The sequence below is a fragment of the Cygnus atratus genome, chromosome Z (assembly GCF_013377495.2).
Source record: "Cygnus atratus isolate AKBS03 ecotype Queensland, Australia chromosome Z, CAtr_DNAZoo_HiC_assembly, whole genome shotgun sequence".
Taxonomy (NCBI): domain Eukaryota; kingdom Metazoa; phylum Chordata; class Aves; order Anseriformes; family Anatidae; genus Cygnus; species Cygnus atratus.
Window position 1 is genome coordinate 39,757,831 of NC_066396.1, and position 144,179 is coordinate 39,902,009.

Sequence of the window (144,179 nt, forward strand, 5' to 3'; positions counted from 1 at the left end):
TGCTGGGACGGCCGGGCTCCCAGCCGGCCACTTAACCCGCCCGGCTCCGCGCCGGGGGCGGCATCGCCGCTTTAAGGCGGCGCGGCGGGGCGCGCGGGCTCGCACGCGGCAGGCGCAGGCGGCGCGGCGATTGGCGGGCGGGCCGGCGGGCGGGCACGCCCCCCTGCCAAAAGGCGCCCGCGAGCGGCGGGGCGGGGAGGGGCCGGGCCGGGGCGGGGTGGGAGGAGGGGGGGGGGGGGGGAGAAGGTAAACACGGCGTCCGGCCCTGCCCGCTGACCAATCGGGGGGGCGGGCGGGGGGCTCCGAACCTGACGTGATGGGACGCGGCGCGGCCGTTCCCCGGCACGAGCGCGCGGGGCGCGGGGCGGGCGGCGCCAGGCGGGCGCTCTGCTCTCGGCTCCCCCCGCGCAGCCCCGGCCCCGCCGGCCCCGCCGGGCCGCCGCCGCCGCTCCCCGCTGCCGCCGCCGCCGCCGCCCGCCCCCCGCCCCGCCGCCCTGTCCCGCTCGGCGCAGGACGCCCCGCCCCCGGCGCCCGACGGCGGGCAGCGGCGGGGAGCGGCGCCGGGAGCAGCGGCTGAGGGCCCCGGGCCCCCCGCGGGGCGCGGCCGCGGCATGTCGGCCGTGGCCTACGTGGACTTCGTGGCGGCGCAGTGCCTCGTGTCCATCTCCAACCGCGCCGCCGCCGCCGGGAGCAGCGCCGGCAGCGGCAGCGGCGCCGGCAGCGGCAGCGGCGCCGGCAGCGGGGCCGCCCCGCGGCTGAAGGCGGCGGGCGAGGGGGAGGCGGGCGCCCGGGACCCGCGGGACGCCTGGCAGGACTACTGCGCCCTGCTGGCCATCGCCAAGAGCCTGCTGGAGCTGAACAAGTACCGGCCGCTGCCCGCCCCCTCGGTCTGCAGCGACAGCCTCGAGAGCCCCGACGACGACGCGGGCTCCGACAGCGACGCGGCCACCGAGCCGGGCTCCAGCCCGCCCCGCAGCCCCGCGCCCGGGCCGCCCCCGCGGGCAGCCGCCTCCGCCGCCGCCGCCTCCGCCGCCGCCGGCAAGGGGAAGCTGTCGGCCGAGAAGCGGCACAAGTGCCCGTACAGCGGCTGCGGCAAGGTGTACGGCAAGTCCTCCCACCTGAAGGCGCACTACCGGGTGCACACAGGTCAGCCGCGCCGGGCGGGGCGGCCGCGGGGAGCCGCGTGTCCTCGGGTGAACCCTGCCGGCAGCGCCGCGCCGCCTCCCGCCCCGCCCCCCGCCCCCGCCCGCCCCTTTCCGCCCGCTTCTCTCTTCCCTCATTTATTTTTATTTTATTTGATTGTGTTTTATTTAATCTCACGCCGACCCCTCCCCGGGCAGCACCGCGGGCAGGGGTCCCCGCGGGGGAGAACGCGGGGGGGGGGGGGCGTGACACCCCCCCGGGCGGGTCTGCGGCAGTGGGGGGACAGGGACCGGAGGTGTGGGGAAATGGGTGTGGGGACCCGGGGGCTTTGGGAAATGGGGTGCCCGGGGGTCGCAGCGAAGCCCCGCCGGGGGGCGGCCCCGCTCCCGCAGCGCCCCGCGCCCGGCCGGTGCCCTTGGCACGCCCCCGCCGAGGGTGCGGGAGGGGGCGAGCAGGCACCGGGGACACCCGGTACCGAGGGACAGGCGCGGTCCGCGGGTGTTGTCCCGGCGGAGCGGTCCCGTCCCGGCTCGTCCCCCCCCCCGCCGCCGTCGGGAACGGGCGCCCCGGGTGTCCCGGAGGGTGTGTCGGGGCGGCAGCCCGGCCATAAGGCGTATCTGCCGCGGCCGTGGTCGGTCGTGGGCTTTTTTTTTTTTTTTTAAATATCATTTTTCGGTGTTCTTCAGCCCTTCGGAGCGAGGGGCTGAGTTCAGCAAACAGCACCGCGTGTCCGAGCCGCGGCTGGAGGCAGGGCGCAGCGCGCCGGGCTGCCCGAAAGCCGCTCCCCGTGGACGGGAGGGAGGCAGAAGGTCGGGGGAAGAAGCCCCTCGGCGGGGCTTGTCTCGGTGCTTCGCACAGGTCTGGTCCTTTTCCGGGCTGGCGTGAAGCACAAAGCGAACCTGCCCCCGAAGGGAGGGACGCGCCGCGAGGCAGCGCGCTCAGCGCTGTCCGCGCAGGGCGAGGCGAACCTGGGCGCTGGGCGAGCTCCGGCTCGGCTCTGCCTCGGTGGGACGGGACCTGGGGTCCCGGTGGACCTGCCGGGGTCGGGAGGGGGATTGCCGCGGGTGGCTCGGCCGCCGAGCCCCGCCGTAAGGCTGTCCTGGCTGTCTCGGTGAGCCGGGAGAGGAGACGGCCCGCGGTGCCCCCTGCCCGACCCCGGGACCTGTGCCAGGGGTTGCTGAGCTGTCAGCTCGGGGATGGAGCTCCGGTGCTCTTTCGGAGGCTGGATGTAACCGATGCCTTGCAAAAATTTGGCTCGCGAGTGACAAACGAAATGGACTAGTATCGGTTCCACCTACTACCCAGTGCTCAGGTACCCACCCTGATCCAAAATAGACATCAACCGGGGTAGCGTTCTGGGTGACGACGTGCAAATTAACGCACAGCAGAGCCCACACGGCTTGCTGTAAGCAGCAGCCTTACAACAGGTACCTCTGGGGCGTGGGGTTCACCGTGCGCCCCTCAGAGCGGGGGGCCTGAGCTCCGGGCGCGAGACGCCTGACTCGGGCACGCGAACGCGCCGCCGTGGTAGCCCTGTGTGATCAAGGGCACTGCAAACATGCAGCAGTAATAAACTTTCAGAGCTTCCTAATGTGAGCAGTTAATTGGAGCTAACCGAAATGCTGAATGATACCGCTAATGCTAATTATCGTTATAGATGGCAGAACAATTCCTTAGCAACAGTGGGGCTTGATTGGATCGCCAGAGTTATTCATAGCGGTGTTTTTGCAGAGCACTAATACTCCCTCCTTCCTCAGTACCGTTTTCTTCCCTTTTTGTATCAAGTTATTTCTGTCATTTCTGAGCCTTTTGAATCACTTCCATCGGGCAACCAAACTGCTTTCTTGCTGCTCTGCAGCCTTTGGTTGAAGTATGTGCACAGCCACTGGTAGAGGCTTCCTGGTCTTCAGTTGTTAACACTTACCCCTCAATCTCTTGATCTTGGGAAACGACTTACTGTTTCTGTTCACACCCATGAGCGTGCTTGTGGCAACACCTGCCTGTACTCGTGGATACTCATACTCACTAAGCGGGTTGGAAAGCGCTGGTCCGTGTTGTGTAATGCTGGAACCTAAAAGCTCATTGGAACAACTTTGGTAAGCTAATGGAAAGTGAGACATGAAATACCAAATGAAGGTAGAAGAGTAGAAGACCAAAGGCTTGATGCTCAGAGGTTGGAGGTCTGGATCTTATTAATCACACTTTAAACTTGCTAGTTCAGAGGCACCCCCACATCAGAAACTAAAAGTATCCATCTTCGTTTTCTTGAAGTTGGGGCCCTTGAGTGTAGTTCAGTGTCCAGAAGACCCAGGTTGGCCATCCATCAGAAGTTGCTTGCCGTGCTGATTTTAACAAGGAAGTCTGCTGACGGCAGCGTGCATCCTACCTAGGTCGCCGAAACGAAGAAATTGCCAAATTGCCTTGCCTGTCTCATCAATGCTATGCAAAAGTAGCTTGGAAGTTGTTGCTTAAATTCTGAGGTCCTGAGCAGGAGCGCTGGTTCAGCTGAGTGTTTTGTGCAGGCCGCCTCCAGCAGCAGCTCTGAGGTGCATGGCACTTTGTGTAGAAAAGCGTGGTGGTGTCCCTGCCAGCTCACAAGCCGAAGCTGTTTGTCAGGAAGGCAGGTGGAGGAGTAGATCTACAAAGTGACCTTACCTTGGTCTCTGAAGTATCCATCCCGTCCCTCCTGGGACAGTGCTGTGGGAGCACGGGACATGCAAACTCAGCTGAAGTTTGCATGCAGTGGCAGGGATTACAGGAGCGTTGTCTCCGCATGAGAGGTGGCATGACCGCGCCTTGCAGGTGTTCCTTTGGGGGCCTCCAGAGCAGAGGAAAAGGCCCAGGCTCATCGTCAAGATGTGAACAAGACCAGAGCCCTGGAAGCAATGCAGAGGCCAGGAGAAAACAGACGTCTGTGCCACACAAGAAAGCAATGAGTAGCAGCAGATAGACGGAAGGTTACCTTGAAAATTCAGGGTCTTCTTGGAATAGCTTGATTCAGAGGTTTGGTTATGGTTGGTAATGTGCAGCATTATTATGAGCCTCAAAAACGAAGGGAGGCAGTAGGAAGCTTAGCGGAGAAGGATGTGAAGGGAGCCTTTCCTTGGGCAATGGGGAAAGGCATGCGAGAGCAAACAAGCCACCTTGGTCAGAAGGGCAGGGCAGGGAGCGTGGAGCAACGAGTGAGGTACTGAAAGGCAGAAGCAGAAAAACTGTCAGGAGAAGCTTAATTTAAGGAACATACGTTTGCTTACAGTGTGAATGTAACCAGTTAAAGGGCTTGTGGCTGCCGAGAACAGGCCCTCCTGGTTAGGAGCAGAGAAGGTACCATGAAGCTGGTTCATGCGGTGCCTCTTACGGGACCCACGGGAGTTCACTTGCCTGGGGAGGTGAATCCCAAATGCTTCTCAACATTTGGTGTCGTGGTTTGAAGAGAAATTCACGTTTACATCAGTTGCCTCTAATGAAGAGGTTAGGCACTCAAAAACCAGCAGTCGTGCGTGAAGTCCTGCCTTGTCAACCAGGCTTTTTGTCCAGCTTTTCCATCATGGAGACCAGGTCCGAACCACACGAAGAGTTTCGTGACATCAGGCAGTCGGTAGACCCCGGAGCTCCCCTGGCTCTTGGCTCTAGTGGAGATTCAGCAGCAGGCTGTGGGCAGAGGCGTGGGGCCATGGGTTGGCGTTTGGCAAAGCGAAGCTCAGGAGCTGTCCTGGTAGAAAGGGGAGATGAGCGCTGCAGCTGCCTCGTGCTGCGATCTGGATGCGATGGTGTCGATCCAGCCCCCTTATCAGCTTGGTTTTGACTGTGCTGCTTTGTTAGTTGTGTTCTAGATTATCGCTAGCTTGACAGACTGTACGGATGATGATAGGTTGACAATCCTCTGCCTGCCGAGCTCTTTTTTGGGTGTTTTATGGGAGCGTAATCTGAAATTTAGCATTTTAAGCCCCTCTTTCCCAGCTCATGCAATGTCACGTTGCCAGTTCCTTTTAAAAAAAGACTGAAGAGCAGGAAGTGGAGCCAGCAGGACACTTTTGCCAAAACCAGACCTCCATCTGAAACCCCCGTTCTCAAGGGCTCACAAAATGTGTAAATTGCTAGAGCTCTGCTAGGCACACTTCCAGGTCTTGCAGAAACATGACTGTACTGACTGGAAGCCCTGCCAGCCGAGTAAGGTAGGCACAGATCCTCAAGATTAAGTTCAATGTTTGCTCAGTTGTTTTTATTTTCCCAGTTTTAAAAATACAAACACTAAGCAAGCGCGTGTGTCACGGTGTGAAAGCACCCCAGAGAGGTGTTTATGGGTTACATCAAACCAAAAATGAAGATTTAAAGATGTGTAGGACAGAAGCAGTGAGCAGGATGGGACTCCCGTTTCTGGAGGGATGTGTTGGGAAGGCAGCTCTGCCAGGTTGTGCGCACTGTTGCTGTGCACGCTGTGGCATTGACGGCCCTGCGGGTAGGTGTCAGCTGCTTCTGTTAGCTTGCACGTCTCGCAGTCCTGGCGGCGTGGATCCGTGTGGGAACAACCATTCCCCGCCGTGGTCGGCCATGCTTCTGCACCGTGCTGTCGTTCCTCGCCGAGCCGAGCCCCCAGGCCCGTGGCTGGAGGAGCAGGGAGGAGGCAGGCAAAGACCGAAAGGCCGGACTGATGGCAAGGCAGCTTCCAATAACGTGCATTTGTGATGCGTAGTTCATCATCCAGCGTCGAGCAAGGGCGAACAGCCGGGGAATGCTGGCCATAAATGCCTCAGAGGGAAGAGTCAGCTGAATTATTGGCTAATAAATTCACACTAGATTAATGAGAATTATCTTCCCGAATGCATGTGAAGACGAAACCAGTGACACGCTCGGTTTATTTAGTCAGGGGTGGTGGGAATGCATTAAGCACAGTGGCTGCGTGCATTGCCGGCCTCCAGCACTGCCCTCAGCAGCACACGAGCAGTTTGGAAAGGCAGCCACCACAAAACTTCCCTCCCACGTGTCTCCAGAGAGCAGTGAGCGAGACGGGCTCGTGTCCACCTGGCCCCGACAGACCCTACAGACAGGTTGGCCGTGGGTGCTTTGGTCCAGCCCCACAGATGGTTGCAGCGCTGGTCTCTGAAGAGCCAGGTCGCCCAGTGGAGGCCAAAGAGAGTCCTTCGTCTGCCACCTGAGGGCACGGGGAGAGGCAGGGAGCCCCAGCTGTGCGCGGGGCCGTCATGCCAGCATGCCAGTAATTGGTGCCTGGCTGGAGAGGGGGGCTCCTCCAGGGCACAAACCTCCTCCTGACGCAAAGTGCCCGTGCCAAGCTGTTCCTTTCTGTGCTAGGGGGGAGGAGTGGGGAAAGTCCACAGTACTGCGGTATCCAGCAGCTCGGTAGCTGAGAGAATGGCTGTGGTCACTGGAAGACACGTTCCCAGGTCCCTGCTCTGCTGGAGTTTGGAGAGAGGCCACTCTGACTGGGGAAAGTTTCTGCTCCTTCCTCTGTCAGAGCTGTTCCCCCTTAGCAAGTACTTAATCACCCAGACAGGACAGCAGCCCAAATCCAGTGCTCTGCAATCCCAGCTAAGTGCCCTGAGCACCAGAGCAGGAGTTGGTCTCCCTCCATTGCTCAGTTAATATTTAAGTATTACTGTGAGATGCAGGAAGTTCAAATGGAGGTAAGATAGAAAAGGGTAAGAGGTAGAAGCTTATTCCAAGTACCCAGGAGTCTACTGCTGAGGACACTCCTCTCGGCTATGAGAAGTGTGTGTTTAACTCTCTGGTGAGATCTGAAGAGGTCTCTCACATCCCAGGTACCCTCCCTGACTGACAGATATAAGGAAGTACAGTCGCAGAAAGCAAGACTTGTAGGAAGGGGTGCTGGTAGAGAGGCTGCAGGGGTGTATCCCTTACACCTGGTGCTGTTATCAGGTGTATTGGTGGCAGGACTGCATCTTGCTGGGCTGTAGGCACAAGCTAGGGCGCTCAGCAGTGGTGGGTTTTAGCAGGTGGTTTTGCATCTGCTCTTTTGAAAGAGACTCAGACACCTGCAGATACAAGCAGTTGTTGAGTGGTGGTTTTGAGGATGTCACAGCAGTGTAAAAGCATGCTGAAAGCAGCATTTTAACACCTGAATTGTCCTGTGGTGTTCAGTCCTGGTGCACCCCGTGGTGCAACCCCTCTGTCCATCGTCTATCCTGTAGGCAGCGTCTGATCTTCTTGCCAGACTGGCTGGCCATGGTTGAAGTGTTCCAGGAACCCTTGTTCTGCACCTAGTGTCCTCTCTGCTGGACTTGCTCTGTGCTGTTTCTCACCAGCATCTCTACCCTGTGATTGCCGTGTGTTTTAACACTCCAGTTCTGGAATACCTGTCTTGGAAAAGGAAAAAGGCAGTTTGAAAGTCTGTCAGCCCAGAACTGGGAGTACAGATGTCTGTAAGAGCCACCTTCATCAGAACACCTTGGACACTTGGTCAGAATCCAGTGTCTCACAGGAAATTGCTCCTTCAGGCAAGCAATGACACTCGAGGAAAAAAGAGGCCTGAAATACAGCTGTCTTGTGGCAAAAAAGAGAGACTGCCCTTACTCTTATTTTTTTTTCCCTGCAATAAGCTGGACCATGTTCTTGACACTTATTCTTCTACAGGACCTGTGATACTTCAGGAGACACTGAGACACTCAGGAGTGGTGGCTGAGTGGGGTCACAGAAGGGGGTTGTGGAGGGAAGAGTTATCGTTGTTGTGTCTAAGCCAAGGATTGATGTTCAGGAGCAGATCTTCCCAGAGTACCAAGATTGCTTTGGAAAGTTCAAGCTCCAGCAGCCACAGGGGTTCAGGAGGATCTCAGAAGATGAAAGTGTAGATTAATTTGTTTTTATTTGAATCATAAGGAGTTGATCATGCCCACTGAAGCTGTGGGAATGCTTTTTTTTTCCCCCATTTTTTCTTCTGCCTTCCTGCAAATGGCAGTCCTGTTTTCCTAAGTAGTTTTGCTCTTGCCTGGTGGAAAAAAGAAAAATCATTCTTTGAGCTTTCCTTGTTTGTGTGCTTTCCCTTCTCAGTCTTTCCCTCCTCATCTCTGATGGGACGGGTCAGCCCTGCAGTCATGCCGTATGGCTGGGCTTTTGGGCAGGTGCCACAGGCAGAGGTGGGTGTTGCTGTGGCAGGAGATGTTGGCTAGCCGTGCCGTGTCCTGTGGCCAGAGAGAGAGTGGGAGTCAAGCACAGGCACCACATCCCAAAAGTCGAACTTGGACCCATTCTTCAGTTTTGGTACCTTAGTGTAGGTGCTGCTATGAATAGCTGGCAGAGCAGTCCTACCACGTTCCCAGTGGTCTCCTCTTTAATATGCAGGTCAGTCACGGGTGTCTAATTAGCTGTCCATTCCTGCAGGTGTAGCTACAGTCCATTTGGCTTTCTAATTAATATGTGAAGCAGTATCATCATCATTATTTGATGGCAAACTGTTCTGTGTTCGCTAGCGTAGATCCCAGGCTTTACTCATGGCTGCATCTAACTTCATTTCTGTCAGCCAGAAAAACAGTACAAGGCTAGCAAAGCGTTCATCTTGGCCAGACTTCCATCCACACCAACAGCAGTCTCTGAGTGTCTTCCATAAAGTCAGTGCTCAAAGCAATTTAGTAATTCTCTTAAAATTAGTACTTCATCACAGAAACTCAGTTTGCTCCGCTCCTAGGACATGCCCTGTTAAAAGCCAAGAGAATAGCTCAAGTGTATGATAATCAACTTTGTCTTCAGCTTTGTCAAAAAACACAGCACTTTTTTTTCCCCTGGGACAAAAAAGACACTCCAGACCTTCTCTATCACTTGTTTGCCTGAATGAAGTCATCTTTTCTAAAGCCAATACAAACTGCAGCTCCTAATCTCAGTCATCCATCCACATCTAAATCAGCACTTTTAGTGAGAAGGCAAACAACAAGTCAGGATACCAGTACCTATCTGCCCTGTTAATGAGTCTGCTAATGCCCACTCCATGTTCTTTCTTTCAGAAACTCGTCCTGTACAAGACTACCATGTGGGAAAATCTGGAATGTCTCTGGGCAGGGCAAAAAGCTAAATAGTTTTCAATCTAGTCAGAATAAAATGGAAAAGGAATAACGTTGAGTTGCCTCGGGTTTTACAAATCAGCCTAGATAGAGAGTTTAAACGCTCAAAAAGAAGTGAACCACGTGCAGTGGAGAGTGGGGAGGATGAACGGAGAGAGAGAAGACTGGGTGAAGCGAGAGAGCGCAGTTTGAAAGGATCTGCAACGGCCTTCATATTTATGTGGGATTTAAAGCAAGTCAGGGCTCAGGAGCAGGGAAGGCCTGTGAACAGCCAACATCAGCTTGTGCTGTTGTGCCATCTCAGTGTAAACTGTGCCTCCCGCTGCACCCCTGGTGTCAAACAGGACAAAGAACGGGAATTCTGCAGATGAGTCGATTCCTGTAAACCAGTTTGTTTCAGTGGTTAATTCTGTAAGCTGCCATGGATACGTCTGGTGAAGAGAATTATTTACACTTTTTATCTCTGCGGTCAGATTCTACTGCACACAGTTTTAATGTCTTGTGATCCATCAATGGCCTTTCCTACATCGATTGATAGAAATTCCCTCTCAGGCATGTCTTAAAATCGAAGTAGCATACTGCCACCAAAGGCAGCAGTGCATAATAGCACCCTGTTTTAATGGTTCGTTTTGCTCATTTCAAGCCTTGGCAATACTGCTCCCAAAACTAAGGGGGAAAAATCATATGGAAAAAATACCTCTGGCTTGCTTAGACGTGGCACAAAAAGGGATGTCCACAGGTGGAGGCAGCACTATGGGCATCACAGCTCTGTGTTGTGGCAGCACGCCTCTGCACTTGTGTGCTCCTCTGCTGCTTTAAGGAATAGCATGTCAAATATAACCAGAAACTGCAAGGTCCAGCTCTGCTGAGTGCACTGTCATCGCGTGCCATCAGGCATCTCTGTGTTGCCTAAAAACCCTTCCAAATTTGTGCTCCACCACTGTGCTGCATCTGTTCAGTTGGTCGCTGAAGCACCATCTCTCTGGGCTCGTTCAATGGGTTATGGCTTTGTAACCGAGGAGAACAGATCTTCAGGCTCGGAGACAAACACCCAGGGCCTGGAGAAGTCTCTCTCTTCCCCCTCGTCTCTCTGCTCTTTGAGTTTTAACACTTCCTGGTGTCACGGATTATGCCTGGCCTACTTTCTTTTTTTTTTTTTTTTTTTTCATGTGCGCGTTTCCAAAGCGTTTGTGACAGCCTCCTGGAGCTCGTACCACTGAGGTGATGAGATCACTTTCCATCGCTGTACTTGGTGGCAGAAGGTGGCCTGCTGTGGGTTCCCATTCTCACATGCCTCAGGAAGCGTGACCGTCCGTGTCCTTTGGTGACAGCCACTGCGCTCACCACCCTGAGCACCAAGCATGCCTCCACTGGGCAAGGCCCTGCGGCCTTCAGGCCTCCATGGCTGGGGTTTTCTGCAGTGAAGCTGTTTCCCCCTGCTCCCTGGGGGGCAATGATCTTGTCTGGGTACTGCAGTGCTGCGAACCGATGTGAGGGATCCCGGGTGAGTGCTGCCTCAGCCCATAGCCTCGTGGATGCCTCGCACCTCAACCATTTCCCCACGGCAAGTGAAGTGGTTGTGCCGGGCAGCGATGGCGGAGGTCACACTGTTTCCCATGCGTTTCAGGAGGAACCAGAAAGCAGACTCTGTTTTTTCTTCCCTTCTGCAAGTATTGAAAATAAAACACTGCTTTCAAGCAACTGGTTTGCATATTACAGTGCCTAACAAGTAGACACTGAGCACCAAAGATCCATGTTACCCAGCCTAGGTACTCGGTCTCTCTCTTGGTCTCTATGAGTTAGGCACTTTGGCAGGCTGAAGAGCTGTCCCGAGGCAGATGATGGGAATGCAGCTTCTGGGGAAGGGTCAAGATGCCTGAGCTGCCTCCAGTGCTCTGGACGGAGCTATATATGAGATGCCTCCACACATGCATGATGTACAGCACTTCTCCCACGTCCCCTAGGGATCTGGAAAGATTTCTGCACCTCCCACTGCTGCCTGCTTCATGAAGCCGTGACAGAAACCATGAGATAGATAGCAAAAGAGTAGTACCAGTGAAATGCTTGCCTGGGAGGCCGAGTGCAGGCACTGGGCAGAGCAAAGGCAGATGAGATCTGTGAAACCATCACATGGCGCCTGCTGGTGCTGCACTGCCTCGTAGCTATGGCCATGGCCCTTGTGCACATGTGAGTGAATGCACAGCTTTAATTTCATTCACAAAGGCAGTGGTTGTTCAGAAAGGCTTCCAGCCATGTTTAAAGGAATACAGCAGGAAGTCTGTACTTAAAATAATAAAATAAAGCTCCACAGGTCAGGATAGCTTGCAGCTCTGTCTCCTCCGGGTTAACATGCAGGTACGGCTGGCATTGTGCTACTTCTGCTTTCTCCTTCCCTGACCAAGGGCAAGCACCGCCGCCAGGTGAGGAGAGAAAACGTGCAAGAAGCAGCTGTGCTGACGCTGGCCTGGCCTGAGAGGCTGCTTTGATGCATGCGGTCTTGCTCATCTGCCTAAAATTGAACCAAAAGCTCGTCAGTGTGGGACAGAGCAGTCTGCCTGGCAAGGAGCACCACATAATTGGAAGCTTAAGCCATTATAGTGTCTGCTTTATTTCGGAGACTTTCATTAGGCCCTCAGGGCTGGTTGTGTGGCATAATCTCAGCACATCTGTCCCGCTGTCATCCTCCTTGGTGTGGCGTCTCTTGGATGCCAGCAGACTAGCCCGCTGGCCCCCTCCCCACACCCCCATTCTCCTCCCAAGAGCTCTGCTGTACTTTCTGCTTGTGGTCGTCTTCCTGGCTGCTGGGCTGTTCATCCCAGTCGTCAGTCTTTTGTCCAGGCTGTTGTGTCTGGGGAGTTTTCCAAGGCACACTTCCTTGTAAATAACTCCTTTTCTTGCAATCTGCAAATGTACAGTGAGCTTGTGTGTTGTGCCAAATTGCACCGTACCAGGAAGTACTGGAGCTCTTGAATTTCTTTCCAACTCTTCCAAGCTGGAAATCTCCTGGGATAGTTTCTGTATTTCATGGTTGACTATAAATAGCTGTCACAAAGCTGTCATTTATATTCCCTTCAGGAGGCTCTTGAGAAAAGGAATTAAGGCATCAAATGGCTCTGGTACATGATGTATCCTGAGCTTTTTTGATTTCCTTCTGTGACATGGAGTAGTCAGCTTTGCAGGCTGGATGGTACTGGGCCCGTGGCTGTGCGCGAGGTCCAGGCAGCCCGCAGGGCTGAGCCACAGGGATCTGGGGTGCCAGGAGGATGATGGCATCATTTGCTCCTCACACCCTTGGTTTTAAAACAAAGGTGTTCTAGGTTAAGGCATTTGGTTTGGTTCTTCACCACCACAGCAAATGTTTCTACTGATAGAGCTGCAAATAACATCACAGTTTTCCTGTCCTCAAACTGGACATGTAGGAGACTGAGGGGAGACCATCACATTCTGGCGCAGCCCAGGGGAAGGGAGGAGAGGCGGGGCAGAGGACCTCTGCCGGCAGGCGCAGCCTTTCTGCTCTGCAGATTTGCAGCCCCAAGGCCGCAGTGCTCTCCCAGTTCTCTCCCCTTCGTCCCTTCCCAGGCAGGTAGTACTTCTTGTAGGTGAGGTGTTTTTTTTTGGCTGCTTTTCTAATGGTTGTGGACGATTTTATCCAGTAGAATGGAAGTGCCAGAGGAGTAATAATGGTGTGCTCCTCTCAAACTACCATAGTGCATTTGACATAAAAAGTGTGGAGGCATGGGCAGGGCTCATCCACTGGGGTCGTGTAAGGCTTGGTGTGGTTGGAGGGTTTTTTGGCTTGAGGGTGGTGAGGCTGAAACCTGCCAAGCGAGTCGGCAGCGGCTCGGCAGACCCCAGCGCCCTGGCATAAAGCAAGAGCCACGTCCCTTTGGCAGCACGCTGCCCCCTTCCCTAAACACCTTATTCTCCTTTCCTCTCTGCAGGCGAGCGTCCGTTCCCCTGCACGTGGCCCGACTGCCTTAAAAAGTTCTCCCGCTCTGACGAGCTGACCCGGCACTACCGCACCCACACCGGCGAGAAGCAGTTTCGGTGCCCTCTCTGCGAGAAGCGCTTCATGCGGAGCGACCATCTGACCAAGCATGCCCGCCGCCACACCGAGTTTCACCCCAGCATGATCAAGCGATCCAAAAAGTCCAGCTCTGGCTCCTTGTGAAGGCAGGGCCGGCCCGGGGAGCGGAGCAGGGGGTGCAAGGTGCGTCCGGCAACTGGGGATCAAGCATTTGTAGCCGGTGTTCAGAACATAAGCACCTTGTGCTTCCCACTCACGCTCTCCCCCTCGCTGGGAGCAGCCGTCTTGATGAAGGGGATTCCGGGCAGAAGGACGGGACCACCGCCTTCTGCCATTCAGCGCATTGAGACTGGCATACGTACGTCTCACGGGATGGTCCGGCCAGTGACACCACCGTAGCGTGACTCTGAGGTCTTTGTGATTGCTGTGTCATGAACATGTTTTGTTGAACAATGTAATGCTGCTTGTGTTTTAGAGTCTGTCGAGTAAAACCACTTTCCGAGTCACATAAGTAATTCTCAGATATAAAATCCATAGCACATTGTAGAAGTGGGTTTACTTCTATATTTCAGAATGATCCTTCATTTAAAAAGACTGTTAAGAGAAACATTACATGTTACTAATAGCATCTGATTGATACACTGAAATAAGGTGAATTTATACTCAAGAAGACCCATTAAAGCAAAGGGGTCTTTTTAATTTTTCTTTGTATTAACTATACTTTTGAATATAAGCTGCACTTTTCCAGTAAAAACATGTATAATTCAAGCAGATACTTAAAGCAAAAAACACCAACACAACCACTCAGTCATTTTCTGACCATATGTGTATTTAGCTCTGTTATTCAGTTACCTGGAAAAATACAAGTCAGCCTACAAAACGTGGCAGGGGGGACGAGGGCAGAAACATACGTCTCTCAATTGATCTATATTTTCATTTGTCAATAAATACAGTACTGTACTAGAGAAATGCCAGTAACAGTTCGTTATTCTGCTGTGTTTTGTTTGACTGGACGGATTACAGCAGCTACCATCTTTATAAACTGCTGCTTTTTTACAGGTTTTTTCTCTTCATACACTTGCCTTAAAGATTTATTCTCTTCATACACGTGCCTAACTCCTGCCGCATCCAATGGGAGTTCCGTGTGCTTATGGAGAGAGTAGACCTTTCCTTAAGAGCACTCTGCTAATGGAAACAGTTAAATTTATTGTAAAGAGCACTTCAGAAGGGCTCCCGTATCTCTTGATCACTGTTTCTGTAGAGTATGAGGGAAAACCATGAGCTAATTGGAAATACAACACACAAGGTGTGTCACAATATTCCTTCTGGCATCAGCTTCCCTAAGTACCTTGCAGTCATACCTGTGTCATGCATGACACACCAAATACCAATCAAGGCAATATTATGTTTAACTTAAAGCTATGTTTTGCTCTCTAAAAGGAGCAAAAAGATGACTGAAGTTGAACTTCCAAGTCATGGTCATTATGTATTTCATCTTTTTTCATGTTAAAACCACACACCATACCAGGTTATCAGTGATTTTTTTTTTCCCTTCCCAGCTACCTATAAGGGGATAATTATGTTTACACATTTCTTCCAGAAGCATTCTTCTGCTGTTCTGTTTTTACTCTTTCCTCCAGAAGAGGAAGGGGAGGTGCAGCCCTACTATAGAGACTTAGGGCCCAATTCATCTCAGGAGTAATCACACTGAAATCCGAAGTGTTTCCACTGCAGATGAATTTAGGTCATCCTGTAAAATTCTGTACATAAAGATCCTGTTAGTACAGCTGCAGTTACCGTATCTTATTGTTTTAATTGATAAAAAGCTTGCTTCCTAGAAACAAATGTTAAAAAAAAAAATGAGCTCAGAGAGTAGAGTATTTTCTTCTACAGTTGTATAAGGCTTTCAGCATTAGAAATCGGTTTGCATATAGTGTTTTTACCTGTGTAGTTCTTGATAAATTCTGTCTATGTGAAGAGAACTGCTTTTAAGGCATTAGGGATGTTGAGCAGTCTGTGGAGTAAAAAGGGATGTGTTTTCTTCAGTGAAGACATCAGGAAACCAAGCACACTTTCTACCTCCGTTTCAGCTTTGTGAAACTTTTATTTTAGAAACCAAACTTTAATTTCTGGTGTTCAAATTGAGTTGTAGGGACGTATGTTCTTCCTAACAAAAAACAGGTAGCCTCAGTATTTCTACTGATCTAGAAATACAGAAATTGTTCTGCTTACCAGTACTGTTACTGCTGCCTTGTTAAGCAGGGTTAGGGCCACGTGTAGCCCAGTGCGATTCAACGGAGCATGCACATTCATCTTCCTTCTTCTTTGTGAAGATCACAATAACCTTTTTGAGTCTGTCCTACAGTCTGGATTGTTGCCATTTTGTAGGACAAATGCAGTACTGGGAATATTTAGGCCTGGTCCTGTGAAGTACAAAACACCCTCATGTGCTGTCAAACACAATGGGAAGCCACAGCTGATAAGCAGCTCCTAAATCAATAGATAAATGGTTTGGTTACAGCTACTGGGATTAACCTACATGTGGAAGCAAATTGCCAGATTCATGGATCCCAGCTTCAATACTTGGGGTAGAATGCGCATCTAAGGAAATATCATCATTAATTCTTCAATTTCTAAAAGAATTAACAGGCAGGGGGTTACCTTGGTCCATGGAACAAAGGGACATAAACTCATGTAGTTATCACTGGTGACAAGATCCTGTTTCTGAAAAAAACCTTCCTAAGCCGTAACCAATCTACTCTAATGTATGCTGTATTTCAGCATAGGACAGATGGGACTAATGTGATTCTTTAACCACTAACAGAATACGTGGGAAATGATCAGGTTTAGAGATTTCAGTTTATTGTATTGATCATTTGGGTATTTTAGTTTTTCTTCTAGTAAAAACAAACAACGGATCTAATACATGAAACAAACTCTAGGTTAGTTTTCTGCATCTTCAAGTTAAGTTTCAAAGAGTGCTGCAAATGTTGGAAAAGAAAAGGAAAATCGGGTTCTCTAATACCGTTCATACTTGTTGTACTATTTTGGAAATATTTAATAGTGCTGAAGTTAGGACAGCTCCTCTCCTTGGTTAAGAAAGCCCATTACTGTAGTGAAGTCATGGCTTTAAAGGTATAGCTATACATACTTCAACATACTTCTTTTTCAAAACAGTTTCTCATAACCTTTATGGCAGATCTGTTTTCAGTTTGCAGACGGACTTAGTTCAACATACACCAGACTGGACACATTCTTCAAAATGCTGTTTTACAGATTCATGATCTGTAACACTGTAAGATACAAACTTCCAACAGTTTAACCGGTTTTATTTTTGTACAGTATTCGTATCCTTTATAAGTTATTTTGCTGTCCTGTTTTGTAAATCACATGAAATTGTAAAAAAAAAAAAAAAAAAAAAAAAAGAAAAGGAAAAAAAAAGTAGGCATAGATGTTTTTGTACATATGTATATATATATTGTCAAAATAAAAAAAAATGAGTTAAAAAAACAAAGGTTGTTTTGAATGATTGGAGTCAAAGAGTGATCATGTAAACCAATCAATATAAACCAACCAAGTAATCATCCAGTTTAGATAATTATTTTTAAAAATTCTGCTGCACACAGTGAAATCCCTGAGCTAAGCGGCATATGGACTAGTTTCAAAGGTCCCGGCCTTGCTTGTCATTATTAAGCGTAGGTCTTGCTTCTGTACCTTTCCCCAGTATTTTCAGAGAGATTCCTTCTCCCACTACTACAGAGACAGTTTGCAGTGCAGAAAGAGGGTCCCTGCACACATTTGCCGCAGCACCTACGAGGTTTCCCACTGCTCAGTAGCTTTTGAGCTCAGACTGCTGTTCTCCCTTGCACCACAGAGCTGCTCCGTGAGCTAACAATGCTGCAGCCTGTACACCCAGCACCACTGCCTGGAGACTTCCAAAGGTCTGGGGGAGTTCACTGAGGCAAGGAAATAAAAACACCATAGCCGTGCAGCCTCCAAAGGCTAGACAGGCAAGGAGCCCTCCACCAAAACACTCATTGATGTTTACAGTCAGGACTAGCGAGAAGCAACTACTTACACAAACTAACTTAACTTGGTGCATGAGAACTTAAACCTGGCACCTGGGAACCACACTAGGGTGTAACTGCAAGATGGGTCCCTGGACCCAAGGGAACGTGTAACCTGTGGCACCATGGGCAGAGACAGAGGGGTAGATGTGTGCCCTCCGCATCTAGAACTAAATTCACAGGCACATTTGGCTTCGATACTGCATTGGAACTGTCTGTCCTTGGCTGGACAGCCAAAGGACAAACACAACAAACTCAGCACAGTTTTCTTTTTTCAGTTTGTCATTGTTTCTAGGAGTAAAGGACAGAGGGCTCATTCCCCTGAGCTTATTCCTCTGCATTCCCATCATAAAGGATGTTTTTTAGTCTTCACCTTAAAGTATTTAATATTTGCCCTTGGTGCTCTAATTGGAAAAGCTACCAAAATCTTCCAAGTGTAGACAATGCCATAGCCTGAGGAGGATGTTTCCAACTGTTGAGATCTAGTACACTATACAGAATAGTCTTTCCAGGAATGATGTAAATCTTGGCTGGAATAGGCAAGGTATAAAAAGACTGGAAGCGCCTCCATGGATGCTGACTGTAAGACTTCAGCAGTGACATGTGGAAGTGTGACTCTGACCACAGCCCAACTGATTTGTAGAGTACAATTATTTCTACAAGAAGAATTTTTACTACTTTCTGCTGAAGAGAGAAGAAAGGAAACATGCCATTCAATATCATGGAAGTCCAGTTAAATGTCTGCAGAGTGGTTCAGAAAAGGTTCACATGCAACCTGCCTGCTAGGATGACCAGGCTGACTTTCTTTTCCATGGGAGTCTAAAACAATGTTGTTCAGCACTCACTCATTCAGGGCTAAGGAGTCAGGCAGGTTTCCTTTCTGCATCAGACCTCCATGAGAGCTGCTACTTCCTCACGGGCTTTTGCTTTGGAAGCCAAATCTCTTACAGCTTGAGCTCCTCACACCTGCCAGCCACATCTGACAAATTACATCAACAACAAAGCAAAGTCACCATTGTCAGAGTAATGTACTTACTTACCAAAGCCCTCTTTAATGGACTGCCTTAAATAAGCAAGGGAAGCTTTCCCAATGACAAGAATTTTGCAATTACAGTGTTTTCAGTGTCATGTTGTCCTCAACTGAGAAATCACGTCCCTTAAATTATCTCCCCAAACACTTCCACAGGTAGTACAGAACTCTTCTCATTTCAACCTGGGATCTTCTTGACTGGCATCAGTTCTAATCCATAACAAACCCTTTTTTCTGTATTAGTGTACACTTTTCCCCACTTTATACATCTGTATAAGGAGCCCATGTATTCCTTTTGGGGTGAGAGTGAGCAGAGCGTCCCTGCTGCATTCAGCTTGCATTTGTGAAGTTGCTGTTTTTCTAACCAGCCCATTGCCCTCAGTTGACAACTAATTTACAACTGACAAACATCCTATTGCTTTCCACATCAACAGCCATCCATCCCTCTTTCAGTATTGTCTGCTACCCTTTAGGTGATACCCTGTTAATGAAATCAACACCTAGAAGACTGCACTGCTGAACAGAAGGTACAAAGGTAATGGAGTATATACACCACAGGACTACGAAAAGCATCTAATAGATGAGATCAACTTACCATCCCAACATCCAAAAAAAGCCCCATGGGAATTCAGAAGGCACAGAAAAAGAAAGCAAAATGCACAGACAGTAACAGAGCCCTCCTAACACTCTGATGAAAAGGTGCAAAGAATTGTCTTAGTCTTTCCAAATGGCCTTTTCTTCTTCTGGCTGATGGGCAGAGGTTGGAAAGACATCAGGTGAAGTTTCAGGAGAGATAAGAAGGAGGGAGGTGTAAGTTAACCCAGTTCCCTGCAGAAACCACATTCAACATTTTGTGTTCTTCTGCTGTTAACCACTGCTTCGGTGGTTTCTGACAGTGTTTCCAAGCAAAAAACACTTCAGAGAACCCAAGAAAAGACGTGCATAACTCCTCTGTCAAGAAACATAGGGCCAGGGAAAACCATAATTATGTTATTAGCCTATGCAATGTTGATGGTAAATCATTGCATCCATTTTACTGAACCACAGAAAGACAATCTTACCTAGAAGCAAAGCTACATTCAGCTTCTACATTCAATGAGTCATTTTTCACAGGGCTATCATTTTTCAACTGCTATACTTCAACTGGGAAAGCCTTTCTGTAAACTCGTTCAAGCTGAAATAAAAGGAGATTCTCTCAATATAACATACTACGATAGTTTTTCATGAGAACAGTGATTTAATGCATACCGAAGCTTGAGGAACTGTATGCACTCTGGAGCCTGTACCACTTTCATTACACTGACATCAAACCAGTGCATTACATACAGCAGAGAGTATTTTAAACACAAGGAGAATTCTGAACATAAAAATCCTTCATGAACAGCACAATCAGGCTCAGAAGCAGACAGAAAGTGGATCCAGATGGGGGCCCACAGGAAACCATTGCATCTTTGGCTTTTTACCTAAACAGACCTGTAAGTGTCATTGCAGCAGCACAGAGTGGGACTGATACTGTTTATGGTACCTGAGAGCAAGTCCCTTTCCATGCTCTCTACTGATCATCTGCTTTGGATTTACCCCGTGTTCAGAGTTTGTAATTCTTGGCGATCGAGGAAGGAGGAAAAGGAGAAACACACACACAAACAAAAAAACAAAAACATTTTGTCATCCATGAAGATAATACACAGACAAACTACTACTACTAGAGTGCAGTCACGATCAAGCAGCACAACTTTCTAAAGCTTTAGTTAGCAACTGGTAAAGGAGGGGAACTAGTTGACATGTGGAAGGTCTCCTCACAGAATTTCTTCCTGGAATCCCCTTTGTTCCTTGACTCTTCTTATGACCCCAGAGGACAGTAATTGCTCTTCAGCTGAAAACACTAGTTCTCCAGTTCTCCCAAAGACACCTGCCTCTTTTATGCTACCTATTGCATAGTGCTGTATGTCAAGTATCTGCTAAATAATACTGAGTTTAGATTTGCTCCTGCTCTAGCTTGTTTCTTCTGCTTGCCTTTCCTTCACTAATATCCTTATTTTCACCAGTCTTTTCTTTGAGGATTTCTCCACAGATGTCTAATAATATGCCTTCCCTCTTTAAATTATTTGGTTCTGATTACTTTGAAGCATGTATTCACTTTGAGCCATCCATACTGCATGTTACCTGTATCATCATCTGCTCTGTTCTTTTCCAAAGTTCCTGCATTTCCTTGGTATCTTCTGCAACCATCTTCTCAGTTAGCATCTGTTCCTTTCTCCTTGCTTCTACCAAAGCCAACTTTGCCCACTGCCATGCATAGTTACTTATCCTCAACAAAGTTACTTTTGTAATTCTTTTTCGGCTTACTTGCAGTGTTCTCATCTCCATGCTTCACAAAAGACTGTCAGTTCTCAAACAGGTGTCTTGCTTTTCTCCAAGTATGCACTGGAAATATATGCCAAGATTTGATGTAGCTCCAGATGCAACAGTTGATGCAAACCATTTGCGATACTAAAATCTAGCCAATGACATGTATAATGTCATCGTTTGGGACTAACATACACTGTCAAAAAAAACATTGGCTTTAATGGAGACAAGTGATCAACAGAAGCAATACCAGACAACTAGAAAATTACTTTGGGAGCAACTGTGTAGCAGAATAGTGAAGAAAAGCTGGTGAATTTGGTGGAAACCAGAGAGATGGGAATGGCTGGGGATCATGCTGATGGGAAAGGGCTGAACCACAAGAGATGATGATGGCTGGCAGGCTGCTATAGTGCTGGTTATCACCTCTTCAGCCTTCTGCCTCTGTTCTTCCTTCTTGCCATTATTTTTCCACATTTTCCCTGCTGGGTTTCAATATTGCTACAGTGGCACCTGAAAAAAAAATTCAGCAGCTAAACACATTTGTTTCCTGAACCCATCTCCTCTCTCTGATTACCAGTTCAGCCTTGCCAATGACTAGCATGTTAGTAAGTGACTTGCCAATGACTAGCATGGAAGTAAAATGAAGTTTAAGTATAGTAACTACTCCTAAATCACCCCATGCCTACAAAACCAACTTTCATCCAGGCTGTGCAGATATGCAAAGGACAGGTAGATAAATGAGCCACACAGGAGAAACTTGATTTTTAGCACACGTAATCTATGAATGCTATGGAAGAGAAATATTCCTGCTATTTCCTGATGTTCAGGCTGGGACAAGGGATTTTTCTCAGAACAGAGATGGATTTAATTCTCTTCCCCATCTCCTTCATCCCCAGATTATGATGTACTGAATCCTGGCTTTATTCTGGTTTAGCAAGGCATTGGGAAAAATGCTTCTGTAACAAGAAGTTCTAGGAAAACTTATTTTGGACATTGTGTTTCAGTGAGTCAGAACCTAAGAGAGTAATTTTGGCTCAGAGTTATTTACAGTGAAGCTGGACTGCCAAGGTTTCCCCCCCCCCCCCCCGCCTGTGATGTAGGCTCTCCGTAGACACCTCCCATCAGGTATTGTGCCAGTCAGATCAGATGAAACTACAGAGCACCTTTCAAGAATCAGGCCAACTAAAGCCAGAGGAGAAGACAGGGAACTGATGCACAGAACATCAAAACTTCCATAAAATTACAAAATATTTTGATGTATTTACTGGGATACTGCTGAGTCAATATAGCCCTTCAGTTCAGTGTGGTGCTCCTTTACCAGCACAGGCACTGTTAAGCGCGGTGGATGCAGTGACAAGAGTGGAAATTTGCTTTGCTTGGGAATCACATTAGCCACTCCCTGGGAACAGCCACAGAACCTCTGCTCAGCTTAGCAAACAGTGAGTATCTTTAACTACAGATCTACCTCCCCCATTTCCTTCCCCACAACATTAATCAAACACTAAGCATGGGAATGCATCAACACTATCAAACGTCCTCATGTCACGCACGTTTATAAAAATAAAACAATATATTTCACAACTTACACATCTGCTTGCTCTAACACTTTGCTTTCAAGAAGACAAAGGAATGGCACGGGAATGGGTCAAGGAAGGTGAAAATTAAGACATACTACTAAGAGATGCTCACATAATTAACATGCCTTGATAAGGGAACAAACAAGAAACTGCAGGCTCATGGAGGAAACCCAAGTCAATTTCCACAAACAAGAAGAAGCAGTGTTTGAAGATGGCCCAGAAGCTTCTAGGAATGGCGCATCAGCCAGAGAACTTAGTAACTACAGAGGGCACTTGGCATAAACCATAAACAAGAGCCTCCCATAGAGTTAATTATAAGTAGTGTTAATTCTGAACAAAGTTAGCTATCAGGCCTAGAGCAGACGCATATTCTGGCCTCTAGTGAGCACCTGCCATACTTGTCAGTAAGCATGCTGCAGCACAGACCAGTTCTGTGTCTCTCACCATGTCTCACTAAGTCCAGAGACCATAGAAGTTCTCAGATAACAACAGCCTTAACACATTTAATTTTTCTTCCAATAAAAACACAAGTATCAAGAAAGCATTGTAGTTATGCAAGGGTCCCTCTATGTTCTTGTCTACTACTCCATCCAGCTACACAATCGTTCCTAGTTAACAATAACATACATGCACAGGTGACACTTTCAGTCAGGAAACACAGTACTAAAAGCTGATTCATAGAAGCTTTTCATTATTTTGTTTCTCCAAATTGTTTTATTTCTCCCAGCAAGTTACAATTTCCATGCCACTTCTCTTTATCTCAATACTTGAGCAGACACAAATGTTAGACTGTGGATGATTATGGAAAAGGATCTTTACCATAGTCTTCAGCTGGACTAAACAACAGGAAGGAGTACATATTTTTGGCGAAAGCCCATTTTATACTTAGCTGAAAGGACTATTTAGTGACTTTCCACTTCTACATTTTTGAGATACTGTCTAGTCATTGGGAAAAGCTGGATACTACATGTATATTTAACCTACACTCCTACTCATCCCCTCTTCCTCAGTTATACTGAAATTAATTTTACCTATTTTTATAGCAAGAGGGCCTGAGGAACTGAATAGCAGCAAAGCAAGAACAGCAAAAAAGCTGACAGCAATGAAGCTTATACATACATATACATACAATATACTTATACAGCCCTATACATAGGTAAGGAATGCTAACAAAGGCTATTGCTACCCTAAATCACTTAGTGTGGATTAGCATCCAGTCCAAAAAATGTTTCCATAAGCCAGAGGAGCTCTGTACATGGACAAGGATGCAGGCATCACATAAAGGAGCAGGTTACTAAGTGGAACATGTGTATGGGAGGCACACAGGCTCTACAGCCTGTTTACAAATGGCACTGGCTATACTGTACATATATACAAATATGTTTTATAGGTCTTTTTTAAAGCCTCTAGCTAGCAGAGCTCCTGGATAGCGATGCTCTATTGGTCAGTAACATGACAGTATTGTATGGTTTTGCTGCTTGTTACAGTGTCTGGACAAGAGCAGTGTGAACGACAGTGTCATATTAGGACTGTAGCCAGATAATGGCTAAACTAGAACCTGTGGTCAGTAGTGACACATATCTAAGGAAGAAGCAAACACACAAGCCTGTCATTCTCTTCACTTTTGCAGTGAGGCAGGCACATATCCAGAAAGTGGGATTTTTGAGACAGGATCTGAAGTAACTTTCTCTTGAAGGAAGTTAGATTTGCATTTCATACTTCACTTAGCCTGAAACATGAGAAAGGAACACAACTCTAGGAAGAAAACCCATGAACTTCTACGATGACAACATTAAGAATTGATAATCAGTGTTGTCTAGCCACAGATGAACAGAAGTCCTAACTCATGTGCATGTAAGTAGTTTCATCTAATCAAACATTGAAAAACGAATTGCACTTTTCATATAGCAATCCTCAGAGGATAAATGGAAGACGTTTCCATTTAATAATAATAGTAATTACAAAAATAACCTTAAAAGTTTGGGGTTAGGAGAAACCAAGCATTCTGAAGATTAAAGAATACATTTATATCTTAAATCTTTAGATCTTAAAATAAAGCGGACATATAGGCTTTATAGCCTCAATTAAGTCAAGGATACTCCACCAGCCCACTCAATATCTGGACTAGAGCCTGAGTTTCCACACTTGTTTACTTCTTCTGTAAAATATTTTTGTGAGGACACTAATCCTCCTGGAGCTAATTCCAGGAACTCATTTCACAGTAGGAGCTTCACTGATCAACAGCAGCCAGTCTTTTGGCCAGTGATGTAGGAGTATGCAGTTCTTCCCTTAAAGACTCCTTTATTCAAAAATAAGAATTACTAACTTTTAATACATGAAACCCTTCATATTCTAGCTTAAGTTTTGCAGCGGGCAACTTTATTTCTAACATCTCATTCTCATGTAAAAAGCCTGACATCAATTTCACTGGCAAAGTTTGCTGGGCAGGATGCTATTAAGAAAAACTCCCACTCAAATAAAGCAGACACTGACTTATGTCTAAAATTCTATTGAGGGCTACTCTCCCACTGAAAAAGAAGATACTGTACATTTTCAGATGTTGTCCTGGGACTCTTATTTTTATGTACATTTTAGATAACAATCATAGTTTCCATTTCTTTACAGATCACACTCTTCACAATTCAGTGTTAAATTTATTTTTTTTAATAGTTATCTAAATAGCCAGGACTTTATTTTAGGTATTCAATGGTCTATTGATAATATCTACTTAACTATTAAAGAGCTGTAGTCAACATTCTATTGATAACATCTACTTTCAAATATTTAACAGCTATAGAGAAAACTCCACTAAAGAATTTTAAAGCTATGTGTTAAAAAGCTATTATGTGTACTATCACTCCAACGCAGCTAAAGACTTGTAAAAAGCCTCCTGGTCACCTATTACTAAAAATATATCCAGTTTTACTTTAAAAAGTTAGACATTGCTTAGCTTTACCTCTGCAAGATAACTATCTCATTGTTTAATTATTAAAGTAAACACCTGGCTCTCTGTCACAGCCTCCATGCCATAGAAAAATAAAGATCTTATCCTTCCAGGAAAACAAAATGGAACACTGGCTAAAAAATATCACAATAATAAAGTGTATTACTATAATTATAATATATTCCTTATATCAAATTCAGGTATGTTTTCACAAAACAAAAAACAATACACAGCTACTTACAAACCATTCTCTTCCTATACATCTTCTGCTTCATTCATTAAAAGTTTTCCTTTCAATAGGAAAAGTTTGGAGAACAGCCTTAACTGTGTTAGAGGAACACAGCTTAACAAAAGCAAACTCCAGGTTTAGAAAAAACCAGACTTTGGTTTAATCCAATATAACCTAGAAGAATTAACTGTATTTTTGATGTAATATTACTGATGAAACAGCAAAATACAAGAAACTCCCTTTTTATTTAAGGATATTATTTAGAAAAAGTAGGTTCTTTGAAGAAAAACTATTACAAAGGACTTGAAAAAAAACATGCACTTCAAATCCGTTGTGTTTTTACAGAAGCTTTAAGAATCAAAGCTCTCAATCATCAATTATTTTTTTACAGGTTCTCATCTTTCACAATTTCTGTGAGTCTTGAAAGCCTGATGTTCCAAAATATTCTACAAGAATTACATATTTCATATATACATGTACATACGTATATATATATATATATATATGTATTTATACATGTGTATCACTGTTCATCCATCCTCCCAAGTCGCCGCCGCTGCCTACAGAAAGACTTTAAGTTCCATTTGTTTGCTTCCAACATACAAGGTCCATTGTAGACAAACAACACTGTCATCTTGTCATTATAAGTGAGATTCTGTAGGAGCTGCGGAAAAAACACAAAACCCAAAGTCAAAATTGCTAGAAAAGATGATGTTGCCCGTTATCTAAAAGAAGTTAAGAAGGTTAACATCAAGCCTTAGACCTTGAAAGGTCAATACTGCAGGATCAATTTCATAACCTTTCTGGCAGATGATATGTAATTTGTTCCCAGATGCCCCCAAAGAGAATGTATTCATCCTTCAGGTAGTTTCCATGTTTCACTATTCTTACTATGACAAAGTGTTTCTTCCTGCCTAATCTGTACCTTATTGCTGCAAATGACGTCATAACTTTTTTGCCCAATCCACTACAGGCAGAGAATATTGGTTACTTTTGCTTTTTTTTCTGCCAGGGCTAAGCAGAGCAGGAGGGGAGAATTACTTGGGGACAGTTATTATAGATTCTCTCTCTCTTCAGCCTCACACTCCTCTGAGCTAAGCAATTTCCATTACTTGGAACTCAAAACTTTCAACGCTTTTTACAACTTAGTGACATATTCTGAAATATCTCCAGCCAGAGTTCTATTTTTCTGATGTGTAGCAACCAAAGCTGGACACCTACCATAGTTCAAGTTTTGTCAGTGACAAGCCCAGAAGACTGACAGACTTCCTACATCTTACAAACTGTAAGGCTTTCTTCAGCACTATGGATAACTCTTAGCAATTGACTTATAACTCAACTTGTCACCCACAGTAATTCCTCTCTCCGCAGTAATTTATACCTTAGACCAGATACTGTTGTTAATTATTCCCATTTAAATCCCAAGTCCTATGTTTATGTGTGCTGAAATACATCCTGTTTTCAAATACAATTATCTAATCTAAGATTATTTGGAATTTTAATCTTGCTCTCCAGAAGACACACATTCACTCCCCATACGGTGGTTATTTGTATCAAAAAATGCTGCTTTTCAAACCTGGGACTCACTTCTGAGGAATGTATTCAGTTCATCTACTCATTCTGACAGTGAATCACAACTATTCAGAAAAAAACTTCTGTAAACAACTCTACTGCATGTTAATCTATGTCCCTTCTCTTCCGTAGTTCGCATAAAAAATAGCTGGGAAAGGCATCAACATACTGAAACACATTGAAAAAAACAAGACTATTTTTCCTGTGTACAACAGATACACATAAAAAGAACATAGCTTTGTATGGCAATTCGTCTTTTTTTTTTTGTATGACATTAAGTACTTACTTTCTATGAAGTAATTATATATAGCTTGGATTCAGGAACTGCAGGTAAGCCACTGAAAGCACTAGTGCAGATTCCAGCCTTATCCTCAGCCTGTTCTGCACAGCCTTTTAATCATCCTTGGATGAGGCCCATCTGAACCACCTTGTTTGCTAAAATCTTTACATGAAGTGCTACTTCAGTACTATTCTTTGCAGTAGGCCACTACAACTTAACCATGCACACAGTTAACATGGTAAACTCCTACTTGTGGTTGATCTTTCTGGAAAAAGATATTAGATTATGCAAAAAAAAAAAAAAGGTATTATCTTCAGTCAGCTCTCCATAAAGCCATCTCTTGCTGCTGAATAGGGGTCCAACATATTCCTTGATCTTCCTTTTATCAAGAATATTAAATGGATATTTTTTATTTTTATTTTTACTTTTTTTAAAGCCTGTGAAGCTTCTTACTTCTTGTTTCTCGTTTTTGCTCTGATTTGTCTGTCTGGCTCTCCACACCCAATTTTCCTCCTTACCAATTAAAGCACTGATTTAGCAGCAACCACAACCCTTAAAAGAGACTCTGAACTCCTAGACAGTCATCTTCTAAGGCCCCATTTTGGATATTTTCAATACCCAAATGACTCTGTTGTTTCTTAAAGTAGGAAAAAGGAAAGAAAAGCAGAGCCAGTGATAAGGAGACGAATCACAAAGAGACAGAAGTAGAAAGATATACAAAACAAGACAAAAATAACAAAGAAGAAATGGTCAAACTGTGTGGAGGTAAGTAAACTGCAGTATCAGAACGAATAAGGGCAAGCATCACCTTCCTGCTACTTTCAGTCAGGTAAATGCCGTAAGTGGCTTTTCACAGGTCTTTCAACTGTTCTTTAAAGAAAAGTATAGCACATACCACCAGATTTTCTACATTGCAGTAGTAAAGTAGGAGATGTAAGAGAAGTGATACCTTAAAGCATACAAGTAACAAGCAGTTGCCTCCTTGTTGTACAAATAATTTTTTGTGGTTCTAGCTGTCTTGCATCAAGTTGAACGTAACATTAACCTCCATTAAAGGTGCAGCTGAACTGCCACCCAACTTACTAGTCCCCTCAAGCTACATCATCCAAACTCATTAAGTCAACTAAATTTTGTTGTTGTTGTTTTAATGTACTACATGCATGATTATGCACTGGCAACTCCTGACTGAAAAATCCTCTTGAAGCCATTCTCCACGGAACACAGCACTGACCCTTTCTAAGCTTATAAGCCTCTGACAATCAACTTCTTGACAGTTTTCTTCCATTCCCTTGAGACTCCTCTAGTTCTTTCTATGCCAGCAAAACTAGCCTCTTCCACAATGGTTACCTGATGTGTTTGGAAATTGTCTCTGCTATATAGTTACAATCCTTTGTGACGTAGAGGCATTACATTTGATAGTCTTGTTATATTGTATCCCTATCCACTGGTCATTAACTTGCAATTCTTCCGCACAAGCCACAATTCCAGAACGCATTTAAAATGGCACATATAGGTTGTATTAATTCCTGGTAGGACTATCCTTACAATAGGCAAATTATGTTTCAGTTATCCATTTAATATTATGGTCTGGCATAAAACAAGTCAGACTTAAGTTATACTGTGCTTACAGGGATTCCGCCACAGAAAACTCAACTGCCGTTCACAGAAACTTTCATTTTTCAGCCACATACCTTCGGTGTAATAAGGAAGTACTGAGACGTGCTTTCTTTACAAGCAGTTTTCACAACCATTTCAAAAACTCTTCTCTCATTCACTGGATCCATTCCCTAAGAGAAAAAAAAAAAGAAGGCTGTTCTCTCCACGATTTCATAAGCTTCTATATAATACATGATTATTTACTGCACTAGATCCTCACCTGATTTATTTCATCTACAACCCTGAAAGGACACCTGTTGAGTTCCTGTAGAGCCATCAGGTACAACATAGTTGAAACGCTTTTCTCACCTCCACTCTGATGATAGGGAGTCAATTCTTGAAGTCCAGTGCTGCTATGGAATTTAACTCTTATGCGAATCCCATACTTGTCGTACTCTTCCTATAAAAGTCAGTATCTGTTAAATTCAGCTGCTCTGTATTACAGCTTATTTGACAATGACATGCAAATGAAAGGAAATGTGAAATGAAATACAAGAGTTTACAAACAGCACAAATTCAACTTAATATTGATATATTCTTTCTGCTTCATACAGTTTCTTTAACTTACATTTATTCTTGTTAGAGAGTTCTTCTACACAACTCTGTCACTAAACAGTGATTTGTTCATTTCCGAATTGCTTGTAAGAAAGACTTCGTGCACAATAAGGACACAGACAAGAAAAAAATTGTCTTTGCTTGAAAAAGGAGAAATCAATGACCCTATAAATTCCATTTTTAAAGAAAAATGGAACGTCAGGGTGCATGATGCTATCGGCCTAAACAGTGAGGTGAAAACCTATAGCCAGACATGTACATATTTGGCTATGACCCCACCTAATGTTCTCCAAGTGCAAGCAGTTTAAGTAAATCCATCCAAATCTCTGCTCCAAAGTAAGATGGGAAGCTACTTTTCCTCCACTAGCAGACTGAGATACAAAGCCCCCAACAAAATGCACCATGACAGAAACTTCCCTTTCATTCACAGTCCAGAAAACAACACGAGGCTTCTGACTGGCATCTCCAAGAGAAAACTGACCCCTGTCAACAATTTGAGTTAATGAGACATGGGTGTGGGAGATAACATGTGGTTCAAAAGAAGGCCCATCCAATGAAATCTATTCATGATTTGAGGAAAAAAATATCTTTGGGAGTACCTGCTAATCTTTCAGAAGTGAAAAGCAGTTGAGAGCAGTTTTCACCTGCTAATCTTCAGAGATCCCCACTGCAGAAAGTCTACACTGACTGCCTATGAAGTTTACTTATGTAGACTGTTCAGTCTACATAAGACATGTTCCTTATCTGTACCTATCACATTAACAAGGCCTACAGGGAACATTCAAAAGTTTCAGGAATTTGAGTTCTAAGAGGTCTACCTGTATTCACTACGGAAGCATAAATTCTGTACCTGGAAGTCACTGACTCCTGTTCTCATAATAGTACACAGCAGTGACGCTTAAGGTAGAAAAAAGGAGTAGAGGTGACTCACCGATGGTTACTTGCGGAATACATCTAGTATTAGAAAAGACAGGTGAGGCAAAGAGACAATGAGGAGCTCTTCTCACAGGAGCCAGCACACGCCAGATTGGTTTAGATCACCACATACCACAGATACCAAAAGGCATATAGAACCTAAGTGACCCAGCAGAGAAGAGTCACTTTGTAGGGTTGGCTTCTGTGAAGCAAAAGGTCTAAAAATTGCTAAGAAGGAAACCACACCCTCTTAAAACTTAATCTTAAAACTGTCTTAATGAACTTGAAGCCTGTAGGAACAATGTTTGGCTTCTTTGATACCTTCAGATTTTGCTTTAGGATACATAATGGATAGAGGAGATAGCATCTAACATTTGAGAGGATTTATTGTTTACATGCTAATCTGCTAAATCTGAACAACAACAGCTTTTGGTGTTCCTGGTGTTTTACTGAAGATGCTTGTCTGCCTGCAGATACAAGATTGAGATTGAGATGTGTAAGTTATACTGGTATTTACTTTCATGTACTACAAGTCTCTAGTGCTGCGGGCGTACCGATACTGTAGAAACATGGAACTGTGAGGCTGAGGTCAACCCATATGTACTTTGGGAGAGACTGAAGGTGACTTGGCATAGCTGCATACCCACAACTGCAGTAGTGCAAGCTTTTTCCAACTTTTGGAGACAGGTCACCTTTCTCACCCTCAATGTTTTTTCCCCTGCTGGCAATCAGTTGGCACTTCAAAGACAAATTGAAGCCCTGCCTTGAGGAAGAGTGTTATATGACTGACAGACATGCTGGAACAAAGCAATACTTACTGCAACTCAAACCATTTACAAATTCTCTTTCGTTACCATTCCAATCTCTCCCACTATGGAAGAAGTCTCTTCTTCAGTATTTAATGCAGCCTAGCAGAAGAGTAACTAGCTTCTCAGATTTGCAGATTGTACTTCCAATAGCTATGCCTGAGAGTCAGGAACATAACCAGGTAAATCAAGGGGCATAATTTCAAAACACTCAAATGCCGCTGCACTGACCTTCCTGAAGGTGGTATTTTGCTAAGGAGAGCTAATACGAGGCTCTCCTAATCAGTGGAGATAACAGCACTATTGCTTAGATGGTCTTGCTCCATCTTAGAAGGACTTGGTACTTGACTATCAGGAGCAGTCTCAACAGACCCCCAGTCTGACTTGCTTAGGATCAAGAACTGTTATCACAGTGGAGGGAAAAATAGGCTTAAGAGCACAATTTAGTTCCTGTTTGTTCTCTAACAGATACTTACAGAGCTTTTGCTGTACTCTTTGGAAAGTAACTGAGCTTCCTGTAGAACATCAAGAACACAACCATTTGAAGAAAGGAGAAAAAAACCAAGACCTAAGGTCTCCAAGGCCACTGTATTTTCAGATGCACTGGCACAGGCTGAAAGTAGGATGGAGAAGTGTACAAGGTTCATTTTGGAGGCTTTGCTAGCCTGTACGATCAGCTCTCCACTGCTTTACCGGTTTTCTGTGTACTCTCTCCCAACTTAGTTTTACACAAAAGACAGTATTTGTGTAATAGATTTGACTCTGAAATCAAAAGCCCATGTTTTAATGTCCTACTGTTTCTTAATACTAGTTTCTACACTAACGTTTTAATGCACTGTTCATGTAAAGAGCTTTCCCTGTTACTATTCTGTCCCAAGTAATAACTACCACTTTAAATATTTTAAAAGCTGCTTGAGTAATTTATAGCAAAAAAACCTGTCAGCTATCAGTGTTATGGAATGTACGCATTACTTAAAAGTCTTCAAGATCATCATTACAGAGATCAGTTTAAAACAAAATAACCAACTTCTCTTCAGCCCACTGTGTAAGAGCATCATTCCCCAAGGTACTACTGGTAATTCCCTCAGAGGTAAACTCTTCTTGTAACCGTTACTAATGGTGTAACAGGCAAGTCCAAGTGATTGCTACTGCTCCAGAACAGCCAAAATGCCAGACAGACTTGACTAGAAACTACAGGTAAAACCAAATTATTACCATATTAATAGCAGCTTTTAGCTATTAAATGGTAATAAAACAGCACAAATTAGTCAAAAAAGTAGAACTAAATCACTAACGTAACAAATGTGAATTACAGCTAAAGTAAACACAATGCTTCTAACTGTGCCTTGTAACAGGAAAAAATCAGAACTAAAATGCACGCTTTCATCTAATACAAGAAAGAGAAGGAAACACGGACAATGATTTGAAATTTCAGATCATGATTCACTCAAGCAGTTGCTGCTTCTCTTGAAGAGTATTGCTCTGGCAGAAAGAGTAAGCATTTCCAAAAATGTAAAGTCTAAAAGGGCATTCCCAAAATCAATCTTTCATGAAAAGATGAAAAACTGCAATTTAGTGTTAGAAGAAGCTGAGTAGTTTATTCAGTTATAAGAAGCTTCCAAAAGTCAATGAGTTAAACTCCTATGCAACTGGACAAAGGCTCATTTTCCTTTAGTCAAACCAGTCAGGCAGTTCTAGCACAAAGTGTATGCGACAGTTACAAAAATGAAGAACTTCTAATGAACATCTTTCCTACAATCCAAATGACAATTTGTTATTTTATCTCTACCAATATATAAGATGTATGAAGACATGAATAAAATATTCTATATGAAAACTAAGTCATACCTCATTTTCCACATGAAGATCAACTTCACCAACACACTGCATAGAGCTAAAGAAGTTACTGAACTTCTCATTAATTTTCTCAATCAGGCTTTTCAAAGGGTTTAGCCACCTCTCTTTGATCTAGAAGTAGAAATATCCATGTAAAATTATTTTTAGTAAGCAAATTTTTCTTCAGAGATAGCAATTAGCATTAAAAATATGTAATTCTAGAAGCTAATATTTCACTTTACACTCAAGAGAACTTAGAATGTTACTGTTTATTTTTGTACGTGTTCTGTTCTAATGAAGATATTCTGGAACAGAAATACTAATTTCAACTATTACCTGTGAAATGTTTCGCTTATAGTTATCCAATTCCTTCTTCTTTTCCCCTAGATCTTCCATCAGTTGTTGTATTTCTTGAGTTTGCTTATTGTACTCTTCAACAATCTGCCAGAATAAAAAAAAAAGCAGTCACCAATCACGTTTCACAATTCTAACCTTGATTGTGAAAATATCACACTATACTGATCCTGTTCAAATACAATTATAGGATTATTGCACTGTACACTAAACAAAACTTGTTTCCAGCTTTAAGGCAGAAAAACTAAGTATTTCTTATTTCAGGTTACGACAACTTTTTTTTCTTTAAAAGGCACAGAACACACTGTTCTTTTACAAGAACCTACTTAAAATTCTAATAGATGCAGAATCTGGCATTTACAGAACATTGTTCCTGCTGTCTAGCTTATTATACCAAGAGATCTAGTACAGAGTGGGAAGCAAGTACAATACGAGTGGAGGGGGAGGAAAGGAGGGCGTAGAGAAAGCAGTGAACATACCGAAGCATTCAGGCCTGTGAAACAGGAGGCCCTGGATTTTTCTTCATTCAGAAGAGCATCTATTTCCTCCAATGTGTTCGGAAGAGCCTGAAAAGCCTACAAGAGAAAAGATGCATGTGTTTTACAGCAATGCTAATGAAGAACTCAAGTTTGCTGAAAAGAAATCCAATAAGCCAGAAAATGCTTACTTTTATTCAGGATGTCACATGTTCAAAATTTAACACAGCAACATTCCTTCACAAGCTATCCAGGACAGAGAATTCTGCCTACAGTGATACTACAGATACATAAGCAATTGCTCCGTACTTGCCTATTCTGTGTAGGTACAGATACTCAGACATGGCGTAAGCCAGGGCTATTCTAGTTAAGCCATATAAATACTTCTAGACTTTAGGAAGAAGATAGCCCAGATTTCAATACTTTTGTGTTACTCCATTAAAATAAGAAATTAGAACAATATAGCCCTGAATTACTTTTATGAATACATACATATGCATTTCAATTGAAATTTCAGACCAAATTTTCTCTCCCCTATGCACAGAACTGACAGTGAGGGGATATCCCATCTTTTGTAATCTAAATACTGAAAGGTGCTTTTAAAGGTTAAATGACAAGACGCGAGCCAATTCTAACAGAAATACAAATGATCCTTTGCTAGTACCTTTACAGTATTAAATTTAAATATTCTTTGCTGGAAGAATTAGAATGGTATGTGGATCATCCAAAATTTAAGAGAAATACAGAGATTTATTTTTGTACATACAGTTTGAAATTCTTTTGGAAGATTCTGATCTGGACTCAGTTTGCACATCTGTCGAGCTTTTTTCAGCAATTCCCTGCAGTTTTCCGTAAGAACCCGCTTTTCCTCATCCAGCTCACGAAAATTTTGCTATTAGAAAAGATATTAAAAATACACATCTTTTTTACTTTAAATTTCTTATTGCTTTCCATTATGGTCTCTGATTTTGCATTACACTTCACTGACTCCTTAAGAATGTGCTGAACATCTAAATGTTACAAATCACTTTCACACAGTTGAACTTCAGTTCCAACCAGAGTTGACAAGAGCATATAAGCAACAAATGACATCTGAATCAAGGAATGTAGGTGAAATCATACTACTTAACGACAGAAAACTCATCATTTCAACACACAGAACTCCTTCTGCCTTTCTGTTCAAAGTCAACAAATGTCAAGGTAAACTGATATTACTAAAGCACGCTTTTGATAACTAAATTTATTTTTTTCTGTAGATGTAGATTTTTGTAGGTTCAACGTATGTCTAAAACCAGACAATTTTACAGCAAATTTGCTATAAGGTAAAACACAAGTACTTTGAGCCTTATTTGTTATTAGCTCCCATTTAACTGTATTTATCTACGTGGTGGAGATTATCTGAAATTGTACAGTGTAAACTTTGTAATTACAAATCAGAAGTTCTCCTTTGCTGTTTTATATTCTACCTCCTGTCATACAGTTTGCAAAATATAAAACAGGAACATCCACAATTTTTAAACCAACACTGGAAAAAAAAGTGAAAAACAGCTTCTGCTGTAGAACAGCTGTCTTGAAACTAAACTCTTTGGAATTCACTACAGGTAAATGGACAGCCAAGTCCTATGACTTTTGTAATGCAATTCTCCCACAACAGTAGTTATCTTTCAGGACAGTGCTTTATGAACGTGTCATATTTTCTGTATTGTATTTTATCTCAAAACAGCAGTATCCAGGCAAAAAAACTTGGAGAGAGAAAAGTTTCACTGACCTCTCTGCACATGCAGCCCAGGCCTCAGGCCTGCCACTTCAATACATGGAGCAGGACAAGCCTGGGAGTAACTGCTTGCTACTGATGCTCAGGTGAGTACTCAGATGCAGAAAGCTAGGAGCTGCCAACAACTTAGAAGTGAAAAGGAGTAGGTACCAAGAGATTGGAACTTTACTCCGAGTTTTTACCATGCCTTTACTCAGTGACTGACTACACGTGCAATGTACCTTTTAATAGGCAGTTACACTGTGGGCATGCACCATTTTCAGTTTTTTAGAGACACAAAATCCTAACTTAAAAATCCATATGTACACTATTTTGCTTCAGAACTTACTTCTAACAGTTTGGCACCTTTAATCTTATTCCTAAAATTTGGAGTTCTTTATCTCCCCAGTTTTTATTGTTTTGTGTTTTAGCTAAATATGGGAGCCCTCCAGTGGCAAAAAAAATGACATGTTCATCTGGAGATTATACAGTTGGATGTTTATTCCTTATTCTTAAAATACAGGATACAGCCACTGTGTTAAAGTTTTCAGAAAGGTTAAAAAAAAGCACCATTTACTTTCCTCCACTTCTGTAAAGTCCATGCTAGAGAATGAGGGAAATGTCACACAGGCAAAAAGGGCTGGCATTGTAGCTACACTGAAACAAGGATAAGTGGAGGATGGCCCTAATTTTGCTCACAGCCAATATCTTATGTCTTCTGAACTAACACAAACAAAACTGTACACCACAACACTTATTTTCCATTACATACCTGCACGTGACCTGTAATACACTCAAAGAAATATTTTAGGAACATTTTAGAAGTTTCTGAATTAAAACTAGCCTATATTTTTGGCCCTAGAAATTTAAAAACCAACTGACTTCATTTGAAACGTGTTTGACCTCTTAATAATGAAAGCAAAGGATCCAGTGAAAGGATCCACAAGCCGTGCTTTATTACACATGAAACATCAATTTCATACTCAAGCATTTGATCATTCGCAGAGACAAAGTCAGTTCTGAAAAAATCTGAAGTGAGGAATCTCAGTTTTCAATTGCACATATTGCTCCCACTTGAAATCCTGCAGAGCTGCATGAAACAAGATTTTGAGTTGAACTCTAGGTACTGAAAATCTGAAATATATTCAACATTGAACAGGCCTAATTGAAGTCTGAGGCAAGTAAGTTTTTACAGGGTGTGAAAAGGAAAACACGTTTAGGCAGAAGATAACCTCGACATTCAACAGAAAGACTGGAAAGCAATAGACATGTGGTTATGAAGCTAGAATAAGAGCAATGACAGCTCACCAGGAAGGCAAGTTTCAATTTTTGTTCAGTTTTGCCAGTTTCTTGTCAGAGGCCTATGCTAAATCTAAGTTAAATAATATAAAAAAACACACGAGCATTGAATCCTGCTCCCTCCTATATACTCAGAAGTGCACTGCAATGTAAAGGTTCCTGTCCACTTTTGGAAGGTGCCTCAATAAAACCCATGTAAAAATATAAGTAGAAAGAATTACTACTTTGAACAGAGAGGCTACCTCGAAAGACAATGTAGCCCAGACAAAGCTTCAAATTTGCTTCAGCCAACAGCATACCAACTTGGAAAGAACTGTATCCTGGTCCTTCAGGAAAATTCCACACTAGCGCAGGGCTGTGATTACAACTCATTGAAAGGCATTTACCAAGCAGCAGAACCCACTTACATTCTGTGTTTTGTATTCTGTTGCACTTACCAGTAGTGCAATTGGTTTTGTGAAAAATGAGAAGCTGGTTAAAGAAAACAGTCACCAGCACCCAATGTTTTCTCATGCATTAGTGTTTGAACACATGCCTGATGACAGTACTTAATTATTTAAAGTTTGCAAATTTATACACAGGAAAACAGAACTTGCATTTTCTTAAAACTTGGCTTAAGGAACAAATGCTGTAATATACATACTGAGTACTAATACCAATTATTTAAATTTACACCAAATGAACCTAAAAAATTAGCAAGCTATCAAAGCAAGTCAATTAGCAAGACTCTTTCAAACAATCACCATAAACATGCAGGCAACTACGCCAACTATCTAATAAGCAGATGGAGCTAACAATTCTCCCTAATGTTCAATATAGGTCACAAAACACAGATTTGCTTCTTAGTCTCATTAAATAGATTAAATACAACAAGTTGTTAAACTAACACCAAGGTTCCCACTTGAACTGCAGTAACAAAATAAATACCCCAGAAATCTGTTGCTGCTAACTTGACTTGTTCAAAAACATGTACTGTTTTGGCCTTTACACCTAAGTGGTTAAAAAAACACCCATTAAGCAACAAACATGCTGCTCTCTCCACGGTATCCCAGTGTCAGGCCCTCACAAAAGGAACATATGTGATCTTGTAGATGTAATGGGGGGGAAGGGGGTGTTGTGCTTTCTTCAAATCTTAATCAGATATTTACTTATATATTACAGAGATTCAAAATTGCTTGGGAGATAAACACCATAAATAAGTGCTAAGTTTCACAGTTTCTTTGGCTGATACCCACCATTTCAATTTTAATAAATGCATTATAATCAGCACATGACCTAAGAAAGTGTCTGATGATCAAATAGAGAATTAATAGCATTTAAATTTAAAAGCATAAAAAGCATTTAAAAGCATAACATTTAAATTTCAATTTAGTTTCACTTCCCAGATTTTGTTCAACATACTTATTTCTGTTTGTTTGGGTCCCTACTTTTTGCAGGTTTATTTTATAAAAACATAAAGCAAATGTTAGCAAGACTTCTACACAGTGTTGTGATGGCATTCTCAAGGACAGCTTTGGAGCAAGACTACCTTAACGCAGAATTCATGTAGAAAAAACATCACAGTCAGCTACTAAGACGTTAGAGTGAAGCAGACAGAAAATGAGAAAAAACAGTGTGCACAACATACATAGCTCACAATGCAATACAAGAAAGAGAACCTTTTAAAGGGCGGCTGAAGGCTTAATTGAATGCACATGGGGATGCTTGGCTTTGAACTTCTCTGTAAGAGAAAACTTAAGATGTATTTGAATACTCAAAAGTTTTCCTCTAGAGCAGTTACATTTCTTCAAGTTCTAATACAGAGATTACTAATTTTAGTGTTTTGTTACTGTTGTGTTTTAATGTTCCTAAAATCAAGTAAAGCAACCATCAAAAATACAAGCTCTGATATAGCATTTCCTCTACTTAATTGGCTGAATATAATGCAGTAACAATGACTAAGGGAACCTCAACTGACCCAACCACCTTTTCATTAAGAAAGGAAGAAATTTGTTTAACTAAGAATTATCAGAATGTTCATCTTACACATCCTGTATATTTATCTGACCAGACACCTTCCTATGCACCAACCCAAAGCTAATCTCTAAAGGGTAAAAAAGATGGGGACGGACAGAACAAAAAATATTTAATAAATTTACCAGTGATGACACAGACTGTTCCCATATGGTTCATGGCTTTGTAATACATTCTTACTACTTACTGAGGTCCAGTGATGTAGCAAATTTGCATTGGATTTTCATAGTCTGAATAACACCTGCATTGCATGAGAGGCCTGATGCAACCCGTGACTTTCCAAGCAACATACTGGACTTGTCTCTGCTTTCCAGACACTTTTTGCTCAAGTTCTCTTTTTTCTAATTGTCCTGCAAGTGATGATACCTATACCTCCAAGCGGTTCTCTAAATATATCCCAAGGTCATTTTTTCCTGAAAGTGCTTATCAAACACAAATGAAAATCATTCACCTTTTGAATTGTTTTCCAACTTAACTGCAATTAATCTGTCTATCAAACTGAATTAGCATTAAACTACTGTTCACCTGAGTCTCTCAAGATAAGGAACAAACCTACCATCCTGCAGTTTTAGTTTTTTTCTCTAGTATGTTGAAAAATTGTGTTTACTAAACAAATACAAACTGACCTCTAAACGCTAATCCACTAGAAAGAACCACATCCTCTGTATCTGTAAGAGTACTCTTTCCTCTAACCAGTTCCTCAAACTTTTTTTAAACCAGAATACAGCATAGCTGCCTAATACGATTAATCAAAGGACGAGTTATCACCTCTTCTCTGTCCACCAAAAGAGGCATTTAGTTACAGTATGAGAAAGTCAGTTATGAAAGAAAGCTTAAAGCAGCTCTGCTGGACCCTAACGCAGTTCTTTCTTGACTCTGCACCTACCATGTGGATTGAGTACTGTTGTCTATGATACGCTCAGAAGAAAGAACAGTTCCAAAAAACAGCTAGACTTTTTACCCTGGCTAAGCATTAGAGTTAAAAGATTGAGGGAGGACACAATGACTGTTTATCATGTTTTCATGGCAGTTTAGCCATCTTAATTGAGGAAGGAAAACCTCCTTTTCAGCTTTAAATGAAGATGCTGAAGTAATGAATCAAACCACTGAAATCAAGGCTAAGTATTTAACAATATTAATGCCCATTCCTAAAGAATGACACAGAAGCATGCTCTTCTACACTATAAAGGCTTCCATAGAAGATATTTTCACAGTAGATATCCAATCATTCATAGAAATAGTTACCTCTGAAGCTCTTAGCTGCATACTTGCTGCTTTATACTCTGATTCTAGTCTGTTCTTCTCAGCATCCACCGCAGTGCTCTGAAGAACCAAATCTGTTTTGAGGATGTTCAGTGATACACAATGCTGCATAGGAAAACAGAAAATGTCTTTTTTTAACCTCCCCAGGAGAAACTCAAAAATAATATAATTACTATCAAGCTTCAGAAACCATGCTTTTTTTTTTTTTTTAAGTGATGCATACAATCCCGTACTGTGTTCACCTTTTTGAAACAGTTATTTTTCAGATTTAATACAAAAAAGAAAGGTGACTTTTTGGTGATTCAAACTCTTCAAGACGGAGTCCACCCACATTTTTAATCTGTAGGCATACAGATATCACTTGCAACTAAACAATTTTATACCAAAAAAGCATATACTCTCTCCCTACACCACATACTTCCATACGAAGTACCAGAAAAGGTAAAGCCATCTCAATTCTTTCTCAGAGACAAAATCCAACAGGTGGATTTTGACGGATTTCACGTGTCATACCCAGAGATGGAAAGAAAATCAAGAAATTAGCACGTTAAAATACATGCCTCTCTCACTGGCAACACAAGAGTGAGTCAATGTGAAGTATATGGCAGGAACTGTGACATTCTCCCTTCATGTTCTTTTACACATGAATATAAGGGCGTGGTCTTCACACAATCAAAATCTACTAAGTATCATAAAAGCTCTGGATGCCCCTCAGTTAGTACAGCAATCATTTAGAAGGGGTCCTTGAGCATCGTAACTTGAACAAATGCCCAAGTATAGACGGAGGCTCTGTTTTGGAAGTTTTATAACAGACTTTAGTGAGCCCCGCTCTCTGGTTAGGCAACTTCGACATTAAAATGATCATTTCTGTAAGTGAGCTAGCCTCGGGAATGGTCTGGAAGACTTCAAAATCACCAACATTTTCTTGCCTATGTAAAGAATAGCTTCAACCCTAAGAGTATAAAGCACTGAGAACCCAGGCTCAATTTTTTTTTTTTGTTTTTAAAATAATCAGCATATTAGAAAGGACCCCCCTCTCTTAAGGTAAGGGCACACAAAGTTCCCACTGCAGACCTATGGAACCTGCAGGATGAATATTTCAGTGTTAGCTTCCAAACATAATAGTGAGCCAACGTATGAGTTCTTTACTACTTGTCATTTCAACACAAAGTTTCTACAGTGTGAACTTAGAATAAGTTTCCTTGTTTCCAAGCCACTTAAATACCTTTAAAATTATCAGAGAAGCCAACTGAAAAGAGAGTTTTAATTAAAGATGATGAAAAATAGAAGTTAAGCCTATTCAAGACAACAGCACAACAGAACTATATGCAAAATTTAAGCCAGAATTTGAAACAGTGGAACAACTCTGTTTCTCTCAACTGGTTGTAAAGAACTGACTTGCACCAGGTCAACTTGGTCAACACCAGGTCAACTTGCACCAGGTCACCACTGCCTTGTATATTTCTATAATTACACATGCAGACTATCACTCTTGTTGACTGCTCCATATAACCCGCAGAACCTCTTTAAAAAACACCTCACATTGCTACCATGCAAACACAAATCCCATAAACATTTTAAATTTCCTTCTGTGGCAGAAGTGAGTATGTTGTAAACATAAGAATAAAAAAAAAAAAAAAGCTTTTGTCACCTTAAAAGCCTACAGCTAGCACAACTACAAAAACTATGGAACAAAATTGAAAGATGCCCATAAACTTGGAAGCATGCATGAAGTTTGGTTTGGGAATGAACAGAAATGCCTGGGTTCCAATAATTTTAACAAACTATATGCCGAAACATTTTTCTTGAAACAGAGCATTTTAATCTCTTCTATAGGCGCTAGCACATATTTCCTAGAGCACACAAGCTGTAAAGATTAGGCTGATACACAAAATGATACAAAAATGACTTTTGTGGTCAATAACTACTTCAAGCAAATACCATCCATTCCGCCCTACACCCTGGTATACTAAGAAATAACACAGTATGTGTCAAATACAGTTTCTTATACCAGGAAGAGACAATACACTCCTTCAGACAGGTTTTACAGCAGTCAATAAATTACTTCAATTGCCTTTACAACAGCAAAACCCTTGTACAGTTTACATACTGGGAAATGGGCACTAAACATAAAAGTGTCAAAACCCTTTTAACATGGCAGATGTTTTCTGCCATTCTTTGGCATTTTCAAAGTTGCTATGGCTAGCTGACTGAAAAAGATGCTCTCTCAGACACTCCAATCATTGCTGCCCAGGGCTATCAAACAAACAGCTCACCCATTTGGAAACTTTTTTTTTTAAATAAATAAATACCAGCAACTGAAGAGTACTGAAATTGTCATCATTTCAGAGGGAATATTCAATTCTTTTCAGGAGTAAGCAAGAAAACATTTCAACATTAGTAAGACAGGGCAAAAGAATACCATACAGGATCAGAGTTGTAGCCAGAATGGCACCATTTCTTGCCAAGTGCAAAGCCACAAGCAGATTCCCTTAGAACTAGAAGTAATTGTTTCTTGCTACTTAGTTATTCAGAAAAACTAACGTAATTCCCTTCTGGCAGTTCCCGTTATTCCGGCTTACAAGGTAAGTAACAATGTAAAGTAACAATTAAACACAGGGTTTACTTTTTTTTAATTTTGAACTCAAAAAAAAAAAAAAACAAATAACTCATGACACTAGAGCCTGAGAGTACCTTCCTGATTCTAGCCCTCATTCACAGTCATGTGTTCTTACAGTTTCAGGACAGTTTTTTCATATGGGTAAAGGAAGAGTTCACATTTTCCCTAGTTTTAGCAGTAAGGCAGACTTTTAGCAGACTAATGACTATTCTTTTTTCAATAAAAACAACAATCTAAAAAAGTAGTTTATTAACTATGTGGAAGAAACAGTTCACATGAACAAGCAGTATTCTGAAAGAGTATAGACTGAAATGATTAGGCAGTTCGTTCCTGTATTTACTGAATCAGTCCACACAAGACTTTTGTCACCAACAAATAAACAGGTGCAAGTTCATTAAAGCTTTAAAAGAAGTTTATCTTCAAGTAAGGTAGCTTGTAACCATTTACAGTAACGCATCCAAATGTTGCATAACTCCTTCTTACGTGAATTAGAATCTTCACACTGATGGATCATATACCATGAAAAAACACGTACCTTTATGAGATGCATTAATTCAGAAACAAGTCTTGCTTTCTGAATATTTATTTCTTTGATCTTTACATTTGCCTGTTGAGATTCCTCTTCTAGGTTAATAGCATCTTGTTCCAGCTGTTTTATACTATGGGAGGAACCAATACATGATTAATCCTAATTAAAATAAATTGCAGAAAAATACCAGAAATCTTAATCTTGTATGTAATAAACCAACAGTAAGCAAGAATAGGAATTAGCATTTCTAAACATTCTAAACACATTAGACACATTCCCCATACATGAACCTTATACCTAAGAAACTCAGAACACAAAAACTTTCATAATTAGAGAAACTCTAATTTAAGTTATTAAGGGCATCTCTCAGCAACCATATGGTTTCTATAAATTTCAGACTTAAAAAAATGTCAGTGCAAGGATGACATTCTTCCTCTGCTACTACTTGCTCACAACAATACAGCATACAAGAGTTAGAGGTTTACTTAATTCTTGCTACACATACTAGTAAGTAAAAACTGCACCCTCAGCTTCCTGCACTTACTGCAGAAAATTAGAATTTCCACTCATTTTAAATACCTAAACTGCATAATTATGAAGAACTTCAAGTGAAATAATCATGCTGTTCAGGTAGCTGCAGAGGGCTCCAAATGGAGACATTCAAAAAAAGGCCAAACACATCAAGACAATAATCCAGAAAACTACAAACCAGTCTTCTCACTTTGATCCCTGGGAAAATGCTGGAGCAAAGTCCCCTTCAAAAACACTCCTGGCAGCATGAGAAGGTTATCAAGAACAGTCAGCAAACACTAAACACTAACCAAGGGTATATACCTGATTGTCTTCTATGACGAAATGACCAGATTTTAGATGACAGGAGATGAAGAGAATGTCATTTACCTCAATCTAGGCACGCTTTCTGTTAGGTTGTATAATAAAAGCTCACCTGCACACCCACAAAGGAGTACAGAGAGATGATGGCAGACAGGGGAAGCTCAAATAATGAGCTATCTTGGCTACTACTCCCAGGCCCATCACAGAAGTTATCTGCCTATCAAAGGCCCATCTCCACAAGCCCCAAGGAGCAAAGGGACATCCCAGCTAGCATGAACCCAAATTAAAGATAAGGAGGAAAGGATATCCTGTTCCAGGACAGCCTCAACGCCAATGTCCAGGTGTGAAAACCCATCAGGATGAGTCAATGTCTGAGCACTCCCTGGACTGTGACAAGTTCATGCCTATGGTTATGGCGCACATTATATGGTGCAGCAGAAAGCGTTTCACAATTGCACTGGACTTATTATGGGATACTGAGGGGAGAAACTGAAGGCAGGGAAAGCAAGGGATCTAGGTGACTTGGGGAGGATGAAGTGTGGAAAAATAGAAGGATATGGGCACCAAGGGGCCAGTTACACATGAACAGTTGGCTGGTTGATACACTTGCACAGTCATGTCCCACGCCCACTCAGCACAGTCTGCTCTTTCTTATCAATAAATTCCATTTGTCACTTTTCCTTGGTTGAGGGACTATTTGTTTGGCATTCACATGTGCATATGGGGGCCTAAGTGCAGGCAACTACTGTCAGGATCACAAGTCAGAGGACCTGATCATCTGCAGCTATGGAAACCAGAGTGCATGGACTTAAATACCAGCCACAGGTGTAGCAACACAGGCTGGGGGCCCATGAGTTCATGGTGCTAGCACCTGGCACATCAGTGAGCATTTGGTCCTTAGCGAAGATCAAGCCAGACTAGCTGGCAACTAGGTGAAGTGGCCAGGGAGTCAAGCATGTGTTTGCCTCTAAGGATGAGGCCACAGGAGCTGGATATCAGAGGGAACAGGGGAGTCCAGGCCAGTCGCCAGAGAGACCATGGGGTCAGGCGTCTCCAGGGGTAAAACCCGCACCTACATGTGGGGATCTAAGGATGAGATGACAGGAATGTTGATAAGCTTCTAACCAAATTAATAAGGTCTACGACGAAATGACTAGCCTCATGGATGAAGGGAGAGCAGTGGTTATTGTCTACCTGGACTTGAGTAAGGCCTTTGACCTGCTGGCAGTACCTTGCCTAAGGCAGCCAAGAATATTGTTAACCTTCTTGGCAACGGCACACTGCTGGCCAGCAAAATCCTTCCCTGGCATACGCTGCTCAGTACTGGCCTCCATGTACCTATGCTATGTGCCCTCCTCACTGCCCCAAGGATCTTAAAGCTGCCTTTGCCTTTCATACTACCAACAAGTCTCTTCTGGTGTGCCAAGATGAGTGCTACCAAGAGAGAAGGCTATGGCAATCTCTAAGTAAATGAATGCATGCAATGATTTCTCACTGGAATCCTATTATTTTATTAATTATTTAGGATATTGTTATATGGCTTCTCAACTACTATCTTAATCCTTATTTCTAAGCACCCTCTTGATCTTGATTATGACCTATATCTGACGCTTAAGTACTTTTTTATATTAAAAGCACGCTTCAGTAAGTGGAAGACAATATACGTTCGTTATTAAAATTGTTCTCATTTCACACATAACACAATTTGTTTCCTACCTATCATACTTCACAGCAATTTTTGATTCCAACTGTCTCCTTCTGTTTCCTCTCTCCAAGAGCTCCTTCTTCTGTTGCCTGAGCTCATTGTCTCTGCGTTCCAGATGCTTCTGTCTCTCAAACAATGTTGTCAACTGCGTATCTAATGACTGTAACATGCAATTGATACCCTGAAATAAGAGAAAACACAACATTAGCATTCTTGTTATAAACGTACCACACTAACACATGGAAGCAGGCTACACTTATTGCACAATAAAATGGGTAGCAGTTCACATCATACACAATCTGAAAACAAATTCCTACCTGCTGCTGTTTTTCCAGCTGCTGTCTTTCATCTGTATCCACTGAATTAGTGAGAAACTGGGCTGCTCTCAGAGACATGTTAGTAGAGAAGGTTAGGTTTGTATAAGCAGATACTTTAACAGTGTATTTTTCTTCTGCTGTGTACAGTTGCCTAAGTTTGGTTTCCTGTATGACCTAAAAATGAAAAATATTCATTGGACAAAAATGTTAATTAAGGCAATGTTTTTCAGAGCAAGCAAGGAATAAACTAGATGAAATCCAGAGTAAAGAACGTCAGCTTATGCAAAATTCTGATTTAAGTTTTTGCAAAAAGCTGATGTAATATTTAATGCATCATTATACTTATAATTCACAGCAGTCAAAGAACTTTTAAGATCATACAGCCTACGCTACCATAAACAATCAAACAGCTTCCAATTATTCTGATCGATAAGTTACTTCTAACCCTATTAGGTGCTTTTATGGGTTTCTCTAACAATATTACAAAAACGGGCTTTGGTGAAACCTATTAACATTTGCACTTGTGCATTTGTTCATTGTACCATAAATGAGCATTGTACTAGGTGTAAATGCATGCAAACATAGCCTGGGTACCTGACAACTAAAAGCACTAAAAAATGAATAGAGGAAACCAAAGGGTGACCTATAAAGCATGAACTTCAGTTAAGCAAGCATATTTGCAGGAAAAAACTATGGGGGATAAAAATACTCGAACAACTGTTTTTAAATGACTCATGTCAAACAGGGTATTATAAATAATCAAATGTTTACCATAACACAAGGTAACGCAGTACTTCAAAAGAATGTAGAATGCCCAGTAAACCAAGAAGAGCAAAAAGAGACTCCATAAGACAAAAATAAATTTGACTAATGCTACTTTCAGATTATATACAAAGCACCTCCAATATTGTGTTCACTTGGCTCCTGGACACTGCAAACAGTTTTTATTTTGCTTTACAGCTTATACCATGGTTGATGACATTTCCGTCATAGTCCTCTTCCACATGTTCAGCTCTATAAAAATTGGTCTCCTTTTAAACTAAAACTTTCTGAGAAGTATGAAATACAATGTTGAAACACTGCATTTCTCAATCAAAAGTAATAAAAGCAGAAAAAAACTTCACACAGCTTGACTGAGAAAATGCCATGTGCAACACATTCCGAATATTAGCTTATCTTTCCTGCTGTATCAGTAATTTTACACTTGCTAGCTAAGCTGAGGAAAGGACAGAGTACCTACACCAAGTAATTCTGAATGGTCTACATAATGTAACTCTCAGACCTGTTACATAGGTACCTGCTTCATCAGGTAATAAATGGAAAATGGTGGAAGAAGTGACATTCTAAATAGGAAACGCTTAGAAAAAGCATGAAGAGAAAGTTTTTTTTTTTTGTCTAGGTCTCCCTCTACTTTTAGTTTCTTCCTCATTCTTATGCTTGAGAAACAAAAAAAGACAGGAAGGAGCAACAGCGATCCCAACAAAACAGGTAGGAATTGTTCTCTATTTAAAGAGACTGTTCCCTGAGACTTAAAAATACAACTTTCATTGTTCTCAGAGAGCCCAGGTAATTCCTTTTCCACTTGGAGAGTTCATTCTTTACACAAGATAGAAAACAGGAGTCCAGCATGGACAGACAAGTGAATAAGGATTAAAGTTGAAAACAGTCATGTATGTTACCCATTACAATCCAGTAATTATGAGCTTGGAAGACTATGCAAGAGTAAGGTAGGGAAATTACTCTGAATCTGAAGCCTTTTTATCCTATTTATCATATCAATTCTGACTGAAGTTGCACAGCTGTGGCAGCCAGAACCTGAACATCAGATGTAGAAAATAAGAAAGAAGCACCTTCCTAATCATTGCTTTAAAACCCCATTGCAGGGGTGGAAGGGGAAGAGGTCAGGACAAACCACAACTCTCCACCCACCCACCCATTTTCTTTCCAGGTCAGGTCTGTTATGTACTATTAACTGATTAAAATTTTAACCACAACGTTTCAGACACTTAAAGTTATTATAATAAGAACAACTTCATATAACTGACTTGGAACAACACCCGGGTGGAAGACATTGAGCTTTCTGCAAAGTAATGCAGTAAGCTTATTGGATTTGTTAAAATGTCTTGCAGTATCATGAACTGTTTGCATATCATGAACTGTTCTCGCTTGTGAATTCCAAATAGAAGGACAAAACATTTTTTGTTATCTTACAAGCTAACATGTTTTGTTAGCTTGCCAAAGAATTCCTGAAGTAAAACTCTTGGCTGACAGGTGTGTTTGTGCTATTTAGTACATCTCACCTTTCCAATCATGTTTCTGGTCTTCTCTGTTCCCACAGGGACATCATGAATACGATACTGGGAGCAAAGATAACTCATCACAGGAAGTGGAGCATCAAACAACTCTCGTAAATATGAGAAAAATCCATATTGACTAAAGAGGAGAAAAAAAGCAAGCATCACTAAAAAAAGAATTAAAAGCAAGCTGAATTTACTAAAGGGTCAGAAAAGTCCCACTAATCCCAAATTGAATTGGTAAGAATTTTATTTGCATGGAAAAACCATAATACATAGCAATGACACCAAAACACTACATTTAAAACCCTTTCCCACTGATATCATCTGATACATACTGTAATTCTTCAATAGGTCTTGAAGGTAAGTTTCCAGCACATGATACAGCAGGTGCACACACAGCATTCACTTTTAATTTCTGATGATCACGTATCTAAATATAGATTAGATTACATTATTTGGTTAAAAAGAACAGAAAAATTTGCTATGTGAAGACCACATATTATTCTTAAGAAGGATTTCACTAACTCAGAATTATTTTAAACTACTTAAACCTATGAAAGAACCTACAAAAATCTCCTCCTGTTCAAGAATGACTATGATCTCCAAAAGCTTATTTTTATATGTAAAAATACTACACATTATTTATAATAAAAGCATTCGAATCCAGTGCCACGTGCTGAATCTTAATAGCTAAGCTAGGTGGTAGTCTGTATGGATGTACTAAGAAAAACCCCTCTTTCAGGTTGCATGGCCGTTTTGCACAGATAACGGCAGATCGCTGGCCACAGAGTCTCTGATCTTAATGGGGCAGAAAAGATTTGAGTATACACATGAAAGATAAGTTTAGCTACCTAAAGCAGCCCAGAACTTCAGACAAAAACAGCTCACATAAAAATGACTAGCTTCTGAGAAGAGCCAATAGGTCTTCAAAAACTGCAGAGTAGTTTGTCATTAATCAAACTACCCTGTGGAGAGTAGCTAGGAAGCACTATGACAGTGTCCTGTCTTGTGATTTTTTTTCTCCTACGTCATCCGTCTGGCTCTCAATGGGCACAATTTCCCCATGACTCCAGGAAACAGCAGCATTAGAAAAATAATAAGCCTGATTTGTTGCTTGGACCACTATCTTCAAGAAAGATATCCTCTTGCCATTTTAGTCAGGAGGCACTGGAAATACTTGGTACTTAATTATCAACTTCCTGCTCTTGTCATTTCCTTACATCAGTACTTTTTTGCCTCTTCAGTGATTATTACATTGTCAAGGAAGACAAAAGCTTTTTCTAAAGAGAAACATTTTCCTAATATTTCTGCATCCCTCCAGTTGGTATAGGTTTTGAAAAACATCTTACTTATTACTTAATCTAGATTACATATGAATTTTTGAATATTCTGTATTAGCTACTGCAGTGATCTTATCAATGTTTAATAACTCAGACTCAGTACCTTCCTGCAATCCTAAACCCCTCTATTAATTTGAAAGAAAAACTAATCAAACTTTATATCATGCTTTCTTTCCCAACTTAAGTCTGTAGGAGAATGCTCCTAATGAAAGGGGCTACTGCAACCAGCAGCAAAGGTGGACGGATGTCTACTAGCCAACATGGCACAAACACACGAGCAAGTGGATGCCTTTTCCAATAAAGGTTCCAGATGTTGAGTTTAATCATGCTTGGAAGAGCAGAAAAAGCCTCATGCCTCTCATCATGGGCATATTCCAAACTAGCTGAAGCATCCAGATGCTTGCAAGGATGCTTCAAGTACAATAAATACGGATTGTACTTCTATGCAGCTAACACAAAAAGGGTAGTAGACTCCAAAGTACGTCTCCTAATTATTATTCAATCGACTTCTAAAATTACTGCCTACTTGCCTCCACAAGAAACACTTCCATATCTTCTTGACTCTCAAAAACGAAAGCCTTCATGTCATTGGCCGAGATGTGATTTTCAATATATTTAGCGTGTCTAGCGTCTTTCAAATTGATCTGCTCACATACGAAAAAAAAGATAAGAAAAGGTAATGATAAGAGACTGTTTTAATACAATTGAACTTAACAACCCTTCCCACCCCAGCACTCAGATGATATCCAAGCCTACAGTTAATGAAAACAAAGAAAATATTTAAATGCCTTGAAAGCATATTCCTAATCTTTCTGCAATCAATTTTCTCTGGATGGAACCTATGCTATCTCACATCATTGTGTTTAGTTTTGAACATTCCTGGAGTTGCCACTGTCTCTAACACACTGCCTTCCTCTTCTCTCCAGCTAATAATTGCAGCCACCACCATTTCTTGTCTGGGGGCCCTGTTCCAGCACTAGTAAAGATACCATACTGTTTAGAAGCAACTAGGCTAACAAATCAAATACAGAGAACTCCATGCTTCACAAATTATTCACATGCAGTTGTCTTTGACAAATATGAATAAAGAATTGTGAAGCCCCAGAAAGACAAAGATTGTCTTTGAATTCTTAAATAAAAAAGTTAAAAAATAATTTAAAGAAGATAAAATATGAATGAAGCTTTTAATATCTGAATAAAATGTTAATATTAGAATTCTGCAGTAACTCACCAGTATTTAAGACATTATATCCGTGATAAATGAAGACAAAATTACACAGAACCACACAATTTAATAACCTCAAGACAGCCAAAGGTTGGATAAACTTACTACCAATTTGAAAACTAAAATTTATAAGTAAATGAGACTAACTTACAATACAAGTTCAGACATTAGTGGATGTTATAGGTATTAATGAGGCCTTAAAGTAAAAGCAAAGGCCATCATATTAAGGTATCTGCAAAATTGATTTGACGTGATCTTCCAGAAAGAATTGGAATATCTGGTAGTAAGAGAAAATACTAGGAGTAGGCTTTTCCTGTTCTTGTAGCTGGTTGTGCATAGCACACCACAAAACATCTGGGGAGCACAGTGATATGGCAAAATATTTGCTGAGCAGATTATGCTTTAAGGGGGGGCACTCAGTTGCAACTACCACTATATTTTTAAGAAACCACTTAAAGCTAAGTAATTAGATGTACTTTTGAGGAAATCTGCAGCACACACCTTAAGAAAGAACTTCTTACTGGGGAGGGAGAGGGAAGGTATGACCTCATCTTACTAAAAATTGAATATCATTACACTACATAAGGAATGAAAAATACAGAGTTCACCGTACCAATACATACTGCATGCAATTGGCAGCTAATTTTAAGGTGTCTTGAAAGTTCTGAACTAATTCTCAAAGTCTTGCAAGCATAAATAGAAGTTGTTTAGTGATATAGATGTAAATTTTCTTACCACAAGCATAATGGGCTCACAAACTGTTCTTTTAAACTTGTCTTTGTTCTTTCTTAGCCACATAAGAGCAGAGTGTGTATCTTGAGATTTCCCTTTAAGAGTCTCTTCTTTCATACTCATTATATTATTAAGTTGTCCAATGCGATCAATTATTCCTGTGATTTAAGACAGTTTCTTAAACAGAGTTCATAGTAAGAACACATTATAATCAGTATTTTCCAATATTTATTGACTATGTTACCACAGGTATAGGGCTGATGGGAGAATTTAAGAACTTAGAGTTTCTATTCCCACATTCAAAATCCCACTTACTTATTCTAAAGGAATTTTAAGAATTACTCAAACTTAGATTCTAGAATAAAATGATAATTATCCAAAGCATAATGAAATGTGTTAGTACAGTATTTATATTAAAGAACATAAGAATCTAGTCCTAAAAGTATCTCTCTTCAATTCATGTTCTACTGTTATATTTAGAACCAGTAATACCCCAAGAGGAAGGAAACAGTGGGACTAGCAACATGAAATTTCTGAGCGATATTTCATGTTTGCAGAAAAATGAACATGTGACAGTAGACTGTGTAGGAAAGCATTTGGTACTGAGGAGAAGCAGAGGTTGAATACCTTCTATGCCTCTTGAAATAAAATAGATAGCCTCTCTTCCTCTAGGTCACTTGGTCTTTCCCCAGGACACTTTAAAGTAATTTACTGAAATTAACACTAGCTGAAGTTCATCCAAAAAGGACAAACCAGCATCAATAGCTAATATACTGCCATAGAGATCATTTTAAGCAACACATCTTCAAAACAAACCTTTTCCCCCCCCTTCATCCTCCAAATACACACTTCCATTTACAAACAAAACCGGCAAACCAGTTTCTTTACTCAAGGATCAAGGGAAACTAACTTCTTGTAAGAGTAGTTTTAATGTCAATTGCTACTTCTGAATTTAAGTGTTCTTATTTTTAAAGATGGTTTTGTTACTTTTAATAAAACAGTCAAGAGGGCTACTAAAGTAGCCATCTACAACTTTGAGGCTTGAGGTAAATGTCTCAAATTATTTTACTATAGCAGGACAACAAGCAGATGCTATAGGAACAGTCTTAAAAAAATTAAAACAAATCAACAAAGAAAAACTAGTAACTTACTTTTCTTTTCCCGTTCTTGGTTATTTTTCTCTGTTGTTACATCACTAATATCGCTCTCAATGTTTGCCCTTTCTCCTTGTAAGTGTTTCAGTTCCATATTAACAGCATCAATTTGTGGCTGAAGATTCTCACAGCCGTTCACTGTACTGAGTTCATCGTTCCATTCCTCTATCATCTTATGAGCACTTATTATTTTCTTTCGTCTATCCATTTCTTCATCTTTTTTCATTCTGAAAGCTTGATTAATTTCTTCAATCTAAGAATTTTGAATATTTTCAACATTAAGAGAGTTTAGTATGCAGTATTATGACAAATAACTAGTATATCACTGAGACAGGTATTAAATACAATTTTAATGCATGGTTACATCTGTATGTTCTAGTTCTAATAGCCCTATGACAATTTAAAAGCTGAAAAGATTTTGTTAAGATTTAAGAACATTTAACCTAAACTAAAATCAAAATTTTATACATACAGTCCATTCTAAAAGTTTGTTGCATCAAGGTAACTGATTTTATGTATCATACAACTGTCTAATAGCAGTACGTGTTCGAGTGATAGGCATTTGATTCTCAGGAGATTCTGTTCAGCCCAGAAGGCACAAAGATTCATTGTATACTAGAAGTAAAGTATAAAAATGCTGCTAGTGCTTGCAGAGAAGTCTCCCTGACCTCTGACTGAAGAGTAGACAAAAAAAAGTTTTACTGCAGAATTTAAGGAGTAGAATTCTACCTGTACACAGGATGTGCCACAGCCAGTACCAAATTAATGTATTAAACAAAAAAGCACCAAAAAGTCAAACATCAAGACTCTTACTTGCTTATCTTTCATCTCCAAAGCATCTTTCTTTTGTTTACATTTTTGAGAAGCCTCCTTGATTTCACCAGCCTGCGTACAACAACATATTTAAATTAGATAGTAATAAAATGTGGAATAAATCCTTAGTTACGTAGATAGTGGAAATTCCTTCAAGTTTGACTGATTTTTACAGATCAAGCTACAAAGTGAATTTTCATGACTGACAAAGACAAGCTCATCATCTTATTATTACTCTTACTTCTATCTGTAACAGATACATTTTCAGCAATTTGTACAAAACTGAATATTGGCATACAATCTGTTCACAATCATGCAAGATCAGCTATGGATCTGCAAACTCAGGCACAACAGAGGAAGCATCCTAACCTAATCTTAATTAAAATAACTCCACCTTTGATTTAAACAAACAAAAAAAGTTACATTCAGACCCTTAAACTGAAAAAGGTTACTGTCTCTTTTTCCAAATCGACTTTATAAATCAAAGTTTCTACTTAGAGACAAATTTACCGTAGGGAAGGCTTAAATTCTTAGGCACAGGACAGCAAAAACCATTTGTCATAGCCATCCTGCTTCTGAAGTGCACTGTGCTAAAGCTATATTCTACACAGCTGAGAAATTGTTGACTAATGAATAGAATAGGATAGGAAGGGACTTACAAGGATCATAAGGTCCAACTGCCTGACTACTTCAGGGCTAAGCAAAAGTTAGAGCATATAAACGACAGCACTGTCCAAATACCTCTTGAACACTGACAAGCATGGGACATCAACCACCTCTTTAGGAAGCCTGTTCCAGTGTTTGACCACCCCCAAAGTAAATAACTTTTTCCTAACATCCAGTCTGAACATCCCCTGGTGCAGCTTTGTGCCATTCCCACATGTTCTGTCACTGGTTATCAGGGAGAAGAGACCAGCACCTCTCTGTCCACCTCCCATCATCAGAAGTTGTGGACAGCAATGAGGTTGCCTCTCATCTTTCTTTTCTCCAGACCAGAAAAGCTAAGTGTCCTAAACCTCCCCTCACAGGACATGCCTTCCAGCCCTCTTACTAGCTGTGCTGCCCTCCCCTGAGCCTTTCAAGGACCTTAACATCCTTTTTATATTGTGGAGCCCAGAACAGCACACAATACTCAAGGTAAGGCTGTACCAACGCTAAATATAGTGGGAGAATCATCATTTTTGACCTAGTGGCTATGTCGTGTTTAAGGTACCCCAAAATGTAATTTGCCCTCCTGGCTGCCAGGGCACACTGCTGGCTAATGTTGAGCCCACTGTCAACCAGCAGCCCCAGATCATGCTGTGCTGCTCTCCCACCACTCACCTCCCAGTCTGTGCTTGTGACAGGTATTACTCCAGTCCAGGTGCTGCACTCAGCATTTACCTTTGTTGTATTTCATGCCATTGCTGATTGTGCAGCACTCCAACATATCCAGATCCCACTGTAAGGCCTGTTGTTCCTCCAGGGAGCCAACAGCACCTCACAGTTTACTACCACCAGAAAACATTCTAAGGATACATTCACCTCCTGCATCCGGATCACTGATAAAAATGCTGGACATGACTGGCCCCAGAACTGAGCCCTGGGTAACACCACTAGTGACCGGCTGACAGAGCAGCCTCATTCACTACAGCCTTTTGAACTCTGACATTCAGTCAGCTCATCGCCAGTGTGGCATGAACCTGTTCAACTCACAGTTGGACCATTTGTCCAGAAGAATGCTGTGAGGAATAGTATCAAAGGCCTTACTAAAATCCAGGAAGATTACACCCACCCCCTTCCCTTCATCCACCAACTGAATGACCTTATCATAGAAGGAGATCAAATTACTAGGTAGGGCCTTCCTTTCATGAACCCATTTTGTCTACACCCAATAACAGCTTTGTTCTTTATATGCCTTTCAATGACACCCAGGCCAATCTTCTTCATAACTCTTCCAGGGACTGAGGGTAGACTAACAGGCCTGTAACTTTCCTGGGCCTTCTCTCATGCCCTTCTTGTAGATGGGTATAACAGTGGCTAGCTTCCAGTCAGCACGGACCTCCCCAGACTCTCAAGACCTTTTATAAATTGTTGACAGGGGTTCAGCTATAACACCTACTAATATCCTTCAATGCTTTGAGGTGAATCCTGTCACGCCCCACGGACTTAGGAACATCCAGCTGATACAGGCACCATTGCCTCTACTCTTTCTCTATTCCCAGATTCCAGAGAGCTTTAGAACAATACAGGTTGGTAGGAACTCCTGGAAGTCAAGTCACCCTGTGCAATCCCTTGCTCAAAGCAGGTCTTACTAAACCGTGTTACTAAGGCATATGTCCAGTTGAATCCTGAAAGCCTCCAATGACAAGAGACTCAGTTACTTATTTGGGCAATCTCTTTCCCCAACCCCCCCAACCCTTCCCGAATTTCAAATTGTCTCTGTTACTTGTCACAGCAAGAGGAATAGGAGCAGTGAAGGCCCATTTGTCTCAAGAGGCTACCTAGGAAGTGCAATGAGAGGAAAAGAAATGAACTTAGCAACCTTCAGACTCCTCACATTATCTCATTGCCACATTAGAAGACTTGAGTTGTGGTGTGGCTAAAATTAACAGGTTTAAAAGATTCTCAGTTGGAAAAAGTAGTTAGAAAAAGCTACTAATTGCAAGTTGCATAATCAAATAGAATTATGATTATACAGAGGAAGCATGCTGTGCTTTCTGTACAAATTCAACTCCTTCCCTAAGCCAAAGAGGCTGAAGGATGGGAAGCCTGTGGGTAAATTCCAGTGCGGACAGGGAAATAAAAACAGCACTCCAGCTGGAAGAAATTTCTTCCTACAAAATAAATCACACTGAAAAGCTAAGATGCCCAGAGAACAGAAAATAAAATTGTGCAGATTCTTTTCCATCTCGCAACATAAAAGGCGAACACAACTTAAAGGCCTTGACTCTGCAGTTGCTTGCACAGAGACTAGGTGGAACACTGCGCCTTGGTCCTGCAGTTGACCACAATACAGTACTGACTCCACAGTGCTGTCTGAAAACACCTCAGGCAGGCACTACGAACAAGAAAGCCTTTCCTGGGAAATTGATGCAAAATGTTCACAGAAAAATTCTGAAGTGTCTCAAAGTCAGGAGAGTATTAAAGAACTGGAATCCAGTTTTTCAATTATCATAAATATACGATAACTGAAAATGTAATATGTACCAACTTACTGAATAGATTAACAACTATAATCTTGTTTAAAGTTTTTGCGGTACAACCAAAAAACTCTGCTTTATACTATGAAATACTACCCAAATTGCATTGCATAAGCCACACTTTTCAAAGGTCCAAGAGCCTGGAGCAGAAACTATTCTAGTATTCTCTCACACAATTTTATCAATCTCTTCCTCCAAAATGGGCAGATTTATTTTCTTCAGAATCTGCACATCCCACCCACCCTAAGCACAAAATTTTACTCACACTTCTTAATCTAACCAAAAACTTACAAGGGTTTTAACACAGAAACAACAAAAATAGTCATGCACTCTCTGGGTACTTTAATTTCTTTCCAGATTTAGCACTGCCTTTACTTTCATACTATGGGAAATCTGTAACACCATGACTGGCTTTCTGCCAACAAAATGCAAACAAAACATACCAAAGAGGGATTTTTTTGCTCTCACATGCCTATCTTCAAGCCAAGAGTAAGATCAAGAAGTAGTCAGGATTACAGTTATTTGATAACAAAAATAAGCCTGGACCAAAGGGCCTGGACATAGTCACATTCTTACAGGTCTGTGTCTGAAAGAGTCAACTTCAAACACTAAACTGCTTTCGCTTAATGCCCAACTAAATGTTTACTTAAAAAAAAAAACAAACAGACAAAACTTCTACACAAATAAAGTTATACTGCTTTCATAATAAAAATCACTCAACTCATGCCGGCTGATAGTATAATTATCACTGAAATACTCAAATTCTTGCATCTATAAGGACTAAATTTTAAGCTATAATGAATTCAAGCAGCGTCTTTAAAGAAGTGAAGAGTTTCTGAAGAACTAGCAATTGAAGTAATTTGAAGGTATGGTGCTTAAAGCCATTGAGGTTTTGCCTTGGGTTAAAACTACTGACAGCGCTAGCAGCACACACCCTGCTTCAAAAGAAACTGGAAAGCAATATTAGAATATCTCAGTAAGTCTTCTATAGGTAATTTACTTCAGATGTCACATCTCTCCTTCTTTGCATCTTTTTGGCTTCTGGAATTCTGTAGAACAAACTGCACCTAATACATTCTCTGAGCCCAAAAGAAGCATGACTTCAGAATAAAGCTAACCTTGTGAATGTGTAGTGTATAGCACTCCACAGGTTTAGTTTCAGTAGAAACAAGTTGATTCAAGAGTTAGTCAATTAAGAGTATGAGTTAATCAGGCAGCACATTCCCCCAGTTCCACTTTTACAGTTCTGTAGTGAACAGCCTATATAAGAACACTCTTTGCAAGTCAAAGCTAAAATGTTCACTATTTTTCCACAGGCTTCTGATACAAACAGAGTGTAACTTCTAAATGAGTAGAGACCAATACCTCTAGGAACTGTGGAAGCAGCAGTTTGCAGCAGAACTCCTTCTTGTTCTAAACATATATATATATAAGTATTAGTATAACATTAGTTAAAAATGAGATACGACTAAAACGTAACACAATAACACTAAGCCGTGAAAACAAAGCACAAAGGCCCTTTCCACATTATGAAAATCAATTGAAGCTTCCAGCCATCAACTTTCCTCTAAGGAAGACCACCTACTTTTTAAAAACAAAGAACAACAGCAACAAACAATAAAAATAAACAAAAGAGCCACACCCAAAAGCACCACTTCAATAAAACCAACTTTAAGAAGTTTGTATATTTTTTATAACAGTATAATAAACTCTTGCAGCACTGTAGAGCTCAGAATCCAAGTCTGGCTACAACTGTTCTTAGTAAGATTTTTGAAAAGTGGTACTGGTGTGAACAACAATCTGTTTTTTTGCTTGGTTGCAATTTTGGGGTTTTCCATTTGTTTTGTCTTTCAGAGAAAGCACATGGAGAGTGTAGTAACTCACAGTGCACTAAATGATATACAAGTAAAGTTTCAGGCTGATTCTACAAGCTGCATCACGACAGCAGTGTCACAGGTACCTCCACACCAAGTTATCTGATTTGAATTACAGTTATCTTGAAATAGAACTCACTACAGTAAATACTCTCATGTTATCAGATAACTTTGATTATTCATCAAAAAATTCTTACAGCCTACGCATACAATGACTACTGCAGTCTGAACAGTACATGATAGTTAAGTCCTGCAGGGAATTACAGTACCTTTATTGACATTTTCCACACCTGTAGAGAGAACAGCTATTCAAAGCCAGATACCAAGCTGTAAAGCATAGGCAGGCTACCCATTTAAATTCTTCAATGCATAATGTTCACAACTGATGGAGGATTACTGCATACTAAAAAATAAATATATAAATATGCTACTTACGAAAGTAGATTAAACATTAGAAAAAAGCCCTTAGGCCAGAACAGTCGCAAGTTAGCTTACATTAACTACACAAACTGACCACATTTTCTTAAGATACTCAGTTTACAAATTCTCCAACTTGGTGTAAGTTTTGCAAAGCAACTACAAAACAGATGAAAACACAGGACTAATTTAATACTGTTACCTAACTTCAGGAAGCTGTAACATGATAACTCTGAAGACTGAAGGCTCTTTGAAGATACCAAGTGTTCCTGCTCACATAATACAAAGACAGTGGACCTTCAGAGTGGCTACTTAAGGTTTATTAAGAAACACAATCCTTAAGTTTTATTGCTTTTAGTGGAACACCAATGTGCAGAACTCAGTGAGAACCAAGGGCAAGAGAACTTCAGAAAAACTTCTAAAACATACTATGGTACACTAGAAAGAAGGATGCTACTCTTACACTTTGCAAATCTGAACAAAGAACACCTGAATATTGTAACTGAACTTAAATTACCTACCATACATCTTATTTTCCTATCCAGACTCTTAAAAGATCCTTCAATTTCTTGCATTTTTTTCATCAGTGGAGACTGCATTTCTTTCAGATTCTTCAGTTCTTCTCTGGCCTGGTCTCGGATTTGTTTCACTTCCTCGTGCTGCTTACGAACAGTTTCATATTCCTTGGAAAAGTTGCAAGTAAAATAATTAAAGACTTCTGTCTTCCTTTCCAGTATTTTATACTGCTTTAACATTTTATGTAATTGAACACAGGTTTTAAGAGAAAAATCTCATTCAGAAACTAGTATTAGCGTGACTACTTAAGTAATCCTCCTGTTATTACTATCCGCAGAAGATACAGAGATCATTCAATCCCCACTGAACAGGGCACACATTTAGTGGTTCTCAAGTAACAGACAATGGAAGTAGAAGAAGATATGACCAACAACTTTGCCTTTAAACCCATCTTGGATCAGCATGGAAAAAGTAATTTAGCCCCTTCTGTCTATACTTTGAGCATTACTTAGGCAGAAGTCCTCAAGCTAAGGAGCAAGAAACCACAGAAAACTTCAGGAGAAAGAAAAGGAAGAAGTTAGACGGATCAGAGCTAGGAACAGCTATAACACTGAAGTAAACTGAAGGGGAGAAGGGAAGAACAAAACTTTTGGGAAGAAAAAAAAACACACACACGCAAATCCTCCACCATACACTACAATAACAAGTCACTATCAATGGAGCCCTGAATCATTCCAAGCTTTAAAACAAAAAAAAAGGGATGGCCTGCAAGCTCCATCCATTTTGCACTATCTATCCCTGTACTGGGTTAACATAACAAGGCTTTGGTAGCAGAATGTGGGGGGGAGGGCTGTAGAATCCTGCAGACACCAAAACCAGTGCAGGAAGAGGGCAGGAGGTGCAGCAGAGCAGCAGTTCCCCTGCGGCCTGTGAAGGGAGAGGCCCCTGGTGGAGCAGGCTGTCCCCCTGCAGCCCACGGGTCCCACATGGAGCAGATCTCCACGCTGCAGCCCATGGGTGGAGGAGCCCCCGGTGGAGCAGGTGGATGTGGCCTGGAGAAGGCTGCGGCCCATGGAGAGCCCCCGCAGGAGCAGGCCCCGGGCCGGAGCTGCAGCCCGTGGAGAGGAGCCCCCGCAGGAGCAGGGGCTCTGGGGGGAGCTGCCGCCCATACTGAAGCAGTCAATTCCTGAAGGACTGACTTGATGGTACAGACCCATATTGGATTGGTTATTGAAGAACTGCAGCCTGTGGGAAGCCCACATAAAATCAATTCAGGAAGGACGGCATCCTGTGGGAGGGACACCAGGCTGGAGCAGGGAAGACAGTGAGGAGGAAGGAGTGGCAGAGACAAAGTGTTAAGTCCTGACCACAACCCCCATTCCCCTGAGCTGCTCAGGAAGAGGGAGGAAAAGTATTTTTAGTTTGCTTGTAGTTTCTCACTGCTCTCGTCTGTTAGCAACAGGCAATAAATTACATTAATCTCTCTACACTGAGTTTGCTTTGCCTGTGATGGTGAGTGATCTCCCTGTTCTTATCTCAATCCATGAGCCTTTTTTCACCATATTTTCTTCACCTTTTGTTTTTAGGAGGAGTGAGAGAGCTGTGTGATTGAGTTAGCTGCCCATCAGTTTGAAACCAACACAGCCACTTTTTCCTAGTTAGTAATTTAATCACCACACTTGTAAACATAAAAATAATCACAAATATATCTATTTAGGCTACTCTGTCAAAATTCTTTCTTTATAATATCTTTTCTTATAAAGCAGAAAAGCATTTGAAGAAAGATGTGATAATCCAATTTAAGATTAAGAAACCCCTTCAACATGACATAGTTTTAGTATTGCAGTTGTAAGAAAAACATGTCAGGTAGGAGACACACTGAAAATAAAATAAAATTAAAACTTACCACCCAAGGTCTTTTTCTCTCAAGCATCTCAATTAGGTCTAGATGGCGCTTGCGTTCATGGTATCTCTCGACATCTTGTTTGTATCGTTCAACCCTCTGTTTCATTTTCTCCAATGAGTTACTTTTGTCTTTGCATAAATTCTGTAAGAATAAACATTTCATAATTTACAGCATCTACTCTATGAAAACACTTTTCAGAAATTATCCATACTTGGACCCCTTGCTACAAGAAGGACATCGAGGTACTAGAGTGTGTCCAAAGGAGGGCAACAAAGCTGCTAAAGGGTCTAGAGAACAAGTTTTACGAGGAGCAGCTGAGGGAGTTGGGGTTGTTTAGCCTGCAGAAGAGGAGGCTCAGGGGAAACTTTATCGCGCTCTACAGTTACCTTACAGAAGGCTATAGCAAGGTGGGGGTTGGTCTCTCCTTCTCCTAAGCACCAAGTGGTAAGACAAGAGGAAAAGGCCTTAAGTTGCACCAGGGGAGGTCTAGGTTGGATATTAGGAAAAATTTCGTCGCTGAAAGGGCTGTGAAGCATTGGAATAGGCTGCCCAGGGAAATGGTTGAGTCACCATCCCTGGAGGTCTTCGAAAACCATGTAGATGTGGTGCTTAGGGATGTGGTTTAATGGTGGATTTGGCAGTGCCAGGTTAAAGGCTGCACCATCTAAAGATGATCTTAGAGGTCTTTTCCAATCTAAACAATTCCATGATTCTACAAATAACTATGCAGAAATTTAACGTTACAGAGGACATTCTAGTACAGCAGTAATTACAGAAGTGGTTCTGGTTCTTAATCCAATCAGAAGAGCTGTCCAGCTTTTTCAAGTAACTATATCACACACTTTGCTGCTTAAATTCAGTTTGTTTTCACAGAATCTTAACATGAATAAAACCTTTTAAAATAAATAAATAAATAAAAGAATTTCATCCCTACAGCTCATGGACTGATTAATCTAGAAGTTTCTAAACAACCATGACTGATTTTGCTAAATACAAGTTGTAAAAATACTTCTGAAAGGTCTCGTACAGATCTGTAACAGAAATATTAAGGTTGGTATTTGACTGTAGTACATATGAATGGAAATGCATGCGTTTGCACAAATATAAGAAACAGCAGAACAAAGAATTAAAATGGCCTGCACTGGTAACAAGAGTCACTGTTCCCAGAACAGTGCTCCCACGACACCATTCCCAGCAGTAACATCTCTGTAGAGATTACAAAGCCGGCCCGCTGGCAAGTTCATAGCACAGGTGAGTGTCAGGGAAAGATCCTGCATGCTAACAAAAGGACAGCAACAAGGTTGCAGCATACTGCTTGCAATTATCTTCTTTTCTTTTAGTATGTGACTATTCCAAACCAGGAAAAAGAAGTCTTTTAATTTATGGAATATTTTTCCATATATTCCATATTTCAAAATAATTTATGGAAAGCAAGATAAAAGCAAAGGAACGCCTCCTAACAGTTGACAACTCGTAAAGGGCAAAAAAAAGATATGTTCAGATAGCAGTTACTGCCAGTAAAGAATCACAGGAAAGTTATGAGGATGTGATAGAAGGCATCTGTTATACTCTGTCCAGAACACTTGCACCCATGTGTCTTAGTGCTTGCAAGCTGGAGAATGAATGAGATCTGAGAGAAGATATGTGCTATTGGGCAAAATCTACTTACCACAACTTCATAAACAAACAGCATGTAAGAACTCACATAAAATTTTATTATGTAAATTCTCTGTCTGTACAATGTGCATGTTTACCTCTAGTTCTCTTTCTTTTTCTCTGAAGTTTTTCAGTTCACAGTGAAATTTGTACATTTCTGGAGGACCAATGGATTTTTCAGTGGCTTCAAGCAATTCAACCTTACTCAGTCTTGCAAATTCTCCAACTCTGTCCTATAAAATAAAGGAGCTTTAACAATACAGTTTTAGTTGGAATAGTGTAGGACAGTAATACTGGATTTAAACAGTCACACAAACATCACCTGACATACAGCTCTTTGATAGTTCTGACATGATTAAGCATAGGACATGACAGTTCTGACATGATTAAGCATAGGACAACCACCTCTGGAAAAGGCAACCCAACTCTTTAATATTTGTAAAATTTCATACAAGGTTTTCCTGGAGCTGTTCTGGCATGATTTGAGCTTAAACCTTAGCTCTTGGCTTTTTCAGCAGCTCTTGAGGGCATCTGTTGAGGACAGAGGTTAGTTCATTGTTTCTGAATTGGCTATCATTTTTCTGAATGAGCCAGCTCAGTTCAGAGAATTTACTTTTTTCAGCCTTTCTTCATGAATGCACTTCTCCTTGAAGAGGATAATAAATGCATGACTGGCTAGGCTCATGATCCCCATGAGCTGGAAAGGTCTTCAGAAACAACCCACCATAAATTTTTTTTAAGGGTGTAACTGTGACCCAACATAGCTATCTGCACAGAAACCCTAACCTTCCCAAGCATGGATTCAGCTATCAAAGCAGCATCTGACATTCACTAGTCTTCTCCTTCCTTCATGAGCTATTTTCCATCAGGATAATTTTATTTTTTACAAAATTTGATTCTGTATACCTTTAAGTCCTACCTTATGCTTAAGAAACTGTTTGAGCCACTGGAGTTGATAAGAAGGCTCTAGCAGCAGTCTCTGTTGCAACTACAAGATCATTTAACAGGGCTACTTCCTGGATCTCGGAGAGAGAAATCCAGACAACTCTTTGCCTTCGCTTGCCAATTACAGGATCTAGTGATGAGGAACTGACTGGATATAACTAAGAAAAGCACATGCAGACAATGACTGGGGAAGGCAGGGATGCAGGAACCAGGGATGCAGGAACCATATCTAAAGGCATAGAGATGGTGCTAGATCTCAAGACCTTATTTAGATAAATTTCCCTACAGATTTGTTGCAGCATTAGTGGCAGGACAGAGAGATAATACTGATAGCATTGCTACCCAAACAACATCAGCAGCTTCCCTTTCAGTCTCAACAGACAGCATGTACAAAACTGTCCAGTTAAGAAACCCTAAAGGCCACAAAGTTCCTTTCTTCTTTCAAGATCCCACCAGTACGGCTACGTTCCCACACACATCCTTTGTGTGGTCCCATTAAATTGCTGAAATGACGTAGGATTTGGAAATAAACTACAAAACCCTCTGACTGAAACTGCATTACCTCTCAAAATTCTTTCATACCTGAGGAAGAAACTGGCACAAATTGTCCACCTGGATGTTTAAGGCTGCGATCTGTTCCTCTACTGTTTTCAGAGTTGCTGGTTTTCTGTTGATAAACCATGCTGATGTGTTGTTCACCACTTGAATTTCACGTGTGATAATGATATTGTCAGGTGTCTTAGACCTGATTAATAAAAAAAAGTATTTACGTTTTTTGAGAGTATACAAGGGTCACCAGATGTCAGAATACATAAGTATCAAATAAGTTTTTAACATGGTAACTAAAATATTTAAAAACTGAACAGCAGCAGAGACAGATTCAGATTGTTTCATTTTGTAATGTACAATATTTTAATGATGAATGAATCCAACCATGTCTCCTGTGCAACACTGATAACATCACAAATATCTGCAAATCTTAACTCAGACATAGCTATTTATATGTATGGTATATTCTTGATGAATGCATGAATCATTTAAAAGTTGTTACACATGAAGTAGTTTATATATAAAAGTATTTTTAATTTGAAAGAGGAAGCTTTAAACTTGGTATGCAGGAGCTGTACCAGCAACAAGTTCTTAAAGTTAAAAACATTCATGTACAGAACTCAATAAGAACTCAATCAATAAGCTGTGTATACATATTCCACCTGAAAATATGAGCAACCTCATACTGAGTGAAAAATAATAATTTCTTTTTCTGCTTTTAAAGAACAGTAAAAACACATCAATTGCCCACAATTTACTTTATATACAATTTGATCAAGGTGTCCAACTTTTATACAAATTAAGGATCTAAATCATTTTATTAGCTCTACATTCTATTTAGTTTAAGCACAGATCAGGTTAAGGCTTATCAAGACAACCTGTGTTATGGCACTGCTACTGCAGTTTCAAGTTAAGATCTCTACCCAAAAGCAGCTACTGAGGAACTCTGTAAGGACAGGGCTAAACTAAAGAGAAACTAAATACTGGAACCATGTAGTACTAACCCTGTAACCGTAAAATAAATGCAAGTTACTAACCTAATTTTACAGACTAACTCCAAATGGTATTTCAGTTTCTCTGTCTTGTATAAGCTTACCTAGAAGACTATATTACCTAGAGTTAGTCAGATCTACTTTTTTTTTTGCCTTCAGTAACATTTGCAGTAAGAATGCAGAGGAACCCCTCACGTCAGGGGTATCAGTACAAGAAAGCAAAGACAGAACTTTTTTTTTTTTAGTTTAGACTCTAACTTTTTTTTATCCTTTTTAAATATACACATCAATCTTTTTCCATGTATTCTTTTTGCACCAAGACAAGGTAAAACACTTCAGAAAGTGAAATCAGGACAAACTATTGCTGCTTTTTTTTTTTTTTTTTGAGTGATTTTTTAAAAACTTAAAATTGTGAAGTTCGGGGGAAACAACAACAAAGAAAAAACAAATCACCAGCTTAAAGAAAGATCTCTGTACACTCCGTACAGATTTTGTTCTACAATTTTTTGAGCAACTGTGTGGGGAAATAATCCAATTAAAAGTGAATAAGAAAATATAATTTTACTACTTACAGTTCAATTTCTACCACACCTTTCAGGCACCCCTGCTTTACAAAGAGACTAACCTACAAAATGAATTACAGAAATTATTATTGCAAAATAACTCTGTATTAAGATGTCATCTCTTACAAAAATACATATTTGTATTATCGAGTTGCAGTAATTGTGTATTTTATTGAAAACTGACAATAACAACAAAGTATTATTTTATCTGTCTACTACCCTGGAATAAAGGAAGATGGTATTAACTTCCTCATTAACTAGCAGCATTAGAACTTCCTCCACAGATTAACAGTTTCTCATCAATTTTAACTAAAAAGTTCATACTCAGTGGGTAATAGTATATTAACATGAAAATACCATCCAGGCAATTTCCATACTTAAGATTTTCTCAAGACAGAGCTGTAATCACAGAATATGTACAATCATTTAGGTAACTAGATTTAGAGCTCCAAAGAGCTACCGAAATATGTTCCACCTAATCAGAATACCCATGGAAATAAAAGCAAAGGCTTAAAAAAAAAAAAAAAAAAAAAAAAAGAGACTACACAAATATACTTCCTCCTATAATATCACTATATAATCTTTTGGGAACAAAAAACAATAGATGCAATGAAAAGAAACTATTAGCACAACCCAAAATCATTTAAGTCATTACATTAAGTCATAGATTAATGGCTGCATGCCTATATAAAAACTCTCAGTCACATCAAGAATATGTTATTTCTGTGGGTGGCATTTTCCTACGCCACTGTGGAAGCCTAGACATCTTCAGATGCAACATTTAGTCTACTCTAGGTTCTTGCACAAATCAGGTGTTTCCATTTGATAATTCAGACAAAACAAGTAGTTGTGTAGTTAAGTAGTCGTGTAGTTAAGTAGTCGTGTAGTTAAGTAGTCGTTAAGGTATGGCCACCACTTTGATAAAAGCCTTTGTCCCTGGAGCAGGCTATTCTACAATTCCCACACCTTATATTCTTACAAAATAAAGCAAATCAAGAAAAACATATCATCCATCCCTCCCCCTGGATAAGGCTCTCGATAAGATTCACATTAAACATGAAAATTAAGAAAGTTTATAGTCACCTTGTCAGCTCGCCCTATGAAAGAAGGTTTTCCAGCTAGTCCCAGACAGATGGCACAAACAATGCTTGACTTTCCTGTTCCATTAGCACCTACAATCATGTTCAAGTTGGGGCCTGGATGTACTTCACAGATGTCATAAGTTCTGGAAAACACAGTATTTTCTTGAACATCATACACAACAAGTCACCTCAAAACCACTTTTTGACTATATTAAATATGACAGATTATGATTTTATCAAATCTAGACTCATTCCTCAACCATTACCATCAACCATTAAACCTCACGAGTGAAAACTGGCACTCCATTAAAACACTTCGGAATAAGTTCTTACCTGCCAGAGCATTTACAACAGCATTCTTCACAACAAATGGTTATAAAGAATGAAATCCAGACAAACATACAAAAAGAGAAACGACAATTCCCGTTGACTTTGCTAGGACTTCATATTATCTGACATTAAAACCAACCACACACAAACAAAAGACAGACACAAACAAGAGACCACAGTGAGTTCAGTCAAGTCTGTTGAATTTGATGCCAGTTGCCGCCTGCACTGCGGTAACAGGAGATTCAAGTCTAAACCATATGATGCAAATGGGTTTTGAGCTCTGCAGGAAGTCTGTGGATTCCGTGGTACCTCATACTCATAGGCTGGACATTGTGCACTAGCGTGTTACTTACAAGAACACGAAACGTTAGCCTAGAATCAGTGATTTATACTTTTTAACTCGTATCAGACATTAGCTTTCAGCATGTGCACACAGAACGCTTAGTAATAGTAACCACAGAAAAAATACCAAGGCCTAGCATGTAAATTCAGGCAAACTAATAACACTGGTATAACCCGAAACACCGTATGTTTATAATAAACCCCACTGTTTGTTGTTTTGTTCACACACTGCACCAGGCAGAGAGGGAGTTGGTGGGCACCAACACCAAAAAAATAAACTCAAGTCTTAACAATAGGACAATCCGTGTACTACTGGAAAAGAACGTATTTGAGTGCCTAATCCTGAGACTTAAAACAAAGGTGTTTTAGGTTCATTGGCCTGCGATTTATGCTAACCAAAGCTGCCTGCAAGGCTAACGAGAACCTATCAGCACACTAGCCACAAGTGAATATATATATATTATATATATATGTAATATATATATATATATATATATATATTCACCAAGGGGCGAGGAGAGCCCAAAGCCCAAGCAGCGGGCCGGGATCAAGGCGCCGTCTTCCCAGACGCGGAGCCTCCCGCCGCCGTCCCCTCACGGCTCAACGGCCGGCCCAACGGCCCCCCCCGCAGCCGTTAAACCGCCGCGGGAGGCGATGAACCCTCCCCCCCCACCCCCGACCTCTGTCGCCGCTCTGTCACGACAGCCGGGCGGGCGGCGCGCGCCCGGCGCCCACTCACAGGAAGTTCTCCATTAAGATCCTGACGATGGAGCCCTCCATGAAGCGGGGCCGCTGCCTGGCGGCCCGCGGCGCTCCGGCGGAGCCCAGTTGCGAGGCGCCCGCGCCCCAGCCCCCTCGCACCGCCAGCGCCGCCATCTTGGGACGCGGCCCCGCGCGCCTCGCTTTCCTTGGCGGGCGGGGAACGAGAGCCGGGGCTGTCGCCCTAGGGCAAGGGGAGCGCTCATTGGTGGAGTAAGCCGCCGCGAGGCCTCTCATTGGTCCGCAGCGCGTCGGGTTGGTGCCTATTGGCTGGGAGGGAACGGGGCGGTACAAGGGGGCTCTTCCCCGAGTGCTTTCGCCTTCAGAGAAGGAGGGGAGGGGGCGGGGCGATGGTAAGCCCCACCCACCCGCGCTGCCCGCGCTTTCTCGCCGCGCGCCCGCAAGATGGCGGCACAGCCGGACGGCCGCGGGGCAGCCTCCGGTCGTGGGTGGGGGCCGCGGGGCCGGGCTTTGGCAGGCAGTGAGGCCGCTCAGCGCCGATGGAGGGCGGAGACAAAATAAAATAAAATAACAATTAAAATTAAAAAAATAAAAATAAAAAATGAAATAAAAATAAAATAAAAATAAATAAATAAAATAAAAAAAATAAATATAAAAAATAAATAAATAAAATAAAAAATAAAATAAAAAATAAAATAAAACTTGTGCTCGTGGAACTGGGTAGACAAATCAGAGCACCGATACACGGGTTGTCAGTGAAGCTGACCTGCCTACCCCAGGATGAGGGGGAGCGACTCGGCAACCCGCAGGACTCTCCGTCAGGTTCATAACCAGAAGGGCCGGTATATAAGCAGAACGAACAGCAGCACACGCTAGTAATATGCCATGTGGCTGGGGAAGGATAACAAAATTGAGAATATTTCTGTGCCGTTCATAAGATTTGTGATAATCAATAGCTTTGTGATTCTGTGTAACAGTGTAAAAAGACAGAGTTGTAAACCTGTAACACTGTTATATTTCCTTATTATATTATTTGTTGATTTATTAATTTCTGGTAATGTTCTGTATAATAAAAACTGTCTCTTAAATCAGTTACGTCTCAAGCTTGCAGTCTAGCGGGGTAGAGTTGGACCCATGAATGAGCAGGTAAGGCTGAAAGAGAAGGAGGCATTAGAATAAGGAACAATTTCAGCATAACTCCTGTCAGATTCTGCTGAAGAGATCTGCTTTTCCCAGAGTTTGTCATGGAGCATTATCAAGGGACTCATGAGCGTGGATGCTAGTAAGAGCTAGTAAAAAAGAGACTCTGAAGGCCACAAGGTAGACAGTGCTCAGGGCTAAGAGTTCTTGAAAGAATAGAGGAAAGATTTAAGGGCCAATACAGAACGTAAGAGCAGTGAGCTGGAACACAGTACTCAGTGGTGAGAAGTATATGCAGTTAGCTAGCAATGAGAGCAAAATGCTGATGATATTCACAAAGACCATGTGCAAGCTGGAAAAAAAGGGCATTGGGTGGGTGGGAGTGGCGCAGGAGATGGACAGGAAAACGTCAGAGAAAACATGCAGGGATATGGGGATAAAACAGCAAGGAGATGAATACAGACCAGAGTGACATAAAGGAATATTTAAGGTTTCTTCATTCATTCCTAAGTAACTAAGAAACTTGGAATAACAAACTGATGGTTTTTTGTTTTGTTTTATTTTGTTTTGTTTTTCCAAAGGAAATGTTAAGATTAAGTAAAATTTACATCTCGTGTCTAGTGTTTGTTTGAGGGAGGATGAGACTGTTTCAAAGTGTGAGGGGTAGAAGATTCTGACAGTGTGCCATGTTGCATGAAAAGTGTGCTGTCCTTTGTCCTTAGCATTTTACCTTACATGGTAGTCCTTTTGGAGCAGTGGGTCTCTTGAGTGCTGGTACTCACACTTACGAGCTGTGTTCAGATCTAGACTGATAAAATACCAGGTCTTTTAGTGCTTAGCTTGAGCTGTCCAACTGAAGCTTCATGACTGCAAGCTTGGATTTACGTTAGGTTTATGTTGATGTGATAAAATATTCGTCCAGAATACAGTTTTGTATATATTGGTATAAAGCTAGAATAACAGTGATATTTTATGTTGTTATTCTGGATTTCTATTGGTGCAACTGAGATGAGAATTTGGTTCTCTTTTCAGAAGGATAATCGCAAAATGTCAACTAATGGAAAATATTTAAAGAATAAAAAGAGTATTAAACATGAGGACATTAAAAGGCCTTTTCCTCTGCTCTCAAGTTCAGTTCCACAGCAGCACAAAGCTATGTTTAGAGCAAATATGAGCCTTTTAGTGTCTGAGGTGTTATAGTTGCTTTTGAAGGCTTTCTTTTCATAGTTGTTCTATGGACTGTGCCACCACTGTGCTCAAAGCAATTACTTGTAGGTTCTCCAATCACTTTTGAAGAAATTTTCAGACAGCGAATAGGCCTAGTGCAGAACAGACTCAGAACTGCTCTTTGCCATGCTGTGATCCCTGTACAGGTACTGCCACAGTGAGAGGGGAACAAACAGCACACAAAAAATGGATCCTGGGCAGAAATTAGGAGCACAGGGAGTTTCCTAATTGAGAGGAGCTGATGGAATGTTTTTTATAACACCATAAAACCGAAGTTTGCCAGTAGAGAAAATTTAGTACATCTTTCCTGTTTGTCAGGTGCTTTACAACCCTTCTTTTCAAGGGACTAGTCTGAGAATTTGCTATTCTATGGACTGATATTCACTAGGCACTAAAGTAATTCAAAGCCACCTTTCAAATCTTCCCGCTGTTCTTCAGTTCTTACAGAAGCAGAAGTGGGTGGAAAGGTGCTGTTGTTCTCTAGTGGAGGAATAACCTAGAATTTTTATTTGCAGTCAGGATACTGCTTCACACCTCAGGGATAAATGTTACTCTCAGTGATACCAACAAAATCATCGTACCAGTGAGGTTCCTAGAGAACTACTGTGAGCAGAATAGAGTAATTTGCTTATGTTCTTGTCCATATCAGTCTAAATCTGATTACTTTGGTAGAATGAAGCCAAGCTGCATAAAGGTGTTAGAGATAGGAGTACAATGGTTATATCTTGTGCTTCATTTCAGTTATAGAGAAGTCCTACCAAATGTATGGAGAAGCACCAAGCATGGTGGTTTTAACCACTTAATTTTCACCTGTTTTCTGTTTAAATAATTTGATCTGCATTTGGTTGATACCAAAACGTAAGCTTTACAGAACAGCTGTAAAACTGTATTAGCTCTTAGGAAAGAGCCCATTGATTCTGGTTGATTTTTTTTTCAAACTATAATAGCAAGAATGATGTTTGGTAACCAGCAGGTAGCTAGGATAGGCAGTTAACATGTCAGTTCCTTTGGGCTCTTTCTCAGTCTCTAGGAAATAATAAACCGCCTATGTCAGTCAATAAGTAAACATAGATGTTATTACTGAATGTATTTAATTGAACAACCTCTTTAATTGTTTGTGCCACCAAAATGAAAAACCTAACAGTGATGCAAAGGGTTAGATCTTTGTTTTTTTCTAAATGTACAGCTGAATGTAACAGGGTGAAGCCAATATAAAGCATTCATAGAATCATTAAGGTTGGAAAAGACCTCCAAGATCATCTGGTCCAACCATCCCCCTACCACCAATATCACCCACTAAACCATATCCCTAAGCACCACGTCAAACTTTTCCTTAAACACCCCCAGGGACGGTGACACCACCACCTCTCCGAGCAACCTGTTCCAATGCCTGACTGCTCTTTCTGAAAAGAAATATCTCCTAATTTCCAACCTAAGCCTCCCCTGGTGCAACATGAGGTCATTCCCTCTAGTCCTATCACTAGTTACCCGTGAGAAGAGGCTGATACCCAGCTCCCCACACCTTCCTTTCAGGTAGCTGTAGAGAGCAATAAGGTCTCCCCTGAGCCTCCTCTTCTCCAAACCAAACAACCCCAGTTCCCTCAGCCGCTCCTCACAGACCCTTCACCAGCTTCGTAGCCCTTCTCTGGACACACTCCAGGGCCTCGATGTCCTTCTTGTACTGAGGGGCCCAAAACTGAACACAGTACTCGAGGTGCGGCCTCACCAGAGCAGAGTACAAGGGAAAATCACCTCCCAGGTCCTGCTGGCTACACTGTTTTATAAAAGCCAGGATAGGATGCGTTTGGCCTTCTTGACAACCTGGGCACACTGCCAGCTTATGTTCAGGTGAGCATTGACCAACACCCCCAGATCCTTTTCCTCTGCACAGCTTTCCAGCCACTCTGCCCCAAGCCTGTAGCGCTGCACAGGGTTGTTGTGACCAAGGTGCAGGACCCGGCACTTGGCCATGTTGAACCTCATCCCGTTGGCCTCTGCCCATCGATCCAACCTGTCCAGGTCCCTCTGCAGGGCCTCCCTACCCTCTGGCAGATTGACACTTCCCCCCAACTTGGTGTCATCTGCAAACTTACTGAGAGTGCACTCAATTCCCTCATCCAAATCGTCAATAAAGATATTAAAGAGGATGGGCCCCAACACTGACCCCTGGGGAACACCACTTGTGTCCAGTTACCAGCTGAATAAAGCTCCATTCACCACGACTCTTTGGGCCCAGCTATCCAGCCAGCTGGCAACCACATCAGCCAGCTCCCTCAGCACCCTTGGGTGAATCCCATCTGGCCCCATGGACTTTTGACAGTGGACGTGGAGCAGCAGGACTCTAACTGTTTCCACCTGAATCGTGGGGGATTTATCCTGCTCCCCATCCCAGACTTCTATATCAGGAGGCTGAATACCCTGAAAACAACGTGAAACCTGATCTAGCATGTCCCGGGTGCTGTTGATTCTTAGAGCCCATTAGAAATGCTGCATCCTTTGTTCTGAAAGTATCAAAGGCTGTTCCTATTTTTCAGGGCTCACATCTTGCAGAAACTACTTGAATGTTGTGGCCGTAAGAATCATCTGTATGAGTCAATACTGGTGCTTCCTTCTGCTTTCTGTCAGATGTCTTACATCATGTGACCCATTTTCTTCATATTCAAAATAATGAATGTAGGCTGTTATATTAGGTTCAGTTGTTTCTCGTTTTACCAATAACTAAAGTCTGAAGCAGACAATTTTCAAAGTTACATTTTATTAGGAAGTTTTAATAGTTTCAAAACAAAACCTTAAACACAAACACATTAAAAAAATCCTAAAAATTAACAAGTTGTGTGAATTCAGTATCTTATCAATATAATTGCAAGGCATTTGTGGTTGGGTAAAGTGTAAGTACATTCTCTGTGCGTGTACAAACGAATTTATTTAGAAAAGAAGATTCGTATGCCAGAAAACACACGGTTTCAAAGGGTTTTGTTTCATATAGTTCAAAATGGCGATAGGTTACACTGAATTATACCGGAATACTAAAGGTGAGCTTATTATTGGTAAGGATGACAAAGATATTCGTTATAGTAAAAGAATACAAAAACACAAAAAATTGCCTGCAAAGTGTTAGAGTTTCCCAGAAGGAATTGTCTCATTAATAATTGCACTTAACCTGTAGGATATTAGTAGTATCTAATACAATTTTCTTTATTATTTAAAAATATTTATAATTTCCTTAACAAAAATCCATTCTGTACCCAACACAAAACATTCACTGAATGCAGATTTAAGATAACACAATATTGGGTTTTAATTGTGTACCTTTACTTTCCCCTTTTTACCTATATACCAGAAAGATTTACACACAAAAATAAAGCACTAAAATACTGTGTTGAACGATCTGTGCAAAATGAGAAGCATTTATATAATAATTGATACCTCATGCAGAAGAGAAAAAAATAACAACAACAACAAAAAAAAAAACAGTCTAAGAAGCCCTGAGTCAATAATTTCATTGCAAAGGCGAGGAACATGAGTGCTCTGAGTTCTTCCCATACATTGTTACATATCCAAACCAGTCCAGTATTTACTTAAAACGCATTTTAAAATAGGCAGTTTGTGCAGTTTCTCATGTAAAAACCTTCTATGCACTCCATTCCTTTCAGCAGACTGTATTGTATTTAATATTCAATTTCATTTAAGCTGTCGGGATAGCCTGATGAGAATTGAATTTCTTCCACTTCTAGAATAAAAAAAAAAGGGGGGGGAGAGAAATACTGTAATTTCTTTTATTTTTATCATACATAAAAAGACATAACAGAGAGTATAATTATCTTGTTGGATTTAAATGGAACTGCCATACAGCTAAAAGTGCTGTAAGATTTTTACTGGTATGAATTCTGAAGGATGGTCTCACATCTTAGTAAAAACTAGAAATTCTGCACTAACACAGCAGCAGCATGATATTAAATGCAGATCCATCCAGTGGGGATTCAAGGGAAGACATATCACCTGTATAAGTACAAAAAATACTATGTGACTTGCTAGATGTCTCCTAGGAAAAGTAAAGTTTAAACTTACCTAAACAGGGTCCTGCTTGGAACAGAATATCATCAATAGCCATGTCACTTCTTATCGACACCCCACGGATTGCTTCAAAAATAATCTGTAAAGATAAGACATAGCTTTTCATCGATCCCATGCCTCAAAAGAAGGGCTGAAAAAGAAAACCAGCCATGCAGTCTATTCAAGGATCCAGTGTGTCCTGAAAGCCTGCTTCTTGGAAAAAAAAAAAAAAAGTTTTATACTCCATCACTGGACTGATTTCTTTGGTCAGAGAATTTGGAGATGTATTCTGCTGAAGGGAACAGATTTGCTTTCACAATTTGATATGACATTGCTGTGTTATAGACCACTGGTAAGTTTACTCCAATGATTTAGTGTGTCTATCTTGTTTTTGGCCTAAATATATTGCCAGGTGTTACCCAAGTGAAACAAGACTTGAGGAGAAAAAAAAAAATTCCAGTATTCTGTTGTGGTCTTACTGATGAAGCTAAACATGCTTTTCAGTAAAAGTTATTTTTTTTTTTAAATTAATTTCCAGAATCTTAAGGCAAAGTGAAAAAAATAAATACATCTTTGGTTAGTGATCATTACAGTTTTCTAGCCAGTGCTGTTTCAGTCAATAGCAGTTTAGCTTTCTCTTTGACAGAAACAGAAGCAGGCTTTGGCTCTGGCAATACTGAGATTCTCACACTGTTGAAATTAAAGGCAGAGCTCTAAATTTGCATCGTTCCTTGCCTTTTTTGCCACCTCAGAAAGATCAGCCTGCAAAATGCAGGTTTTTTTATCACAGCTTATTGATAATATCAAAATTAGACAAGGCTTTAGACAGCAGAAGGAGAAAAAATGCACAAGTGACCTAAATAAAAACTACCACTACTTGCAAGAAGTAATGAGAAAATGGAATTTAAATAACTTAAAAAATAATAATTTTGAATTAATGAATTCATGAACTATGTTCAACTGACTTTACCAGGTGGGTTGCTGAACACTGGAACAGGCTTCCTGGAGAGGTGGTTGATGCCCCATGCCTATCAGAATTCAAGAGGCACTTGAGTAATGCCCTCAATACTATGCTTAGCTTTTGGTTAGCCCTGATGTGGTCTAGATGATCTCTGAAGGTCCCTTCCAACTGAACTATTCTATTCTATTCTATTCTATTCTATTCTATTCTATTCTATTCTATTCTATTCTATTCTATTCTAAATTCCATTCCATTCCATCCCATTTGTAATAAACTATGCATTACTTCAGCTTGTTCAGATGTCCATGTAGTGCTGTCTGTATTTTTTTTATGCAACCCAAAACTTGGCTTCTAGCACGTATTCAGCTTAATCACCATTTTGACTGCACTGTGTTTGTTTTTTCTTACCTGGTAGGTTCTATCACTTTCATATTCTATCAGTGCCCTTAGCCATGAGATGCTTTGTTCCCCTGTCCTCCTCCATAAAGGAATCTCTTCATCATCACCTTCTTTTTTTAGATAAACACTTAATAATCCAGTCCCAGCTCCATACATGTGATAGAAAAATGTCAAGCACTGTTTTCCAGAGACCCCTCTTAGTGATCTTGAAATTAGGTATGCTCTCTGTCCATAGACCATGTCGGATGCCTCTATGTACATGTAGTATCCTTAAAAAGACATAAAATTATTAGCAACGTAAAATACATTCTCTCGATCCGTTCGTTATGCTCAACATGCTCACTATATACAAACCTATGACTGAAACTCTTGATAAGGAATATTTCATTGTAAATGACATATTTGTTTTTTATATTTGTAAACTGCAGTATTAGTGGTACTATAATAGCTGTGTATTGTAGTTATTGTAATGTTTGTGAATGCTAATATGGGAACACTTTAAAAAAAATATGTATATCTGATGAAATACATAATAGAAAGCAATGCAAAGTAAGAAATAAGAATTACATTTATTCTTAAGTCAGGAATGCACTCTGACTCTGACTCTGGTCTATTTGCAGATCCGGAAAGACAGTTGCACATACATCTGAGGGTACAGCTTAGACTATGTTTATAGCCGATACTATTAACAAAGCAAATGAGCTAAAGTACCTCTTTTAAATCACATATGACATCATTGACATTTCTGTTCTGTGACACAAGTGAGGAAAACTAGATTATCTAGAATCCATCAACGAACAAGAGATTGTCGTGAACTCAGATCTGTGGAAAAATCAGTCATTAACTGGTGGCGGAAAAATTATTCCCCCCACCTCCCTGAGATCCATCATTTAGAGACTTCCAACTGGAGTAAGCTCTATCAGAAGACTGAGAAACATCCCCACATCCCATCTGCTGCACGTATCAGCTGTTTTGTGCTGTGAAACATATGCCCCACCAGCAGGTGGTGAATCCAGATTTTGCAGCAGACCCTGATACAGTCCCATCACTCCCTGTTTGTCGTGTTGGAGTGGGAAAGCTGCCCTTCTGCCACTGTGAGTACAGGAAGTGAGATGGTTTCCAGGGGAGTGAGGGGATTTCTGAGGATCAGTGAGGCAGGAGAAAGCCCAAGAGCAGGCAGAGCAGCTGGTAGATGTGTCTCTCAGGATATTCAAACCCCTATTACCTAAACAAACCCATGCTGAAGTCATCCTCTCTAGCCAGGGATGCAGTTTGGTGGTCTACAGCACTAAAGAGAAAGAGTGATGTAAGGATGATTATCTACAGCTGCAGATCTGTAAAGGAAAGATCATTTGGTGCAGTCTGTTGGAGAATTCCGGAGGCTGTTTATTCCAAATCTAGTGCAAGTGACTGCAAGAATTTTGTATTCACGATGCTTGAAAGTTACTTCAGTTAAACATCAAAACCTACAGCTTACACTGCAGCATAATAAAGTAACTTGCCTTTAGTTTTTAGGCCTGAATCATATTATAAATTTATTGGAAAGACTAGATCAGCTCTTGATTTTGTGAATTCAAATCCACATTACTTCTCAACACGCTTTGCTGCAAACAGATGTGTGTTACCAGGAATAAATGTTTACATTGCTGTAAACATATTTTCCTGTCACAGGCCAGGCTTAAAGGATTCTCTTGCTTCACCAGAAACACAAACTGTCAGTCTCAGATCTCAGAATACTTAGCAAAGTACATAAACTAAAAATGGATCTGAAGACCGTTTGTCTTAGAAATTAAGAAACACATGCTAAAATTCCATTCTTTTTCTTTGGCAAGAAACTCTTTAAGTGTTACTTCTATGAGGAGAGGGATATTGTCCTTGGAAACACGAGAATCAAAAAACTGAGTATTTGAAAGAGGAAAAAAAATGATATTATCTAGGGAATGTCCACGGGGGAAAAAAAAAAAAAAGGCAGCAAATAAACCTGAATGTTGAATCTTATTATAGAATTGAGCTTAGTTTCTTACCAAAATAACCTGCATTTTTAATGTGATATATTCCTTTTAGATTTTATTATGGAGAAGAGTCTGGCAGATAGTACAGATAGCCTACAGATAGTACAGGTAGCCTACAGATGCCTCTCCAATATTGTCACCCACATTTCAAAAAACCCCTCTCAAATAAACTTTAAAAAACACTAGGAAAAATCCTCACTTATTTCAAGGCTGGTTATCATACACCTAGTTGATGCAGAAAAACTGGACAATAAGGGTAACAAAGACTTAGAGACAATTTGTCATCTAGTTAACTTCCTAAATATAAGTTTTTCAAATATTGCATTTACACCTCTTCTTTACTTCTAAATAGAAAATGGACAAGAATTTAAATTCTCTCTTTTGAAAATCATTCCACAGCACAAAGGTATCATTATTGGGAAAATGTTCTTGATTTGTACATAGACTAAATTTTTTATTTGCATAACTTAAACTGATAGAGCTGGTCAGAATTTGCTCAGGTTTGTAAGAAATGCTTCTTGTTTTTTATTTCAGAACATGTAAGAGGAATTTCAAGCTTTAAAACTCCCTTATCTCTGAAGGCTATTCATATTTCTGCCTAGAATCTGCACCTTTTAGAACTGACAGTGGAAGAAAGTAATTTCTTTGCAGCCTGATATTTCGTTCTTAAATGAAACATTCCAATCTGCATTCTCAATTTCATGTGCAGGATTTTGGCCGTACAGTCCCACACACCACAAATTTGTCTTTGCAACTAATCTCCATGCTCTGGATGCAGCTATTCCATAAATTTTACTAGGGAATAGGAAATAAACTTTTTGCTGAATGTGCACAAAGCCATGCTTTTAGATAAAGTGATCAGAAACAGGGCAAAACATGTATTTCCCTAGCTAGAAAGAAAATCCTTTTCCACAATATGTTGAATTAAGCTTGCACAGAGCAAGATTTCATATGCACAGCTGGAATAACTACGCTTGATAATGCTTAATGTAGTTTATACTCAATCACAGTTGACATACAATAATAGTGAATAATAATAATAGTTTTTGGTGAGCCTTTTAAACAGGTCAACTGCTTTAATGATCCAGCTAAAAATTTTAGCAGACTGCATTAGATTGCTACCGTGTGTAAGCTAGCTTGTCTGCAAATGACTTTGTTGAATGGCTTGTTGAATGAATACTGTCCCTTGTGAATGAGGGCAAATCTAAAGGCACCAAAAATATTTTTAAACCCATATAAGCATTTAAAGTTCACAAGCCTTAGGGCAGTTTCATTTGTAATACCGGGGTCAGTGGAATTGATGTGGAGGTCTTCTGTAGGAAACCAAGTGCCCAACACAGCAATGCAATTCATCATTTCCAAAAGTCATTAGGTACTATGGTTGGGAGAGTTGCGGGGGGTGCAATTTGGATGCAGTTTTGTGTGAGCTGATTCATGGTAATGGGAGCCCCACTCACCTACATCCTTCATGGAATAAAATGGCACAAGTGGCATGATGGAACAGATTTTCAAGATAAAAGGTCTGCAGGACTGCTTTTGTATTATTCATGTTTTGTTCTAAGTTCAAATAGGAAGTTGTTTATGTGGAAGAACTGAGCTCCCACCCATTTGCATTTTTGTTTTAGGGAATATTTGCAGAATCTAAGGGCTTGGGAGAGGGCTTTTCTGCAAGGCCCAGGGAGTCACCCTGTCCTTTTTCTCCCAAGGGAAAAGGCTACTCTGGGATGTGAAAACTGGATTCTTCACTTGGCCCGCACTCAATTTTGATTAAACACCACATTCTCAAACTATTGGTGGTTCCCTAAGAAACTTACTTACTTCATTTGATTAATAATTGTTCTGAACAGCAGAGTAAAAAATTTTTCTGTGTTTTAGGTTATCATGTCAAAGTATTTTGATTAACTCTTAATAACTGTTCTGAAAGTTCAATGTGAAGCTTAACTCACCTACCCCGGTAGTGTGGTCTCCTTTTGGTCCAGTGTAAGAGGTGGGAGTTGGGCCCCTTCTCCTGTGCCAACTTCCACGACCTCTCTTCTTCTGGGTAAACATACACTCATCTTTTTCAAAAGTACACTTTCCAGGAGAGGGTGGCAGTAGATCTATAATGAGATGTCATTGTTTAAAACTGTAAATATATTAGACAGATGTATAGAGAGATTACACAAACAATATATTGCATATGTTCACCTGCTGAGATCATTTATATCTACCTAGCAACACTTACGGCTGTCACAAGCCTGTAAAAATTAGCTTAAAAGTGAAGTACATGATTTCATTTCATTTTCTTCACAACTTTGAGAAAATCTGTGCCTTAGTCTAGCTCACTAACATCTACTAACATTCTTTAAAACATCTCGTATAGTTTATTGTAGTTCTGACTCCGCAAAGGGCTCTACCAGCCTCGTATTCTTCACTACTGTAGCACCCAAGGCAGTTTAACAAGCTCCAGCACGTGCAACATGCATATTAATAGATCTTGTCAAATATTGGTGTCTCCGTGATCTGAAATGAAATGCCACATTTAGCTCTCCTGTGTTGCCTTGGCATCTGATTCTACTATCACATACAACGGACTGCTACAATTTGAGTTTTTACAACAGGAGAAGACATCATAGAAATGTGTTCACCTTTTAAAAAGGAGGAAGCCTTTGAGCATCTCTTACTCAGGAGCTGATTTTCTGCTGCCATCAGTGACAATAGTCACTGTATGATTATATGACCAAAGTCAAGTCATAGTCCTAGTATGACTATACATTCAAATACCAGTTCTTCACCCTTCATTCATTTACAAACCCCTTAGGAACTACAGAGAGGCAATATCAGCAACTTTTGGAAATACTTTAGAAAAATGGCAATTTGCTTTATATGTGTGACTCGTCTCTCTCTGTTCAGTAATGGCTAGCCGCCTGAACGCATGAAATCCAGCCTGAAGAGGTCATAAAATACTTATTATTACATGGCAATATAAATGGCATGGTAAATCTGCCTCATCACCATTTCAAAGGCATGGTTTTGTTCCAAAAAATAATGAGATTATAGATCATGTCTGTCTTATGAGAATGGCTTCCAAATTAAGATACAATTGTTGCATTGTCAAACCTCAAAAAGCCCCAGAAGAGAGAGTTTGGGTGAATTCAGAGAGGTTAGCCTGTGCATGTCAGAGTGTAAAGTCTCAGAAACACTGAATTCCTCCCACTATGGGAGGGAGAGTTAGGCTTGTCTTATCTGTGTACATTTCAGAGCTGCAGCTCAGATAAGGAACTGTATCTTGGCCTCACACAACTGTACTTCTGGACAAAAAGAACAATGCTGTGTTTTGAAAATGTTGCTTTTGAGTGTATACCGGGTCTCCTAAAGCCACTTTCCTTTCAGTCTGACTTCTTTTATAAATGGGTGTGCCCCACAAGTAATGAGCCCTGATACACAACTGCACTGAAGTTAGTGAAGTTAATTAGGAGTTAGCTAGTACCCCGCGAACAAAACCTGGTCCTCACTCTATGTATGATACTCCAAAAAAAGGATTAATGCAACACATATTGGAAAAAGAAAATACACCACAGTGGAATGAAGTCAGCTGCTGGAAAGGCTTGGAAAATGAAGGTATAAGATGTGCCCTTATTAAAAAGGGAACGGGGAGTAGCAGCTGTTGAACAACAAATACACATGATCTTACCAGCAGACTGGCAGCTTCCCAGGCTCAGAGTTATATCATCCAGTGCCACAAGTCCACAGTCCCAGAAGCTTTTGCACCAACTCACAAAGACAACCTGCAATATATGAAGGAAGTTTCATGTATCTCCAACAAAAGCTGGCACTGCTAAGAGCCTGAAATTTTAGATTTTTCCAACTACGCTACTGATTTAATATCTACAGTACAGAAATGATGAATTAACTTTGATTTGGCACATACTAATACTGCCAATGACTGACATTTAAATCCAGTGGGTTTTAGATGTTTTCATTAAATAGAAAGTGTTTTCTCATTTTTATAGGCAAATGATGTATCTCTGTATGTAGCTGCCATTTTACTAGGAAAGTGTATTTTTAGTGCATGTCAAAGGATAACTCACTAAAGTTGTTTTTTTTGTTTTTGTTTTTTTACTTCACCAACAAAACAACACTAAGAGTTAAGTGTCCTCAGCCAACCCATCCTTACAACCAGGAAGTTTTATCTATGAAAAAATAAGTTTCAAAGAGTAGTGCAGCATGATGGCCAACAGGAATGTCCCAGGCAAAGTGCAGGTAAAGAATAACAAGGGAAAGATGAAACTACTGCATAAAATGGGATTCTTCAGAAATGATGCAAGGCCACGATGTCATAAGGCAGGAGACTGAAAATGCTAAGCATCATTCACAGTGTTTATCTGGCTTTTAAGAACATTAAGAACAGAGCCCAAGGTGTTTTATTTGACTACACATTAATTCTGCCATGGAAAATCCAAGTCACTCTCAGGATGGCAAAATAAAATACAAAGAAACCACTGAAACCGTAAGATTCCCAGCTGCTGTTCTCCCAAGGTTGACACAGAGTTGTTTGAATTACACAAGACACAATAAGGTTTATTTTGTGAAAATATTCTGCTGACAGTTTTCTATGCGTAACTACTGCAAACAACTGTCTGTCCATTCAGGTTATGACCATAATTTGTGTGGAGCTTTTGAAAACAATTCTTTTGTGATGAGGTCTGAGGTAGTGACTAGTGACAGGTAAATGTCACTTCTAAAATTTAATATTCGGGAACAACTGTAAACACCTTGGTTACATATTTGAGGTTGAATGCTGATTGACAGTTTCATGCTGATAGAAAAAGATTTTTAAGAGTACTTAATGCATTATCTGTTATATCCTCTAGTACCAGTGTCAGTAACATCTTCAATGTAGTCATTATACAGTAATTTTCTAGATTGTTTTGCTTAGTTGTATTTATTTATCTATCTGCTTATAAAACAGCCTTTTAAGAATGTGTGGGTTATGCTGCCCAGCATGGAGCAATTTTCAAAACCATTTTACATTCCAATCATCCATACCATTCACTCCAAACCATTTTACATACCAATCCTGGTAACAGGGATTATCAATCTTGCAAAATGCTAGAGGTACAGACTTGTCAGTTGCCTCTTCACAGCACGCACAGGTGCTCAGTGTATAGTAGCCTAAGAGAGGTCTTAGATGTTTTTCTGTAGAGCTGCTATCTCAGTCCTAAGGTTTAACAGGGCATAAATTGTTTCCTAATTTGTAAGGCCATTCTCAAGAAACAGATGCAATTTTTTAAAAAAGTGGTAGCATTTCTTGGAATAAAGAATACAATAAATACTGACGTTGAGTGGACGTCATTCACTGTATTTTTAATAAATGCATTCTGGTGAACATTTGTAATAAACTAAAGACATATTATAGTTCTAAAACCAAGAATATTCAGAAAACCACACATGAAAGGGTGAGGTCAGTTCTCGTTTGTGAAACAACATTTCCGCACTGTGGAATCATGTTCTAAGCAATGTTTTCCGATTGACATCACTGGGACCAGGATCAAGTTCTTTATTCTTAAATTGCAATAATTTGTTCCATACAAGGTATGCAATTACCCATTGGATCCTGCAGAAAACGCTACATCTTAAAAGCATCACAACAATGTAAGATGGTCTGACAAAGGCCATTGAACAAGTATCCTTCCTACAAAGGATCGACCTGTTTCTGTGACACTTGTAAACTCGTTCAGTTTTGTCATCTGCAGCTTTAGCATTACTGATTCTCTGCTTGCTTTTTGTGGTACTGGGTGACATATTGTCATGAGCAGACTTTATAATTGCACGGGGTGGGAGAGGTGGGGGGGATGCTCGAGTATGCAGAATTTTCAATATGAGCTATAGCATTATATACTGTAATTGTTCATTTTCCTCTTGGCTTATTTTGTTATGTTCTTGATTTACTTTAAGCAATGGGGTAGAAGATATTTTTTTTCACAGGTCATCTATTCACTCTTCTTTTGTCCTAAATGTCCCATTCTTTGTCTTATATGACCATTTTGGGGTATTTGAACTTTACCTACCAAAACTACATCAATTTGGATTGCACTCAGCCAGTATTTTTCACCCTATGTCAGAACTCATTCCTTTCTACATTCTCGACAGCCCTAGTGTCTCATGGTGCTTTACATTTGCTCTTGTTTTGAATGAAAATATTTCCTGGGTCAATTGTTCCAAAAGAAATTTTTATGAAGTTATCTCATGCCTTGGAGAAGAAAACAGCGGGATCTTTGTGCTCAGCTCACACTTTTTTTCAAAAACCATGACAAATGAACAATATGCTAATTGTTTCAAACTAGGTAACAAATCTTTCTGGACTAGCATGCTATCTTGCAGGCTAAATTAAAAACATTGTCAAATGCAGGCAGTTCTACTGAAACTGCCTGAATACTGAAAAATAAAACGTATTTTTCTCTCATGTCTCTTTTTCAATAAACAGACATAGCCAGGGCATTAGTTTCCTTCCATATCATTGCCCTGATTTCTGGAGGATGATTTGTTTATTTTCCAGTGCTTAATCAATGTTCCTGGCCTGCAGCCTCAAAGATAACAGTGAGCAGGTCTTATCATTTATCCTAGATTATATATATCAGCAATGAGTAACACCAAATGAGAACTGGTAGATTTCACTTCTATAACCTGCTATTGGGTTGTGCCTCAGACATTGAGTGAAGTGGAACAGACTTCTCATCCTTACCTCTCTGCACCTCTACGAGTTGATGTGAGCTGAATGTATGCATATGAAGTGTGTATCTGCTTTTGAAGGAGAGAGGAGTAGGACATGAGAAGTACAGAGAGAGGAATAGGGAAGTTTGTAAACAGCAGCTTGAGGGTAGCGGATTGAAAACAGAGAACAGGAGAAAAGGATAGAAGATGTCCCTAGATCCCTAAGGGTCCAGTGCATTTTCTTTCCTGCTTGTTTATCCCAGAAAGTATAACTGTTGCTCAATTAAAGAGCAGGAGCTGCTAAAAATAATAGTAATTATAAAAAAAAAAAAAAAAAAAAGGGACAACAGCCAAATCTGGTGTCTCAACAGCAGGCTATGCTTCTGCAGCAAATCAATTTACCTGATTTTATCTCACTGAATATTACTATGTTTAATCTATGTACTGTATATCTGCCTCAACTCAAAACTCATTCTGGCAGTTAGACGTATATTTAAGACAAATATTTTTGAACACCCTTCCTGTCCAAGGCCAAATGGGTTGCAGAAACAAACAATGAAAGAGAAACATACGAAGAGAACAAGGTAAGGCCACAGGCTTCAATATTTCTTGTAGTTATTGCTACATCTATATTCAGTGGATCGCACTGTCTAGTAGAGAATACTGCCCGCATAGTGATGTATATAGGACACTGATATCATGCACTGTCCTCCAGATCCTTCCTAGATTTCCAGTAATGTCCTATTATAGCTCTATTTCAATGAAATTGGTTCCTTGGCTCTTTTTGTTGGGGGCAAAGGTTCTTGCTTTTAGGCCGAAGAGTCTTTTCAGATGGTGTGGCACAGTAATATCACAATATTAAGTACCCAGAACAAAAATAGAGGAAAAAAAAAAGAATATCAATTAAGTACCAAATTTAATTGTGTAATATTTAATGCAACATATTCCCTTGCTTAGCTACTGTGAAGTTGCAGGCCACTTAGGAAAAACTTTCTAATGCATTCTGAGTAAGTTTTACAGTTGTTTACAATATATCATTTCCATAACTGTATATCAAACACCACAGACAGCGAGGTACACATTTTGCAAGTATTAATGCTACTGTTTACAGACCCTAATATTGTTATTTCCAGTGACTGTTCTTTAAGACGTTTTTTGTTTTAGACATCAGAGAAGGTAGGACAGAGAAGGGTCAACATATAAAATGCAGCTAATTCAAACAAAATAATCAACCTTTATTTGACAAAAGTAAGAGATTTTCAGAGGAGCAGTTGAGGACTAGGACGTCAGCCCTCCTTCACCTGGTACCTAGCTGGAAAACTGTATCCTTCCATACTGTTGACTTGGCCATGGTGATACAGGTTTTTATGGTATTCAAGACAACATTAGTCATTTACCAGTGACTTTTGTGGACAAGTGGGAGACACACTTTTATCAGTAGTAAAGAGAAATCTCAGAATTAATTAATTTAATTAATACAGGCTTTAAAAGACTACTCATTTCATTGAGCATTTTCACAGGGAAAAAGTGAGAACAAGGTCCAAAAACACTCATACCAAGCCCTAGGATGGTGGAGAGTGGGGTGATAATGGATGTTTAGGGAAAACAGTACAAGAAACAAATCAACCATAAAGGAATTTGTCTCCTACTGTAACATGTTCAGCTCCTGGAGATCTGAAGAATTTGCTGAACTGGAGGTCATACCTATACCACTGTGTTTACTGGTCACTGCAATGTCTATTTTCCATGAATTTGCCCAATCCCTTCTGAAATGCAGGTATTCTATTAGCCTCCACAGCATCCTGTGGCAAGGGACTTCATTGTCTAGTTGTTCCTGAAAAAGTCCTTCCTTTTTTTTTTTTTTTTTTAAATAAATATTGAAGTGCAACATTCAGTCGATTTCACTTTCTCACAACTGTAACTAAAATTAGTTATGGTAAAGGGGTGAAAACAAACAGATGAACTCATAGAAAGAGGATGAGAAAAAAAAAAAAAGACATTAAAGAAAAGCACACTAAAGAGGAAGAAAAATAGACTGAAAGAATAAAAGCCGAGGAAATACTGCCACAACTGCTCTGAGGAAAGTAGGGTAGATGGGTTATGATGCCAGCTACCCTCTTGAGGATTTCTATCTTAACTCTTCGGGTGGTATTCAGACACTAGTGGTGGATAGCATCATACAAATCTGTATGAACGGAGGATAAACAGCATGAGATTTTTGCTTTATATAATCAGGGGATCAGAATAGTGAATCAATCCAGCAGAAATAAACAGAACTGATGTGAGCAGACCAAACTGCACTCAAACCTTTATTTTAATCTAGGCATTAGGGATTTGTTCTGTAGTTTCATAGAAGCAAAATCTTTCCATGGTTCCTTATGCACACATAAATGCACACAAGCACACACACACAATATTAAAAAGAAAACTCATGTTCCATGGTGCATGTGAGCATCTCCAAGTTACACATGGCATAAGCAAATTGGTCTTTCAGTTAGCACTGACCTTTCCCTGCCGTGTATTAGCCTGGTAGATCAGATTCAGTTCATTCAGTGAGATGGAAAGAATCTACATATTTCAGAGTCAGATTTTTATACTGGCCTTAAAGATATTTATACAATAAGACATGGAGGGTTTCATTTATTTTAATAAATAATAGGAAAATCTTATTTGATATTATCTGTCTCACATTTATTTGCTGGGTATAGAGAGTATAAAGATACTTTTTACACATAGGACTATTGGTGCATACACTCACTTAAACAGAGTGTCTCAAATGCAGAGGGAAAGATTGGAATTTAAATTTCCTGCCTTCTCACTAGCTTCATATAAAATACATATTTGCAGTATTTACATATATACATATGCAAATATATGTATATATGTATTATTATATAAAAGTATATATAAATATAAACATTTATGACTTACTCAGTTGGATCATACCCACCTAACCTTTTCAAAGTGGTATTTTGAAAGTGTAATATAAAAGCCTGTTGGCCAGCTTCAAATTTCCTGCTCAAAGAACTCAAGCCAACACTCTATGCCAGACTGAAGTTAGCTAATTCCAAAAGAACTCGCAAAAACCATTACACGAACCAAAGGGTGAAAGTCTGAGACTTTTTACTGGCCTGACACACACACAAAAAAATACATTATCAAAATTAAAACTTATTATGGATTTTAAAGTATTGTTTTCAAAGCTTTGAGTGTAGTATTCATAGTGAGAAGAAAGATGAGAGACATGCACATTCAAGTATTTTAGAAAAATTGTCTTCTGGCTGCAAAATCTTTATGACCTCCAGGACTCTCCAGCCAAAGGAACATAACGTCTGCTTTGCTGACCTAGCGGGCCATTAAGGAGCAGCCAGGAGACTGTTTGCTCTTTCCACAGACACTGAGCCAACCTACAAGTCACCAGTAACCAAGAACTTGGTCAGCCAAACTACTGTGCATGCCTACAGCTTCTTATCATTTACATCCCAATTTGATGCACCTCAGAAAACAATGTGATAGTCACATCAACCATCCCTGAGAAAATGTTGTAGCTCCACCTTATTTTAGGAACACCTTGCTCCATTAAAAGACTGTATTTTCACTTGTTTATAACATTGCCAAGTTGCAATGATTTTAGCTCAGACTTTCCATTCTGGGTGCTTGCTTCAAGCTTGTTTTGGAAGATTTAAGCCAAAACAGTTCCATCGTTTCCATGAACAGGGCTAGGAAAAAAGGCATTATTTTGCCCCTATTTTAAAAATTCTTTGAAAAGCTTGGTCACTCCGAGACTTTGGAGTAGGACAATGAAATGTTTCTGGGTTTGGTCTTTGTACCAGAATTGTGCTTTTTGTTAATTCATTGCTTTTTGAAAACCTAAAATTTGTAAGAACTTGTACAGGCGGGGGAAAGAGAGTGGGACATGGACAGGATCTGAGGGACTGACTGGAGCTGAGGAGCCAAAAGTAAGATGGGGAATATGAGTGGGGTGTTGCTGCCTACGGGGCAGGACAGAGAAGACAAAGATGCACCCATGAGGCACCAAGAGACACGAGTACAGGTTAGGGGAGACAGGACAAGAGATATCGAGCTTCACTGAGCAGATAACGGCTTTGGATTCACCATCTCTCCCTCCAGAACCTGCAGTGTAATCCCTGAGCTGCTGTCTCACACCACTCCTTACAGTCAGGCAAGTGTGCTCTGATGCACTTTGACCAGCTGCCTATACTGAAGATAGCAAATGACTATCCCTTGCCAGCTATTTCATTAGGTCCTTGGCAGATATCTTTACAGATAACTAAGTGAATGCTTATATAATGCCACACGATGCTCCTTCACTTCCTTCTGCCAGCTTTCAAAAAATAAAAGGAAACAACATAATTAAGCATGAAATGACTTTTTAAAGTATTTAAGTGGAAGAGATGGGCATGAGATTGCAAGGAAAAGACGGAATCAGGCTCACCGTGCAACTTAATTCAAGCATATTTGTGAATATTACAAGCAGACAACCCATAACTACACCAGTTTTTCACCCTCACCTTATGGCAAGAAAGCACACACTTAAACTTTGGCATAATTTGTATTTTTCATGCGATCTTCTCAGCCTTAAAATAATATACTGATACATTTTCCTATGTATATTTCATGCATGTACTTTTTCATGCACATAGTTTTTCACGCATATTTGCCTCTGCTTCAGAACATTGCCCGTTGTCTTCCATGTACTAATTGTCTAATGAAGACTTAATAAACTAATCATAAATATACATATGCAACCATCATGGAAACCATAAAACAGTCAATCCATTATACAAAGTTCAAGACATTACAGCTTGTTCATGATTGATTATGTACCAATGGCCTCTATTACATATTTAAAGCTGCAACTTAATCCCTATTCTAAATCTAATTTAATCTTCCAATCCAGGAAAAAAAATTGTAAGGTAATAGGTTTCAATCAACATTAAGGCTTCCTCCGCCCCCAAATACATAGTTATTTGGCTAAGGGATGTCTGAATTGTGAAATGCTGAACACAGTAGTCTTCAAAAGCCTAATAAATCTCACTTTTTGCGATATTTAAAGAATGCAAACTCAACAAGGACATTTTGCAACTTGTTTCTATGGAAAAGAGGGCCTTCTCACCACAAGACCTAAAGTGGTACAGTCAATACAACAGCAGGAAGGGAAGCCATCCAAAAGGACCTGCACAAGCTTGATAAGTGGGCCCACGTGAACCTAATGAAACTCAACAAGTCCAAGTGCAGGGTGCTGCACGTGAGTCAGGGCAATCCCAGACATGAGCACAGACTGGGAGAACTCACTGAGGGCAGCCCTGCAGAGAAGGACCTGCGGGTTCTGGTGGATGAAAAATTCGACACGAGCCAGCAGTGTGTGCTTGCAGCCCAGCAGGCCAACTGCGTCCTGGGCTGCATCCGCAGAGGGGTGGGCAGCAGGTGGAGGGAGGTGATTGTGCCCCTCTGCTCTGCCCTTGTGAGGCCCCACCTGGAGTGCTGCGTCCAGGTCTGGGCCCCCAGCACAAGAAGGATGTGGGGCTGTTAGAGTGGGTCCAGAGGAGGGCCACAAAGATGATCAGAGGGCTGGAGCACCTCTCCTGTGAAGAAAGGCTGAGAGAGCTGGGGATGTTCAGCCTGAAGAAGAGCAAGCTCCAGGGAGACCTCATTGAAGCTGTTCAGTACTTAAAAGGGGCTTATAAAAAAAGGACAGCAACTTTTTCCTCAGGCAGATAGTGATAGGACAAGGGGGAATGGTTTTAAACTAAAAGAGGGGAGATTTAGTTTAGGGGTTAGGAGGAAACTTTTCACTCAAAGGTTGGTGAGGCACTGGAGCAGGTTGCCCAGAGAAGCTGTGGATGCCCCATCCCTGGAGGTGTTCAAAGCCAAGCTGGGGCTTTGAGCAACATAATCTTGTTGGAATTGTCCCTGCCCATGGCAGGGCACTTGGAACTGGATGAACTTAATGTCCCTTCCTACCCAAGCCATTCTGTGATTCTGTGAAACCACTGAAGGTTTTTGAGAATTGTCAGATGCCAACTTAACCCCCCTTCTGCAGAGCACGGGGTTCGTAGAGCCCCCTTAGGCTCAGAAGCAGAAAGTATATTCCCTTGACTTCTTCTCTCCTGTACCACTATCCCCATCTGTTACTGCCCACAGGCAGACTGGTAGCTACAGACATGAAAGCTGAATTTCAAGATGTTTTACAAGCTTTCCATCCTAGGCAAGCTTCTTTACAAGTTTTTTAGATACACTAATTTCTAGGAAAACATAAAAATAGTTCTTCATAAATCCACACTGGAAGAGATTTTCCATGCAAATGTCAGATGCTAAAAAAAAAAACCTGCCACCTCTGCGGCTATAAAACCATTTGTAAGCAGTCATGTTGAGCTGTCATCACTACTCACACATTGTGTTACACTGCTCAAGCTACTGAGCCTTTTTAGAAGTAATAAAAATATATGGAAACAGGACATGGCAAAAGTATATTATAAACTTGCCTTTTTGACCAGTATCTTTTCATGTTTTAAGAAAAAGAAATATATTTTTCTGCAAATATTTTGGGTTGATACTACGAGAGTTTTCTATTGCTCAATTGCTTGGCAGTAATAAAATTCAGAAATTGTTTCTTTCTGTATGAGTTGAAAGGACATTAGAAATTAATGTAAGTTTTATGTGTAAAAAATATAGACATAAGATTTTTTTTATTATTATTTAACAGATGTCTAGAGAAAACTACCCAACAATTAGGACTGAAATTTTCCGTGTATATTTCCTTTTTAACACATTCTAGCAACTTTTCTTTTTACAGTGCATTTACTTCCAGACAAAACTTCCCCCCCCCAAGGAGTTAAACTAAATAATTGCTGTCATTTCAAAAATTACTTTATTGTGGGGAAAAATGATTAAGATGCTTATCTATAATTTAGAAATACTTTTATTTGAAGAGGTACTAATCACAGAATCACAGAACGGCTGAGGTTGGAAGGGACCTCTGAAGATCATCTAGTCTAACCCCCTTCCTGAGCAGGATCACCTGGAGCACATTGCGCAGGATGGCATCCAGGTGGGTTTTGAATATCTCCAGAGAAGGAGACTGCACAACCGATCTGGGCAACCTGTGCCAGTGCTCTGTCACCCTCACAGTAAAGAAGTGCCCCCTCATATTCAGCCAGAACTTCATGTGCTTCAAGCAGCTAATAAAAGCTTTCATTCATAAGCAATATAGCATTATCACATTCTGTAAAAAAAAAAAAAAAAAAAAAGGTGGATTTATCTCAGTGTCCTCAGGTAGTGATCTATCTGGTCCTCCTCCGATGACTCAGAGACAGTAAAAAAACATTACAGAAATCGGGATAACTGCAGAAGTAGCTCCTATACAAATTTGAGTGAGTCACCTGAGAAAAGCAAGTCTTTGTAAGAAGCGTGGAGATGAGGAATAATAGGAGTTTGAAGACTTATTCAGGAGCTGATATGAAATATATCATTATTAACTTGGTGAGCTACTAAAATGACCTCTCCAACCAGACACTGCAAATACTTTATTGCTCTAAATTACACTGACTTCTGGTTTTATATTTTAACCTACTAGCTTACTTTAGGAAAGTAGGATCAACGCCCCATTTTGACCAGAACTTTGACTGTCACTGAGTTTTTTAAATAATTACAATCTGTAATTCACTAAGGTAATTGGAATCACACAGGAAATAAACAAACAGAAATATATAAACATATAGAGCACTGAGAAACCAACATACAACGAGCTGTCGTTCCATGTCCTCCAGTGAAGTCTCTGTGAATACTGTGGCTTTGCTTCAGGGCACCACCCTGTGCCCCATGCAAAGCCCCTTTACTGGGGCTTGCTTGAGAGCCAGACTGCAAAGAAGGCACCTCCCCACTCTACTGCCCAGGGACCTTTATTTCGCTTTGCAGGTATGGCTCACTCAGGATTAGTCACTGGATAAGAGAGCTCCCTGAAAGGAAAAGGCAAGGAAAACCTCCATCTATAACTCTGCAGATGTGAAGAGCTGGCTCTTACCTTGCAAGGCATAGGCTTTTTGAAGGAGATTTCAGCTTGAGTCCAAACTCCCTTTGGAGAGTCCAACACAGACCAGATTTTCTCTTGAACCACATGATTCTCCTCAAAAATATAAACAGTGAGGGTGCCACTCATTTTGAAAAAACCATACAAGGCATAATAAAAACGTAGGCAAAACTGCAGGTTTCCTGGCAGGGTTGGGCCGTACAGACGTCCAATGTACCCAGGCTGTGATGTAAACTTCGTGTTTGCCAGCAAGTAATAACCTGCAAGACATTGCAATTATTGAGTATTTCCAATAGGCAATTAACACAGCTTATTTGCTATTAAAGCAGCTTCCATTACTGCAGCAGACTTCGGATGTAAATGCAAATTCTACTGGCAGGAAACAGATATTGAAAGGAAATAAGATTTTTTCTAAAAACATCCCTGCTATTTCAAACTAAACTGGCACACAGCTAAGTTACTAGAAATAAGTACTCTTCAAATACACATGGAAATATTCTCTGGCCTGCTGGAACCCTCACTATTTCAAAGGTACTGTTCTGAGAACACAGAATGAAGAATGGGGCACCAAGCACATTATTCCCCGCAATGAGTATGAAAGAGATGAAGCTTTAGCACACACAAGTAATAGCCACAAATACTCTGCATAAGGGGATGTGTGAGAAGCACTACATCAGTGCAAAAGACATTTTCAGAGCTTATTAGAAGGCCTTTCACTATGTGGTTTCACTACGCAAAATTTGACATTTTTCCTTAAAAATGCCAACTGCCCTATGCCTGGAAGAGCTAAGATCCCCATCTCTCCTCTATACGAAAAGCAATTCATTGAGCTACTATCATATTTGCTTGCACGTTTTTGTGGAGTCATGTCCTTAGTGGCTGCAGATCAGTGCAGCCTGGTGACACTACTCTGATTTATGTCCCTGTGTGGCCATTCAACATGACATTGCCCCTGCACGCGCAGGGCCAGGCACGGTCTGAGTCCCAGCTAGGCCTCAGCAGCCTGCACTGATCTTTCACAGCAGGGATTTACAGCGAAGCAATCTAACCAATGTGCCAATGATGTTATCTAACTGAGTGAAAATTTATGCAACAGGTTAAGCTTTATGCAGTTTGATTCTTCTAGGGAAAAGTTTTGATTTACCAAACCCAGTAGTGTGATCTCCTACTCTGTACACATTGCGCTTCACTTTCACTCTGCTCCATCCTGGGCCATCCTTGTGATCCTGGTAAAAATTACACAGATCTTCCTCAAAATTGCAGCTTGCCTCTGCAGGATTGAAGGAAATTCCTGAAAGATAAATGCATATGTTCTGTTAGGAAAAGTGCAGTATAGCAAGCACAGGCATTTGAAGCACAAGTATGTCAAAGTATACTCTGTTTCATCTTTCTTTGCACTACAGAAGACAAGAACATATAAAGATGTTACACATACACGATGCAAAGTCACACTAACATCAAGCTATCAATTTTCTATCACAAGTAGATGTTATTATTATTAGCATCAACAACTTCATTGACCAAAACTTTAAATAAAAAAAAAAAAAAAGGAAATAACTTACTGCTGTAATATACACCTCCGTGGTTGAATACAAGAAAAATAAAGATCTCTTGCTTGTTAAAAACCTCTCTACTCAAAATAATTTCAGAAGGAAATGGGAAATAAGTCTGATGACTAACCAGCAGTTAAATGTATTTCAACAAAATAACAAGCAAATGATTGGCATTCATTTGTCAAAAATCAGAATTGAGGCAGAAAATACTACAAAATATCACATAGCTCACTCCATGTAATCCCTCTTGAAACTTACAATGGGAAACATAGATAAGCACACAGTTCCTATCCATGGCATGCTGCAAACATAAATCAGTATTTTTGTTGCAAAACAAAGCAAAAATAGAACAGGCATTGAGGAGTTAATGAAACAACTATATTTACTAAGTGACGTGTGGTGGATTTATAACATATATGTATAATATAAAAATATAATATATAAATAGCATAACATAACGTGCAGTGCAGGTAAAGCTAGCAGAGACTTAAAGCAGATAAAAAAGGGAAAAAAAATCTCTTCTCACTCAGACACTTTAAAACACTAGCCAAAAATTCAAACTTGTGGCCAAAAAGAATGGATGGGCTCAGTGGGAAACCACTAATCTACTTTTGACTATAGCTTAGCACTAGCAGTAGAAGGCAAGCAACCAGTACACAGTGAATTAAGAGGCTGCATTCACAGATGACAAAGTCCTTGGTGCCGCATGCCTCTTCAGCAGAGGTCATGTGGACCTAGCTGATTTCTGCTGCTGTCAGAACCTAATAAAATCTGAAAGACGTGACTGTATCTGAGACAAATGATACCACCTGGAACAGTGGAGACAGGAAGTCAAGGCTCCTGTTTTGGTTCTGAAGAACACCTCAGGACATGTGGCATGGTGGAAGATATTCCCTGCGCTGGCAAACATGGAAAGCCCAGGACATTTGCTTCCTCATATCTTGGGAAACCCCTCTCTCTTTCTGAGGCAGGTCTGCATGTGGTAATTTGTTTTAGCACTGGGGAGATGCAAATTCAGCATTCAGTCCAGCACAGTGGTTGCAGATCCCTGAGGCAAAGTAACTGGAAAGGAAGTGTTAGGGATTGGTTTCTAGATCAACGGATCAAGTGAATGGCCTTAGTCTTTATCTGCCTTACACTGCTGTTTTGTCACTAGGAGGAAGAGAAGCCCAATGGCATTGCTCAGCTAAGGAGGCAGCATCTTCACATCACTACAAAATATTGCAAGTACTGACACGGGCAGGTCAAAGGGACAGAGCAAAGGGAGAAAATAAGGATGGTAGATAGGAGTAAGAACTCATACCTGTCTGATTGCTGCAGTAAGACGGAGAGAAGGAAATGTCATCAAGGGCAACATAACCTCCCTTGGCACTATTGAAAGCAACTTCAAATACTACCTGGAAATAATAATTATTTGTTATTCATTTACCATCTACACAACAATAATTTTGTTACACACCTTCATATTACAGAATTCTGACCAGATCTCCCAGACAGACTTCATGCAGCTCAGATAGAACTACAGGTGTTGGGACAAATTGAATTATATCACTTATTCATGATATAAATCCAAGTCTGGCCCTTGTACCAGATCTTTGTCCATTTAAGGTCAAGGAAAAATCAAGGAGAACAGAGCTTTTCTGCTGCTTTATGAAACATTTTAAAGATGAAGTCAGGCTACTCTGTGGATAGTATTCCAAGCTAGTATTCAGGGTTATCACCTTTTATTGACCATAACTCCAATGCTGCCTCATTATGACTGTATCTAGCATCTATCTTAATCAAGAGCTAGAACAAAACTGCATGGATTATCCTGCATGAATTGTTGTTGTCACATTAACTTTTCACTAAACATCCTCAGACACTGAAACCCATGCCTTGGAATCAGCTGGCAAGGAAGTTTTCCTTTTAAAAAATCAGTTAAGAACCAGAAAAGCTATCTCTGTATTTTGTTTAGAAGAAAATCAAACAGCGTGTGTACTTTGCCACTCCCAAGGGAAATTGTTTCCTCTAGTAAGTGGAGGACAGTCCACAACTCTTGAGGAAGTGTGCTAAAATTTATCTGAAGTATCAAAGCACTGAGATACAGGAAAACTTTGAGAAAAGGCCTGAATCACAAGACAACCCCAGGGACAAAACAAGGATATAAGGACAAATGCTTCCAGATTGAGATTCTCTCCACTGATAGCAATGTCTGTGATGTGTTGCCTACAGATGGGAGCCAAACCAGAAGAGCTGTGTAAGAAACCTGAAACATTTCCTTAAGCCGGATGAAAAAAGAGAAGCATCCTCATGAAGCAACTGAAAAAAATATATGCAAAGTTTAATCTTATTTCTGTAAAATTATATCTAAAATAATGAGAATGATGGATTACATAAAAATTCCTGGAGCAGAATAAACACACAGTTTTCCCAGTATCTTGTTTTCAGCAGAGGTCACCTACAGAAAGAACTGTATACGATGACAAGCTTCCACTTCTTCTGTCACACCTCATTCCCAATGGTTTCTTTTCTTCCATGTATTTGTCTAATCAGCTGTTGAATCAGCACAGTAATGGTATCTTTAGTGTATTGTGGAATTGATTTCTACAATTTAGGTATGCTATGTATGAAAAAAATCCCCCCTTTGGTTTATTTTTGGAACAGCAATCTAAATTATGAGAAACAGTGAAGAGTCAAACTTTTCTGTGTCATTATTTTTATAAACTTCTACCGTATTCTACTTTAGTCATGTTTTTGGGAGGCTGAGAACTCTTACTTTATTCATGTAAATTGATTATCCCCATCTCCCTCTTGTTATTCTAAGGATATTCATTGCTAACTGAAAGCATTGGAGTTGTGAACTCTCCTGAAGGCAGGGATACCCTGAGCACTCATTCATTTAGTGGTATGACATCCCATGGTTTGCTGTATATTCCTATAAAATAATTTCCAGCATTCCAGGTGGCCAGTAAGAACTGAGGTAATGTTTTCATAAAACCAACCACACTACCTCCAAGGTCTAAGTGATCATTAACGAATTTACAGCCAGTGATGCTTTAGTGGCCACGAAATAATGGAGTCAGGTATGTGAGAGGAGTGAGGGAGGAAGGCAAGTAGCAGGGCCAGGCCCTGGGCTTCAGCAGAGCAGATTTTGGCTCATTCAGGTACTGATAGGTGGGATGCCATTGGAGGCAGCTCTGAAGGGCAAACAAGCCCAGGAAAGCTGCTCTGCCTTTGATGGTTTTGTTGTGTTTTTTTTTTTACATACACATGCACTGACACATTAAGACAGTTCCTCTAATTTCTCTCTAGTAAAGAAAGGCTGCAGTGTGGGAATTCCTTCACAGGACACACAGGCAAAAGATGCATTTGGTTTTTCTGCTGTGGTTCAGTATTCATGCCCTTCCTATATTTCACCTTGATTGGACCACCAGATACTTAAACATATTTTCAACTTCCAATGTTGTTAAAGGCTTTGTAATTCATTTCACTGATGTAGAATGACATTCTCACGCATTCTTTTCTGTCCACCAGAGCATGTGGTCTCTTCTGTTTTTCCCATTTGCACACAACTCCTGTTTTTTGAAGATTTTTTTTAATCTTCTAACTCTCTTCACTTCATCATTTAATCACTCCAATTTTCTGACCCTTTTAATCTTTTTTTTTTTTATATATAATTTGTTCTTAGCTTCAAATATGGTGTTTTAAAATTATGACCATTACATTAGCAAATGTTATACATCTTCTTCTGTTCCTGTTGTTCTGGGTTAAAGTGTACTTTGCTATCAGGTCTCAACTCATTTCCCATACCATTTGAAGTCTGACTGTTTCAACAGATGACTTGGTCACTGACATTACTGTGTATGAAACAAATATGTAACATTTAATAAAAAATAGCTTTACCCCTAATATTTTCTGAAAATCTGTATGTTTACACTGAATTGATGAATAAATTATTTAGAGTTAAAGCAAATACAGTTGAATCTGGCTTCTCTGTAATCTTAGTATTATATATCTATATAGCATAATCAGATATAGGAATATCTGTGCTATATATAAAAATACATATGCATAATGTGTATAATATATATATTATATGTAAGTATATATAATATGCATAAATAGCCCACTGTTTATTCCAAACTTCTTAGATATTTATATAAGTATTATATATACTATATATAAAATATATATATACACACACACTGTTTATTCCAGTCTTCTAAGGTATTTGTTTTTCAGTAAACATTAGGGAATAAAAAAATCTGCTTCTTTCTGTAATTTGGTCATTAATTATAGCTACCATAGAGAGCTAGCTTTCACATCTAAGGGCTATTGCACTATTAAGACCCAAGTTTGGACTCTGTCTCATAAAAGCAAAAACAGATTATATAAGGCAGATAAAACATTTAGAACATTTTAAAAGTTTTTCTTCTACAGTGTGAGGCATGCATAATTTTATGATACTCAGCATCTTCAAAAATGAGTTATCAATTCACAGAAATACGGGACTGAAAGGACAATGACATTATTTGGTAGGAACCAAAAGATCTCACTTAGTAAGACTCTACAACCTCCCATGACAGTCACTTCAAGCAGTTCACCACCTGACTTCATCTTTATTGAAAAACAGCAGTATGAAAAGTGATTTTTCCTTGACCTTTATACAGTGGACAAAGGAAAAAACAAAGGGAAAGACAGATCAGGAGCATCGTTACTAGCATCTTTCAGATACTGGAAGGCCACTGGAATGTTCCCAACTTGGTATGAGTCAGCAGTGATGTCTGATGAAACCTGCAATTCATAGCTGGACTGGATAGGAATGATTGTTTTACCTCCATGGGGTACGGTGCGCTAAAGTCAACCTCTGCTAACTCCCAGCCTGCAGACAAGGCACTCTCTGTTTTCCAGATCTCTTCATAAAAGCCATTCATATCTCTCAAGTAAAGGGTAAAAACAATGCTGCTCTCCTGCTTAAGTTGATAATAAAAAGATAAGCAGCCTGCCATTGAGGCTGTGGTCTTTGGTGAGATTAGCTGCGCCACTTCCTGAAAATGTTTGACGTAAACAGAGTCCACATACATGTAGTGACCTAAAAGTATAAAAGAAACGTGGCATGAGGACACCCTTTAATGGACACCATTTAAAACAAGTTGCAAGAGGTGGGCAGGGACAAGGTATGTATCACTGTGACTTGGAAAACAAGTAATTCAAATATATATTTTTTTCTCCCTTCATTCTATGTACAGCCCAAAGTTGTTTGGCTGATACCACGGGCAAAACAGCTCAGCTCTTTCTTAAGTCTTTAATCAAAACCTTCACATCAAAGAAAGTAATAAACTCTCTGAATTTTGAGATTCATTCATAAATGGAAAAAAAAAGTTACAACTGAGCAAATTCTCTGCCTCTCAACAGCTTGGTATGGTATTTAGTTTATCCAAGTGCAGCTTTTACTGAGGTAAACTAAGTAAATGAACAAGAATATGAGCTGTGTGTTTCCTCACAGGTTTTATTCAGCACATCGTTCATTTAAAGTAACAAATGAATTGGAAAAAATTTTGTAATTCTGCACATTTCACTGCCTGTATAAAGCTGTTTGATCTACCTAAAATTTGGTTTCTAATTGTTTTATATTTACTGAATGGATTGTTATTATTTTTTTCCACAAAATCCTTAAAAAAATACTTTTAGGAAAGATTCTTTAACAGAAATACACAATACAGATGAGTAAACACCCTTCCCCTCAACAGACAATATGATATACTAGGCAGGATTTTCAAAGGGAACAGATTCTCAGACTGTGATTTTGGGAGAGCTATCTTGATATAAGCAGGATATGTGCATGTTCGTGAATATCATGTGCAATTGTAGTTTTTCCTTTTCTACAGTCAAGAACACAGGATCAAACAGTACACATTGATCAATGGAAAAATGGTTCTTCACATGAAGAAAACTCATAGGAGAATGAAGTGCTAATTGGCAGGATGCTTCAGCCTGGACATTGCAATCTCTGACGTTAGGTTTGTATCTGCTTCTATCTACACAACTACAGCCAATGATCTAATAGTGTTCTCAGTCCTGGATATTTCACTTCTCGTTTCACAGTGGAACAAGGGGAAAGGGTTCCCTTGGCTGTGGGTCTCCTCCAGCTTGCCCACTGTCAGGGGACTCGTGATACTTCAGTGGAACTTGCCTGAGAAGTTCTGGGCTTCATTTTCTTCTGCAGTTTCCATATATCAACTAAAGTTTTCCTTACAAATGGCTGCTGTATCTTCATAACACACTTCTTGCAAAATGAAAGCTCTTCTATGAATTTTTGGTTCTTGGAGTCTTCTCAGTCAATGGTCATCAGTGAGGGTTTGGTGTGAACAAGAAATAGTGTGGCTACAAGAAAACAGATCACTCCCAGCTGCCAGCTTTTGCTGTCTCATAAAGTACTTTCTAATACGTAGAACCACTGTCTACAGTGTTTGAAGTTGTGGCAAGTTCAACTTCCATCAAAATTTTACCAGTATTTAAGTGACTTGGGGTTACGCAGGGCTAGGCTGACACTCTGTACTCAACTCACACAATTGTGAAATAAAATAGAAAGGCACAGCGGCATGAGTTAAGGAAAGAGTACCAACCCCACTTTTCATGATGCAATTCCTTGCACCATCAAAAACTCCGCATTGTCTGAGATACACGTTGTGTTGCAGCAAGCCAGATCTCTTGAGTCATCTGCTGTGGTATTTTATACAACAAAAACTACATCAAAGACTAAGATATCCACCAGACTTTCTCCACGATGATTTAAAGTGTTCTCTCAGCAAGGTGGCCAGAACAAGTATTTCAGACAGGGACAGTGCTAAAAAAAAAAAAACTTTAAGCCAGTGTGCTGGACAGCATTAACAGCATCCCATTTGACTGAAAGAAACACCATTCCTAAACCCTGTGCAATTTAAAATGAGATTCCCCAAACATGTTTCAATCCCTTAGCTTTCCTACTCACTTCCAGTGGCCACTGAGAAGAAAATCCCTGCCAGATGCACAGGCCAGGGGTACCAGTTTTTGACATACTGTGGCCCATACTTTTATACAAGCCACCGTAAGATGGATTCTCGCTCCCTCCCCTGCACCATACAAAATTTTATCACAGAACATCCTGAGTGGGAAGAGACCCACGAGGATCATCAAGTACAGCTCCGGGCTCCACACAGAACCACGCAAAAAAAAGACCATGTGTCTAAGAGTGTTGTCCAAAGGCTTCTTGAACTCCGGCAGGCTCAGTGCCATGACCACTGCCCTGGGGAGCCTGTCCCAGTGCCCGACCACCCTCTGGGTGCAGAACCTTTCCCTAACACCCAGCCTGACCCTCCCCTGTCCCAGCTCCATGCCGTTCCCTCGGGTCCTGTCGCTGTCCCCAGAGAGCAGAGCTCAGCGCCTGCCCCTCCACTCCCCTCCTGAGGGAGCTGCAGGCCGCCATGAGGCCTCCCCTCAGCCTGCTCTGCTCGGGGCTGAACAAACCAAGGGACCTCAGCTGCTCCTCATATCTCTTCCCCTCCAAACCCTTCACTATCTCTGTAGCCCTCCTTTGGACACTCTCTAATAGCTTTATGTTGCTCTCATATTGTGTCACCTAAAACTGTACACAGCCCTTGAGGTGAGGCTGCACCAGCGCAGAGCAGAGCAGGACCATCCCTTCCCTCAACCAGCTGGCAGTGCTGTGCCTGATGCACCCCAGGGTACAGTTGGCCCTTTTGGCTGCCAGGGCACTCTGCTGGCCCATGTACAACTTGCCACCAACCAGAACCCCCAGATCCCTTTCAGTGGGGCTGCTCTCCAGCTTCCCATTCCCTAATCTGTATGTACAGCCAGGGTTGCCTCATCCCAGATGCACAATTCAGCACTTGGTCTTGTTAAATTACATGCAGTTGTTGATTACCTCTGGTCTGTCAAGATATCCCTGCAATTCCTTTCTACCCTAGGGGGAATCAACAGCTCCTCCTAATTTAGTGTCATCTGCAAACTTAGAATGCATTTGAGTTACGCGTCCAGATTATTTATGAAAACATTGAAGAGAACTGGCCCTAAAATGGAGCCCTGGGGAACCCCACTAGTGATTAGTTGCCATCCTGATGTAGACCCATGCACTATAACCCTTTCAGCCTGACCCATCAGCCGATTGTTCACCCACCACATTATGTATTTGTCTAGCTGTATGCTGGACATTTGGTCCAGAAGCATGCTGTGAGAAACAGTGCTGAAATCTTTGCTGAAATCCAAAATATTACACTTACTGACTTCCCTTGGTCAGCTAGATGGGTAACCTTGTCATAAAAGAAAATTACGTTTGTTAAAAAGGACTTTCCCTTCATGAACCCATGTTGTGTATAAGCAATGACTATACTGTCTTTCAAGTGATTTTCAGTACTCCCAGAATAATCTTCTCCATCATTTTAACAGGCACTGAAGTGAGACTGACAGACCGGTAATTACCAGGTCTTCTTTCTTACCCTTCTTGAAAACTGGGACAACATTTGCCAGCTTTCAGTGGACTGGGATCTCTCCAGACCCCCAAGACCATTACAAAAATAATTGGGAGAGGTCTCACAATGACCTCAGGCAGATCTCTGAGTATCCTGGGATGAATAGAGCCCTATAGACTTCAGGGCATTCAGCTGGAGCATCCAGCTCCTTCTCCTTGTTTTGAAGCAGAGAGAAAGGCATAGCAACCATATTATAAAGCATATGGGAAATTTTGTGTGACCTTCTGCAAGTTCTCTCCATCTCTTTCTGATCTCTATTTACACATAAGTCATTCTTTCTTCCCCCACCTAATGGCAGGATAAAAGAAATAACATATAAGTATACATAAACAGTATAAGAGTCTTATATGAATCCACTATATTTCTGTTTTACATTTGTTGCTTACCCAATTCACTGTTAAGTGTGTGGTCTTTGGGAAGGATGGACTGGGAATTGCGAATGTTTCCTCCACCAACAAACCAGTTCACATTGGGGTTCCAGCGGTTCACAAAGCCACAAAGATGATTTTCTTCAAAGTCACACTCTACAATTGCAAACACCAGTTCAATGCACACATTTTCATTACAGAAACTAAAAGAAAGGCTAAGCATTGGGCTTGTTTTACATATGGTAGTGCAGAGAACAGCTACCTTTATAAAACTGGACGCATTGCTTAACAGCTTATAACAAATAAAAGCAAACTAAGGCACAGTTCCTGATCACTGCTATCCTCATTTCTGTCCTGATTAGTCCAATCTCTCTGTTCATTACATCTGCTGTAATTCAGAACCAAATACAATAGGTTTACAATATACCACCTTCTGTACTGAAGAGTCAGAGCAGAACACCCACTTGCAAAGCAGGGATGGCTGGAAGTAAAACAGGATTTCCTAGTGGTGGTAAAGCTGCTTTGTTTCTTTAACAGACCCAAAGGTTTGTGTCCACTGACACTTTTTTTAACTTAGCAGGTTTTAGCAAATGTCATGAGGAAATAACAATGAGTGTAAGTATTGACACTCTGTGGCCTTAAAGGTGCCTCTGTAAGGAAATATGAGGCAGCAGACAGCAGACATAATGTTGCAGCTCTTATGCTTAATGTTTGCAGAAGTCTATTTTTGTGAAAATATAACACTTGGTCCTGTTCAAACAATAAATAGTTTAAGAACAGAATGGGTTACTGAAATTCCATATGAATTTATATGAAATGTGTACATATACTAGAGAGACAGGTAAATACATACACGTTTTAGTGTGCACAGTCTTAAATTAAAAACAATGAAATATCTGTATCAAATGTGACAGTCAACTTTTCATTAAGAGAATACCCCTTGCCTTTTTCATAGACTAGAATCTTTAACTCAGCTTTAAAACAGCCAATGACGCATTTTGTGCTACGCAGAGAATATGAAAGCTGAGCAGACAGTACTTACCAATGCAATACCCAGGAGTTATTTTAATTTCAAAGATGGCTATACTGGCAGATTTATCTTGTCCCATTTCACCTTCTAGTACAATCTGCACAATATAAATCAAATTGTAGACTTTAGGGTGTCAGAATGACCATTATCAGCTTAAACATTTAAACCAGATAAACAGGTGAACTAACAGAACATATGTAGGGACCTCATCACTCTTACAGTCAGCAGAGGTACTTTTGCTGAAAGGCTTGACAGAATGTATTAAAGACAGTTAATACCCTTCTCTGAGGAAAAAAAGGCACACTGAAAGACAATGAGATGAGGTCAAAATAGCCTGCACTTCATATCATTCATTGCAAATAGATGGCTTTATATTCCTCATCTTTGGCTATACAGGAATTTACTGTGAGAGACACATCGTAAGAGGATTTGGGTAGAAATACTCTCCCCTAAGCTTCTGATCCTTGCTTCTTCCAGAAGGGCACAGAGGACAGCAATGAGAGAGCACATCTGCAGAACTAAGACGTGGCAGGTCGCGTATCTCCCATGAGACAGCTGCAGCTATGTCAGGCTGCCAAGAAGTGAGGTATCCTTGCTGCTTTGGTTCAGTCAGCTGTGCTTTCCAGTGAGACAGTTGATGCCTTTGCTTCCAAGAGTATTAACTGCCTGACTCAAAACAGCATTAATCACTGATTTTATGGATAGAAGGGGACAAGTGACTCACATGCTGCTAGCCCACATCAGTTTTAACCCAGAGATTTTAGAACAAGCACTCAGCATCCCATCAGTGTGGAGCGCATTTCTCTTCTGTCCAGGAAATGTATACAAAAGACCACATATTCCATGGAGTCAGAATAGGAAGAGTAAGGCCAAGAGTGGAAATGCTTGAGAATTAATCCATACACCATAATGCATACACAAGAAAGCTTGTGGTATCTTCCAAAATTGGGCTTACCTTGTACTTCTTTGTGCTGTTTGTTAAATCTAAACTAGCTATGAGCCAGCTATCTGAAGGCTCCTTGGCTGACCACATCAAACGATCAAAGCTCTCTCCTTCTTGCCTTAGATACAGGTTGAGCCTGGCATGATCAGATGAAGTCCCTGAAGTAGTTGCTATCTGATAAATCAGTCTGATGCAGCTCCACTCTTCAGAATATAGGTCAGGACTGAAAAGCACTGCTTTCTCACCCTCATAAGATGTGTCCACAGAAATGTAATGTCCTAGGAACAAAGACAGACACACATCAGAATTTTTATTTAAGTATTGCCCTCCAAAACAGGTAGCTGTAGACAAACCATTTGATTAGACACTCTTAAGCAGCAAAACCAACAGCTACAACTATATTGATTCAAAAACAGTGGTCAATGTAAAGTTACATTCAAATGTATCAGCAATGTCAATGGGACTATTTCAAAATTAATCTCCAGACGGATATTTTAGGAGCAGGGCCTAAAACATCAGTTCCTCTATAAAAAACAAATGAAAGGAAGTGATGAAAGGCTAAAAAGGCACAAAGAGGCTAAAACATGCCAAAGAAACAATATGTAGGAAAAGCTGACAATGATAAATAAATCACAGTAGAATGGATGCCTGTTCTTAGAGAGTTTGTTAACACATCAAAACCAAGATCAGCAGTGTGCAATGGCATACAGTAATCATAGGAAGCTGGAAAACAGTGCCAGAAATAAGTGAAACAGAGAGAGAAACAGAATTTCAAGGGAAAAAAAAAAAAAGAGGAAGAGGAAAGGAAGAGTAAGGGAAGGAGAAGGGAAGGGGAAGGGAAGGAGAAGAGAACGGGAAGGGAAGGAGAAGAGAAGGGGAGGGAAGCTAGGATGTTCTAGCTATACATGTATAGCTAGAACACTATCCCAGAGATGATCTGAAAAACAATCCTCCTAACCTCACAGAAATGTATATCAGATAAATCAGAACTGATACCAGTTCTTAACAGCTACACTGCATGCAAGAGTTGCAAGACCTCTTGAGGACTGTGTCATGTCAGTCCTTCACACAGCAGGGCATCACACCTACACTCTTTTCTCTCCTTAAGGCATATATTTCTCCAATTTTATTTTACTTGACCACAGAGACCATTCTTAGTTCCTACATATGTGTAAGCATTTGCTTAACTTAGACACACGAGGAATTAGAGTGATGTTGTACGTATTGTTTGCCTTTGAGGCACACCCTCCTCTCACAAATCCTGCCTGAACCCTCTAACTCAACAAAACCACCCTGGGGTTTCTTCCTAGGAGCTCTCCTATTGCCTCTCAGATTCACAAGTATTTTCTCTGTTGTGAAAAAAATCATAAGCATGGACAGTCACCACCCTGCAAGGCAAACAGCAGGCACAGATTTGGTCTATGCAGTTCCCAAAGTCCTCTCCCCACTGCACTCACGAAGATGCCAGGAGCTCTGACAACCCCTGGTTCCTTGAGCAGTGTATGCTACAGCATCCCACTTTATCTGCTCCCTCTCTTACCTGAGGACACTGCATAGGAAATGACCTAACACTTTGTACTCTGCATTTTTGTTTAGCAGATGTAAGATAAATGATCACTACTTACTTCTGGGATAAATGTAGCCCTAAGCAGTATAAGGGGCTGTGTGGACACAGAAAAGCTGCATTTTCTTTCCCTTTTTAGGTAATGGAATGTTTATTTTTGCCTCTTACCAGAACTTCTTCTTATATCTGCTGTGCCTGGTTTTAGTCTCTTGAAGGAAAACACAAAATCACTGGTCAAGTGCAAGTAACTCATTACTGCAACAGCATATCAAAGAAAAAAAAAATAAATACATATTTAGAAATAGGCACCTAATGCGCCTTCCAAATACTTCATCTGCCACTAACTGCAATGTGAGTGTATAAAACATCCGCCTGCACACAGCTATCAAGTTAGTCCACAAAAGATTTATTTGCATTTATTTGCTGGCATGATCTAGTCCAGGACATGCATGTTTTTTCATGAGGGTGGATGATACAGGGAGATTACTAAGGCTCTACCAGAAGTCAAATGCTTCTCACACAACACTTGTTTTACATTGATTTAAGTGGCATTATCCAATTCAGGCACAAAATCTGTCTGAATTTGGATCATTTTGCCTGCAAAGAAACCTGTAATTCAGAATCCATGCCTGGCAATTTCAGTTTAGATTTCAACCCTATTTTTGTCTAGACATCATGAGAAACCCCACAGGAAACATAACATTCTTATAATATTCACCTTTTTTTCGGAAATAAATTAGTGTTGACATAGAAAAACATTCCCATGAATACCTCAAATTACCAGCTGTGAGGTTCAAATGGCTGCCTGGCTTTAAGGCTTAATTATAAGTAGACTTATGTTCTTCTACAGAAGTAGTCATTTAAAAAAGAAAGAAAACCTCTTAAAGTTTCCAGTCAGGATTGGTCTGAATCCCCACTGATATGAAAGTAAAGATCATTAACTCTTTTTAATCAGAATCTCTTGGCTCTTTTCATTTTAAAGATTAATTTAACTTATTCATTAAAGTCTCCAGAAAAAGTGTTCTCACCCCCAATTTACTAATCCTTTTAGCCTATTCTGGAAAGATCGGAGTGTGATTGGCTCCACTGAAATCAATGGGACCACTGATAGAGAATTTTAAGTGTATGTTAAAATGCTTTGCTAATGAGGATCAGAGAGCCTGGCACTTTGCAGAATCAAGCACAGAAAATGCTAATGGTAAACTTCTTACAAATGAATGCCGCCATTGACAAAGTGGCCTTTAAACTAAATTGTGTTTCAATAATAGCAACGATGTGCCGTTGCTGCAGAAGGGAAGGTCTCACAATGCAGACCTCAAGAACTGACACAGAGCGATTGTGAGAGCAAATCAATGCAAAGAGAGGGCTCCTCGGAGTAAAGAAGCAGATAACTTTCCACACTTGTCTGTGGGAGTAACAGAAGGATATTTAGCAGTCTATGGAGAACTCGATGAATGCACACTGATGTACTCAGAAATCTCTCATTAAAAATGCAATATGCAGCTTCATTTGCAGCATGTCATAATGGATTTGTTTTTTTTTTCCTCAAAATCCTCCTCCTTCCAATCACCTACAGTCAATTTATAGAATTCACTCAGGAGTTGTCAGAAGAGGGCTACTTTTCAAAACCACAGAAAGTCACAAAATGCTGGGAAAAGTCTGATGACGCAGAAACACAAACATATGATTTCTTGCAATTTCTGGCAATGACTTGCTTAGGGGGTAGATACAGCCCTAATCAGTATAATTAGTTGTGTAAGTACAGGAAAGCTGCACTTGCTTTCCTCGTTTATGGAATGGCGCTTTTTTTTTTTTTTGTCGTTATGGTGAAGACACCTTACAAGCTATTTTACAGGTGACAACAGACAGGGACGGCTACCTACATTTAACTGCTGGCAGTTAGCAATTACCTGGGGATGGCAAACGTGTACAGCTGAGAGAAGAGTTGGGAGAAAGGGGACTCTCGGATGTATTTCTCTGGTGATGCACTCACTGTTCCAGCTGGCAAGTAATGCACTTTTCAACCCAGGTTTCTGTAGTGACTGCTTACCTACTGTGTAACTTGTCTGCTTTCTGCCTGGCAGCTGAATCAAACTCTGTACAGGACCAAGCATGTGCTCATTTTACATTTCTGCTTGTCCAAGCAAAATATTGAGCCCTCGGGGGACTTAGGACCCAATACTGCAAACCCATCCTCAGTGTGACTATGCATCACAACTGTAAGACTTGCAAAATGAGACCTTTAAAATCCTTCTGTGTGCAAGTCTCTGATCTTGATGCTGTAATAAGTAGTTCCTTACAAAGTCTCTCAATTACAGTTGGTTATATTGTAACTCTATGAATCGTTCACTCAGATTTTCCTAATCTATATTTAACCTTTATTTATTTATTTATTTATTTACTTACTAAATGGCCATCTCTACATCAGTCAGCAGCAATTATATCAATGGCTTGTGGGGGGTTGGTGCGAGACCAGCAATAGTACTTTTTCCCCCAGTTCAGTAAGGAAATGACAGTGATTGCTCTCCCTGTAAATAACACAAACAAGGCACAAAGCCAGACACTGGCTAATAAACTAAACCAAATCTCATTAAGAAAAAAAAGGAGGGGGGGGGGGGCGGAACTAAAATCACCAGCTAGCTTTTCACATTTAGAAGCATAACCACAGAAATTTTACACCCTTCATGGGGCTTATGTCTGACACAGCTGTTTGCTCAGTTCAGCAACAGTGAAGCTTTACAAGAAAAATGTATATAAACAGCAAGTTCCAAGAGAAACATTATTAAGGAAAATATGAAGCAGAAAAAGTCTGGAAATTTGCATTAGATTAGACACTTATTTATAGACAAAATTTGCAAGAAATGCCAGTTATGTTTGGATTTCCTCTGTACTTTCCCTATGGAAACACAAAAGAATATTACCAGGGATTCTTACAACAAAAACTGATGCTTCTTTGGAATATCAGTGTCTGGATTTTGGGGAGTGCCTTTAGGGTGTTTTGCTTGTTTGTTTGTTGTTGCTGTTTTTTTTTTATATTCTACTCCAAGAAAAAAAAAAAAATGGAAGCAAAACAGTTTGTTTTTTAAGACCTATTATTCCTTACTATATCACCAGGAAAATTGGTTAAAAATATTAATCATAAAAACATAAATTATATTAATGATAATTTTGCAAATTAAGTTTGTAATTGGAGGCTGTCCTTGGGTGCAGATTATGTTTAGATGACGGTTCGGACTTTGAGTTAAGAACACAGAAATTCTCCCATATATTTGAATGAAATTTTGGTTGAAAAGGAGAAGGCATGTGGATATTGGATACAAAAGCCTCAGACTAAACACACTGCTTTTGGGTCAATTCCTTGTCAATATAAAGGAAACTTTTCAACTAACATGGGCATTTTTTGCTGACCTGGCAGTTGTCTTGAAAAACAGAAGCATGTGGATCATTGTTAAATTTGTTTAACCTATGAAAAGCTGAGATTTTCTGGAGAAAACTTTTCCTCTCCCCAGGAAGAGTTACCATGCATTTTGGTAAGGCTCTTTGGAGAAAAGTGGAAGAGAGGAGCTTTTCAATTTTTTTTTGGTAGTGTCTTGGGAAAGCAAAAAATGGCATGAGCAAGTGAGCTTTCAATAGGAGGAAAAACTTTTCTTCTGCAATCCTATGAAAAAAGTCAAAGAAACCTCCAGACTGATCAAGCACACAAAAGCCTTGGTCAGGGTGTTACCCTACAGCAGTCTCCAGTGAGCAAGGCCTCTCGCGTGACCAGCATCTCTGGGCAGTGCCAGCAGCAGTTCAACACAGGCTGCTGCAGAAAGCAGCACTGCTCACCATTGCTGCCCAGCCAGGGGAGGAGGAGGAGGAGAAGAAGGAGAAGGTGAAGGAGGAAGAGGAGGTCTGTCCATCTGTCTCATGTCCCTGGCCTTGGCCACAGCAGTCAGATGAGGCAGAGCAGCAGCTGGGGCAGTGCTTGACCAATTCTTCTTGGTCCCCAGAGGATTTGCAGCAGCAGTTTCTGGCCCAGGTGGACAGAAGCTCACACAGCGTGCACTGGGCAGAGCAGCAAAGGCCAGCCCATGTTCATAAAGGTATACGTTCAGTCCCAAAATGTCTGAAACATCTGTGATTAAAGCTAATTGACAAGGCAGAACATAACCGGTATTTCCATTCCTGCTAAGCCACAGTGGAGTTCATTTCTGGTAAGCTGTTAGATTCGCACCAGAAGAAATGCACTGTTCCACTGGGACCTATTGCTGTAGGAAAAAACTTTTTGGTCTTTAAACCTCCTTGTCTCATCTGCGGTTTCTTAAAAGCAGCTCTGTGAAAACAGCTGAGGGAAAGAGATCCAGGAGGTGGTCTGTGTTTGCGGTCTGCAGTGACTGATGTCCAGCATTCACCACAAAACTGGACAACATAGGCTGTACTCATGCACAGCTGCTGTCAGGGGGTTCCCCCTCTTGTGTGTCCATAGGGGCACCTTAAGCCTAAGGCTGCTGCTTTACTGCAGCAACAGCTTGTGGTCCTGCCTGGCCACTGGCACCCCTCTTGTTGCTCATCAGGGAGGACACTTGAGGAGGACCCCCTTAAATTTACCTCTGTACTGTTCCACTTCTTCAGGAGGAACTATGGAGTTTCCAGGCAAATTTTACACAAAACAAGAGCATTTTGTAGGAAAGCACAACCTGGGGTTATAAGCAGACAGGTAGCTCTTCCCAGCAGCCACACACCTTCCACCACTGCACAACAACCCTGACGGCAGGAGCCCTGGCAGCAGGAGCTGCCCCCAGCAGCTCTCTCCAGGCACAAGCTCATTCTGCTTTATAGACTGAATCTGTCTCTGGGAAGAGAAACTGATTACTGGGACCTTTGGTGGTCAAGGGTACCAAAGCAGTCAGAGAAATGGTGTGTTCAACCCGGGGGAAAGAAGTTTCTAAAGGCTTGTTACTGACACTGTTTCCATGCAGAGGGCTTGGAAAGGGGAAAAGGGGCTAACTACCAGCCCCTTCTCCTGCACTGTCCTTTGCTTCTCCAGAAAGTGCACAAAGGGACCTGTTAGTGAGCCTGTCATAAAAGGTCAGAGTAGTACAATAGCCCTGAAGCCCTCTGTGCCTTTGGCATCTGGTCACAGCTACTACCATACTGGCAATGCCTTCTCGTCTTGATCCATCAGCATGGCTTCAAGCTCCTGGCAGGGGTTCAGCTTGTGCTGCTGTTTTCTGTTTTTAATTTAGAGCAGTTGCTCCCCTACAGTAGTCTCACTGGGGTTGCTTTAACTGCAAGAGTTTTTGGCCACAGAGGGGTTGTTTCCTCACCCTCCCTCTTCGAGTCCCAAGATCCTGACATCATGTACCAATTACACCAGATTTTCTGTTTGTTCCAAGCACAACCATGTGGGCTTGTTTTCTCTCACAGTGACCTCACAGACGCTTATACACTTTTCAAGTATTCTTTCTGCTTGTTCCAAACACAACCATGTAGGCTTGTGAAAAATCCACCAATTCCAGTGAGCAATTGTTCAAACTGCTCACATCTCCCTTTCACATTGTTCATTATATCATTTTGACACCTCTTTAACTGCTGACATAAAGAGTCCCAGATTATAGTCTAGTATTTCTGCCTTTACTTGCAACAGCTGTTTCAAAAGAGCTGTGTGATTCTTATTAGCTGGTATACTTGAGCAGAACACAAGTAAGATTTAGGTACAAGATACTCTGCTGTGAATTTCCGAACGGCAAAGAATTATTTTAGAAAAGCCTTTCCTTTATTCTTTGGCACCCTAAATCAGTTTCCATTGTTCCATAGGGAATATCAGAGATAAGCACCAGGTAAAACAGAAATCATCAGGCATGTATTTGCTGACAGCGCTCATCTCCCTCATTACGAGTTCCGCCCCTTTCATCCATCATGTTTCCCCAGGATCAAACACAGAGGAAAGTGCTGCAACAGCTCCTTCAGCCCAGTTGTTTCTTCTGGCAGAGCGTAGTGCGGGGCTGCCTTCCCTCAGAAAAAGAGGATGAAATCTTGCTCCTACAGTATTCCCTTGAGTTATGCTGCTTATTTACGTTGTTGATGTGTGCCATGGATGCGCAGGGGTGTGCCCATGGCATATCACTAGCTCTGCTCTGTGTTAAGCACTGAGCACATCTTGGCCTGCCCACAGCCGACTGACTGACCCCCAGTCCATGCTGCAGTGGCTCCTTGTTGAAGGAAAAGCCATCAGATGTGCAGCCCAGACCAAGCTGTTGGCTCATAGCCCACAGGGCAAGCAACGGGACGACAGCAGTGGCCCAGGAAGAGAGAGGACGAGCGAGCCTCGGGGCTGGAGCCTGTCAGAGAGCAGAGCAGGGCCTGCCCAGGCTGGCTTGGATATTGTGGGGTCAGGGTGAGCAGTGGGGTCCCAGGCCAGGCCACGTCACATCACTGCCCCCGGGGAAAGGAAAAAACCCATCCGGCAGCCTCCTGGAGTGCGTCTGCAAACCACAGGGGTGCGCTCAGTAAGAGATTATAAAAGCAAAGCTTTTCTACTGCATGGATCTGCTCTCTCAGCATCTGCCAAATCACTTGGCCTACTACATTACCCCAAAAAATAGCTCATCTGCCTAAATACTTGTCTGTTTCTCCCAGCTACATCAGATCAACTAATAAAATGTAACCTTTGCCCACAGCCTTGTACCTCCAAGAGAAGTTGTAAATGTGCTTGGCCTAGACAAATTACATTTACTCTGATGTTAACCCAGGCGCTTGCTTTTGCAAAGACTGAAATATTATTTAGTTTTGAAATATTTGAAATATTTGTTTGGTCTCACTGGCTTCAAAAGTTGAACTCCTGTGAGCTCAGTTTCCTGCTTTCTGTAAGCTTAGTGTTTTTATAGTTCTTGTGTATTCCAGGATCATTAGGACAACTGGCAGGCTCCTGGTGGAGTGATCATTGCTCTCACATCAAAAAACACAAACGGTGCTACTAACAGACCAGGTTTGTATCTAGATCCAGGCCTTGAAATAGCTGGCTACAAGAACTGCCTAAAGGTATGCTAATCAGATCCTGATGGGCGCTAACAGTAACCTGGTAGAAGGGTGCCCAAGCAAGCCAACCTAGCTAGACCATCACTTTTGAAAAGCTGCTGACAGTCACTGGCTCCTGACTTGTTTATTGTTGGCAGCCCCTTAGTTGCTGCCATGTTTACTCAATGGCTACTCTCGAGTAATCCACTCTAAGTGAGAAAGCAGCCTCAGTGACTCATTTTCTGTCTCAGCAAGACTCATCCTGGACCAGGAGCATATAACAGTGAAGATTCAGCAACTGCAACCACAAAACCGGCAGCCAAGGAACATATCTATTGACCTTGAACATAACAAACACCAGGACCGCTGCTAATACTTCCTGAAGCTCTGCAAAACTGCATCCAGTGGTTATCCACTTCAAAGATCAATATCTGGGGCTTCAGTTTACCAGGGATGCCTCTATTCCTACAGTCCTGTACACGAATCCTGTCTGGCAGTCAGCTGGTTGCAGTTGAGGATGTTTGTGAATGTGTACAGACTGACTGAGCCAAAATCCACAAAATCAGAGAATGAGAGTTTTCAAGGGATTATCAAAATAGCTTCAGGTTAGATAGCTGTGATCCCTAGAGCACACGCACATTTTACATAAATGGAAACTAGTTGTACAGTTAATCCTGAAATACACATTTGCCATTTGAACTTTAACTATAACCTGCTGTACAATTACATTCATTGGGTATCAAATCCCCTATGTCCAGAGATGTTTAACAATGTATTTTTCATTCAAATATAGTGCATGGGGGTTCTGGTCACAATCCTGCTCCTGCAAGGGAGCTCCTTTCCAAGAACTTGAGCAATGGCTTCTGGCTGAGTACCCTGAAACAGAAACTGTTAAAACTGGGAAAATTAAGCTAGAGGTGGATTTAACAGCCTAGGAAGACTGGAATTCAACCTGTCAGTGCTACTGCAATCTTTGGTTGGTTTTGTGTTTTTTTGGTTGGTTGGTTGTTGGGTTTTTTTCTTTGTTTTATTTTGGTTTTGAGGGTTTTTTTATTTTTTTGTTTGTTTGTATGTATGTTTGTTTTTTCCTCTTCAATTATTACTCTCTATTCCTTTTTGTTAAGGGAATGGCTTTAAAAATACGAAACACTACACATCAAAAGGCATGACTGAAAGCTTGCCAAGTTTTTTTTCCAGAAACTTGGATGTATTTATGAACCCCAGAATGACTTTCCAAATTTTACAGGGATTATAGACAATAGTACATTTATAAATTCCCTGTTGGTCTCAAAATTCAGAGGATCCCAGAACATTTTCTCTGTGGCAGGGGCCGGTGCACTATTTTGCCTCTGTGGTTCCAGTACCACTAGAAGGAGACTCAGTCAGAGAGCTTTGGATCCCAGTGAGACATTTGGATTATCCAGAATCACATTCATAAGCATCAATTGGTACCAAAATCAAAAGACACTTCCTTGTGTAAACTCCAGTATGAAGGGAACAGGAAGAAAATGGATGCCAATGAATGTTCAGGAATTTAGGAGATTAGGAAAACAGAGCCAGTGTTTTGCTTTCCACAAGGTATCTAATTACTGACCCTAGCCAGTAAAGGTTTGCTACATTTTTTGTTTCTTGTGCTTTGTATTTTAATTAAAACAGCTAATCAAATTCTTCATTGGGACTGCATCCAACTGAGTGAATCACCTGATATCTGAAGTCCTCTCAGGCCACCAGTCATCACGCAGAATCCGCACAGGACCCTGCCATCTGTCTGACCCCCTCCACTCCTCACACATTTGTCATGTCATGGTGGCCCCTGTGCTTCCTCTCACTCGGTGATGACCAAGAAGTGAATTCTTTCCATCAGTCCCTTCTCACGCTCCCCCAGCTGCCCAGAGGCACCTGTCATCACAGATGCTCAGGCTTTATTCTTGACAGAGGCCCCAAATATTTCCCTTTCTTTCTAGATGACTTTGGAAGTGAAATGATGAAACTTTTGATGAATTTTAGCACATGCTTACTGCAACTTCATTCCATGAATACCCAGTATTAATTATTCTGAGGCACTTGTTTGCAAGGGTATTTAGCATATGTCATTTGAGCTGTAATACACATTTATCAAGACAGAAATAACACTTGAAAGATGTACTGGTCATTGGAAAAAAATCAGTCTGGTCCTGCCAGTTCACAACACCATTTCCTTCAGGATAGCCTCACTGAATCTTATTTCACAGCAAAAGTGAGTAAAAGTTTGGCAAAACTTTCCAAAGTATTGGAGTTTATGGGTTCTTGTTAGAATTTTCTTTTCCTCTAGCAGACAATTAAAGCTATTAGGCCTCATTCTACCTACTTGACACCTTAAGTATCCTAGGGCAGTCACACAGATTAGTGAAGTTGAGGTGATCCATAAAACACTATTCAGGTGACCCTACCTTGGTGCACCTAGGCTACCAAACCTCACTAGACACTGAGCACCACTCACAGGGAACAGTTCTCTTGCATGTGTGCACCTGATTTATAGCTCAAAACATAATAAAAGAACCCTGACTGGCTCCCACAGATCCAACCCTGCATCCACCCACCCTGGTGGAACCTGACTGTGGTCACAGATGGACGCCTGAGAAAGAATTAAGTGCAAAACAAGCTTATTTAGATACTTCTACCCGTGCCCTCCCAGTCTCAGCCACTTTTTAGTTTGGAAGACTTGCTGAGCTGGTTGTGGTATCAACTGTATCAACAGATGAATCTGTGCTCAACTTAGCAGCATGTGCTCTGTACACATTCTAAATCAAAATAAACCGTGTATATAATAAACTCTACAGAAATTATTTTGCTCTATGTGCCAAGCTTTGTGTGGTCTTTTTAAAAGCAGCCCATAGTCTAGTTTTACTAAGAAAGCCAATTTCTGAGTGTTGTATTTGCCATAAAATGTAGTTCAGAAGTCACTTGAGACAAGGAGAATATTGGAATATTTGAAGGTGTTAGAAAAGTTCATAAGCAAATGCAAATAAACACATTCATCACCGGTCGCAACACATTTTCTGTATTTTTTACAGTCTCCCCAGGAACAGTGAATTCTGTACTGGAAAAGTATTTTATGCAAACAGAATACGTTTTGGGGGAAAATGAAGCCAAGAGCTAGAATCTGGCACATGCGAGTGCTCCAATACATTGCTTTCTGCTCTTGACAACGCCGGCTGGAGCTCTGGTGTGTCTGGCTGGTCACTGACAGTGACTCACTCCTTTGTTTCTGATGTCAAGAAACAGATTTTCAAGTCTCAAACTGTCCCAGCAGCTGATCCCAAAAGGGAAAGAGGTTTTGCCTGTTGCCCTGCAGAGTCGGAAACTTGTGCTGCCTGCAGAGAAAGCTCATTGTTTATTGTAGAATTTTGTAGCTGTGCTTGCCTAAGAAGTATCAATGGGAATCTTGGGGATTACGGAGGCAATTTACTAATTATTAAATGTTAACAAGTGATGAGACTAACTCCATAATTTTCATTTCAGGTTCAACTTCACATATACAGAAAACCCTGCTGCAGGCCATCTCTCAAAACTGAAGGTGTGGATTTGTCTTTTCCAGTCACTGCTCCAAGCTATAAACCCAAATAACATTGACAGCTGCTCCACAACTCACATACAAGAAATATTTGTCAACATGTTATCAACTTCCTTACGCTATGCCCAGACTCTCCCTTTACTGTGGAGCAAGAGAAAAGACCATTTCCACAGCACAGCGGGGGTGAAATTCCCACTTTTTCTGCTCCTTCTCCAAACCTCAAAAACTGAGATTAAACTAGGCCACAAGAACAGCTGCTTGCCAAGTTTTATCTTGGAAAACAAGGAAAATATTTATGGCTGTTGGGAACTTGGAAAAAAAAAAGACAACTTTTCAATGTGTGATACTGAAGTAACCCCAAGTACTGAGCCAGAATTCGTATAACTGGAGTGTTCTGAAAGATGAAAACACAAGGTCTCACACACCAGCCTTCAAAGTCTGGTCTCTAACACTACCAAGAGGCTGATCTAAGCTGACCTAGTATATGGCAGCGATCTAGGGCCAAAACTCTTCACATTCAGAATTTAGGTAGATGTTATTTTGTAAGACTACTGCAAATAAGCACTTTTTTTTTTCAGTTAAAAAGTGTTAATGAAGGGGGGAAATGAATAAGGTACATGATGTAAATAGTTAACTAACTTTTCTGTAGTGCACACTAGATTTTTAAGACGGAAGAAATGTACAAAAAGCTTTAGAGAGCAATGGATACAGCATGCAACACACACACACATACAAGCAGGGATATTCATATACGTGGCTATTTCCTTGCTTTTAAAAGTATTCTACTTTCTTTTCCACAGGAATTTATTTTCACAGGATTTTAAAAATCTGCTTGAAAAAAAAGAAAAAAAGAAGGAATTAGAGTTTGCAATACCTTTACATTTTGCAAATAAAGGAATTGTTTCCTTGTTATGGCTCAGACTCTACATTGTATCAGAGAAAAGCAAAGTATAGGACTATTAACAGTCAGGAAACTGGCCTCAAGGAATACCCATGGTTGTCCTTGCAACCCTCTGGGGAGGAAAATGGCTCTGCTTTCCAGCTGTTCTCAGGAAAAAGCAGACTGGTTCCAACAGGGGAAGCATACAAGGAATATTAAACCTGCCTTCCTCCTCTACATCTCTGTGCCACGTGAAACCCAGTTAGGAGAGAATTAAACTCGCAGTGCCTCACTGAAAACAAATCTAACTGTGTAACTTAGCATCCACACAGCTATGTCATGACAGAATAAACATGTAGGTACTTCTTTGTATCTCCCTGCATAAGTACCTCAGTAATATAGGAGGGCTTAATTTCTGTATCAGATACAAGAGCAGAAAGGTAAAGGTATCAACTCAAAGTTTTGTTTCTCACTGCCCAAGGGACTGCTGATGGACCACAGGATAGGAACTATTAGCACAAGCTAAATTACCTCTTGCATTAAGCTGTGTCCGCCTGCCACTGGGTGCCGTGAGAAAATAATATATGGCAAAGGGGTCTGCAAATACGCAGGTCAGTGGCAGATGGAAGGCAGGCAGCTAACAAAATGCACTGCACCTCTGTATAGATCTCTTGGCATTTAGCACTTTTTCTTTGGCATGGAGGAAATGTGTCACAAGAAGCTGCTGGCAATCCCATATGGACAGGAAAGGAGTCCTCCAGTGCAGGATCTGAGGCAGACATGCATTCCCTACTGACTAATTCTCATGGTTGCCACAACTGATGATAGCACTCCCCAGTAGGCACACAACTACAGAAGACAGTGAGAGAGTTTGCTGTTGCTGGTGTGATCTGCACAAATGCAGCTTCTCCCATCAGGGCAATTACCTTCTTTACTGGTTTGCTGAACCCCCAGGAGATAGAAAATTCTTCACATCTAAATTTCCTGTTTCTTCTAGGCACATTTTCCCTCTGAAATGTATATTCTTTCTTTCCAGGAAAAAAAAAAAAAAAGGAGGGGGGACAATAAAATAGTTTAGAAACTCCTCCTTATCGAAAAACAAATATGGAGCACTTTTTAAAAGATAATAGCCCGCCTCTTGGGAGTGCAAGATTGAGTTTCTGGCTACATCACTTGAGATTAACCAAACCGGGCACACTTTGACAGTGGTTGCTTACTATTATCATTTATTTCTCATGTAGAAGCAATGACGAAGAAGATTCCATTGCTTGAATTTTCAAATAAAATCAAACCTCACCTTCCTGAATGCCCTTCCACAACAGCTCAGGCAGAGATAGCCGCTAGAACTCATCATCAGGATGGCCTTTTAATAAACATTAATTGAAAAGGTGAAGTATACTCTCTGCTCCAGGAAAGCCAAAACTTTGATATCAGTTTGTATATTGTGCATCGGCACAAGCGCTGCCGTAAAATTACAATTGTTGGCAGCAACATACGGAAACCCGGGCAACAAACCATGCAAACAGACAATAATCTGAGTAACGAAGTATGTAAACAAACAGAAAGCGATTTCCACTTCAACCAAGCTGTACTTATCAGACAGATCTGTTTTACTGCACTTCTGTGCCAGCTGTGAAAGAAAAAAGGTGGCATAGCTGAGTACAAAAACATGAAATTCAGAGACTATTCAAGATAAGTTAAACATTTATTATGATATTCATAACTAGCTGGCCTTAGTTAACCTCTGAAAATTGTCAGATATTGAGTACAATCTTTGACGTTAACTATAAACATAGTTGCAGTGTAAGCTGCTAGAGCAGGGGAAAATAGCAATTAATATAGAGTACTTCACTACAGCCGGCATTTCAAAATCAATTAATTTAATTAATGCTAGTTAAAAACTCAGAATAAGTGTGACCACTGTAAACAACCACAAGGTCAGCTATTAGGAATAATACTTATGTCATCAATTTGACCAGGGAATGAGTTCACGTGCTTAACTCCAGAATAGCAGTCTGGAGTTCAACATCCCATTTCAAGCTCATTTCTGATGCTTGCAGAAGATGTCACAGAGTGGATCCATCCCCTCCCCACCCTCAGATTATTGCTCTTTGGCTCTGTATGCTTGCAGACACCAGGCTATATTATAAACTAAAGATGGTGGGCAGCAGATGCAACTGGACTGAACTTGACATTTCATAACTTATAAAATTCTCTCAACTTTCTGGTAAAATTTTAAGTTTTGTCCTTTGGCAACTCACATCCACAAAATGTTGAAGGAGCTAAAGAAATTGTAAAGCAGAGCCATGGCTGTAGATTAAGTTTAAAAACTTCATGGTGGATACCAATTCCTATTTGACCTGAACTTCTTCAGTGTCCCTCTCAATGTATTTACTATAATCTAAATATCTAACACATTCAAGACTTGGGACAATGCCTGTCGCTCTAGACCCTCATCAGTGCCCCTGCAGGGCTGTATTTCTTGTGGCTTTCAGGTAGCCCAACGGATAACAGTGACCATAGGAGCACTAATGGAAACCCTGCAGCAGGTTTCCCATATACATCACATAACCCCCTCAGCAACACGTGAGTAGAATCACCAGTAAAATGTACAGGGAGAACTGACTTCACCCAGACCCACCATACAGGTACAGCTTGCAAGTATATCTTTGCAGAAGATCTGACAGGCTGCCTTCTTCCATCTGCCTAGAGAAAAGCATTATTATAAGCACCATTCAGACGACCACCTTCCCCTCTCAGGGAGTTTCTTGTTCAATATGGGTCATACAGCTGCTGTACAAACTAGGATGGTACAAGCACCAAATTAGGAAAGGCATCAAGAGGGAACTTCACCTAGTGCAGTTGTCCAGCAGGCAGCAATACCATTTTCCATCAAGTTTCAAAGATTTAGTTTTGTTTTCTTTCCACAGAACAATTTGAATATTTTCAAACCATGGACTTAATCTGAAACTTCCATTGCTCTGGGCTTCCACAGCTTAAGCTCTTCCTTTGTCTTGCACTTTCTCCCTCTCTTACAAGTAGGAAATTTCTCTCAAGAATAGTGGATTAACTTGTGAGTTGACTAATGGCACAGCATTGAATAACTAACAGAAAATTCAGAATGATCCGTCATAAAGAAATAACACAAAAACTAAACAAGTCTGGAAAGGCTATCAGAAGATCTAGCTGACCCAGCACAGGAGGAGATTATTGGGATTCCTCTGCCAGTTAAGGGCGATTGATCCTTTTAACTATTTTTGGCTTCAACACCCATCAGCTGTGAAGTCTACTCCAAATTCGTGAGTGTGTTTTCATACAAAAACAAACACTGATTGCAACTCTTTGCTTCCCCCCATACATGTGGTGGTCCAAGCTACACATACCACTCATCTTATTTCCATATATGACAACTTTGCTGTGCAAAGTTCTCTCTTCTTTTTCAAACAAGCTACAGTTACTGCCTTAATAACTCTCCAGTTTGACACTTAGTTTAAAATAAGCAGTAGAAGTGGCTATATTTAGAGAACAATCTGGTATTGATATAAATCCTCTCATGTTTCCACTTAAGTACGCAAGGATATTATTGGCTAGGAAAGAAATCCCTCTGCAAAAGGCCTCACAAGAATTAAAATTCAAAGCAATGACTAAATAGGATCTAGTTAAGATTCGTGCATTTAAACTCCTGCTGCATGTTACTAAACATCAACTAATCTTATACAAAGCAAAAGCTTACATCAGCATTGCCTCACTATAGCTATATGTATGCGTATTTCGTATGTTACAAGTCATCCTACTTGAAATACTAAAGCAACAGCTTAAAATGAAGCTTTCATACAGTTATATATAAGTTTTCAAGGATGCATATGAAGACATTAATAACTGGATTTCTAACAGTAAGTACTGCGACGATGAATATGCAACTGCACATTCAGATGCAAGCCAGTGTACTGACACAGACCTGTAATTAGACATTATTCCTCACACTGACAGAGTTTATCATTGTATATGCCCTGGACCTTTTCTTGTCTCCAAGACATATCTCTAGTGGATAAAGATCAAGTGAACTGTTTTTTTTTTTCTTGAATATATTTATTGTTGCTATGTTAAGTATGCTTTAAAAATCTGTGAACCTAGGTGCTTGTATTCCCAGTTTGCATTTGTGTACGTGTATGCACACTAGCACTCAAGGCACCCTTTTCCTCCCCTTATGAAGACTTAGGAATTTAAACAACCAGAGATGAGTTTTACACTTAGGAAGACTGTAACCATCGATCTTCTGCTTACTGGGTGGGCTCAAATTTGTTCACAGGAATAGAATTATACTGTTGCCCAAGCCATGTCCCAAAGCCTGAGCAGTACTAAAAGCTCCACATTTTCTTGCTGCCTGTTTTGAATAACTTCTCCACTGAATTCTTAAGGAGAGCACCAAATTACAGGGCTCTAGAATAGAAAATCATAGAGTCACAGAGTCATAGAACTCGTTTGGGTAGAAAGGGACGTTAAAGACCACCCAGTTCCAATCCCCTGCCATGGGCAGGGACACCCCTCACCAGACCAAGTTGCCCAAAGCCCCATCCAGCCTGGCCTAGAACACCTCCAGGGATGGGGCATTCACAGCTTCTCTGGGCAATCTGTTTCGCTGCCTCACCACCCTCACAGTAAAGAATGTCTTCATTATCACTGAAGCCTTCTCTTCTCCAGGCTTAACAACCCCAACTCCCTTAGCCTGTCTTCAAAGGAGAGGTGCTCCAGCCCCTTGATCATCCTCATGGCCCTCCACTGCACCCACTCCAACAAGTCTATGTCTTTCTTATGCTGGGGCCTCAGAGCTGAATGCAGTACTCCACATGGGGTCCCCAACGACACTTAGTATAAAGTAGAGGCAAGAGATAAAAACAATAGCATTATCCCAGCTCTGGTACAAATTTCCACTGTTTTTCTGCTGTAATCATGCAGAACAAAACTGCCTACCACCTGACACTTGGGCACTCAGCTACGTTTTTTCTTGGATGAAATGGATGTCTCAGTCTCTAGGATACTAAGTTAGTGAAGCACGGCTTCAGGCTTTTGTCTTTAAGCCCCTCTGGTCCCTACTTAAAAATTTAAAATTTTTGTGACTGCTTGATATAAGTGTGTATGTTTAAGGCAGGAAATATACTCTCTGTATGCTTGGCATCTAGCATGTGGGGAAAGGAGAAAAGAACAGACTCGCTAAGAGTGAAAAATAGTGATAAATAATGATAATAAATAAATACTGATAATATACTGATAATGATAATACTGATAATGCAAATTAGCTTGGGCATAGATGGCCATGGAAAATGAAGGCCTCTATTTCCAGAGCAGGTGCAAGGCAGACAGCACAGACAGCTACATCTGCTTCGTCAGTTGCTTGAACCTATGCTCATCTGCTGGGAGCAACCCATAGCTCCTACCCACCCATTCATCTGCCTCCCTGCTGTATCCACTAAACATAGATGCCAATTAATGTCCAGGGACGTAGTGCCAGCACCAAGTCTGTCGGAGTTTAAGAAGCTGTGCTCTCATATGACTGTGCTCTCAGTCATATGGTCTGAATTCTGATTTTTTCTGTCATGTGTCCTTAAATGAACTCAGCTCACTTTGACTAAACAGCTATGAGATGGCACTTTCAGTCAAGGAGATTCGTTTGCAGAAAGATCTACAAAGGCTGATTATATGCAACAGAAGTATTTTGCTAAACCTTCCTCAGCATAACAACTATGTCTAAAACAGCACACAACAAAGACCAAGAAGTCTTCAAATGGAAATTACTAAAAAGTAGGAAATGATGAAGAACAGACTCTTCTGCAAAATGCGGCAGAATGCTGCATTTAGCTTATCTGTTTCCCATGAAATCTTGCAGTCGTGCATTAGAGAAACTCAGCTACATGATAATCAATCCTGAAAAATACCAATAAGGAAAAAATTATCCACATCCTGTTAGTAACAATTGAGAGATCTCTTATCCAACAGGGTACCTGGAAAGAACTTTAATTCTCTCTCTCAAATGAGGGTGCAGAGTTTATACACATGTACATATACTCTGTTTAATTCTTACCTTTAAAAGTAGCAGAAATTCTCACATTCCCTGATGTGTGTGGAGATCTCTGCACACAAAACATGACTACAGAAGGGCTTTTCTTATCTTTCACTTGAAAAAGTGAAGATACCACAGAGTCACAAAATGATAAAGGCTGGCAGGGATCTCTGTTGCCCAGGATCATGTCCAGGTGGCTTTTGAAGATCTCCAAGTAGGGAAAATACAGTCTCTCTGGGAAACCTGTTCCAGTCCTCAGTCACCTGCATAGTAAAGTGTTTCCTGGTGTTGATATGAAAGCTCACGTTTCAGTTTATGTCCATAGTGTGCTGTCCATGGGCACCGCTAGAAAGTACCTGGCTCCGTCTTCTAGGCAGTCTCCCTTCATGTATTTCTATACACTAAAAAGGTCTGCCCTGAGCCTTCACTTCTCCAGGCTGAACAGTTCCATATCTCTCAGCTTTTCCTCATATGAGAGATGTTCCAGTACCTTCATCAACTTTGTGGCCCATCATTGGAGTCTCTCCAGTATGTCCATGTCTCTCTTGTGGTGGGGAGCCCAGAACTGGGTGCAGTACTCCAGCCATGGCCTCACCAGTGCTGAGGAGATTATTTCCCTCAACATCCTGGCAGCATTCCTCCTAATGCTGCCCAAAATACCACTGGCTTTTTTTGCCACAAGAACACACTGCTGGCTCATGGTCAACTTGGTATAATAGAGCAGGACCCCCAGGCTCTTTTCTGCAAAGCTGTCTTCCAGCTTGTCAGTAGTGAGGTACTGGTGCCTGGGGTTGTTCCTCCCCATGTGCATAAAGTTCTCCTTATGGAACCTCATGAGATTCTTGTCAGCTCATTTCTCAAGACTGTTGAGGTCCCTGTGGAAGGTATCACAAACCTCTCACGTATCAGCCACTGCTCCCAGTTTTGTGTCACCAGTACACTTGTTGAGGGTGCACTCTAATTCATCATCCAGATCATTAACGAAGCCAATAGAGTTAGTCCCAGTATTGACCCCTCAGGTATAGCTCTAGTTACTGGCCTCCAGATGGACATTGTGCCACTGACCACCACCCTCTGGGCTTGGCCATTCAGCCAGTTTTCAATCCACCTTACTCTCTGCTCACCCAACCCAAACTTCATCAGCTTCTCTGTGAAGAACTCCTCTGTGAAGAACTGTGAAGATACTTAAAGTCAAACAACAACAGCGACAAAACAAACAAAAAAATAAAAACCACAGAACTTCCAGGTGCAAAAATATGCAGTATGTGCTAAAAGTATTCAAAAAGTTTCAAATTAAGAATGGAAGCCCTCTTTCCCTGTTCTTCAGTTTCTCATTGCATAGAATGCCACAGCTTCAGCAGCTAAGTTTCCAGTTAATTCATCATCAAAAGAAGCTGGGACTTCATATTTCTAAACTGGTTACAACTAAAGTGCCTTAGTACACAAAGAGAGAAATCATTTTTCTCCACTTTGAAAACAGTTGTGAAGTATGCCTTTGGCCGTCTCTACTGTTCAACTGCGGCACACATGCAGTGAACGAGCAACCATGCCACAAGGCAGATCTACTTCTACATCCCCCACACCTTGGCTACATCTCTTGTTGCTTTCCCCATAATATAGAATTGTTGAATCACAGAAATCATTCAGGTTGGAAAAAGACCTCTAAGATCAAGTCCAACCTTTAACCTAGCACTGCCAAGTCTACCACTAAACCGTGTCCCTAAGCACCACATCTATATGTCTTTAGAATACCTCCGAGGATGTTGATTTAACTATATCCCTAAAGCAACTACACCTCTAAGAATATAGTCTTGCAAATATCAACAGTACTAAAAACAATAATAGTAATCTCTGTTGCCTCAGAGACAGTTTTAAATACAGAACACAATGATTAGTTCCACCCTCCCGTACGAGAGGGTACATTTCTTTAACAGAAAATGAAGCAGATTTTCCTGCTGTCTTTTCCTATTGTATTTTCCTCTATTCAGATTTTCTAGATTAGCCCTTAGCACCCAACTCTGTATTTATGCATTTTCTCTACAGTACATATCTGAACTTCAGCAAACCAAGATATTTCTGAAACAGAAAAAGCATATCAGCAGCAGCTCAAAAATCCAAATGCTAGCCAAAGTTTTCTGGCTGGGATGATGTTATACCCAGTCATAGCAATAAAGCTGTGCCATACAAGATCTGCCAACATCTGAAACAGGAAACAGTCAGGGAAAAGTCAGAATGTTATTTATAACTCCCCGAGAAAGTCAGCATTATTGATTTCCAAAGAAAATATGCCACAAACCTTATCATTCTTTTGCAATATATACATATATAAAGAAAGGAAAAAATAAGGCAGAACTCATGGGTTTTAAATTTGACAGGCTCAGGCACATTCTCTCTCCTGAGGGGAGGAGATTCCTGTGAGGTTTAGTGGTATGGCACAATAGCCACATAGACATAGAAAAATATCTATTGTCCACTCAGACTTTCCACAATATTTCTCAAACATATCTTATCCCCATCCCATGCAATGAAGAGTTTGTGTTCCTCCTGTTATAGCTCCTGGGCCTACGGTTTCCTTCCACCCTGCTATTCTCAGATTATGCCCAGAAGAACTGATGACTTCTCTGCAACACACTGGAAAATAATTAGAGTACTTCAGTTTATCACAACACAAAAAACCACGAAATATGTTCCCAAAGGACTTCCCAGTGCTCCCAATACCCATGAAGATTTTAACTCAGTAGTGACTTTGTTTTATGGCTATCTATATGAATATGAGACTAGCCTGGATTCTCATAGTCAGGCACCAACCTCATCATCTACCTCAGGAGTGAAGAGAGAGCCATAAAATCCCAATGGCATCCTTTCCATATTTCACAGCTCCCTATTCCAAACAGTATTCGTCCTGCCTGCTGACAATAACCATATTCAGTGGGTTTCTCAAATCATGTTCGTGATAGCTACTGAAATGAAAACAAAACAAAAAACAACAACAACAACAAAAACCCCTACATGTTCCAGGCTGGAAGAAATACAGCTCAGCAACTGTAAAATGGGCCTGTGAAAGGAGACACATTCCCATTGCAAGATCTACTAGTGAATCAGAGGGTGACACTGGAGAGTTTAGTTTATCCATCTCTACATCTGATGTAGAGATGAGTAAGTGTTCATCATGACTAAGTGCTCTTAAAAGCTTTTTGAAGCACTTAGAGCTTTATTGAAGTGTTTACATAGTTAATCTAAATTTTGTTCTTAGATACAGTGTATTAAAACATGATCTTTAGAGTTATTATCAGAAAAGAGTGAAATACTCTGCTTATTCATAGAGCGAGTAGGAGGACTGTCTGGCCTCCTTGCCTTCTAGACATGACTGTTTACCACAAATACATCTGCTTCAAAACTGAATATGATACCATTCACACTGAGACACCGTTGTCACACAGAAGTTTGCTTTGACCTTTGTCCAACCAGAGTGCTAGACAAGGCAGCAGTCATACCCTCAAATCAGTTTTGGTCAATTTTTGTGATGTAACAGCAAAAAATTAAGAATCAGTTGGTGGAGAATGACTTCCTTTGAAAACTACATCTCACTATGGGTTTCTGTACAACAGATGTAATCTGCCCTTTTCTGAAGCTCTTCCAACATTTTTAATATGAAATACTGTTTAAGGTCCAGCAAATGTGAAGAAACACCTGCAGTCATAATAGATCCTCTTTAAGTATTTTAACTGTTTGCTAATTAAAAACTGGGAAGTCTGTGTTTTCTAAAAGACTTTGATTTCAAATGGAAATCTAATTACTATGATTCATGGATCTTTTCATACTAGGACTCGTAAGGTTTTCAGAACAGAACAACATGTTAGCAACATGCAGCTCACACTTTATCAGAGAATACATCTATTTAAAACAGCTTCCAAAGTACCCAACACAATTACTCAAATTACAGGAGTTGTCTAATAAGCTGACCTTGAGCCATGTCTGCCAAAAGAAAATGTGTTGCAGGAACAGCTATATAGTGTAGGGAGAAATAATCTGTTTATCAAAGAGCATTTTTAAGGTGGCATGCACTATATTGTTACATAGTATTTTAGGAATCTTTGGCTTTATTATCATTCAAGAAAGAGCTATAATAATCAGACTTGAATCTTTGGCTGACTGGAACCATGGGGAGATACAGGGCAAATGATGCTCACTCTCTTAAATGAGAGTAATAAAATATGTTCAAATGATACAGAGGCTTCGAAGCAATCAAAGCATTGTATGAAGTTACATGGATGACTACACTGCCCTTTTATCTGGCCTTCTGTTACACTACTGTTACAAAGTTATATTAAGACAATAAAAACTGAAAGATTAAGGGAAAATATCCATTTTTAAGCATATATTCTTCAGATGTGACCTTCCTGAGAAGGTTTGACCTTGTCTGATAAATTTAATCAGTCATCCAAATAGCATTGCCTGTACTGCTCTTGCAAATGGTGGCTGAGGATGAAAAATCTCAGAACATAATACTACAGAACTACAAAAAAAGGATGAAAAGTAGAAAGGAAGGCAGACAGGAAGGCAGGCAGGAAGGAAGGAAGGGGGGATGAAGGCAGGAAGGGAGGAAGGAAGGCAGGAAGGAGGGAAGGAGGGAAGGCAGGCAGGAAGGAAGGAAGGAAGGAAGGGAGGGAGGGGAACATAAGACAAGTAACTGTCACTGCATTTGGCTTATTTTTTCAACAAGTTTTTAAAGTTTCCCACTCAATAGCATTCTGTATATGACTATTAGAACATTTTCAGGATGATTCTGTTACAATTCTGTACAGAATCTAAACCATATACAAAGTGAACAAGTTTTTTTTTGTTCCTAGTAGAAATGCTTTTGAAAAATCTGTGGTAATCCTTCCATGCAAGTACAAATTTTTTTCCTCACTCACTACAGATCTTGACCCTTGTTGACTTCATAATTTATTGTGGAATTTGAGAGTTCTGAAAATACTTCCCCTTCTGTCCAAAAAATGAACTGGCAAATGGTTGGCTTTCCTCTTCTTTTTCAAGATAATTACCTACGTAGAGTAGTAAGCTCAATGACCACAAAGTGGTTTATACTGCCTGTCAGCAGTTTCACTGATTGCCTGTATATAAAAACTCATGCCATGCATGCAGCCTGAAACTGCAAGAAAGAAACTTTAGTTCAAATTGTTTAAATCTTACATATTTTCAGAAAATTGAAAACATTTCAAGCTGTTTTCAGCAAATGATTTTACAGATTTGTGTATGTATTTTGTCAGTTTCATCAATATGTACAAGGTCAATATCCATCCAGTTTCACAGAATCACAGAATTGTAGGGGACCTCAAGAGATCATCAGGTCCAACCCCCCTGCCAAAGCAGGTTCCCTAGAACAGGTTGCCCAGGTAGGCGTCCAGACAGGCCTTGAATATCTCCAGAGAAGGAGACTCCACAACCTCCCTGGGCAGCCTGTTCCAGTGCTCCATCACCCTCACCGTGAAGAAGTTCTTTCGCATGTTGGTGCGGAACTTCCTGTGCTCTATCTTGTGGCCATTGCCCCTTGTCCTGTCCCCACAAACCACTGAAAAGAGGTTGGCCAAATCTGTCTGTCTCCCACACTTACAATATTTGTAAACATTGATAAGATCCCCTCTCAGTCTTCTCTTCTCAAGGCTGAACAGACCCAGGTCTCTCAGCCTTTCCTCATAGGGAAGATGCTCCGGGTCCCGTATCATCTTTGTGGCCCTCTGCTGGACTCTCTCCAGGAGATCCCTGTCTTTTTTGTACCGGGGAGCCCAGAACAGGACATAGTACTCCAGCTGTGGCCTCACCAGGTCTGAGCAGTGCGGGAGGATCACCTCCTGTGACCTGCTAGCAACACTCTTCTGAATGCAGCCCAGGATACCGCTGGCCTTCTTGGCCACCAGGGCACACTGCTTGCTCATGGTCAACCTGTCGTCCACCAGGACCCACAGGTCCTTCTATTTCATATCCAGTTTATTACAGAAGCTGAAAATATATTGTTTAAATATTCTTAAAATATATTATATTATATATAATTAGTATATTAATATTAATAAAATGACATTGTATTTTATTAATATGTTTAATTAATATAGTAAGATCTAATATTCCTAGTAATGGAGAACAAAAACACACAAAGGTAGACGCATTTCCTAATACTGGTCTCTATCCTTCCCCATCAGTCAGCCACAGCAGCTGTGACTGCAGGCAGGAAGTCATGCCTCACCCTCCAATGTTCAAATGAGACAAGCCCGGATCCTGCAGCCTCTCGAACAGACTCTGGGCATGGTCACCTTGCCTACACACACAAGCTGCAGTGGTGTGACACTGGTCTCTCCGGGCAGGTTGTGCAACTGACACACACACTTGCATTATAACTTAAAGCTAGCCCAGGTAACGTCCAAATGAGCTGGTCTTATATGGATTGGCTGCTGCACAGTCACAGGGCTAGTTTTTCATGTCTACCTGCAGTGTTCAGACGTGAAGATGCAATGCAGTTTGTAATACTCGTGGTTTATGTTGCTGCATTGGTGGTAGAGAACCATACAAGTTGTCCCATCCTAGTAGAGAATTACAAACTTTCTTACTCAGAGGGAATCAGTTATCCTCTGGGTTTGCATGCCAATTATTTTTTGACAGAGTTCCTTTGACCTATATCACGTCTCCTAAACATTCTTTTGACCTCATCCAGTTTTTTGTCTCTCTTTTTTTTTTTTTTTCCAAATTCTAGTGGTATATTTTACCTATTTTTAGTTGTTTCCAAGCTAATTAAAGTCCAGCCCATTTTCAGCAGTTGCAGGTATATTCATTAAATGAGACTTTTTTAACAGCTGTCCTCCCTCTCTTGTCCTCCACAGCTCGGTGTAAAATACACTAAAATAGTTCGTTGATTCTCTAAGTGCTGAATCACTAACAGCTGTAAGCGAAAATACACTTCTGAAGACATTTCTGTCCTGTGGAGGAGGAGGAATGCTTTGAAACTCCTCTCTCATGCAGTGATTCACTGATAACAACTTAGGATTTGTTTGTTCTCCCATGAAAATGGAAAGCCAAAACTTATCAAAAGTCTCATGCACAGCCAGCTGATGATGAAGACCTCCATGAATATGAAGTACACTTGGCCATCTTTTTCCACAAGATGATCAAAAAGCATACTAATAACCCTTATTTGGACATAGTCCAACATAAATGCTATTACTCAGAAGCCAAGGACAGGAAGCTATACCTGGGTGAGCAAAATGTCAGATGTCCTACTCATGTCTGAAGACAAGGGCGAGGCTGGAACAAGGCTGAATCGTACTCGTGTATAGTACTATTAATCTGCTATTGACAGACTGAGCAAGAAAATAGAAAAAAAAAAAAAAAAGAGAGAGAGAGAGAGCTGTTAAGAGAAGAGTAGCAGCTGAGCAGTCAAAGTGGAATGCACAGGAAACACAGCACCAGAGGTAAAGGAGAAATAAGAAGAATGGGAGAGTCTGAATGTCCCAGAAGTATGTGAGAGTGTCCTCTTTTTTCCCCCTCAGCCGTGACTGGGAAGGAGAATTGTCACTCAAAATGCAATTATTTTGGCCAGAAAGACAAACATTTAAATTATCAGGTCAAGGGAAAACAGACCATGTGCCAGGTCTTCGGGCTTCTCTGCTCTGCAAAGTGGCATTCAGTGAAGAGATGCCCAGGCTACAGGAATGGGGGACCTAAAACAACAAGCTCACATGGCAGGGTGGATTCACCAGCTGAAAACCTTGCCAGTGAGCTAGCATATGGTATGCCATCCTGGTGCTGCTGCAGCTAGGTACAAGCTGGTGCAAGTCTCCCTAAATTACCCTACTTTACTCCCAGTTACACAGTTATCGTGAACACGTGAGACCACTTGTCTCATCTGAGGATTACATAAAGACAGAGGTATTACAGAGACATTTCATACTGCCCCATGTACAGGAAAGTACTGCAGGTAGATGTAAAGAAAACTGAGACTACTGACGTGCCAATGGATCTGCCAGTGGGTTCGTAGCTGAGCAAGAGGTAGCACATATCAGACATGAACTGTGTTTGCTATGCAGCAACATCTAGGATCACTACTAATGACCTGTTTCATTACATCCAAACGATGTGGCATTCAGGATAACAGAGCTTAGGTCAGAAAAGGTCAGTTTTAAGTCATATGGCACAGCTGTGAATGCAAGCTATTTAAATGGTATGCGTGCCGTGTTTAGATTAGAGATTCTGTATGCTGCTGCTCTCGTGCCTGGGTTACTTGGTGCCCTGGAAGAGTGGTCTGCCGCTTGAAATTATTTTCCACCTCTAAACCATTTTAAAGTGTATCTAAATGACAAGTATGTCCCAAAAGGCAGTGTCAGTTTCCTGACACTGTTGCTCGAGATGTTGCTAGCTTACCGGCTTACTGTAAACCATTACCTGACTGATGATCATTTAAAGTATATCACAGAAACAGAGCCTTGGACTGGTGCAGCAAAATGCAGGCATAATTTATGGAGAAGAAAACCAGGCAATTTTTAAATATGTTGTAATTTATTACATCCCTTTTCTGAATGAAAACTTTTCTTTTAGGGATGGGACCACTTTGGAGTACCACAGAAAGAGAAAATGTTATTCTAAAACTCTGAAGTGCATGTTATTAAAAATATATCCATGGAAACATGAGATTTGAAGTAATTTACACTTCCAGAATTTAAAAAGGAAAGCAACACACATTATTTAGAGCAGTCAATGAGCCTAAGAGATGAATTATGGTTATATCAACTACCAGTCACAGCCTCAGCAGCTCAGTGCCGCATAGCTCACTATACATCAACAGTGAAAGTTGTCTGACAACACTGCACAGAAGACCAATGGTGATAAGGAGACAACTGTACAAAAACTACTGACACTACTACTAAAATAGCTCCAGGTCCACTGCAGCTGGCAGCGCATGGGCATATTTAACAAAGATCACCTGCTTTTCAGAGCACTTTGCTGGGATAAAAAAGCTCTCTTCCCTGTAGTTTGCAGGGGTAATAGACACATTTCTTATCTAACGCTTAAATCTAGGCAAACAGATGTAGCACAACAAACCCTCTGAGGGCAAATTTGAGCTGATGGCCCAAATACACATTACTTCTTGCACTATTAAAATGGTCCCCATTAAAATAAAGGAAGATTGAGAACAAAACATACCCACTGACACAGGCACACAAAATACTGCACAGCTATTCTTGGTAAAAATATAAACAGACCGTCCAGAGTCACAAAAGAGATGTGCCGTGGTTATTTTGTCTAATGAAACTTATTTACAATATTGCTGTGAGCAGGATGTTTTTACAGTCAGGTTATGGCTTGCTCTGCGCTGGACAGAGGTGGGACGAAAGTAAAAAAGGCCCAGCCCAGCCCTGCAGAATGGCTGGGACAGGCTGGAGATCGTGTTTCCTGCTCCCATTTCAAGTGGATCTGAGCAGCTTTACTTACTACTCTGCTCTGGTTTATTGCCTATTACATATGTTATCTTCCTTTGTTTTGAAGCACAATAAAAGAAAGTAGTCTTATGCTTGGTAAAGAGCATCATTACATTTACAAAGGACATGTGCCTTATGAAATACTACCTGATCCGGTTAAACAAAATCTCAAGATCATTTGGTGAGATCCTACCGCATGAAGCTTTACACTATGCATTAAAATTAACTATGTCTTTCCCTCACAACTCATCTCTAATTCTGACACATCCACTGCTGACACAGAAGTAAGTGTCTGTGGAAGCTGGCCACTATGCTTCTGCAAAGCTCTGTGCCCCAGCATAACTGGACACGAACTCATTCTAAATTTACCCGTGGATGTTTGTGGTGAGTGGCATGGTATTCCAGCTGTCCTAAAATAGCACAGTGGTGATGAATACAGATCTGCTTTCTAAGTTTCTCATCACTTAATTGACTCCAACGAGTTTTTTTCACTGTCTTATACTTAGTTTTTATTATTGTTGTTATTATTTTATTTTTTTTTAGTACATAAACTTCCTGTTCAGAGGACTCATGAATGAAGAAATATTTATGCTAGAATGGGATCATACCTACTTCTCTGAAGCTAAAGTGGACCATTGACATCTTGGTTTATCTATACTACTAAGTGACTTAAAGTCTTCAGAGTTTATTGCTCCATCCATCATACACACACACATTCATCTGCTGCTCATCAGGTTTCAGATCCATGCTTTCCGTGATGCAGCCCTTTTCCAGAGCAGCCACATCACCATGCTTCTTGTGTAGCTGGTATCCTACAAACACCTCCCTCATGAAGCACACCATGTTTGCATGGGATTTCCCCATTCTTCCCGCAACGTACACTGAAAGCAGAACTAGCACATTAGGAAACATGCTGCCACAAGCATGATGCTATATTTACCCAGCCTGGGCTCTGGACCTCAGCTGGGCATGCCTCTCAGTCATAGGTAAGATTGCAAGAAATCTGTATCCTCAGCTATTTCTAATTTTTTACATTTTCCTTTGCACAGTGATTGTCTGCTAAAAACTTTTACCGTTCTAAAATGTGGACACCGGAGAGGTTAGCAGATGACTGACTCAAAAAGCTAACAGCTAAAGACAGTATCTTGGTGGTCAGACTTGAGGGCTCTTTTCCTGAATTCAGAGCCACATGAGAGAGCATGAGCTTACAGAGGGTTTCAGTGAAGCAGGAGTTTATGGGAACACAGATCCATTGGACAGATATTAAGGGAAGATGTCCTAATCATTTCTTGTGTAGCTGGTATCCTACAACCACCCCCTTTGTTAGGACCCAATTCAACAGTTCTGAGTAAAGCAGAAGAGCTATCCATTTTAGCATTGAGCATTTTTGTTTTGATTTTCTTTTTTCACTTACACTAAAATGGACCCTTAAAAGTCAGTCAACTACAGGTGTCAAAGCTTCAGCTAAAAAAAAAAAATCTTTCAAATTATATAAACTATACTATTAAACAAACAAAGGTCTCTTTCCCCATTACTACCAGAATACTAAAGAGAAGCCAGAGATATTTATAAAAAAACTAGTCCAACCTTAGAAACCTGCTGGTTTTAGTGGGAATGCACAGCTGTAAACAAAAGCAAAATTCAGCCTCCTACTTCCTACCTGTGCCTGGCCGTTCAGAAGATACTGGCTTCCTTGGCAACAGGGCAAAAAACTTTCAAGTATGGAGTGGAAATTTCTGGGCAGGATTTTAGTTATATTTACATCATCTTGACAGTTTGGCACAGGACCACACTACTGAGAGATTTATAAGATGAAAGAATTTACACTGCAAGTCAGATAATCCCTAGAAGAGATTTGCTCTGTATATAACTATATTCCAAATCATATTTTAAAATTATAAAACAATTTTGAAGCAATGCGAGGAGACGTGGAACAATTCAAAGCTAAGCTGCCACTCCTATCCTCAACTTCCTCTGTTGTACCAGCAGATTGCCACACACACATACACTGACCTGCAAATACCAGAGCCTGGCACTACAAAAGAAGCACAGTTTTACTAAGTAAAAGAGTAAAAGAGACTTGGTTTGCACACCTGCCACATAGATCTGCATCGTTTGGATTTACAGTTATGTGAATGCATTTCCAAAGAGGATAATACTTTGTGTGCCAAACGTTTGCATGGAATGACATACTATGATTAAATATCAGACTGCAGAAAAAGGGTTTATAATGGAAATACTGACAGTATACCGATTAGAAGTGCTGGTATGCCACATGTCCTCCCAGAGCAGGACAGTTCAGTTATATCTCTCTGAAAAACAAGATCTACAGTGACAGAAGCTTAGCAGTAGTATTAGCCTCTGGTATGCTGATGGTCAAACGCAAGAAGCAAACTACAACAACCAAAGTACGGTTCTGCAGGCCAAAAAATGCCGGCTGTTGATGATCCAAACCTCTGACAAAATTTCCCTGTTTTCTGAGGCACTGTAGCATGGGCACAACACTGTGCTCACTCATCTCCGTAGGTACTGCTCCCAGCGTCCCACAGCCCCATGGAGCTGAACCAGTACCATGACCGTGTGGCTTCCCATTAATCACGAGCAGTGCTGCTGCCAAGCCGGGCGGCTTGAAGGGGCATGAGGTTAACAGGCACAGCAGGGAAAGCAGAGATGGGCACTAAATTTTCAGTAGTATCCTCAAAAGTGCAGGAAAACTTACGTATCTTTAAATAAGTGAGAAGACAAGAATTATTTTAACGGGAAATTGAGACATCTTCATAGCCTGTTCTCAGTTGGCACTCTCTGGGCATTCCCAAACACTAATGACTAACGGTTAGGGTGACTTGCTTTGCATATGTGGGAACTGGGTAAAAAAAAAAAAAAAAGGCACAAAAAAAGCTCATTATAAACTGAGTGACAAGTAGAATGACCAATCTGGACCATCCTGCTTTGAATGGCGCACTGACAAGGAGTGATGGAGGGTGTCTACCTCTTTTGTACCTGTACTCACCTCTACATTATTCTTGGTGCTTGCTTTGGAGCTTAGGAACGTTTGAAGCCCATAGTTCCTTTTACTGTGTGAATGCAACTTTCACTTTATGAATGACATTATGGCCATAAAATAATCAAAAGCAATTTAAAAAAAAAAAAAAAAGAAGCCCAGTTATAACAACATTGTGTTTATATTTGTTTAGCGTCTTGTTTGCTCACATTGGTTCTGTCAAAAGTAGGAGCCTACACTAAAATCTTACCAGGTAAGGGATACAGTTGCAAGGAAATTCTGAATATCACCTGAATTTTGTTCCTTTGAATGGCAGGCAGTCTCAATAAAGTCTAATACAACTTGAAATGGTAATGCATGTTTCCTATTGAACTGTAGGCACCATAAAGTGGATTAAAGCCTTAATACTGTAAAGATACTCTTCACGCAGGTCACCTTTTGCCCTGAAAATGCACCCACTTCTACAGCAGAGCCCAAGATACACTTAGGGAAAAAGCAGTGCTGCTCAGCAGGAATTTGACAGATGTGTGGGGTTTGGTGGTGGCAGAGTTTTGTGTTTTGTTCTGTTTTCTTTTCTTTTGTGGTGGTTTTTTTTGGTCTTTGATAAGCCTCCTATTCCCGACAGGGACCGAGAGCCGAGGGAGGGCTGTTTCAGAGGCATCCCGGGAAGAGCGGCGGCGGAACCTGCGCGGGGCGGCGCGCACCTTCCCGGGGCGCACGGCGACACGGGGCGAGCGGGAGCGCGCACGGGGGCGAGCGGGGACCCGGGGCTTCCCCGGGGGGGCTTCCCCGCTCCGACACCGGCAGCGGGATGCCGGCAGCGCCCCGAGGGGGAGGTCAGCGTGCCGGGGTGCCGGCGGCGCCCTTACCTTCGCCGTGCAGCGCCCAGGGCAGATGCGCGAAGTCCCACTCGTATCCGCAGGCGCTGTCCTCAAAGGCGCACGACCCGGGCGAGAGCAGGGCGGCCCCCGCCAGCTGCAGAGCTGCAAAGGGACAAAGCCAGCCCCGGTCACGGCACGGCCGGCTCGGGGGTTGGGGGGGCTCGGGCTCCGCTCCCCCCCCACCCCGTGGGCAGCGCCCCCCAGACCCCTGCCCGGCCGCCGCTTACCGTGCGCGGCGAGGAGGCAGAGCCGCAGCATCTTCGGCGCCGGGGGAGCCGGGGCTGGCGGCGGCGGCGGGGCGGGAGCGCGGCGGGGCGGGGAACGAGCGGGGCGGCGGCGGGACCCAGCCCCGGATCGGGGCGGGGGGTCTCGGGTCGTGTCGGGGATGGGGGCGCCGCAGCCCCCGGGGGCGACCCGCTGGGTGGGAGCAAGGTCCGGGGGGGGGAGGGGGTGGTCCCGGTTTTGGGGCACCACGAGCGGAGCCCGGCTGTGCCTCGCTTTCCTCCCCCGCCGGGTATTTATGCTGCTCGGCGAGGTGCCCCCTCGCACCAGTCTGCGGAGGACAAAGCGGCTCCCACCCCCTGTGCCGCCCCGGCCCGCCCTGCCCCTCTGCTGCCCCGCAGGGCTGGCCGCCCCTTCTGGTACCCCGCTCCTCTGGGACCTCCGCCTCTGGGCTGTCCCCGTCGGGGAAAAGTTTCCTCCTCGCCGCCACCCCGAATTTCCCCTCTTTGGCGTGCGCCCCGCGGCTCTCACCTGCACCCGGGCACGCACCGCTGGGCACGGGAACGGCGCAGGGCACACACACACACGGGGCTTTTCTTCAGCCCTCGTGGAAAATGTGCTGTCTGCACTGCAGCCTGTGGCTGCAGTTACGTGGCTTTTATTTTTCTTATTGTTGGCAAATTCCGGCGTGCAACACCGGTTTTAAAAGGCTCCTAGCAAAGGCACATGAACCCGGTAAAAATATCTCTTGCAACCGGTGATCCCTAAATGCATCCCTAAATAACTGTCGTGTAGCCTCTAATACACTTGTCATTAAACCATTCCTGAATCCCATACGGTATCTAGAACCTTTCCCCTTAAATTGGCAGGGGCACTACCTCCCCGTAACCGTGCTAACAGCCTCCGTGGTGATATCTTGCACAATGGCTCCAGCCCTCACACAGTTCATGCCTGGTCTGAGAAGGGTTTTGGCTGACTGACTTTTTTGTTATTATTATTCGTAATATCAGATTACCCACATACGTAGTCTACCTCTTGAATAATCCCTCTCAAATGTGTTCCGTTTTAAAGGCATGCTTCTGTACCCAGAAGAACAGACTTTGTGCTCTCATGGGTAGGACACGCCTGCTTGCTTTGGGGAATGGCAGAGAAAGGTTCATGGCCCATTTCATAACAAACATAATGATACTCAATATTTTTTGTGCATGCAAGAAGCAGGTATCTAATTTTCAGTCCTTCCATTGTAAGAGGACTGGAGCAGCACCTTGGGGATAACCATTCACAGTTTAATTTTGATATTGCTGGGTATTAATTAGTGCGATCCCTTCAGTTTCCCAGACAATTTAATAGTGCCTGCATCCCTCATTCATTTGTTCACACAGTGGCGCTCTCAGGTTTTTTTTGCTCAACTAGCTAGGTTACACAGCATTTCCTGCACAATTCACCTTCCAAAAACTCTTTGTCCCCTTCCCTTTCCTGTAGGGGCCAGGACGGTGGCAGCACCCTGGGTTCCTCTGCTGTGACATCTACCTGTACGCTTTGTGGTATTCACAGTATTTCTGTAACACAGCATTCACAGTTGTTTGTTTAGCTTTGCCCAGAAGCCAAAGATATAAACTTTCTCCATCCCTTCAATCATGTTCCTCTGCCAGACAGAGGCCGTGTGTGTGCAGACCTGAGCACCCACAATAAAATCAGGAAGTTGTGATTTCCAGTGAAACACTTCCCACCTGAGCAGCAACCCACTCACAGTGTGTGGAAGTGGTGTGTCCAGAAACAGACTATGAATGCCCACACAAACATGTTCTCTGCTCCTCCCAGGGACACATGCCAGGCCTCCCTGGAAACACTGTGAAATGAAAATCGGTGTCAAAAATATCTGGCACAGGATATTCTTCCAGAATTCTTCTGGCACACATTCTTCCAGAATGCTTCATCTCAGGTAGTAGAAAAACCTTCCCACTTTGAAATTCACTCAATTCATGTGGGTCTTTAATAAAACCATTGGTCTTGACCAGAACAGGTAATCTTTTTTTTTTTTAATATACATATCTTTTTATTTTATTTTTTTTCTCTTTGACCTGCGGTTTCCAGGAGCCTTCCAGCTTCTCCTAGTTCCTATTTCAGGGAAAGTACAGGGGTATAAGCAACTCAGAAGAGAGGGCTCCCCCACCTCTGCTCTGAATTTTGGTGAAAGCTGCATTATCCCCTTGAAAAAGTTCACAAAATCTTCCTCTGTTTTCAGGGTCCCCCATTCCATCTCCTCCTTCAAGGGATGAAGCCTTGATGAGATCCAGGACTTGGACCATTCTAACTCAATTTATGCCCTGCTTTTAGCACGTTTTGTATTTTCAGGTTTGTTTTTATACATTTCAGGCTCCTTGGGTAGTTTCTTGCAGCATGGTCTTCATCAGACTCCAGGCACGAGTTGATCTTTTCTCAGGGATTTAACATATCCCAAAAGTGGCCCTTCAGGCACAAGATCATCATAAACATGATGTGTTTTCTGTCTTCCTTTACATTCTCCATCTAAAAACCTAACATTCCCATAATTCATCCTTTTTGCTGTGTGCAGAACATCAAAACTTGTTAGACAAATTAAGTGCTTCAGAACCAAGTGCTTCAGAAACATCAACTTTCTTTATTTCTTTTATTTTCAAGGCTCTGTTCTTCATGCATGTATAATTAAGGACTCATTTCCTTGTTTTCATGGTGTTCCCTCTTTCCTATAACTTCCACCTGCCCCAATCCCTATTCTCTATTTCTTAGTCTATTTTTATTCCTGATAGTCTAGACAAAAGACCCTGTTAGGATGTAGAGAAATCCTTTTGGTTCCATGCTTTCTGTCTTCCATGAATTAGATTTTTGTCTGAAAAATGAGTACAGGTAGAGATAGGCCTAAAGCTGCCAGTTTTTGCAGCAAGTTAGCTCCTCCAGAGTTGAAATGGTGCCTGTGTAGCATCCAGCTTTTTCAGTCATCTCTTTTTCTCTTGTGCCTTACCATCTCTACCTTAGTGTGAGCCAAGACCCACAAACACACAAACTTAAAAACAAGGAGTTTATAGGCTAAAATCTAAATGAAACAACAACAATGAAAAAGAAACAAATTCCACAAGACAAAATGTAGCACCTCACAACTTTTTCCAGCTGGCTGGAAAAATTACGTGGCTTCTCATCAGAATTAAGTCTATAGGACTACAGCAAAATGGTCATTTGTTCAGAAATATAACTAACTAGTCACAAAAAATGAAACAGTCAAAGATTTTTCACAGTATTATATACAAAGATTTTTTTTCCTATTTTTAACAGAAGGAAGCACCATGTTTCTTTAGCCTTTTTACATTTTTGATCTGTTACAGCTGCCAGTTGTATAACAGTGATGTCTCACTTGAGATGACCAAAGCATTTTCCGACTGCTGCAGGAAAAACAAAACCTGACACACTGCATGCCATTACGTTTTGTTATAAGGCAGCAGCAACAGATTCAAAACGACTTCTCAAGGGATAAACACAGAAGCTCCATGCTTGAAGTAGGAAAATTGAAAGAAATACCTTGCTTATTGTGATTATTTTCTTCTTCCTCTGTTCCAGCACTGTTGTTGCCGGTTTCCTATAACACTAATTGCTCAGTTAAGACTGACTGCTATTTTCTCTCAGTTGTAACCACTGCAAGTGCTACAACAAAGATCAGTTACCTAGGTTTGACCATGACACAGCTCTCGTCCCAAACCTCCATTAGCTCTCCTCTCTCCTCCTGTTAAACACAAACTGCAGGTTTTTATTTTCAAAGCCTTTCATAGTCTCCTTCTCCCAGAAAGATTTTTCCTCCACATTGACATCAGCTTCTACACCCTTTGATCCTCTCACACGTAAGAAGGTCTCCATAATAATCCACATTGTTTCTTGTTTATACTTCTTCACATTCCTCCTTAAAAGATGGTTGGTTTTTTTGTTTTGTTTTGTTCTGTTTTTTTTTTTTTTCTTTTCTGTGAGACCTATAAAAGATTGACAACAGGAAACTGTTGTGCTGAGACCAACATAAGTCGTTCAGGGTAGTTGCATTATATTTACTGTCTCTCTGTCTCTGTTTATCTACCATCCCTTTTCTTAGGCAGAAAACATTTGGGAGAGGCAAGGATTTTTTTTCAGGGTGCAGTTTAATAGAGGTACTGATCTTTGATGATGTTTCCCAATTGCTATGGTAACACGCAAACAATAAGAAATAACAAAGAAATCAGGATCACTTCATTTGTTACATTGCAAGTACTGAAATTCTACATTATTTGTCCATCCAGTCTGTAGACAAAGCAAATTTTGCAAATCTTACTAGTGACATACAAAAATGTTTAATATACTGACTTGCATTTTAATAGCACTCTCTTGCCTTCTCTGTAAGAAGACCCTGCCTAGGATTTATCTAGACAAAACCATACACAATTCTGATTTAGGTTTCACTCCCGGGCCAAACTCTCATAACCAAAATCTTCAGAGACTTGAATGATCCCATTTCTGGCATATCTGCTGCAAAGTGTCTTTGACAGATGGCTGACTGATATCTCTGTCTAATCTTTTAGAATAAATGGATTTATTCTTGATTCAAAGAGCACCAAGCTTGAGCAAGACAAATGGTTCTCTCAGCATACATTTTAACAAAATACTCTGAAGCCAGATAAACACACCTAACATGAATTAACTGCAATATCAAGGCAGCTGGTCAGCTAAATGTCTCCAACAGTTTTGAAAGATGCCCATATTTAAACTTTATATACATATAGAACCATGTATAGTGCATTATGCAGTATACACCAATTTTGAGGAGCTCATGGCCCAAATAGGCAGCTGATGCTGGTGACTCACCACTATCAGCACTCACCAAGAGCTCCTCACCTGATTTCCCCACTAGTCTTGCAGATGGTGTGGCTTTTATCAGGAATAGCAGAGCCACACTTACCACAGCTCTTCAGCCACCAAAGTTTATGTCCCCCTGTATTAAACTGGTTATTAATCTGGCAACTCCAGGTTGCTGCAAGCTCTCAGGAGCCTGGGAAGTATCAGGAGAAGTGTGTGATGGCAGTGGTGGATGTGGGCGGGCTGTTCTGAAGGGCAATGGGAGAAGGTGAGCAGAAATGTAAATAGGGATTTTTATTGGGAAGGCGAAGGGATACGTGGCAAATACAGACTTTGTGGAGTGATTTGAGAAAATATTTAAAGTAATGAGAGCAATGGTTAGGTCAGATTTTTTTTGGGGCGGGGGGTTAAATTAGATTTACAGATTAATTTAGAGGACTTCGAGGAGAATGATAGAGAATTTCTGCAAGTCTAGTTAAGTTAAATAGTGACAGGTAAAATGCATCAAAATCTAACATCAAAATCTAGCCAAGGGTCTTGAGAAAGTCAATATTAAAATGACATAAAAATTCCTGAAACTGATGCAAACCCTCAGAGTGTCCCATTGGGCTTTTACTTCCAAGAAATGTGTGGAAGAGGACAGAATATTTTCCTCTATAATGAATTCATAAAAGCAGTTTGCACCTTATTAACTCAGATTTCCTGAAGTCCCACCCTGTCCTCTCCTGCTGCTAAATGAATCAGGTTGCCCTCTTCATGTCAGGGAGGAGTGTAATCGTGTATATGTTAACCAGCCTCCCTCACAAGTGAGAACAAATATCAGAAGTGCCATTAATCATTATATATGAGTGTTTGAGGTGTACAGAAGCACTCTATAATGGCAGGGTTTAATTCCTTTGGCACTTCCCCAGCTCACTCCTCACCAGCTTGCAAAGGGGCAGGCAGGCCACATTTGTGCTTGT

At 41.1% G+C, this 144,179-nt stretch overlaps 3 protein-coding genes across 8 annotated transcripts; 1 reads left to right on the top strand and 2 right to left on the bottom strand.

Moving 5' to 3' along the window:
• The first annotated feature begins 611 nt into the window (after positions 1–611).
• On the top strand, positions 612–16,675 carry KLF9 (KLF transcription factor 9). The gene is made up of 2 exons (XM_035558553.2): positions 612–1,146; positions 13,112–16,675. Exons 1-2 carry the CDS (start codon positions 612–614, stop codon positions 13,339–13,341), a joined length of 765 nt encoding a protein of 254 aa, XP_035414446.1. The 3' UTR covers positions 13,342–16,675.
• Positions 16,676–19,497: 2,822 nt separating this feature from the next.
• On the bottom strand, positions 19,498–69,003 carry SMC5 (structural maintenance of chromosomes 5). Of its 6 annotated transcripts, XM_035558549.2 has the most exons (26): positions 68,828–69,003; positions 67,418–67,559; positions 66,344–66,396; positions 64,813–64,975; positions 63,384–63,518; positions 61,630–61,770; positions 59,729–59,890; positions 58,282–58,329; positions 53,735–53,806; positions 52,919–53,174; positions 51,771–51,925; positions 50,341–50,454; positions 48,806–48,900; positions 48,474–48,606; positions 46,174–46,347; positions 45,868–46,037; positions 43,324–43,447; positions 40,151–40,273; positions 34,607–34,732; positions 33,844–33,939; positions 33,347–33,451; positions 33,023–33,142; positions 29,119–29,298; positions 28,934–29,029; positions 25,907–26,054; positions 19,498–21,150 (listed from the first exon to the last, which is right to left on the bottom strand). In XM_035558549.2, exons 1-25 carry the CDS (start codon positions 68,962–68,964, stop codon positions 25,914–25,916), a joined length of 3,261 nt encoding a protein of 1,086 aa, XP_035414442.1. In that variant the 5' UTR covers positions 68,965–69,003; the 3' UTR covers positions 19,498–21,150; positions 25,907–25,913. The 6 variants fall into 6 exon arrangements, with proteins under 6 accessions (XP_035414442.1, XP_035414444.1, XP_035414443.1 ...); XM_035558551.2 differs by lacking the exon at positions 58,282–58,329 and having other exon boundaries at positions 19,500–21,150; XM_035558548.2 differs by lacking the exon at positions 19,498–21,150 and having other exon boundaries at positions 23,195–26,054.
• A 5,840-nt stretch (positions 69,004–74,843) lies between these two features.
• On the bottom strand, positions 74,844–138,405 carry MAMDC2 (MAM domain containing 2). The gene is made up of 14 exons (XM_035558559.1): positions 138,375–138,405; positions 138,136–138,249; positions 105,760–106,025; positions 104,817–104,901; positions 103,793–103,930; positions 99,714–99,970; positions 96,200–96,293; positions 94,488–94,634; positions 93,338–93,603; positions 82,274–82,367; positions 80,547–80,699; positions 76,598–76,857; positions 75,244–75,328; positions 74,844–74,905 (listed from the first exon to the last, which is right to left on the bottom strand). The coding sequence occupies exons 1-14, from the start codon at positions 138,403–138,405 to the stop codon at positions 74,844–74,846; spliced, it is 2,052 nt and encodes a 683-aa protein (XP_035414452.1).
• Positions 138,406–144,179: the final 5,774 nt, after the last annotated feature.

Coding starts and splice junctions, on each gene's coding strand:
- MAMDC2 (XM_035558559.1), bottom strand. CDS start 138,405: ATGCTGCGGCTCTGCCTCCTCGCCGCGCACG. Junction 99,971..103,792: donor CACACTTAACAGTGAATTGG/GTAAGCAACAAA, acceptor TTATACTTTTAG/GTCACTACATGTATGTGGAC. Junction 82,368..93,337: donor AAAAGCCTATGCCTTGCAAG/GTAAGAGCCAGC, acceptor CATATATTGCAG/GTTGTCTTTGTGAGTTGGTG.
- SMC5 (XM_035558549.2), bottom strand. CDS start 68,964: ATGGCGGCGCTGGCGGTGCGAGGGGGCTGGGGCGCGGGCGCCTCGCAA. Junction 64,976..66,343: donor GGTGTGGTAGAAATTGAACT/GTAAGTAGTAAA, acceptor TTTATTAATCAG/GTCTAAGACACCTGACAATA. Junction 40,274..43,323: donor AATTAATGCATCTCATAAAG/GTACGTGTTTTT, acceptor TTTCCTATGCAG/CATTGTGTATCACTGAACAT.
- KLF9 (XM_035558553.2), top strand. CDS start 612: ATGTCGGCCGTGGCCTACGTGGACTTCGTGGCGGCGCAGTGCCTCGTG. Junction 1,147..13,111: donor GCACTACCGGGTGCACACAG/GTCAGCCGCGCC, acceptor TCCTCTCTGCAG/GCGAGCGTCCGTTCCCCTGC.